Raw genomic sequence first — 144,179 nt, forward strand, 5'->3', positions numbered from 1 at the left:
CTAGTACTACGTTGTTGTCCCTAACCCAGTGTATCTTGTCTGGTGGCACCGGGGTCCCCCCCAACTCCGCAGTAGTATCTCTGTGACGCATACGAGACCAGTATGGCCTCTGTAAAAGCCATATTGTGTGTATCTGCAATAAGGCCTCTGAGGTTGGGATTATTCATACTACCAATTTTAAACACACACACCAACCTGTTATGACTGATTGAATAATGAAATAAAATAAAATGATAGAAAAGACTGTAAAATAATATTTACAAAAAACTTTTAATCATTTACAAAAAACTAAACTATAACAAAAGTAAAATAAGTAAATAAGTTAAAATGCATTAAAATATAAATATAAAAGCGATAAAAAGACACTAGAGCTTTCGGAGGTGTCTTCCTCCTTCCTCAGTAATAGTGCGACTTAAATGACACATCCTTAAATACCAGGTTCACGCACACGTGGATGACCAGGCGCATACTCAGCATTCCTTTCACTTGTACCAGAACCGGAAGTGGTCTGGACACGTGGAAAATTAAAACGTTTGTCTCTTGTCAAAACCACCGCCTCAAAAAGGGGGTGAAGCCTAACTCCCCTGTCTCTGTTTATACTATTGTTACCAGAGGATCCAATCCACAGACTTTCCAGCCACTTGCGATCCCAGAATCTATGCGCCCGGTCAAGGATGACAGCGTTGTCGGGGGAGATCTGGTGTTGTTTTTCCCAATAGTGCTCGGCAATGGCGGATTTATTGAGCTCTGCGGTCCGTATCGCTCGTGAATGTTCTCCCAGACGGTCCTTGAGACGTCGTCCTGTCTCCCCCACGTAACATTCCCCACAATCCGGGCATGTGATCTCATACACGATCCCACTACTAGAATCCCTAGTAATGGGGTCTTTGACCTGTGACACTACTGTGTGCAACCTCCGGCCCGGAAGCTGCACACGGCGTGTCTGAAAGTCGCGAAGCATCCTCGCAATGCGATCTGACAGGCCCGGATAGTAGGGAACATACACTGTGGTAAGCGGTACAGGCGGAACTACCCGATTGGGCTCTTCCTCTCTGTTGTATTCATCAATGACCCTCTGGGGATAACCGCACCTCATACGATCCGTCGAGATTTGCCTAATTTCCTTCTCCCCTCCTCAGGGGTACTGCAATGCGTTCTCACCCTACCCAAAAGTGCTCTGGCCACACTATTTTTATGTTGGACAGTCTGTGCCGTCCTATAATGTGTGTACTGGCCCCTACACATTGGTTTCCTATAAACCTTAGTTCTAAGTCTGGGGCCTTCCCTATATACCATTATGTCCAGAAATGGGAGGGTACCATCTATTTCTACCTCCGAGGTAAATTTTATGAAGGGGGAGAACCATTGAGAAACGAGACCACATCTTCCTCTCTCCCCTTCTTTACAATAGTAAACGTGTCATCAACATATCGTTTCCACTTGCGCATAGGGAACTCCAATCTTGCGAAAACCCTATTCTCAAATTCCTCCATAGCCAGATTTGCAACAATGGCGCTGATTGGAGAACCCATGGCTGTACCGTGAACCTGTTTATACATCACTCCTTGGAAAACCAAGGTTGTACTAGAAAGACATAATTCAACAGCACCACATATATCTTCTATGTTTAGGTGGGATCTAGCACTTAAAGTATTATCCTTTTGTAAAGCCAACCTTACACATTCTACCCCATGTGCTATGGGGATACAAGTAAATAATGATATAACATCTAATGACATCATCATCTCGTCCTCCCCTATTTCTTGACTCCTTACAAAGTTCACAAATTCCGCACTGTCTCCAATGGCCAACGCGGACCGCCCCACAACCGGGGAAATCAGCTGCGCCAGATATTTTGATAAAGCATACGTAGGGCTACCAATGAAGGAAACTATGGGCCGTAATGGAACATTCTCCTTGTGTGTCTTAGGTAACCCATAAAATCTGGGCAGTCGACACCCTGTTGCATGCATGGACCAATACTTGTCCTTTGTAATCTTTTCCATTCTTAGCCAGGAAAGTAGCATCTTATTTACACGCTGTTCTAAGCTAGCCAAGGGGTTTCTGTGAACAATCTTATAAGTACAATTATCACCTAATAAGTCTAACGCTTTCTTGTGGTAATCTTCTTTGTTTAATACCACAGTTGATCTGCCTTTATTTGCTGGTAGGATTATAATATCTTCGTCTCGTTTAAGTTCTTCTAGTGCTTTCTTCTGTTTCGGGGTAAGATTTGGAGCAATCGTTTTTGCTTGGCCCAGGATGGCGACAGCTTTAACACGAATTTGATTAGCAATATGTTCAGGTAACTTGCTAATTGCCCTCTCAATACCCATAGATGTTTCGGTAATTGGAGGTTTAGGGGGTGCTTATGAGGTGCGGTTACCCCCAGAGGGTCATTGATGAATACAACAGAGAGGAAGAGCCCAATCGGGTAGTTCCGCCTGTACCGCTTACCACAGTGTATGTTCCCTACTATCCGGGCCTGTCAGATCGCATTGCGAGGATGCTTCGCGACTTTCAGACACGCCGTGTGCAGCTTCCGGGCCGGAGGTTGCACACAGTAGTGTCACAAGTCAAAGACCCCATTACCAGGGATTCTAGTAGTGGGGTCGTGTATGAGATCACATGCCCGGATTGTGGGGAATGTTACGTGGGGGAGACAGGACGACGTCTCAAGGACCGTCTGGGAGAACATTCACGAGCGATACGGACCGCAGAGCTCAATAAATCCGCCATTGCCGAGCACTATTGGGAAAAACAACACCAGATCTCCCCCGACAACGCTGTCATCCTTGACCGGGCGCATAGATTCTGGGACCGCAAGTGGCTGGAAAGTCTGTGGATTGGATCCTCTGGTAACACTAGTATAAACAGAGACAGGGGAGTTAGGCTTCACCCCCTTTTTGAGGCGGTGGTTTTGACAAGAGACAAACGTTTTAATTTTCCACGTGTCCAGACCACTTCCGGTTCTGGTACAAGTGAAAGGAATGCTGAGTATGCGCCTGGTCATCCACGTGTGCCGTGAACCTGGTATTTAAGGATGTGTCATTTAAGTCTCACTATTACTGAGGAAGACACCTCCGAAAGCTCTAGTGTTTTTTATCGTCTTTTTATCGCTTTTATATTTATATTTTAATGCATTTTAACTTATTTACTTATTTTACTTTTGTTATAGTTTAGTTTTTTGTAAATGATTAAAAGTTTTTTGTAAATATTATTTTACAGTCTTTTCTATCATTTTATTTTATTTTATTTCATTATTCAATCAGTCATAAACGGTTGGTGTGTGTGTTTAAAATTGGTCATATTGTGTGTGTTTTTAATGTAAGATTATGTTGGTGTGTTGTCCATCTGGCCTCTTGGGCTAAGGATTCGTGGAACACCACCAACCTCTAGTTACCGTCCAGGGTGTGGGGAGTTGAGCCAGGAAAGTAGAGCAATAAACTCTAGCTGGTTAACTCCATAGTCGCCTGACTTTCTGGCGAGGGCCATCCCCCCAAAAAAATGCTGAAACAGAGCGCAGGGACATAGTAGTAGGGGAATGGGAATAGACGGAGGAGAGACGAAGGGCGAGACGTGGGGAGGAGGCATCCACCAGGAGGAATAAGAAAGGGGTTAGATGGTACTCTGGGGAGATAGGGATGCCCTTCCCGAGGGTGAAGGAAAGAAAAGTCACAGGTTCAGATTGCCCAATGAAAAAAATAAATTGTCCGGACTTTAGTGTTACTGGTCAAGCGACACGGAGGTTCCCCCAACTCCTCTACGTTGTCCTGGACTGGGCATGATTTTATTATTAACTGCTGCTAGTGATTCTTGCCATGTAATTCCATTTTAACCGTGTTTGCAGATTGAAGAGCACCAAGGGGTGGGCGTTACCTTCCCTGCCCCAGACATTGTAGGTGGGGATGTAATTGGTGTCCGGTTTCCCAGCGGTGAAAAGCGAGCTTGGTGGAAACCGGCTCACGAGAATTTTCTTTCAATCGCAAAGACTTGGGTAAACCATTTTCTTCTTAAGGTCTCTTTTAAGGTCTTCATGGAAAAAATTTCCCTACGACATTTACTGTTTTTCTAATACATTTTTGGATTTGTATCACAAGAAAAAAAAAAAACTTATTATTTTAAACATTTCTCACTTTCATGAGGAAGGGACTGTGAAAAATATTTACATGTGCATCTGTATTTTGACCAGGCTTCAACTTATGATAAGTTCTGTTATTTAATTGCTCACATTTTTATTATTATTCTTACAGCGACAATTTTGTATGTAGACGGCTGGAAACCAGACCAAACCCACTCGGTGATTCGATCGAGATAATTTTTTTCTTAGAAAGGAAACTAGCGGACAGGGTAGTGCTATTGCATCAATTTTGTACGTGGTGAACTACCGAAGTAGATAGATTGGCATTGTTTTAATTATATCTCATATAATTAAACAATCTTTACAACGAATTGCCATGATGAACTCGTGAAGGTTTCCACAGTATGAGATATAATTAAAACGATGCCAATCTATCTACTTCGGTAGTTAACCACGTACAAAAACGATGCAATAGCACTAACCTGTCCACTAGTGAAACTTCCACGAAGTTTGAGGCTGCAGACAAAAAATTGCCTTAGTCTGCTTGAAAAGGGTTCAGTAAACTAATCACGGAGGGTTGGGAGTATCTCTTTTTTTCTCTGAATATACATATACAGTACAAACAAAGTCAGAGTTAACAAGAGCCGCAGATGTGAGGAAATTGGCTCTAAGCCAAAGAGCAATTAGCTACGTGAGAAACTCCCACTTGATCCTGTGGAACTGGAAAACAATGAGATTTAAAGAATAATCAGAAAAATACTTAGACAAATAAATAAATAATTTTAATAATTATTTTTTATACTTAGACTATGCTGTACATAGTAAACGTGTCCACCTGTGGTGTATAGTTTGTAACAAAATAAATTAAGAGTTACATAACTTAAAATTATCTAGAATTGTGATTTTTTTTAAAGCATAACGCTATACATTATATGCATTGCTTCCTTACATCATTTTTTGCCAATGCTAATATAGAAGTAAACAATGAAACTTGTCTGAATACATCAGGTGTCATTTTAAGGCCAAAAGGGCCAGATGTTATTCGTTTACTGAATTATGCATTTTCTTGAAAGTACTTTTCATTGTTTTGAAAATTTTTGAGAGTACTGTATTGTGTGTGATTTGTATCTCTGTCGATGGATTGTTCTTGCACTCTAGTTCTGCGCGGGTTCGTTATTAGACCCGCGCCCGTAGTAACTGGAACGCACCGAACTCGACCCGCATTATTTGTACCCGCAAACCGATCTGCAACCCGCAAAATAAAAAATAAAAAAAAAAACCTGCCGTAATAAGAAAATTTCTCTTAAAAATTTTACACATCAATAATAATGCAAAAATCAATTAACAGTACTGTATTGATATTTTTATTGTATGCAAAAAAATTAAAAGAAACAATTAAACAGAAAAATATAATGAAAATATGTTCATAACATTTCCGTAAAAATGTGTAAAATGCAAAATTATGAATTATTCATAATTAATTTTACACATGTTTGTTATGCAGAATGAGGACAATCTTGAACAGTTTCTGGGCTCAGCTGTGTTCTTGGATTAGAAAGTCAACTGCAGAAAATCTTCCTCACTGGCTGCTTTGCTGGTAGGGATGACAAGAATGGAACGAGCCGCAGCTTCAAGGTTTGGGGAGAAAAATATTTTTCTCCATAACTTCAACAATAGAAAATCTTCGTCAGAAATTAATTTTGGAGTGTCATTATAACATGATTTTGTCAGGTGGAGGTTCAATATGTTCATCGCTTTGAATAAATCGTCTGCCTTTTTCTTTCTGTTGAATCTTTTAATTCTGATCTTTCGGTGTCGTTTGTTAATGAATTACGTATAAAAACTTGAACTGCACCCAACCCACGAACCGCAAAATTACCCGAGACCTGACCTGCATTGCGGGTAACCCGCGAGTACCCGATCCTATGCAGGATTCTATTGCACTCTTGTGGAAGAAGCCCCCCCAAGGAATGCAGTTGCTGCAATTTATGCTCGTGATGACGTGTCTAGTAAAAAGACAAAGACAATAGGTGTTATATGAAATCCGCATTTCAGGATTAGATAATACCCAAACAAGGCAGTTGCGTTTTATCCTTCCACAAAGGCCATAATTAATATCGAATTCCAATTGTCTTTTGTTATAAACTTTGATTTTAAAAGCGGAATGATCTCTCTCTCTCTCTCTGTACTAGTTCTCCATTACGGCTTTGCCATGCAGATTTTCATGTTTGATTATTGCATATTTATAATGTCCCTCGAACGAAAATTTCGTTACTTTAAAATCGTGTTGATTCAATCGTATTGTAAGCATAGTCGTTTTGTGCCCCGTTTTAATTATTCTGATTTTCTCCATCAGAACTTTTGCATTCGCCCAAGCAGATATGTCGTTGTAGTTTTGCTATGAAAGACGAATGGGATGGGCATGGGGGGAAAGGAACATTTTCCTCGCCGCAACTGGCTGACGTTGAAACTGGTTTGCGCACGTACACAGCAGACTGATTCCTATTAACGACGCGGAACTCAACTTGTTCATCTGATCCGGGTACTTGTGATAATTAGATGCAACCCCCAGAAGGTGGATGATATGAGATCTGGCAAATAACTCTTATTATAAGATTTCAGTATCCGCTCAATTTTTTAAATAAGAAAGTTATCCAACGGAGTGCTCCCTATAGAAAAGAGGGATATTGGCGTCATGGATATTTGGTACTTTAATATCCGTTGAATGATAGTTGCTTCCTTGATAGCATTTGTAGATCGGGTATGCAAAAGTTATGCCATAATTATGGCATTAGAATATAGCGATTTGTTTTTGAATTCTTGTTAACTCTACTAAAATGCAAATATGATGCATATTATCATTACTTTAAACTTAATCGGATTCCTTTATGGTAAAATTCGACATTTTAAAATAGGTTAATAAAGAGTATAATTTACACCACTATTTCTATAATCTAAAAACAAACAAAAAATAATAATAAATAAATAATAATAATAAAATAAATAAAAATTCAGTTGTCTATTAAATACACGCAAAATAAAATTGTATTAGTTGATATTTAACTAAATAGTGGGATTGAATGTACTGATGGCTGTATGCAGCGGAGCATTTCTTCTCTTGAGGAGGGGAGGAACAGAAAAGTCCGGTACTGCGGTTTTTTGTTTATACGCAGTATGCTAATTTATTTCTCAGTTTTTATAATTTATTTGCTAATTAGTCTACTAATTTATGAAGTGAGCCTGTATGAGAAAATTTCCGGAAATTGAACCCAACCTGTTGCGCAGGCAAACGAATACTGTACAGTATTTGGCTAGATGTGAAGCATATTCCCGAATAGTCGCGAGTTCTTCCAATTCTCCATCCCTCTTTTCCATGGGGAGGGAGTGGAGAATTGGAAGAACTCGCGGCATGAAATTATAACTTCAACGAACGAAATTAATTGATATATAAAAAAAAAAGCCATACATAGTGGCTAGTGAGCAGATATCAGAAAAGATATAAGTGAAAAACCAAACCTATCGGAGTAGTTTTTATTATCTAGGTTTCCTAATAATAATAAAACTACTCGTACCTGTTTCATCAACACATAACTTGCAAATTGTGAATAGATTCGGCAAACATTCAGAAGTTTAAATAAAAATAACCAGTTTGATCAGCTAATAAAATGAAATAGGAAGTGGGGCAGGGAAACGAGAAGTTTTACAAACTGGTTTTTGGGTATCAGTGTGGGGAGGATTGCGTCACCCCACATACTGTCTTGCCACATTAGCATAAGTAGAGGCATACGATGCAAGAAAGCAAGCTTATGCAACATCAGCCCCCTCCCCACTTCACTCCTCCATTCGTTCCAAATGCCTGTCCAGCTCAGCCTTAAATTTATTTAGGCTATCAACTTTCACAACAAAAGATGGAAGTCTGTTCCACCAATTAACCACCCGCTGGCTAAAGGCATATTTCCGTAGTACCACACAGTTGGTACGTTTCTCTTCGGTTATTGCTACCCATTTGGGGGATATTTCGAAGATATCCTACCACAGTCAATCTGTTAGCCTTTAAACGTGCCCGAGCCAAAGCACGCTACATCCGCCGTCAGAGTCAAAGGGAATCGTGGATCCGTTTCACATCATCCATTACCCAGACGACCAGTACTAAGGTGGTCTGGGAAAAAATCCGGAAAATGAAGGGAAAATACACAGCACACCCCTCATCGGTCCTTGAATATAATGGATGTACTATTGCAGACTCTACTGCAATAGCCAATGCTCTTGGGGAAACTTTTTCTAACATCTCTGCAACATCATCTTACTCCCCAGAGTTTCTGGTCTTAAAGCACAACATTGAAAAACAGGCCCTTAACTTCACATCAAAGGGTTCCCACCCATACAATGGGCCGTTTAATATCAATGAGCTGAAAACAGCACTCGCCCGTACAAAGGCTACAGCTGCTGGACCAGACAACATCCATTATGAAATGATCAACCATCTTTCACCAGAATCCATGGACCATGTGCTCTTCCTGTACAACAGAATCTTCCTTGAAGAGCATTTTCCGGATACCTGGCGCAAGGCAACTATTCTTGCTTTTGCTAAGCCAGGAAAGGATCCTACATGTCCAAAAAACTATCGTCCCATTGCTCTGACCAGCTGTCTGTGCAAAATATTGGAGAGAATGGTCAATGCCCGTCTCTTATGGTATTTAGAATCGAACGACCTTCTCTCCCGCTTTCAGTGCGGCTTCCGAAGAAACAGGTCCACACTGGACCACTTAATTAGACTGGAAACATCTATTCGAGATGCTTTCCTAAAAAGAGAACACTTGGTGTCGGTGTTCTTTGACATGGAAAAAGCGTACGACACAACTTGGAGATTTGGTATTTTAAAAGACCTTTACAACCTTGGTCTAAGAGGCCACCTTCCAATTTTTATTAAAAATTTTTTATCCTGCCGTTATTTCCAAGTTCGTGTAGGATCCTCCCTTTCGCGGCCTTTTTGCCAAGAGGAGGGGGTACCACAAGGATCTGTCTTAAGTGTTACGCTTTTTGCCATTAAAATAAATTCTATTTCGGAACAACTTCCTCCAACTATAAACAGTGCACTCTATGTCGATGACTTCAGCATATTCTCTCAATCATGCAATATGAGGGTTATTGAGAGACAACTGCAACAAGCTATTGACCGTGTTAACATCTGGGCCACGGCCAATGGTTTCAGGTTCTCACCGGAGAAGACCGTTTGCGTCCATTTTTGTCGCAAACGTAACCTCCACCCCGAGCCTGAATTACGACTTGGACAAAGCACCATTCCAGTAGTATCAGAGGCGAAATTCCTGGGACTCATTTTTGACAGAAAGCTGACATTTGTCCAACACATTCGTCAGCTTCGCACAAAGTGCACGAGAGGGCTTAACATCCTCCGCTCTCTCTCCACTACCTCTTGGGGTGCAGACCGCTGCACTCTTCTACGTCTGTACCGTGCACTTGTACGCTCAAAATTAGATTATGGGTCTCAGGTCTTTTCATCTGCCAGAAATAGCGCTGTTCGTTGGCTTGACCCCGTCCATCATCAAGCCATCCGTATTGCTACTGGTGCGTTTAGAACTTCGCCTGTCCAAAGTCTGTATGCCGAAGCAAATGAACCATCTTTGTCGCTTCGGCGAATGCAGTTGTCTCTGCAATATGCCTTCAAGCTGAAGTCCCTACCACACCATCCCACGTGGACATCCGTTTTCGAGCCACGATGGGAAAATCTTTATAACACACGACGTACTGCCAATCGGCCATTCGGCATTCGTGTTCAGGAGCTATTCAATAAGCTTAACATGTCGGTAGACAAGGTTGCTCAATCACCAAAGTAGCCCCTTCCACCGTGGCATGCACAAACACCAGCATGTGACTTCTCGCTAAAACTTGCGACGAAGTCTAATACTCCAGCCTCTGTCTACCTTCAGCTCTATTCACAACACCGTGCAGAACATTCTGACTTCTTGCCAGTTTATACAGACGGCTCGAAGTCAGAATCGTATGTGGGATCTGCTGCTGTTTTTCCAGATAAAACCATATCAGAGCAGATACCCGTTGACTGCAGCGTTTACACTGCAGAGCTGCATGCGATAGAGTTAGCTCTAGATCACATAACAAAACACCGATACCAACGGTGTATTATATATGCCGATTCAATGAGTGCACTGCAGGCTTTATCAGCGATGTCACGCACTAATCACCCAACCCTGTCCCGAATTCAGCAGATAATATACAATCTCTATACAACTGGATTCGATATCCGCTTCTGCTGGATCCCCAGTCACATCGGGATTAGAGGAAATAATTTGGCTGACAATGCAGCCAAATCGGCAGCCCTGACGGATAATCTTGACCTGTTAGTCCCCTATACAGACTACAGGCAAGTTGTCCGTAGTAACCTGCATTCTGAGTGGCATGATTCGTGGCATCGCCTGGTTACTACGAACAAGCTGCGTCGAATTAAGCCTGTGATCCATCCTTGGCGGTCCAGCTTACGCAAGGATCGCAAGGAGGAAGTTGTTCTTGCTCGGCTCCGCATAGGACACTGTCATTTAACACACTCCTTTTTACTGAGGGCTGATGACCCTCCTATGTGTGAGCAATGCGACACCATTTTAACCGTCCAACACATTTTATGTGATTGTTCCAGTTTTATAAATGCTCGTTTTACTGCTTTTACCCATCTGACTGAGCCGTATACACTCAGTCAGATTTTAAATGACAACGACAATGTGTCAGCAGTTTTTAAATTTTTAAAGTTGATCAATATGTATACACTCATATGAAATATATAATTTGCTTTTATCATTGTACTGATTTTATTTATTTATATGATTTTATGTGTTTTTAGGCGACGTAACTTTTTTACAAATTACCAGTCTTACCTTTTTATATTTTAACATTTTCCTGGCGCACTATAACCCTGCTGTTTTTGCGCCATAAAAATTAAATCAATCAATCAATCAATCTATATTGCTACCCATATGCAGTACTTTGCATTTGTCAATGTTAAACTTCAGTTGCCACTTCTCAGCCCATTTGCCCAACTTGTCTAGATCCAGTTGGAGTAGCATACTGTCGTTAACAACCCTGCCAACCTTTATAATTTCTGCAAGTTTGGACATTAATCCTGATATACCTTCATCAATATCATTGATGAATACACAAAACAATGGGCCCAGCAACGAACCCTGGGGACTTCCACTAATAACATTTGTCCATGAAGAGCAGTGTCCATTGATTATCACTCTCTGTCGTCTCCTACTCACCATCCCTTTATCCAATGTAGCAACTTACCCTTAATGCCATACCTCTCCAACTTGTACAGCAGTCTTCCATGTGCAACAGTATCAAAAGCTTTCCTGAAATCCAAGTATATTATATCAAAATTATTTTTGACATTCAGTTCCTTTGTGACCACATCATAGTATCCAATCAAATTGGTCAGACAAGACCTCCCTTTAAAAAACCCATGCTGTGTCTTAACTATTACTGCAGTCTTGTCTAGATGATCCTGCAATGCTTCTTTAACCAGTGACACCTTATTTTTCCCGGAACACAAGTTAAACTAACAGGTCATGGCGACTTCCCCTGAGTGCAAGGAAGCTCTCATAATTATGGCTAAGGGTTTGCTTACTTCCTTTGCTGCCTCCTTTAATATAACTGGATAGATCCCATCCACACCAGGTGCTTAACTTCAACAATTTCTACTCCACTTTGCTCTCAGTTATTGTAAAATCACTTAGCTCCCTGTTAGAGTTTGATAAATTTCTGGCATTCACCTCATTGAATAACTCCTCATGTGTGAATGTATATGTAAAATACTCATTCAATTTATCAGCTACCTGAGCTTGACCATCAATAGTCAACCCATCTATGTTAAGTGGTCCTATCTGATTCATCCCTTTCCTTCTAGAGTTTACATAAGTAAAGAACTCTTTGCTGTTTTTCTTTACATCCTTTGCCAAAGATTTCTCGTAATCTGCCTTCGCCTGCCTAACATCCTTTGTGACTTGATTACAGACAAGCTTATATCTGCCATAGGCTTTTGTGTCACCTGATAATTTATATACATCCCATACATTTTTCTTCTCTGTCACGAGCCTCATTAAATCATCTGACATCCATTTAGGCGGGATCCTTGAACAGTATTTCTTAGTTGGAATGAAAAGCCTAGTAGCCTCCAAGATTAAGTCCCAGAAGACTTGGAATTCACCGTTAGTAACATCATTAGCTGGCCTGACGTAGCCGAGTAGTCAAGAGCGCGAGTGCAGTAGCACACGCTCTTTGAGTGGACCGGGGTTCAAGCCCGTGACTACTAAATACGATTAACAATTTGTATTGATTTATTGTAAATTCCACTGACCTGGTGGTCGTGCCGGAGTATAAACAAGAATATTTTTTTTTTATCCCACTGTACAGAATTTAAAAACTGGTCTGAGACCCTTGTAGTTACCTTTTACGAAAGCAAAAGCCCTTCCCTTTAGCCTTGTTGGTAGTTACATCTTTAAGTAATTCCCATATCAGTACATTGCGATCACTCTCACCCAGTGGTTCCTTTATCTGCAAATTCTTAATGCATGAATAATCACTGCTGATAATCAGATCAAGATTGATCTGATTATCAGCAGATCAATCTCTGCAGATCTCTGGTTGCCTCTCGAACATGTTGCTGTAGAAAAGCCATCCAATAAATCTACAAAAGTCTTGATAGTGTGAGAGTGACCTACCACAAGTTCCAGTCAATATCTGGAAAGTTAAAATCCCACATCATGCCATTTAGTAACCATGAAATAGTGGGTTGTGCACAACAAAAGCTACGAAGCCGCTCGACGTTTATTTGCGTTTACTTTAAGATTAAGTCGTCAAGATTCTGTTCCGTCTGCTCATGCCATTAAACGTGGGCGCGTAATCCTTAAGAAAAAGAAGCCTCCGGGTGAAATAAGGAACCGTCCGTATACCAGAAAACATTGCAACTGTCAGGGCCACTCTCATACGGGATCCAAAGCATTCTGCAATGTCGTTGAACTTATCTTTGGAGCAGGGCCGGCTTCAGGGGCGATCAACGATGCGGCCGCACAGGGTGCCAAAATTTAGGGGGCGCAAAATTCTCCCCAAATTCACTGATTTGCTGTAAATCTCAAGTCGCGATCTTCCGAAAGTCGCGATATAATGTTATAATATGCAAAATGTGGTTTAATTTATTTATTTCCTAAATAATAGGTTTGATTTTACCCTTCAGGGACTCATACATTTTCTTTTTTATTTTAAAAAAGAAAATGTGAGTATTTTTCAGTTAATAGTAAAAATATAATCCACAAACTTAATAGGAAGTTGGAGAGGGTACACCAAATAATCTCGCCCATGGCGCTGATAGACCTGGGGCCCATTCTACCTTGGAGTGAATGACGAATATTGCACTAGGACTTAAATTTCCATCCTGTCAAGGTATAAGTACCTCAAGAATTAAAACCTCGTGATCTTCTTACCTGTAAAAATTTTTGTCAAGAAATGCTAACTCAAATGGATCATTGATGAAGCATTCATAATCTGTGGATCTGTAATGAAGCTCACTTTCATCTAAACTGTTTTTTGAATAAACCAAAAACTTTCTTTATTGGTCGGAAGAAAACCGTCGCCAGTTTCAACAGCAACCATTGCACAGTAGCCTGGTAACAACTTGGTGCTCAATTTCATCTCACGACATTATAGGCCCATATTGTTTTTTGAAGATGGTAATGGAATGGAAACAACTGTGACGTCAGGCCGCTATGTTAACATTATCGAAACTCCTTTGACTGATGAACTAGCTACTTGGTTTGCTCAAGATAATTGAGGACAGTTGGTTTCAACAAGGTGGCGCGACGTCTCATACTGCTAGGATGTCAGTGGACGCTTACGACTGCATTTTAGGCGCCTCCGTAGCCAGGTGGGAAGGAGCAGCAGTGCGTAGCACACACGCTTCTTGATTAGACCGGGGTTCGAGCCCGTCAACACCAAATACGGAGGATGCGGAAAGGTCAGGGAATGACCACCGCATATCCCGGAGCAATATGGTCTTAGTTGCTAATGCTCCTAAAAACCAAATAACAAAACAAACGACTGCATTTTCATAATCACACCATCTCTAGAAATGATGACAATCCTTGGTGTACTCTCATTCCACCACATTATATTATAGATCTGAAAGAAAAAAAATTGTCGGAATTCCTTTTGGAGATGCTACGCTGCATCACGAGAAATATGCGTGGAAGAAGAATTGCGTGGTTAAGATTGCATATTTGTAATTTGGCAAATACAAATTCTTTATTTAATGATTGTTTTTAAAATCGCCCATTTTCCTGCCTCGCCTGTATATTCAAACATTGTGTTAATATTACATCTCACGCCGATTAAAAATTAAAAGAAAATAAAAAAATTTAGATATAAATTAGCATGAACTAAATGTCTAATCTAAATTACAACAGTAGGATTCGCAGAGATTTATATATAGCGATGTGAAATACCTAAGGAAGCTCATCAGCTATCTTTGGAGAATTCTTCAAATAGACCTCTGGGGTTGGGAATGTTCTGATTCATAATAATAATGCAATAATGCAGTTATTAAGAATCAGAACATGGGAATGATGTGATTCATAATTAACACAATAAAGGCTGCAGATTATGGGAAATCTGCTGTGGCCGAACATTTTTAGGAGGAGAACCACCAAATTTCACCTGGCGATGCCATTATAGTTGACCATTCCCACGGATTTTGGAACCACAAATGGCTCGAGAGGTTTGCGGATTTGCTCTTCGGAGCATAATACCATATTTTTCTCTTACAGAATGATTTTTTTTTTTTTTTTTTTTATTTATTATCATTTTTTTTTTTTGTGGGGAGGTGGTTTTCGTCCACCCGCCACCCCACTCTTCTCTCTGGTGAGGCGTTGGGCATGCCACACTGTCATCAGGGGCCATCTTCCCTATTGGCCCCTTTCTTCTGTTTCCTACCCTCCAGTCTTTTTGCCTTCCTCCCTTACTTTTCTCTTGCACAACTTTTTTTTTTTTTTTTTTTTTAGTTTATATATATATATATATTTGTGTGTGGGTGTGTGTGTATATATATTTTTATATACACACACACTCATGCCCCCACAGGTCTAAATCTAAAAACATCAAAATTACTGCCCGACCTATTTGGCCCTAGAACAAGTTATCAGCGAACAACCCTACGCTCTGTTAAAATTACAACCGTTGCTCAAGAAACAGCGATCATCTCATTCTTAAATCTGGCCCTAGCCACTGAAATCACAGGAAAGTAGGTGGCAGGACCCGCCAGAGTACTCTAGCTACAGTGGTACACCCGGTCAGCCTCCCCGTGGCATGGTGTGGTAACGTCGGGTCCCACTAGGGGCTCGGCGGCTAATAGACCGGAGGAACAAAGGGCACAACACAATATACAGCACATGACCCCCACACACTTCAAATCTCTGGCCCCGATACAATGTACACCCGCGGAGATGGGAGAAATCCCAGGAGCCGTTAGACACTAACATACCTTATACCTTATACCTTATACCATAATCGACAACGTGTGGTGGGAAAGCGCCCTGGAACGTCTGAGATCGGCAGAATGCCCTCACAATCTCTATTGGCTAATCCGAAACTACTTTTCAGAGCGATCGATCATCGTAAAATCTAAATACCAACAGATCCATAGGCCTGTTTACCGGGGGTGTCCACAGGGGTCAGTACTGGGACCCCTGGTCTGGAATATGGTGCTTCAAAACTGGTTACACAAATCATTTGAACATACTAAAGTCATTGCATTTGCCGATGATTTGACTATCATCATCTCAGGTCATGCAAGATCGGTCCTTGAACTGAGAGCGCAGAAAGTCCTTGACAGTCTCACCTCCTGGGTGGCAACCAACAAACTTCAGATTAATCCCACCAAAACAAAGATGATGATTTTCAAAACCAAACTTGACATAAGAAGGCCCCCCCCCAGGTCAAAATTAATGGTATCCAGCTACCCCTGGTCGTCCAGGCCAGGGTCTTGGGCGTGATCATAGACCACAGGCTTTCATTCCTACCTCATCTACAACACCTTCGTGAAAAAACCAGGAAGTTTACAGCCGCCATCATTAGAATTTCAAGAAATGAGTGGGGCCTGTCTAGGAGGACCCTGCTACTTTACTATAAAGTGGTATTCCTTCCCATAGTCTCATTCGCGGCCGGAGCTTGGTTCCACAGAGTGGTAATCGTTAAAATGAAGCAAAAACTCAACTCAATCCAGAGGGCTATGCTACTAGCAACACATCGAATCTGCCGAACGGTGTCCACTGCGGCAATCCAGGTTATTGCTGGGACTCTGCCTTTAGACCTATACGTAATATTTAGAGGATTATGCTTCAGGCTCAAAAAAGGAATACCTACCTCCATCATGGATATAGACCTATCGCTGAACGATGATAATAAAAGGGAAAAAGCTCGATGCTTTAAAGAGCTAATAAATGTCTGGCAAACAAGGTGGGACAATTCAACTGTTGGCACTGTAACCAGAAATTTCCTACCGGATGTCTCCTTTGTGATGTCGAAGAAGGTTAGCTCATGGTTCACAATTAGTCTGGAAACATCCTATCTCATTACTGGGAATGGATCCCTTAACGAAAAACTCCACCAGCTAGGCCTGTTAAACACTGACCTCTGTTTCTGTGGAGCAAAAGAAAACTGGCAACATCTTCTCCACGAATGTGCCTGCTATGAAGACATTAGGAATGAGCTGCGAAGTGAAGTCCCATCCTTCAGCATAAATCGAGTTGACCAACTTGTTCTGACCCCACATCACTTGTCTGCACTCCAGGCTTTTGCAGCTGCTGTCTTTGCCAGAAGGAAAGATATGCTTCCAACTAATGCTGTAGCAACATAACCTCAAGCTCCTATCAAAGATCAACCTATTGACCTTTTGAGGCAGATTATTATTCTATTTTATTTTTATTTTTTATTTATAATTTTTCCTTTCCTCATCTCTTTTTTTTCCCTTCAATTTCCCACTTTTCTTTTCTTTTCTTTTCCCTTTTTTTTTTTTTTTCTTCCTTTTTAATATCTATATTTTTTTTTCTTTATTTTATTTAATTTATTTATTATATATTCTTTTTTTATTTATTATTTATTTTCTTTTATTATTATTTTTTTTTTTATCAAAACCTGCACCACGGGTGAATGTTTTTTTTTTTTTTTGCTGAAGTCCCTCTGGAATGGGCCCCCAGAGGATCCTGACCCACCTGCTGGCAACACCAGGTGAGTCAGAGTCTCTTTCGAGACGTTACGTGATATACTGGAACTGGCCCACCTTCCCGTGGTGTGGACGAGTACCCAGAATCATCTGTCCAGGTGACTGATGCTTCTGGGTAGCCAAGCGGCCAGAACAGAACAACAGAACACACACATAATACACACAAACCGACGTCACACACATCTGGCCCATCTGTAGTGATACAGTTCTTCACAGAGATACGAGGCGGAGTTGAACGAATGTTCTAGGTGCCGCCCTTTACATATACACATGTCCACCATTAATAGACCCCTCGCCCACCCCTCTTTTCCTCCTGGTGGAGCATGGGCATGCCCCACTGATCTTCTCTAGGGCCGTCTTCCCTATTGACCCCATATTTCTGACTTTTCCCCCCAGCCTTCAGTCTCCTCCCCACTCTGACTAAATATCATAGCGTATGCCCCACACTACCAAAATTTTAATTGTTCAAATCAAGTCACGCATTCCCTTTTGGCCTCTAATAATCTCTTAGCGTCTTACCCTGAAAATCGCCGCGTTTTGCATTACAATTTTTTTTTTTTTTTTTTTTTTTTACATAGGCCCTAGCCACTGAAATCTCAGGAAACTAGGTGGCAGAGCCTGCCAGAGTAAAGCTCCATACTACTGTGTACCTGGTCTGCCTCCACGGGGCCAAGTGTGGACAACGTTGGGCCTCAGTAGGGGTCCAGCGGCTAAATGGCCAGAAGAACAACGACACAAAACATTACACTTATACAAAATCCATACACTTTTAAATCTCTGACCTTCCCAGTGAACTGGTACACCCACAATGAAAGCAACGCGGAGATGGGGGAAACCCCTGGTGCCGTTAGACATCAACACACTTTACACTTTACACCATTAATAGAGACAGGGGAATCCGTTTCATCCCCCTCTTTGAAACCATAATTCTGGGGCGGGATGAACGGTTCCGCCTGGCACGCTCCCGGGCCATTTCCGGTTTCAGTGCACTTGTGGAGGATACTGCCTATGCTCCTACGTTAACACGTGCTGCGAGCCTTGATCCTGCAGTTATTTAAGGATGGCACCATGACAAGTTAACTCTTACTGTTGATAAAGGAGGCAGTCGCCTCTGAAAGCTACGATTGTCTTTATCGCTTTTATTCCGTATAGTGTAATTGCTATTCTTTATATTTTATTTTATCATTTTAATTTGATTCGGTCTTATACTATATTATTCCTATTTTAATAAAGTTTCAGTTATACGGTTGGTGTATTATTGCAGTTATTATCTTAGGAGAAATTCCATTATAATGAATATACCGTAAAAAGTAATGTGCAGTTGTAAAAGATAATGAAACCGCACTTAAAATAAGGAAAAGCGTTTAGATGTTTTGTGCATGTTTCCCTGTATGGAGGTAGTGAATTAGACTTTACAAGCGAAAAGCATAAAAGATGTGTTTCAGATTAATTTAATAGCACGGAATCGTAATATTATAAATTGATTTCGATGACGTGCTTCTCCTTCTTTCTGGCTCATAAATCTGGAAATATTTTCCTTCGTTTGCTCCATACATTGTTCTCGCCTGTTTTGCGCAGCTTCTTCATTTCAGTTGCCGATTCACTCTTTCCTACGAGTCGTGGTAAAGAGGTGAATCAGCACCTGAAATGAATACATATTACACATTTGTGAATACATTACCTAACAGTGTTACGCACACCTGTGCGGCCATCTCGGAGGATATTTTATTTATTAAACTAGTAAAGGAAGAATCCAATGCAAATTTTGAGTCGATAGTGATTGAGGAAACGAGACTGCCTGTCACATTTTCTTAATTTTTATATAATATTTTGTCATTAGAAACGATACTTTATGCTTTTCGGAGGTCTAACTTCGAGTCGCGGATCCCGGGAGTATATGTTTTGCAAACCGTAATTTGGAACCCTGACTAAAAGGAGTGGGAAAAAATGATATTAGGGTCACCCGGAAATGATTATATCCACCCATATATTTATTTTGTCTGTAAATTGCGTGTGTTCTCTGGCCGATTTGCTTGTTTAGCTGGACGAAAAAACCCCAGTTTCTGAGGGAGAAAACCTTGCTATCTACGCCTGAGACCGACTAACTAAGCCACGGAGTGAAAATAGCCCATTCAAGTTCCTCGCGATCTCGAAGGGATTCGAACCCGGGCCTTTTCCACATGGTCTGTGGAGGACGGTGACGATACCACTGTGCTACTCGCGCAGACTAAAAGGAGGGCATAGTGTAGGGGTGGGCAACCTGCGGCCCTTTAACTTTTAGTTCACATGCAGAGGCGGATTAAGGTCGGTTGAGGCCCCGGGCGCAGAAGAAAATATTGGGTCCCTTAAAAAAAAGAGAGACATGGAAAATAAAAATACATGTTAACCATTTTTTAAAATAAATAAAAAATATTATGTACTATTAATGTTTTATTTCCAATAAAATTTGAATATAATATATGTATAATATAATTAATAATAGCATAATAATCACAAAGTTTTGAACTAATAGTTGAGCATATGTCTTCTTCTTCAAGAGGAGTGTTTCCATTTACAATGGGTTTCCTCAGCTTACAAGTTATTTCTTGTCAGGAATTTTTTTCCGCCATAAAGTGCGGTTCAAGGTGTCTTGGTCGGTTAAGCCTCGGGCTGTCATGCACTCCCGTACTCCATCCATCCATGTCCTCCTAGGTCTTCCTCTTCTCCTTCTTCCAGGAGGTATCCATTCCAGGATAGCCTTTGGATATCTGTTTTCTTGCATCCGTTTTACATGTTCATACCATGTTAGATGCTTTTCTTTGATGCTGTCAATAATAGTCTTTCTCACTTCCATTTTCTCCCTTATGTCTTCATTCCGTTTTCTATCTCTTCTAGAAGTTCCTGCTGAGTGTCTCCAAAAAATCCATTTCTGTGGAGAGCAATTTGTTTTCCGCTCGCCTATTCAATGTCCAGGTTTCCGCTCCATACAATAGAAGACTTTGTACAATCGTTTGAAATATAAGTTTCTTTGTTTTATTTAGGATATTTTTGCTCCACAGAACAGAGTTTAACATGCCGATAGCCTTTCTGCCGTCTGTAATTCTCTTATTGATCTCTGCTTGGGATGATCCATCACTTTGTAAGATTGATCCCAGATATTTGAATTTATCGAACATATGTAAAAGTATAATTATAATTAATGATAGTATACGTATAATAGGAGTAACAATCAGAAATTTGAACAAAAAAATCATAGAATTTTACTTGAGTCAGTCATCTTTATACATTTCTATTAAATTATTAACGCATATTTTCTTTTCTTCTACACACAATGTAAACAGGAAAAAAACTCTAAAATTACTTATAACATTTTCACAGATTTTTCCGCGTCTGTTCAGTTCTGCTATTAAATGATCGCATATTACGTAGAGTACATTATGTAAAAAAAATTCCTTTCTATTTTCTGTACATGTTCGCTCGCGATCATCTTCAAATGTTTTATCTGTTAGTTCTTTAACTTCTGATTCGATTTCGTTGAAATCATGTCTTATGTTTTCATTAATAAAAATTTCTAGACTTTTTAATAATGACGCACCTTTAACAATCGGGTGTAGAATCAAAAATAATACTTATAATATTTTGCGCATTTTATTTCCTCCACAATGTGTGCCATAAGATAATCGGCAATTATTTGCAAAAGTTCATCACACGTCTGATGCGATAAGTAATTTACATGTCCGCTACCTTGATTTCCATACTTTTGTAAGTGCAACTTTAAAAAATCGTCATATTCACTCAAATACTCTAAACTAGTCAAATAATTGCCTTTTCTCGAAGATGTTGCACTCTCATTATGGCCTCTAAAAGCAATGCTCAAACTTGCGAGGAATTTTATTGTGGATACAATTCTTCGCAGAATCTCTCTCCAATAATTTACAGTTAATTTCCAATAATTAACTGTAAACCCCAAACACGAGAGGTATTAGAATCTATAGTACTTAGTACCGTGCTTGGGTTGAAGGTTGAGAAGACGAAAGAAGATATTTGTTGACATTGGACTTGAACTTCTGTAGACTGTAATTTTCAGGAAATACGTATGAAGGAAGGTTGTTCTAGAAAACGGCAGTTGAATGAATAAACGAGGAAGATGAAAAGTTGGTTCTGTGAGTTTCAAGTTGGACAGTAAATGGATGTTGGCTGGTGGCGGCACGTGTTCGGACTGTTTTGAAAGATAGAGCAGGAAGTATAGAAGCCAATTCAGAAGAACAGTGCCCATGGAAGTATCTGTAGAAGAGGCATGCAGCAGAAACAGTACGTCTATGAGAGAGCGAGTGGAGAGACTCTGTTAGAGATGAATCATTAATTAACCCAACTGCCCTCTTCTGAATGGAATCAAGAAGCCTGAGAGAGGTTTTGGGGGAACCACCCCAGAGGTGGGAACAATATTCCATGGCAGGGCGGATTTGCGATTTATACAGAGTGAGCGGCTGTTTGGAAGAAAAGTAACGCCGAGAGCGAAAGAGAAAACCAAGTTTTTTAGATGCAAAGGAAGCAATATTTGTAATGTGCTTGTGCCAAGAGAGATTAGAATCAGGGTAATCCTCAAAAGAGATATATCATTTTGCCTAGAAATCTGAGTGTCACTAAAGATAAGCATAGGAGCAGAAGAATCCTTTTTGCGAGATATAAAACAAGACTGAGTTTTAGAAGGGTTCAAATCAACTAAGTTGTCTTTGCCCCACTGAAGAAAATACCCGAAGATCGTCATTTAAGGAATTGGTAGCAGATTTTCAAGAAATTGAAGCTGATTGAGTAGGACAAGGTTTCTGAAAATGGAAAGTGGTATGCAATGTGCTATCATCGGCAAAACTATGGATATGATTTCCAGTCAATGGAAGAAGGTCATTAATATACAAGAGGAAAAGAGTGGAGGAAAGAACTGAACCTTGGGGGACACCGGCATTAGTGGAGAAGTTAGAAGACAGAGAGCCATCTACTATCACCCTCAGTGAGCGATCAGTGAGAAAACTGGATAACCAATTACTAAAAACAATTGGCAAACCATAAGATGGAAGCTTGTTTAGAAGACCTTTATGCCAAACACGATCGAAAGCCTTTGAGATGTCAAGAGCAACTACTTGTGTTTCCCCGAACCTTTCCATTGAATTGGTCCATAAATGGGTAACATAAGCCAGAATATCACCAGTGGATCGACACTGATAGAATCCATACTGGCGATCGTTGATCAGACGGAAGGTTTCTAGGTAGTTTAAGAGTTGGCGGTTAATTGATTTCTCCATTACTTTAGAAAGAGTAGAAGTAATTGCAATGGGACGATAATTGGATGGGAGGGATTTGTCACCCTTTTTAGGAACTGGCTAGATATGAGCAAATTTCCAAGCAGAAGGAAAAACAAATTTGGAATAAGAAAGTGAAAAAAGGCGGCAAAGAATAGGAGTAAGTTCAGGAGCACAGGTTTTGAGAACAAGTGGAGAAATACTATCGGGACCTGGAGCTTTCTTAGCATCAAGATTCGTCAAAATCCTTCAGACATCCTTTTGACGGAAGACCACAGGAGGCATTGAATGGAGCGTGTTGGGCATGGTGGGAGGTGTTTTATCAAAATCATTGATACATGAGTTTGAAGAAAAATGGGATGCTAGCAGGTCAGCTTTATCCTTGGCTGAAGTGACAACAGAACCATCTGGTTTGGAGAGAGGTGGGAGCAGAGATGGGCAAAAGTTGCGGCCAATAGCTTTGGCAAGAGACCAGAATGCTCGGCTACCATTAGGGCAAGAAGCAAGTTTTCTACTCTTATCCTGTTCAAACTCTAGTTTGGACTGATTAATAACTGCTTTAGAATTGATGCGAGCTTTGGTGTAGGCAGAAAATGAAACTAGAGAATTAGAAACAAGCCAATTACGATATGCAACATTCTTCTCTTGAACAGCCTTAGCACATTTATTGTAAAACCAAGGTTTAGATAAAGGACGAGATTTTAAAGTGGAGTGTGGGATAAAGGATTCCATTCCTGCAAGAATAATTTCACTGACACAATCTGAGCAAACGTTGACATCAGAAGTTTTGAAACAGTAATCCGACCAAGGAAAAGAAGAAAAGAAGTCTCGCAGGTCATCCCATTTTGCATTCTTGTAATGCCGAACAACACGAGGTTGGGAATAGCCATGAGATAAAGGTTCCATTGGAGAAGAGACAATCACCAAGTTGTGATCTGAAGTGCCTAAAGGACCTCTCACTTTGACCATGTACTTAGAAGGGCTGTTTGTGAGAAAAAGATCAAGCGTATTGGCTGTATGATTAGAATTGTCCGGTATTCTTGTAGGTAAATGAACAATCTGTTCAAGGTCATTAGTAATTGCAAAAGCCTTAGCATCTCGATCAGCTGGGTCGGTGTGACTAGAAAACGGAAGCCAGCTGGAGTTGTGAACATTAAAATCACCAAGGAAAATTACCTCACTGTTAGGAAAGTTGGACTGGAGAAAGTCAAGTTGCATAGAGAGAAAGTCAAAGAGCTCCAAGTGATTGGTGGAATTGGGAGAACGGTAGAGACAACAGATGAATTTGACACAATGAGGTGGAGGGATTTTGAGCCAGAGAAGATCAGAGAGAGGAGATTCCAAATTGCCAAGTCTCTGACAGGGAATATCAGAACGGACATATGCACAAGTACCACCTTTGAGGAGAAAGAAATCATACAGCGAATAATTTGGGCATCTGAGTTGAGCAGTAGTTGAAACAACCGATAACTGAGATTCTGTCAGAAAAAGTACATGGGTTTGGCAGTCTGTAAGTGGAAATGGACAGTGGAATTGAGTTTAAAACTGAGACCGCGTATATTTGTGAAATCAACTTGGAAGTGGTTGGGAGGTTTAGATCTTTTCGCAGATAAGTTTGCTCTATTAGTTTGACAATTCATGGTGTATTGAATAGTAAGGAAAAGTGGTTGGGGGGGGGGGAAACATACTGTATGAAGTAATGAAAAATTTGGATATGGCGTACACATGGTAAGAGTATACCCAGATCCTTCACATAACGTGGCATCGACAATGCTCCCCAATACCACTACTCGGACTCCTTCCAGTCACTATCTGGCAGAGTAGAGGTAGCAAGATTATACACTAGCTGATCCGGAAGCCTCCTAGAGAGTCACCAATAGGTTCGGTCCGGTGTACTAACTAAGTATAATTAATTAAGTACAAAGGAGAGCTCTAAGCTATTTCGACAGCGTAAGAAATTACAGCGCGTGCGATGGAGTTGAACAAAGAAGCCGAGAACTCCATCCACATCTTGAGAGCCTTACATCTCCCCAGAAACGTTAGAAGTGAATTTGGAAGAAGGAGTCATGGAAGTCGATACTGCAAATGAAAGCGATGAAGAGTCCTCGAAGCCCAGTCGTAAAAGAAAAGCGAAGAAGCCAAAACAGACTGCCAGAAGTACTCCATGAAATCGTTCAACACCTAATACACAGCAGGAGCAGCAACAGGATTTTAAGAAATACCGAAGCATCCACGCACAGTTTAAACGTACATTACTGGATAATTATTTCGGTTCAGTCTGTTGCATGTGTGATCGGCTTTGGTTCAAGAAGGATGTGAAGATTGTAGCAGCTCGAGATCACGCTCTTCTTCAAACAGCATTTCCATATGAGGATATAAGTTAAATATCTGTCCGTAACAGCTGTCGTGCCTCTCTCAAGAACAAAGTGATTCCGGCTCTATCGAAGTCAAATGATTTTAAATATCATCCCATGTCACAGCACTTTCCGAAACTAGATTTGGTAACGGAACGTCTCATATCTCAGAGGCTCCCATTCATGCAGATTCGTCGCCTGCGGAATTTATACGGCCAATACAGGATCCTCGGTCAAGTGATAGATGTTCGCCTAAAGAAGTTTCACTTAACTTCCGCTATGCATGCTCGGTACACATTTTTTTTTTTTTTTTTTTTTATGCCGTGTCGGATAATATACAATTGACAAATTTCGGTACCTGCATTGTCAGAAAAGGGTATTTCATTAATATGTACTGCATATATTTTTAAATACAATAAAATTAAAGTATCCCTATGTAGGAGGCTCTGGAGAGAGTTCTAAGGCTCGTACTAAAGAGAAATTTGTACAACATGTACAATAAAGAATGCGCTCGCCATTTATTGTAAAAAAAAAAAAAAATTAGTCCCAAAATTTGTCACTATATGGCGCTGTGGCAATACAAATCACTTGAACAGCGCTACGATCGTTCAATGTGTCCTCCATTTTGGTCAACAACAGTTTCCATTCGAAGAACAGCATTTTCTACAGCAGAACGTAACATGTCAACTGGAATAGCCAACACATGACGTCTAATGCTGTCCTTCAGATCTGTCAGAGTTTGACATCCTTCCCGATACACCTGGTTCTTCAAAAAACCCCACAGCCAGAAGTCACATGGGGTGTGAGTTCCGTGGCCAAGATGTCTGGAAACAACGAATGATGGCTCGTTCGTCTGTAAAGTGTTGCCTTAGCAACCTTTGGACAGCGGTGCATGAATATGGTATCCTGAAGGTATCCACGTTGTTACAGCTCTGGTATTGCGAAATTTGCCAACATTTCATAATATCGCTGTCTAGTGACGGAACAGGTGCGGGTACAGTGGGTGTTACCTGTTCAAAAAAAAATATGGCCCAATCATGAATGTGGCCGTAAATCCACACCACACTGTTACTATTTTTTTTTTTCCGTTTGCATTCTCCGTTTTTTTTACGGAGAATGCAACGGGACCTCTTGGATAACTCGAGGATTTTCTGTTGCCCAAATGCGACAGTTGTGCGTATTCACTTGTCCATTTAAGTAGAAGTGGGCTTCATCACTCCAAAGGATGTTCAATGGCCAAGTGATTTCCACTGTCATTCTCGCCAGAAACTGAAGTGCGTATGTGAAACGAATATCTGCGTCACCATACTTTAGCTTCATGTGCATCTTGTAAGAATAGTACCGCAACACCTGACGCATGTCCACTTCATGAGTAACAGCTGGCACACTTGCGCTACCACATGGAGATTGACTTGATAAATTCACGACAGCCATAGCCACATCTTAAACACGAGAGGAGTCCACTCGTTTTCGACCTCTGCTTGGTTGAACACCAAGGTGTCCTGTCGCTTCAAATTTCGCAATCATTTTGCGGACAGCACAAACAGTCATAGGTCCACGCCTTGTGCGCTTCTGACGTCGGAATTCTCTGATAGCCGCAGCTGCATTGTTACTGTTCTTATAGTACAACTTCACTAATAGCGCCTTTTCCTGCAACGTTGTTGGCATTGCTGCTGTAGTGCAGGCAAACATCTACTGTATGAATTTGAAGAGGCTGCTTTGCTTTTCTACAGTATAGTAGAACTGAGTAGTGGCGCTGTGGCAATAACTTACGATTATGAAAATCATAACTAAATCATAACGCGCCATACAGTGACAAATTTTGTAACTAATTTTTTTCCCCAATAAATGGTGAGCGTATTCTTTTACTGTACCTGTTGTCCAAATTTTTCTTCAGTACGAGCCTTAGAACTCGCTACAGAGCCCTCTACATAGGGATACTTTAATTTTAACAACCCTGTATATTGAATTCAAAATTGAAATATAGATAGAAATGATAATTGTTGATTGCACCTGATAGTTACGTGTAATTTTCCTTAGTGATTACAACTCCGATTATTATTATTACTAGGAATATTGGAATAATGTATACGCGTGCAATAAGTACCAATTCAAATAATCATTTTTCACTTTTTTTTTTCTGTCTCTTTATAGTCATACGAGTATGCATCCTTGTACTTAGTAGACTGTGACAACGTACATAAAATTTTACGTCATATTTAGGCATAATTAATTTATCTACCGCGAGTTTTCATCACTGAAAGCTACATGATTGGCAATATCAAAGTTACGCTTTATATTATTCTGTGGTTCGTTGTTCATTTCATTGGCAGTCAACTCATCGTTGATGCACTTTTCTCATTAATTGTTCCGATCAAGACTGACAACATACTGTGGGGGGGTGGAATTTGTAATGATGATTGTACTTTATATATTTATGTTTAGTTTTATTCTTATTTTTATTTATTTATTATTTATTTATTTTTTTTTTTTGTTCCCTTATAATGTTATCCACCTTATTTTAATTTCCCCACTTACACATCTGACTTTACTTTACAGGAGAATTCCAAATTCAAGGGAACTTCTCAATTAATTATAATTCCCTTCGGAAGGGCTGAGTGTTCAGGAATAACAAACAACACATTTTAATAAGCAACAAAGTTTATTTACATATATATATATATATATATATATATATATATATATGCTATTATGTTGTATATATATATATATATATATACAACATAATATGCAATTGAATAAAAAACATGTAATATGCATACAAAGTTAAATATAGGATACCTTGCATATATTATTCTTATATTAACAATCAATATGCTATTTTCATCATTATACTCTGTGTTCTCTCCATTCTGTTACAATAACTGAAGACCAATCATAACTTTCCTAAAGTCCCTATTTGTTATTAGTCTTTCAGTTGGACCAACAATTCTTCATCAATACAAACACTATATATTCAATTGTCTATCCTTAAAACATAATCAAACCTTCTCATATAAACTTTACTATCCATTCATTTATCTATCTTAGAACCAACAATTCTTCATCAATACAAACACTATATATTCAATTATAATTCAATTATCTATCTTTGAACCAACTATTCTTCATTAATACAATCACTATATACAATTATCTATCCTTAAAACATCATAAAACCTTCTCATATTAACTTTACTATCCTCCTAACACATTATATAATCATTTGACAACAATCTAATCTATTACTTATCTTTCGTTTATCTTGCATTCTACAATAGCATTTTTTAAATAATTAAACTCTGTTTGTATATCTATAATTTACTTCAGAGATAATTTATCTATCAATTTACTTTTAGTGCTACCACTCTTTTTCATTTTAATTAATCACTATACTGTTTCCTAACAGTCCTTGTTAACTTACATTACTTACTATTATCTTTTTTCTTTCCTTTCCGGGGAGGTTTCAAACTTCCATTTTTGGCTCACTGAGGTTCTCCTTCATCTGCTTTCACCTGGAACTGCTATAGATAATTATCAGGAACTCTTTGCTGCATGGATCTGACGTCCTTCCTCCACTTTATTCGGCTACCTTCCATTCACTGCTTCCTTCTTTCTCATTGAGCTACTAATTCCGAGTTTTCGCTCCTTCACGAGCTACTGATTATGCGGATTTCGCTCCTCCATCGAGCTACTAATTCTGCAGTTTCGCTCCTCCATCGAGCTACTAATTCTGCGGTTTTCGCTCTTTTTTTCTCCACCTTATTAAAACCTTTCACAAGGAGAAAGCTCATAGGGGCTACCCTCGCTTTTTCCGCTCCACCTATTAAAACTCTTTCCAGAAGAAAACTTCCCAGGGCGCTACCCTTCTCATTTTTCCAACACGACCGAACGCTCAAATGTTAACTGACACATATTTTCTACTACAACAGAACTCTCAACTGTACATGTTACTAACACATTTTTACCTATATCGACGAAAAACCCAACTGTCTGTTCTAACTCTTTTTTACAACTCTGACAAGAATCTCGACTTTGTCATTCTTAACTCGTTTCCCCAAACACCCACAAGAATCTCGCTTTGTCTTCCCCTAACTCATTTTCGTAAACATCCGCATACAGCTCAACTACGGGATCTGACGCCTAACTCATTTCCATAACCATCCACCTAATGCTCAACTGCCGGTTCTGATATCTAACTCATGCTGTTTCTTGTATTCTGTCTATCTTGTGAACTCCTCTGACCGTTTGGTCGTCCCGGAGTATAAACAGACCATCCACCTAATGCTCAACTGCGGGGTCTCACCTCTCTCCCCCTCTTCACTCACTTTTTGTTCATCTCAATTTCTGTACCGCCTACGTATGCCAAATCCGCTCTAATTTTCAGTTAACCAATCTTATTCATTTTATCAACTTTCCCTATTTCGTATTCGTCCTTTAAAATTTCTCAAGCTGTATGTATCTTCAGAGCTAATTTTAATCTTTTTCACGGTGTCCGTTTAGTGCCCTATCCCTTCTTATTTTGAGAACTTTGTAAAATTTCTCAGGCTGTCAATACCTTTGAAGTCAGCCGCTTATAGTTACACTGTGGTAGACTAATTTCCCTCGATCTAACAACTTTGCCATCACGACAACCAGCCGCCAGCCTTAAATCTAATTCCCAGCATTTCGTTCCGTATATACTATCTTCTCTTCTCCAGGTGTCACGATTAAAGAAATGTCCTGACAGTAGCATGTTCCACGGCGCTATTGTTTACCAGATTTGCCACCTTCTGCTAATAGCAGTAGTTACGCGCTTCTATTGTTTTGGTTTGTCTGTGTGAGCTGGGAATCGAGTGTACCCAGGTTGCTAATAGCTTTCCACTTACCGCTCCCCTTGTACAGACGTTGTCTAATTTAATCCCTTGACTTGTAAGGTTCGCTCCCCCATATTGCCATATCCTAATCTTTATTTTACATAAATCTCACTTTTTTTTTTTTTTAAATATTAAACATGTAAGATTTTACCTCTTACAATACTGTCAGTCAAACCACGCCTTATAAAAAAAAAAAAAAAAACCTTCAGTGCAGTGATGTATTGCATAAAAAGCCTACCGAATTATAGATATAATGTCAAAATGGTTACCTGCCTCCAACTCTTTGACGACATCATAGTAATTTACGTTAATCAGATATAACCTCCCCCTAACGAACCCATGTTGGGAATCTATTCAAGATACCGTGTGGCGAGGTGGTCCTGAATTGCATCCTTAACCACAAACTCCGTGGTCTTCCCTAACACAGAAATGAAACTCGCTGGCCTGTAGCTTACCAATTTCTCTTCAGCACCACTTTTGTGGATTGAGATATTCACACCTTTTCTGTTCAAGGGGGATTTTCCCGGAAGTATGATGCTCTCATTAACATTCCTAACATCTTGATACATTCACATGCAGCCTCTTTAGTATAACTGAATATACTGTACCATATTCCCTCGGAAAAGGCTCCGAGGCAGGGTAATATTCAGTTCTACTTAAAAAGTAGATTATCTAAGAAACAAATTCAATAGCTTTTCTAACAAGCGCTTGCTTATCTGAGACCGTTATCAGTTATTTAAACTAGTGCTCCACGAGTTCTCTTTACTTTGGATTCCGTGCTTAGGAATAAATTTATTTAACATTTCCCAGAGAATCAGGCTTACTTTAGAGTGCAGATATCGTTGAAATGTATCTATTCAACTTATCCATTTTTTTTTCTGGGATTTCTGTGGACCTTCCATTGCACCCAATTAACAGCCAATTTGATTTACTCTTTTGTTTTGTATTCACTTATGAGTAGAACCCCTTACCACTTCTTATCTCTGTTTGCTAATAAAAAAAAATAATAAATAAAATAAAATAAAATAATACCTTCTAGTAATCAGCTTTCTCCGGTCTTACGCAGTCAGTGGCTTTGTTACATATTCTCTTATAATGCTCTTACAAAAGCACGTGATTGTCTGTGACCATCCCATGCTTGTTTCTTTTGCTCAATGAAACTCTTGACCTCACCAGCCATCCATTTCGGCATCTTGCGTTTACGGACACCATTCGACACTAGACAGTAATCTCTCCAGTTAATCGAGCCCATGAAATATTTCATTCCATTATAGTCTCCTCTCTTGAAATTGCCTCCATTGGTTTTACCTCTGACCACATAGGTTTCTTTAGATTGGTGTTTTTAAACTAGTGATCCACGAGTTCTCATTACTTGGGATTCCGTGCTGAGGAATAAATTTTGACATTTTTTTTTATTTATTTTTTATTTTATTTGTTTTTTTTGTCAGCAGTGTATACTAAGGGAGTTGTGCTATTCAGTTTACCTGGCCTCTTTTTTTACTTCGTGGGGAACGCACTGCACTATAAACTTACCCTTAGAGGAGAACACATTTCAAATGTTAAATATATTTTAATTCAGTGAAATTGTAACTCAAAACTTGGTTTGTTTATCTTTTTATATTTTATATATACTTACACATACACATACATATATATATACATGTATGTGTAATTTTGATTCCCCCCACTAGAAGAGGAGCTCCAGCGGCCAGCACAGCGGGAAAGACAGCCATTGGTTACAATAACTGTCATTCCACACTGCGTGGAAAAGGCTTGGGTTAGAATCCCCACGGACTCGATAAGGAACTTTAGTCCGTCTCAGGAGGGTGTATGGGTTTTGCATCTTGCAAACAGACAAACCGACCATAGCACACACGCAGTTTACAAACTATATACTGATGTCTTAAATCCTTAATTGCCTCTACTCGGATTAAGAGCGGTCAGTCCATGGGAAAACGGTCCATGAATAGTTAATTATCCTATATCTATGGATAACTTCTCAACTAAGGAAATTAGGATTCTCAATTTTATCTACTAAGAGCACTGTGATTTTCAACGAGTGGAGTTCAGTTTCTGACATGTACTGTATTACTTTCTAGCAAGGATTACCGTTATATATTGTAATGGTATATACGTTGTTGAACAAAAGTTAAGAGTATATTCGAGTTTGCTCATTTTCCCTTCGTAAATCGAACTGAAATTGTACGCATACTAGATAAAGTAACTGATGCGAATATAAACATGGGTAGCTTTAAATAGAACAGTCTTACCGTGAATGAATCACTCATTTACATTGTGCACGGTTACCAAGTACAGTACAGTACAGTACTGTACTGAATGACGTTTTTATGCTCCGTTGGCACACGCAATAAAATGATGTGTACCTCAATTTATTGCGGTGGAAAGCAGTTAGAAGAATATAATCGGGACTAATCATAGACGGAGGCAGTAAAGAAGATTTTAAATGTTCACCCAAATGCGTTATCCTGATTATGGAGATAGGAGCAGTATTCCAAAGAGTTTTGCAAAGTTGACCGATCAGCGACCCTCATTGCCAGACGACATGCGCACTTTCTTTGACCTTGTCCGTGGGCTAAGAATTATGAGGCGGGCATCACTGCAATGGCATATTATGTTCATTTGTGTGATACGGGGTTTGTGAGCAGGAGCTCATAGTGGAAATCCATGAACTTTCTCCAGTTATCATGTTTTCCAAGTACTGTATATCGCTCGGTTCGCGTTCATCACACTTTCATCAGGGATCTGCGATTCCTATCTGTCAGTTTTATTGGTCCACCATTTGCGCACATCCATCTTGTTTTCAAGGCTGTAGTCGTTTTATATACATATGCGTGTGTATGTATGCGTATACAGTATATTGTAATTTTCAGGAAATGCGTGTGAAGGGAGGTTCATGAGGTATACGCTAATTTCAGAAGAAAGCAGAAGTTATACTGCTGTATTCTCCAACTACACTTCCATGCATTCTTCTCTCTTTGCTCTCTTTGCACTGCACCGGCGACGTGCTAGTTCAAATTGAATAAAGCCTGCAGATGCCAAATTGACCAAACTCTGAATTATTGTAGCAACCTGAACTTAATTATTTAGAAGGGATCTACGTGATTTTTTCATCATTGTGAGATAATTAATTAAACGAGACTTATATTACGTGGTAGATTTAAGTAATTTGTTATTGAAATGCTACAATTTGAACGATTGAAACACCACCATGCCAAATACTTAAGCAATTCTGGTTACGTCTCGAGAACTCACTGTTTCCCGTCTTCAAGCCTATTTATGGGAAGTACTTCCCAGAAAACTTCACTCCAGAATTGCACAAACAGTCATGAAGACGGGAAACAGTGAGTTCCCAAAACTCACCCAGAATTTTTTAAGTGTTTGGCATGGCGGTGTGTCAATCGTTCAAATTGTAGCAATTCAGTAATAAATTACTTAAATCTACCACGTGATATAAGAGTGTAGCCTGAACTTGATTTAAATCAGTAAATTAATGTAAATTAAAATGTAATAAAATAATATGAATATAAGCGGTTTATATCTATGTAAATTGTTTACATATTTGAGTGGTAATAATATAATGCAAATGTCAATTTCTGGAGAACTGATATGCAAATTCAATTCCTATATATTTCTATTTCAATGTCGTTAATATTTTAAATATTTTGAGAATTTATATAAAATTGTATCTTGTACGTAATGAAGTATTTGTATCCCTCCTAGTTCACTGGCCGTACAGTGTTAGCCTATAGTGAATAAACAGGTAGGTAATAGATGAATAAATAAGCCAATACGGCATCCTCTGATTAAGTCTCTGTAAGCGCTTTGCTGCAACTCAATCTGCTATTGTCTGCATGCTTCTGTTCTTGTTTTGATTAGATGTCGTTTGCACTGTTCTTTACACGAGAGGAGAGATGTCCGAATACTTTTAGTAGGCTGGTGTATGTAGATTCACACATTTGGTGGTCCCGACTGTTTGACAGGTGTGCGACCGAAATGCCATAAACCTTTGTCGCCATCCATTTAAAAAAAAAAAAAAAAAAAAAAATCACTAATACATATTAAATGAATTGACTGTTTTGTCAGTGTCCCAACTTCGTATATAATAAGAACGGCTCCTCTTCTGCTAAAATTAGTGCAACAATAATAAAGTTCGGCAGATATGATCATCTTGTTTCTGTTATGGCCACTCAGATTCCAAATGTAAGAACAGTGTACTTCATTATAATGTCAGAAATGCATTATTACGCTTCGCAACACATGAATGGCAATCTAGGGCACCGTGTGAATAACCCCTGCTCTAAATGAGCCTCTATAAACATGTTCTAACCTTGTTTAGCCGTTCTCTCTCTCTTATCCCCCTACTCTGGCCCGTTTATGCTTATGCACCAGTATTTCCCTCTCAGCTGAAAAAAAGTATGTTGCACTCGGAAAGAGATCAATATTTCCGTCTATTAGTCTCGTGAGGCTCTTGAGGACACAACACGAATGCTTGGGCATTCACTTACTGGAAGCTCCATAGAGTACTCGATCGTTAAATGACTCACGCTGTAGGCGTATGTATATTGAGCTGCGGCATTTTTTGTTGTTTCATCGAAACTGCAAGCGGTCGCTTTCGAGAATGGCTGGACAGGTTATCTGCTTGCAGATTAACCGTGCTTTTACTCAAAAATTCTTAAAAAAAAAAAAAGGACTATAATCTTATTATATATACCCGAATATTTTCGTAAATTTCATTTGTTTTTCAAACATGTAAACGCAGCTGTCATTTTAAAAGTTCAAATACAGCTCTCATTTAATTTATATTTATTGTGTTATGTTTTGTTTTGTTAACCCTCCAGCAAACTTATTCCTTGCTTATTTAATTTGAAATGTCTTTTACTGATTTATCCAGCTCTAAGAATATTTTATTGGAGAATGTTTCTGTATTGATAGTGCAAACCTGCTTCGTCATTTAATTCTTTGCATAGAAGTCTTAAATTGAAACAAATGCTAACCAACAGTAACTAAATAAGATGGTTGTTTGTTTATTGGGTAATAGGAATGGTAAATGCTTCGTCTGTGTATCGTTTCACTACAGGTAGAAGATCTGTTCTACCCAGCGATACAAGTGTAAATAAACTTTCTATCTGTGTGAAAGTGACTGTCATATTCAGAATTTCTACTCAGTCTAGTTTCTCCCCCTTGATATGGTATTAGCGAAGAAGTTGTGTGGAAACGGCCTCATGCACAACCATATCATATCCATGATTAGGTGCGTAACGATTGTCAACGTATTTTCGGCGATGCAGGTAAGGGGATTCAAGAAAAAAAAAAAAAAGAAAAAAAAAACCAAAGAAGTTGATTGAAATTAGGCGTCAGTATATTTAATTTCGCTTAGGAAGGGAATAAAATATTTCAAAAAAATTTTTACATATGATGCCTTCCGGTCTTATAGGATGTCACTGTTACTAAGGTACCGGTATATGTTTTTCGAAACTCCTAAAAGTCACAGGGATTCAAATCGGGCGCTGCAGAGATGCTGCAACTAATAATTAATGGCAGTGTCGCCAAAAATAAAATTATAGTCTTATGAAATGTATCTAAAGCACTTGCATTCAGGAGATTTCGATTTGCAGAGGTACTATTTTTGCATATCATCTAGACAGTACGAACAGCATTCGTACTGTTCCAGATTTACAGAATTGGCCAAAAGGAACCGTAGTGATCGGCATTTACAAAATTGTGAGTTTTTTTGGGAGGATCTCTGTCCACAACGGCCAGTGATGAATTCTGCTTTAAATCCACATCACACAGTGATTTTGTTATATGAGCGCAGTGACTCTTCTGAATTGTGTGGGGATTGCTCTTTGCTCAAATAAATAAATCTTTATTGTGAAATTGAGAGTGTTACAACACAATATCCCATCACAGGATATTCGCTTCCACAAAGTTTAGAACCGTGGAAGCCACAAAAATTCCCCCGTGTGTTTTTTTTTTTTTTTTTTGCTCCACTCTTTAAGTCATTCCATTAATTCTGGATAATTTTCTGCTTCACGATTAGATTGAATCATTTATTTAAACCCGTGATTAAGAATTCTTTTTTTTTTTTTTTTTTTTTTTTGGAATCAGTATTTAAATGTGCGATCATAGTGAGCTTCCAACGAGAATTTTTTATTTAGCAACAGAGATACAATATCCCATCACGGCGACATGCACCAGGGGTTCACATGTAGCAGCTTGAGTTAAGCAGAATAAAATACAGCATACAAATACAAAACAGGATACAAATACAGCATACTAATACAAAACTGTACAGAAAAACAGCCAGCTTAGCAATGGTTCGGCAGGGCTCCAGTGATGACAGATTTGAACTTGAGGATGGGAGCATCGTGATCCTTTTAGTAGATCAGGGACAAAGGGCTTTGATAAAGTTGTGTCTGTCCTTGTTACTTATTAGGCTGTCAAAGTCAGCGTCCACACAGCTCAGGGTGGCGAGCATCTGCTTGGGATGGAATCTGTTAGTGATTGCAAGCCTATTGTGGTGAGCCAGAAGTGCTGGTGACGATTTTAGTTGAACATATTAGTTCAAAACTTTTGTGATTATTATTATGCTATTATTAATTATATTATACATATATTATATTCAAATTTTATTGGAAATAAAACATTAATAGTACATAATATATTTTATTTATTTAACATGTTGGTTATTATTGGTTTTTTATTATTGGTTAACATGTATTTTTATTTTCCCTGTCTCTCTCTTTTTTTTAATCCGCCCTGCCCCTTGGGTATACATTTTGTTTATATTATATAATTCTACTGTCACATTAAAGATTGTAAAGCTACCAGTTAAACGTGCGAGCCCCCAAGGCAAAATCTCTTAGTGTTCCACTGGTGCCCTCTCCCCGACGCCCGTTTCGATCCTTTGTTGGCACCAGATATGGATTAGGTTCTATTTTAGCTGAAGTGTATTATTTACCGAGAGACTAGAGCATTTAGTATTAGTATTAGTAACGGCCGTATGGTGCAAGAAAGCCTATGGCTTATGCTGCACCAGCCAAAAAAAAAAAAAAAAAAAAAAAAAAATCCGAACAAAACAATGATAAAAACAAAAATTAAATAAATAAATAAATAATAATAATTAATAAATAAATAAAAATAATAAAATGAAATTAAAAATTAAATAAAAGGGATATTAATCCTATCATCCTATGCGCTTCCCTTACCCGAAAGTACTATCCAGATGACCTTTGAATTTCCCCAAACTGTCGGCCTCTACCACCCATGAAGGCAACTTATTCCAGTAATTTATAACTCGCTGGCTAAAATAAAACTTCCTGCAGTCCAATCTAAACATTTCCCCGCGTAACTTGAATTTATGTCCCCTAGTTCTAGCATCATTTATAATCTTGAAAATTTTGTCCTCATTCATTTTACTGATGCCTCTCAGAGCCTTAAACACCTCAATCAAATCTCCTCTAAGGTGTCTAGTTTCCAAACTCTGCAACCCACATATTCGAAGTCTTTCTTCATAAGGACGCCCTTTTGCCGATCTCACCAGGCGAGTTACCCTTCTTTGCACCCTTTCAAGAAGCTCGATGTCTTTCTTTAGGTGCGGTCTCCATACTTGAACACAGTATTCCAAGTGTGGTCTAACATAGGCCTTATATAATGGGATTATCACGTCCCTATCTCTACTTGCAAAAGTTCGATAGATCATCGATAGGACACCATGGGCCTTCCTTGCAACCTGTTTACAATGCTCAGAGAATTTCATGTCTGACCGTATCGTAACACCCAAGTCCCTTTCCTCCAGTACTGGGTTTAGTTGAACTCCACCAAGTGAATAAGTTATTTTGGGATTACTGTTTCCCAGGTGTAATACCTTACACTTTGTTGGATTAAAGCACAGCTGCCATTTTTCTGACTATTCTTGAAGTCTATCTAGGTCTCTCTGAAGAAGCTCAGCTTGACAGTGATCATTAACTACTCTACCAATTTTAACATCATCTGCAAATTTAGACATCACGCCCTCTATCCCTTCATCAATGTCGTTTATGAAAATTAAAAACAACAGTGGTCCTAATACTGATCCTTGGGGAACCCCACTTCTTACATCAACCCAATCTGAGGAATAGCCATTTATCACAACCCTCTGCCTCCTGCCCTGAAGCCATCCTTCTATCCATCTAAGGATTTTCCCAGTGATTCCAACCTGTTCCAGCTTATAAAGCAACCGCTCATGTGGGACTGAGTCAAAAGCTTTGCTGAAATCTAAATAAACAATGTCGAAATTATTCCCTAAATCCAGCTCGTGAGTGACCCTTTCGAAATAGCGAACCAGATTTGTTAAACATGATTTTCCCTTTACAAAACCATGCTGAGTATTCTTGAGAATTTCAATTCGATCCAAATGATCCTGAATTCCACCCTTGATCAATGCCTCCATGATTTTCCCTACTACTGAAGTCAGACTGACAGGTCGATAATTTCCCACTTCACTTTTAGAGCCACCCTTATGTATGGGAGATACATTTGCACTTTTCCAATCCAAGGGAATCTCCCCAGAGTCTAGTGATGCTCGCATAACCAGCCTCAGTGGTTCAATGCACTCGCTTGCCGCCTCTCTCAAGATTATAGGGTATATTCCATCAACTCCAGGAGCCTTACTAGTCTGTAGGCTTGAAAGTTTTTTCATTAAATAATCTTGCGAAATTTCAATATCATTAATTACATATTTTTTAACTTCGCTCCCACAATTTCCCATTGCCACAAAAGGCTTTTCATTTGTAAATATCGATGCAAAATAACTGTTGAGTTCATCTGCAACGGCAGCTGGTGTATTTATTACTATCCCCTTTCCCTTACGTAAAGGTCCGATCTGGTTTGTCCTGCTCTTCTTGGCATTTATATATGTGAAGAATTCTTTATCCCCCCTCTTTGCTCTGTTTGCTAGTGATTTCTCATAAACTGCCTTTGCCTGTCGAACCTTTTCTGTGGCTCTATTACACATCACCTTGTAGCTGTTATAGGCTTCAGTACTTTTTATTGCTCTGTAACGTTTCCATGCCACCTTTTTCTGCTCAAGTAATGTGGCAACTTCACTATTCATCCAACTTGGAACCCTTCTCGTGGAGTATTTTTTTAATGGTATATACGCATTCAAGGCATCTTTGATTAATGTTTTAAAAGCGTACCACAGTTCAATTGTATTCATTCTCTGCGCGATATCTACCCAGTTAATAGAGGCCATGTAGTACCTTAAGGCATCGTAATTTCCTTTTCTGAAATTAAAACCCATTCCTTTGCCTTTTACTTCTGCTACCTCTCTCGTCATCATCCACCGTAGAACTCCGTGATCACTTCCTGCTACTGGTTCCTCTACTGTCAGCCCTGTTATGTCATCTGATTCATGTGTGATGATGAGGTCTAGGATATTCTTTTCTCTAGTACTTTCCCTGACATGTTGATACAAATAACAGTCATCTAGTTGATTTAAAAATTTTGTTCCCCATGTCGAGTTTCCTTCCCATTTACTCCAATCAATTAGAGGCAAATTGAAATCACCCATAATAAGGCATTGACGCTTACTTGCCCATTCCATTTGCATGTAGAGGCTTTTGTCATAGTCTTCACAATCACCTGGTCTGTAGATTACGCCTACTCGCATTGTACCTTTGTTTCCAACTATCTCACACCATACAGACTCTATACTAGCATGTGAAATGTCTGAATCTGGGAAAGCTATCGTCGCACTCAGGCTGCTTCTGATAAGAAGCATTACCCCACCACCCCTTCTATCTACTCTATCCTTCCTAAATACATTATACAAGCCGTACTGAAACTCATCATCCCCAATTTCCGGGTGACACCACGTCTCCGTAAGCCCTATTATGTCCGCGTTACTTGTTTTAACCAGCAGTTCGAATTCGCTCATTTTATTGACGACACTTCTAACGTTACTGTATAAACAATTAAGATTTACTGTTCTTGTATATTTAACAACCCTAACACAACCCTTGAAGTTTTTTAGGCTCTCTTCCCTGATATTAGCTACCTGCTCACGTGAAACGTCTTTGCCCCCAGAACATTTATGAGCCCATTTTTTTAAAATTTACTATTCACTTTTATTATTTACTAAATAATGGAGTCACTGGTTAAAGGTGCATTGCAGGATCATCTAGACAAGACTGCAGCAATAATTCAGACCCAGCATGGGTTTGTTAAGGGAAAGTCTTGTCTGACAAATTTGATCGGATATTATGATGTGGTTACAAAGGAACTGGATGCAAAAAATAATTTTGATATCATATATTTGGATTTCAGGAAAGCTTTTGACTCTGTTGCGCATGGAAGACTATTGTACAAATTGGAGCAGAATGGTATTAAGGGTAAGTTGCTACAATGGATAAAAGGATGGTTAAGTGGGAGAAGACAGAGGGTGGTAATCAATGGGTGCTGCTCTTCCTGGACTAGTGTTATTAGTGGAGTCCCACAGGGTTCGGTGTTAGGTCCACTGTTGTTTTGTATATTTATCAATGATCTTGATGAAGGTATATCATGCTTAATGTCGAAGTTTGCAGATGATACAAAGGTTGGCAGGGTTGTTAATGACAGTAATGGCAGTGTGCTACTGCAACAGGATCTAGATAATTTGGGCAGATGGGCTAAGAAGTGGCAACTGAAGTTTAACCTTGACAAATGCAAAGTACTGCATATGGGTAGAAGTAACCCCAGAGAAACGTACCAACTGTGTGGTACTACATTTAAGGTGGTAGAAAATGAAAAAGATCTGGGAGTAATTATGCAGTCAGATATGAAGTTTTCTGAGCAATGCAGACAGGCTGCCAGGGCAGGTCATGGGGTTTTGTCAATGATATATAGGAATTTTGCTAGCAGGGAGAAGGAGGTGATTGTCCCTCTGTATAAGGCAATGGTCAGGCCACGCCTTGACCATTTTAGGAGGCCTCATTTTAGGAAGGATGTAGATTTATTTGAGCGTGTACAGAGAAGGGCAACAAGATTGGTGAGGGGAATGAAGGGATCCTCTTACCAATAGAGGCTTAAGTTCTGCAAATTGCCGTGGCTGGAGACTAGGCACCTGCGCGGTGATCTGATTGAGGTGTATAAAGCCTTGAATGGGTTGAGCACGCTGAATTCTGATGGGCTCCTCCCACTTGGTCAGATTACGAACCTAAGGGAGCATAAATTCAAATTAAGAAAAGACAGATGTAGAATAGATGTGCGGAAATTTGCTTTTAGCCAGCGGGTGGTTAATTGCTGGAACAAACTTCCATCTGTCGTTGTGGAAGTTGACAGGTTAAATAAATTTAAGGAGGAACTGGACAGGCATTTGGAGGGAATGGTGTGTTTTTTTTTTTTTTTTTGGCTGATGCTGCATAAGCTTATACACTTGCTTTCTTGCATCACATGCCACCACCACCACCACCACCACTACTACTACTACTTTTGGCATCTATCTCATCCAGTAATGGTTTAACTCATCGTTGGGCTGACAGTTGCTGTACTGATGAGGCGTCAACAAGTACCGGAACGGCTATCTGGAATAGCATCTCATTACTAGTAAATAAAATTATGCTTAACTTTTTCGAAAAGTGTTGTTTAATAGTTGTGCAGCATAGGACAGCTCATGATGGTTGGCTTACAGTTTGAAAGATTAGTGTCGTTTATTGAACTTAGTGCCCTTTTTATTGCCTATGGTCTAAAATATAAATTAAAATTCTACCTATGGCATCTGATTATAAAGTACTATTTAGTCATGGCACAGAAAATATAAAAGTAAATACTTTTTTTTTTGTATTTTTGTGCTTATCACTTATTTAAATTTATTTTATTTGTTGCTGATTCTTGTTTACTTTGTATTTACAACGACCGACATTATAAATGAATAAATGTTACATAACGTAGTCGTATTCATAAGTTAACAGTCACTCTAGAACTGGCTCTTATATATAGCAAATAACCTACGCATTTTCATGGCGACGCTTTGGAACTCTTTTCTACAATTAATTCGACTAATGAATGTGCCAGAGCAAGACTGGCACCAGTTTATCCGCAATGAATAAGAAATTTATAATTTAAATTATTTCATGTCTATGAAATAAAGTTTAAAATATTACTCTTACAGATCAAGTCCTCCGTTCCCTCTTAGAATCAACTCGCTTCCACAAAGTTGAGAACCGAGGAAGCCACAAAAATTCCCCCGTTTTTTTTTTGTTTTTTTTTTTGCTCCACTCTTTGTAAGTCCTTCCATTAATTCTGGATAATTTTCTGCTTCACGATTAGATTGAATCATATATTTAAAACCGCGATTAAGAATTCTTTTTTTTTTTTTCGGAGTCAGTATTTAAATGTGCGACCATAGTCCACTTCGAACGAGAAATTTTTATTTAGCTAAGTAGCCACATCCGTTGTGTGTGGCGCCTCCGTAGCCAGGTGGGCAGGAGTGGCAGTGCTTAGTACAAGCTTCTTGATTAGACGGGGGTTCGAGCCCGTGACCACCAAATACGGAGGATGGGGAAAGGTCAGGGAATGACCATCGCATATCCCCGGAGCAATATGGCCTTAGTTGCTAATGCAACTAAAAAAAAAAAAAAAAAACCAAATAACCAACATCCGTTGTTAGTAGCCGCATCTAGTGGCACGTCTTAAAACACGAACGAAAGTGCTTTCTTGAGGAACTGGGAATGAAGGATTGACTGCTAGAAACGAAAGATGCGTACCACAACATCTTATGCCGAATCGCTGCTGGAAATAGGTTGAACGAATAGAGTGAGGATTTTTCTGAGCTCATGTGGTGAATTGTGCAAGTTATTTATCTCGTCCCGCGTGCGTATTCGAAACTTTTATTCAACAAGAAGGCGTTTTTGTACCCATGTTCATAAAACAATTTTTCTATATGATTGATTCATTCTCCCCCACTTCTACATACGATCCTGAAATTTAGCACGAGAGTTGAATTAGTCTGAAAAAAAATTCTGCACATACTTATTAATAAGTCTGTCTTCAAGCATTAACTTGAAGACAGACTTATTAATATGTATAATTTTACACCCTGAATGAAGAAACCAGAAAACGTTTACATATATAATTTAAAATACAGAATTGACTATACAAATTTGAGAATTTTCCAGTATATGAACGACAGTGATCCATTTTTAAATTTTAATAAATTTTATAAAGCATCATTGCATATAAAATCTGAAATATAAAAGTGTAACGCCGGTTGTTATCACCTTCATGGCAGCGTAGTCGCACGATACAGCGCCGCCTGCCACTCATTTGGAGAGGTCTAGGTTCGATTCGCGTCAACAACTTGAGGAATTTCTACTTTTTTTTCAATTGAGGTGTAATTAGTCAATCTCATATTGAGGTAGTAGGTTTTCCTCGTGATTATTCGGGATTTTTTTTTCAACCCACAACATGCTTGTTGTTGTTATTATTATTTTGGTTTTTAGGAGCATTAGCAACTAAGGCCATATTGCTCCGGGATATGCGGTGGTCATTCCCTGACCTTTCCGCATCCTCCGTATTTGGTGGTGACGGGCTCGAACCCCGGTCTAATCAAGAAGCGTGTGCTACTCACTGCTGCTCCTTCCCAGCTACGGAGGCGCCCCCACAACATGCAAAGCGGCCTTGAATGCACATTTCAAGGGAAGAAATACACAGTGCTTGCTTCTCGGCAACGCATGATTAGGGGACCATATATCGGATTCGGTATTCCTTGAAGAATATTATATTGCCCATTGTCAAACCGGTTAAGTTGTCCTGAGGATATTGGGTACCTGTTGGAACCGCGAGGAGGATTTAGGAGACATTTCATAATACAATTACAAAACATTCAGATGGGGTGTTCTCACTGAGGTATTTTATCGTAATCGTGGAACAAGTTGACTACATCTCATAATGTTAGTGTCACTCATCCACTTAAAAACTTGCGTTTACAGTCCGTCCGCACATTTACAGTACCTGCTTAAAGTTGCTGTTTTCCAACTTCGGATGTACTCGTGCTGATTACTATTCCTATTCATTTCCTTAGATTGTGTTGCTCTTTTTAAAATGATCCGGAATTACAAAATAATCAAAATGCAAAACGAAAGCTAAAAGAAAATGGCATGCACAATTAACTGATATGTAACGGAGATGGATTTTTAATGGCCTGTACATTTATATTTGTGGTAAATGGAGTAAATTATTTTTTAAAATTAGCTTCTTAATTTGTAATGCTCCATAAAATATTAAGCCAACCAACCTTAATTTGTAAATTAGTTGACTTTTTAAATTTAATTTCGTTTAATTTTGCCCATTGATTTTTTTTTTTTTTTTTTTTTTTTGTTTGTCGCCTTTGTGACGTGTGAGTTTGTTGTCATTTGCTACGTTTTAATTAAAACGTTTAGATTCGAATCTCTTTGCGTAATGGAGGAAGTTAAAAGGGCTGACCGTGGTTTCGTAGTTCACAGTAGCGTGTTTACACTCGTGCTGCGCTTTCCAGTTCTTATAATACGGAGCCAAATGAAATGTCTGTTGGTAACTGAGCGATTATTATTGTTATTAACGACTGTTATTTCGTCACCTAAATCAGCAAGCGTGTTATTCAATTTAAGTTTACATTTCAGAATATTTTAAAATGTATCTGAGATGCTTTTAGCCCAGTGAACGTATTCTGAAAATATTTAAAAGGATTGTGTATATTTCTAAGTGGTGAAACACTATATATTGTGTATGAAAACAGTAATCACGCCCTTCCGTTGATTTATGTAATAACTTTCCTTTATGAATGCCGCAGCGGACGCAGTTATTGCTGAAAGGATATTTCAAACGTCAAATCCCGTTCTTTCACAATGATATTTATACCTTTTAACATCATAGGCCTAATATTCCTACCTTTATAAACACCTCTAACCCAGAAAATCCATATAACAATTGTGTGTACTTTCTCTTGTCGGATATACATATTTCGCCTTTACAAATGAAACACATTTATTTCCTTTGTAAAATTCCATAGAATGTCCAAGAAATTCACATAATATTAAATAACGCATTTTTATGAGTGTCGGATACGACTCTAGTTCCTGCTGAGAAGTAGACTGTTCAAATCCCGTCGGGTAGTGGAGGAAGAACTAGAATTTTCAGTATTCTCTGGGTTAGTCGGCTAGAGATGTGGAGGTAGTAGGGTTCCCCCGCCTGGAAATTCCGATATTTCATTCTACAAACAGATAGGCAGACCAACTTTTGGAACGTGTCCAGCTTGTAGACGTAATACACAAGATGCTTTCACGGCTTGGGTTGCGTTCGCGCTAATCCAACCAACTTACTACTGTCGCAGTGGCTGACACTCGTAAACACACATTATTCGTTATTCAATATCTTACTGTATCGCTCCCCCCCGCCATTTGACATAGTGACTAGACGCTTTTTTATTCACGAGCTATATAAAAAATATATATAAAAACAGTTAAATGCTTTTTTAGTTTTGAATAAGTTTCATTATTCAGCATATAAGAATATATTTCAGCGGTAAGTCGCTAATCACAAGTTTTCAAATACGATTGATAAAAATATTTTTATCAATTGTTTTATAAATTTTTTAAATTAATATTAGAGAATGGCTTGGGTTTTAGCTGTCCAGGAGGTGGAAACATCTCCCAGTGTTAAAAAAAAGAAAAAATGTTTATTGAATGAATTTATGTGAAACATCCAAATACATGTATGGGTGTTCACCACTGTGATATTCGCTTTGTTTTGTTGGTATATAATTGTATTCACAAACATGAATACAGTTGTATACCAACTGGCTCTTCTCGTTTTGTTATTGTTGAGAGTTTTCAGTAATAACGCTTTGTTTATTTTATACTATTAAATTTTTGTTTATCTGTTTATTATTATTATACTCTTGGAACCTATTCCGTCACCATAAGGTAGAATAGGTTCTAAGGATCTTAAAGATCCTTAGGATCTAAGGATCTATTCCATCACAATAAGGTGACGGAATAGGTTCTAAGATCCAGGTGCTAGCTAAAAAAGCCTTAATTTTTTTTCTCTCTCCCCGGAAAACAGTAATCCGGCCTTGAGCACACGCTGTTACATCCCGTACCTACAGCTACGAAATGCAATACGAAACTATTGCATACAGCCTATATGAGAAACATCCCGAGTTACTGACCAGCCTTCAAGCAGAATATTTATCATCATATTGCAGTTAAAAATAAAATAACTCGCCGAAAACCCCGGCATCCTTCTGCTTGAGATCCAAAAACTCAATTTCCAGTGAAAAGGATGTCAGAATCTTCTCGATAGTTAGGCACCTCTACGGCACCATAATTAACATATTTGTAGCACATCCGAATGTCGCTCGATATTTTGAAATTACTGCTTTGTGAATCGCAGACACACATGTCAAAATTGAAATAATTTATTCACTCATTTCTGCCACAAGCTTCATTAGTAAATAGTAGAGAGAGAATTTGACCACTACATAACTTGAATTTGAGTGTTCCAGTTCTTTTTACTTCTCTGCGCTTCTTTGTTTTTTTACGCATTCATTAATTATTTTTTAAAACACAGATAATTAAAGTCAATCACTCGCTTGTAAAATGATCGCAAATCTTAAATGGTATATTCTGCTTAATCGTCTAACATCCATGTACAAATCCGAAACTAGAGGAAAACCTTGAGTGAAATGCATATAAAACCTGCAGACTCTTTAAGAGTTTGAAGCTAACCTCCAAGCACTTAACAGGTCGACCAGGTATATCCGGAAGGGTCGTCAGACATCCTACCGTGTGTAACGGAGGCGGGTCATAGGCGGTCCTTCACACTGATATCTTTCACTCTTTTCTCTTGGTCCGTGACGTTTTCCTGCTCGTACAGCTCACCCGACGAGGTCTAGGCATGTGGCCATTGTCCTTTTCACCATATTACGGTTTATGCGGAAATTTGGACTTCTTTTCCCAACTACCTGCGCATCGCATAGGGTCAAAGAACAGTGTGCTGCAGCGTGTTGTGACCGGAGTTAAAAACGTAACGATTGTAGGTCTTGTCCTACTGTTTACAGTTCACGATTACGCTTAACAGTTTCTCGTAAATTACTGAAATCCCTAGCAAAAATTACAATAATAGTTTTCGAACGGCTTTGGTATCATTTACGGAGGGTAACGCACACCGCAAATAGCTCTGTTGACAGCTTCCTACACAGTAGTTTAGCATTGTTGGAAATTATTAATGTTGCTTCGGAACATCGAGCAATACAACTGTCGAGTGCCGAAAGCTACGTTCCAATAGTGTGACCAAGTAAAAAAAAAACCTTTTACTTTTATATGCTGACCTAAAAAGATAAGATTACTACTTTGACTTAAATGGAGAACACACAAGTTCCTAATTACTTAGATAATTCACGTGTATGGCCGTACCGGACAAAAAGATGATTTGATCTGCAACCATGGAGAGAGAGAGAGAGAGAGAGCGAGCGAGCGAGCGCCCTCGTGGCTATCTTATTATGTACTTCTATTGGAAGCGAAGTTGATGGGAACCCCTGGAGCCGCATTACAATTAACACTGTACTGTACTTCTATTAGATATGATTGCTGTCGTTTAGAACTGATTCGAATTTCGTCTTTTTTTAATTTATTTTTTTCTCACACCTTAGAAAAGTTAGTCGGTTTATAATAAAATAGAACGTGGTCCAGAAATTGTCTTGATTGCTGTCGTTTAGAACTGATTCGAATTTCGCCTTTTTTATTTATTTATTTTTTTTCTCACACCTTAGAAAAGTTAGTCGGTTTATAATAAAATGGAACGTGGTCCAGAAATTGCGTTGCAGTTTCGAAAGAACTTTAGCCCCGAGTTCATCTAATTGAAAACTCACTCAAACAAGAGTTGGCAAGTATTTTCTCCTGGGGCTGCTAAGTATCTTTTACCATGGCCATCTTACCGCTGGATGTAAACTCATGGACCGTCTCTTCACAAAACTGCAAAACAAATCAAGCTTCCTTCCCCTCCAGATTTTTTTTTTCTTTTTTTTTGTGCAAGAAAGGGTTCGGTAACCTAAACAGCATTTTTCTTTCAGCATCTGCAGACTCATGACCTGGTGGCGGTTTTATCACTGGTTGCAAAAAGTGTTGCTATAGGCATTGATTCGGAGGCTCACCAAACTGAAGAATTAAAAATGTTAATTTACGTAGCTATAGGCATATGCACACTTTTATAAATAAGTCAGAGTCACAAAGAGTGAAGAGAAAACCTTTCTCTTGATTTCAGTTTCCGTCCGTTTCCATTTTATATCAATAATATCCTAGCAGCTTCTGCTTGGTTTTCGTAACGATGATCTCCAATCTGAATCAAAGCATGAGCTAAATGATTTAGGTAGCCCCCCTAGAGTCTCAGAAACACCAAACCCATTGTTAATTTAACCTCGTAAGCAAGAGGACATGAACTTACTGAAATTCTGGCTTGTCTTAGTTTGTCCTTCGGAATTTTTGAGACATTGATCACCCAGACCACAATGCGCCATTTCTTATGGTACGCTTAATTTATACGGCTTATCATGTATTATGTATGTATAGCGTATCATCACGTATCGATTTGCATGCTATGCTGACAAAAAGGAAAAAAAAAAAAAATCCATAATAACTCATGTAGGGACACCCCACTCCGCTACTTGAGATCGGCTAACTACAGTCCAGAGTGAAAAAGTTTTAAGAATTTAGATCAAAGTAATGAGATAAAAAAATAATTTTGACGTCATATACCTAGATTTCAGTAAAACTTTTGATATCGTCCCACGTGAACGACTGCTCTACAGTTTGTTTATTTGGTTTTTAGGAGCATTAGCAACTAAGACCATATTGCTCCGAGGATATGCGGTGGTCATTCCCTGACCTTTCCGCATCCTCCGTATTTGGTAGTCACGGGTTCGAACCCCGGTCTAATCAAGAAGCGTATGCTACGCACTGCTGTCCACCTGGCTACGGAGGCGGCCCTGCTGTACAGATTTGGAGAGTACTGTAAATTGCAGCCTCTGGAAACTGGGTATGTGTGAAGAGACCTGATTGAAGAGCTTAAAGCTTTAAACGAATCGAGTAAACTAGGTGCTGATAAAAGGAGAAATTTTAAAAGGATGGTTGCAGATCGATGTGCCAAATTTACTTTCAGCCAGAGAGTAATTGATTGTTGGAACAAACTTTCATGTGGCCTTATCGAGTGGAGCGGGTAATAAATTTAAAGGAGGATTGGACAAATTATTATAAGGGACGGATAAAAGATATGGGCAACTTTTTTCATTTTTAGCTGTTGCTGACTAATGCTTGCTTCCTTGCATTTTTGTCACTACTAAGTTCTCTAGGCTCTGACTGGATTTCACTCCATTCCGAACGAGTGGTAAGTGGTGAGACTACTATACGGTTACCGAGGACAAATGCTATAGCTTAGAAATTAACTTGCCTGATTTGAACTGTAGAATCCTTATTTTGTGTATTACACTGAACAACAAATTTTGGGTCATATATATTGTTACGAGAATGAAAGTAAGTTTACTTTATAGGTTTTTGGGTGCTAAACAAGGAACTAGTGCAGATTGGCTCTTGTTTTCGAAAAAAAGTAGTTTTTGATATTTATGCAAGGTATTTTTTTTTTTTATATGGCAGTAAGATGTAGATACGAACATACCTGTATTAAACACGGGACCTTTTCGTCTTTCGCTTGTATTCATGTGGACATGTGTGGACATGTGTTTTGTAAAGGGCGGCTCCTAGAACGTCTGTTCAACTCCGCCTGGTATCTCTGTGAAGTACAGTATCACTACAAATGGGCCAGAATGTGAATGACGTAGGTTTGTGTGTATTATGTGTGTGTTCTGTTGTTCTGTTCTGGCCTCTTGGCTACCCAGAAGCATCAGTCACCTGGACAGATGATTCTGGGCTTCGGGAGCATCCCTTTTCACCATCCAAAAATAATCGGATAACATGGCGGCATTCCATTTGCTTCTGTATCTTTGTTCCATCGCCGCGAGTCTTGATGGAAGCGCTCACCATGTTCGTCGCTGACGGCACCACAGTTCAGTGGGAAGAAATCCAATGTGTGAGTGCAAGAAATGCACCTTCAATGACGTGTTGTTGTACCCCACTTTTTCGTAAGAAGTAAGTGTGAAGTAAAGTGTGTTAAGTGTCAAGCGGCACCAGGGGTTTCCCCCATCTCCGCGTTGCTTACATTGTCGGTGTGCCAGTTCACAAGATAGACAGAATACAATAAACAGCACCGTATTCAGCAGTCACGGGCTTGAACCCCGGTCACTCAAGGCACGGGCACCCGCGCGCCTGACCAGTAGGCTACGGCGGCCTTTTATACTTCTTCTTACGAACAACGGTACACGACACTGCACTTGTACAATGTCTATATACTTTTAAATCTCTGGCATTAATAAGATTTTCCACAAGCTGCCTTTAGTTGCCGGCTTTAACGTTTCCTAGAAAACCAGTCGAAACATTTCAAAAGGCTTTTCACGCCGATTTATCACTATCACTAAGGGCATCTTCGACCTGATCGTCTTTGGAAAGTTGCCTTATTTGTTGACCAATGAAAACGCCTGCCTTAATCTTCTCTCTACCGAGCCTTGGGAATTTATCTTGCAAGTATGTGAATGCAGGACCGTTCACTTCCAAAGCCTTCACGAAATATTTCATGAGCCCCAGTTTGATGTGGAGTCATGGAAGCAAAACTTTATTTGGATCTACCAGAGGTTCAAATGCTACATTCTTCATACCAGGCGTTAATGATTTTCGTTGAGGCCAATTCCCCGTCTCGCAGTGTATATCGTTCGCACGACTATCCCACTCGCAGAGAAAGCAACAATACTTAGTGTATCCATTTTATAGTCCTAATAAAATGGCGATTACCTATAAATTACCACATATCTACCACTCATACTTTTAATAGTGTACAGCTAAGAGAATGTTCTCCATGTTTGCGTATGTTTCTTTTTTGTGGACGGCATATGAAGGCAACATATTTCCATTGTGTAATAACAGCCTTAAGGCTAACCTTAGAAGCGTCTGTAAATAGTCGTTATTCTTCAGGAACGTGCCTCATGTTTATTGCTACCATTAGACCATCAACGTCCTTCAAACAGTGAGTTCACCTTATGTTTGATAGAATTTATAAGTCTTTATTTCGAGTAAAAAATATTGTCACTTTCACAGAATGATCGAGATTCTAGAAGATTCCACTGTTGTAGCCTCGAAGCCAAAAGCTCTGCTTTATTCTTCGGCAGTTCGAGATCCCTGATGAGGTCATTAAGCTCACTTTCTGTGTTCCTATGTGGTTCAGAAGGATAAAGGTTTGGACAATATGGTGAATCCTTTGACGTAGAGGGCTGCTGTACCCCTTCGTGTATATCAAGTTGATGTTCATCAGTGTCTTCATCAGAGTGTAGAGAAAAGCGGTTGGGTGGTTCAGGAAGAGGTAGTACTTCACCGTGAGGCACGGGACGAATTGCAGATGGTATATTTGGGTATACGTCACTGTCTTCATTATTATTCCTTTTCTAATAGCAGGCACCATACAGAAGTAACAGTCTGTGACATGATTTGTTGGCTCCCTTCACATCATGGGCACTGCGAAAGGCATAAAAAGTCCCTTTCGATTCACCCACGCGTTTAGTTTGATGAACAGGTAGTGCAGCATATGTGTGGAGTCCAGTTCCTATCCAAGTCGCCCGCCTACTTTACACCTAAAGTACAAGAAGTAGGCCTTTTTTATGGCTCGAGTTAAGGAACACTTTCTTGAAGCTAACGTAACAGAAGTCATCCGGACTATTCATGAAATTACGGGGCATATTAATTTTACACGACACAAATACTGCGCAAAAAGTAGGAATCTCATAGAGAACAACCGTTAACTGAGAACAAATCACCGAGTATCTAGCCGTATTCGAGGATTTCTGTAACAGAGTTGAAGACTTATTTGAGGCGACAGTTGCCGATCACGCGATGAGAGCGTGGTTCTACTGAAATTGCGGTGTTGCCATGCGTTTGCCGAGAGCCGTAGTTGATAATATAGAGTAATTTGCTGATATGAAACCCTCAACTGTAATTCGAAAACAAGAGCCAATCGACAAGTTTTAATGTTATTTTCGGGTACAGCAGCATAAAATTAGTCAAGATTGGGTGTTTTCTTAATATTTTACGTTTTGATCGGTGTTATACGAATCAAATAAGAATTGTTTCAAGGTGATTACATTCGACTTAGAAAGAAAACTTGCTTTTAATCTTTTCATACACTCGCACATATTTGAGCGATTTTTTTAATGCACGCATTAATCTTGGGACAAACCACAATAAATAAATAAAATAATAAATAAATAGAATGAGACGTTGAGAAACACTGACCTATGCTGTTAACTCTCGATAAAAGGATTGATATAAAACGTCCAAACCTTTCCCCAATAGGGGAAAGGTTTGGACTGTACAGGCGTCCTCGTGCATATGCTACTCCTCCGTGACAGTCTAGTCTGCGCGTTATATCGCCGTGTGCCACTCATTTGGAGAGTATGGGTCCGATTCTCGTCACCGTCTTCCATTAAGGCTATAGCTACGATTTCAGACGGAGTGAATGGGATTTCAGCATGCAAACGGATAAATACACGAAACACGAATATGAGCAGCAAACTCTGGTGTCTTGAAAATAATAATTTGAATTTATATGCATGTCCTATGAATATAAATTCAAACACAGGCGCGGTGTAGCGTGTAAAACAGGATATATAAAGTGTGCAACGAACTGTGCGGTGCACACGCATGAAATAGGTTCACACAATGGATTCATTCAAATTAGTGCGATGTGCTAATTTGGACGAATTGACATCGAACGGACAATCGTTAAATCAGTTCCCCATGATAAGAGTAATCTGCTAACAAATTAATTCCTCATTTAATCATTTAGCTGGAATTTGGGCAGATGTATAACCACGGGGGCTCACATCTGGTGAGTATGGGCTTGGCACACCCAGGGGCCTGAGCTGGATATCATCATTCTTCTCTTTCTTGGTGATTCCTTTCCACTTCTCTCTCTCTCTCTCTCTCTCAGGGTAACTCGGAATTTTTTTTTTTTTTTTTTATTTGGCTGGTGCAGCATAAGCCTCACGCTTCCTTTTACGATATGGCTAATGATAATAATAAAAAAATAATAATATTCCAAATGCATAAATCGTATGTACAAGTAGTGCACTGGGTGTTGGCAGAGTTGGATTTTTTTCCATTTTTTGTTAATTGTTTACTAATTGTTAGTTACAATGACCGCACGTTGAATACCATTCTTGTATTGAGAGATCTTATCGAATATCCTCCGGAATAAATCAAATTTAATATTGACTACCGCATAGGCTAGTTGTTCTTCATCTGTTGGGTTGCTTTCCTCCTCCAGAATATTGAAGAATATTCTAGGGGTAGCCACCTACCGTAATAAATAAATATTGTAATAACAGTAGGAATTAAGCATTTCTAATCACCATTTCTGTTATGACCAGAAATGATGCTAGAAAATGGTCGTCGAGTTTTAGTTTTCTCAAAAACGATCGCTAAAAGTAGATGACGAGAAACTGCTCTAGATAAATATAGAAATATTCCTCTTCGAATATTTAAATATTCGAGGGGTATTTTAAAAGTTTGCTGTATGACTGTGCGAGCGTGTAAGAGTTTTCAGGTGAATTCTCGCTAAGCTATGCGAGAATTATCCGCCTTTCTTTGTACATTAAAGTTTCTGGTGGTGGGGGATGTATTTTCGTTTAGCTGTCTGCTTGGACAGTGAAAAAATGCGCATAAAGTTTTAAGCGTATGTTTTCAGACATTGATTCAAGTTTGATGTACTAGGGGAGGGAGAGAGAGAGAGCTCTATGCCAATTTCTTACCTGTTGGAGGAAGGTTTAGGACTCCATGTCCATTGAGGGTATCCTAACTCGGAAAACGATTGCACGATATGGTCACGGCTCTCTGAAAGTTTTGCACGTCCTCTTCTTCACCCGTCAGGAGTTGTGCTTGACATTAGTGTTAGTATTAAAATAGCATGATGATTCAAGAAAGCAACTTATTCTTCATTGAAAAAAAAAAAAAAAGAAAAAAAAATGCAACTCTTATTATTCCCATAATCAAAAAGCTCTTATTGATGTACTCCTTCAACCTTGCCAAAATCTCCATCTGAGCCATCTTGAGATGACCGAGGTTGGGAGTTTGCCATGTGGAACGGAATGCCACTTGGTGTTAATGTTGGAGGAATTAATTGCGCAAGATTTATTGCGTAAATTCGGACCCTCATTGCATGGCAGAACAACTACTGGAACGTGGCATCGTTTATCCTATGACGGTGTAGCATCCCCACTGTGATTTTCAAGGTAATTTTGAACAGTTGCTGCAGATATGCTGTTAAGGATTTGTGTTGTACTTATCTTCAGACTATTATAAAATTTCGCACTATGGCCTTAGCTCTCAGTACGAAATTAAAAAAAATTCAATTAGACATAAAAATGAAATGAAATGTTGCTATTTTAAAATAAACCTAGTTTGTCTCTCATCAAGACACTGTACAAACCATTGTAACGCAAAGCCATGCGTTCCCTCTGAGTATTCTTTGAGACCATATCCTTTTCCCACAGAGGAGAAAAATTCTAGTTTTTTAAACACTGTCTTAGAAGGTGTCGGCAGAGTTTCATTTGTCCTCCAGCTTTTGTATCAGATAGTCTCACTGTCCTCGTGGATAGCATAGTTGGTAGAATCGCTGTCCTCCCCATATTTAATGGAAAAGATCCGAGTTGGAATCCCTTCAGTGATGCCAGGAATTTTTTCTTTTTCACAATATGGCTGAGTTAGTCGGTCTTAGGCGAGGGTAGCATGGTTTTCTCCCAGAAATGCAGGTTTTTCGTCCAGCAAACAGAAAATCGACCACAGAACATACACAATTTACAGACATGTGCGCGTGTGCATAAGTACACGTGCCTTGAGTGACTGGGGTTCAAGCCCGTGACTACTGAATACGTTGCTGTTTCTTGTATTCCGTCTATCTTGTGAACTCCTGACCGTTTGATCGTCCCGGAGTATAAACAGAAAATTTATTTATTTTAAGTCGCTGATGCGCCTACAACAGCTTCTTCGGATGGTCACACGAAGGATCCAGCTAACGCCGTCATGAAGAATATTTATAAACAGCCAATAGATTTGTATTCGCTACACTATGGAAATTCATTGAATATTTCCTTGCAAAATGGGCCTCCATCATCTCATACATCCGGGCAAAGTCAAAAAATTTTGTAGAAATAAAAGCGAAGACAAATAATTAGTAATGAAACAACTTCACTATCATTTTCTGGTACACCCTTCTCTTCCCTATATTCTTTTTGTCAAGAGGGTTTTCAATGAGCAGATACGCAAATAAAAATGCGCCTCCTGAACCTTGGACTCTAATATATTTAAAAATTCCTCATCATGAAACGCTTAATATTTTTTTTTTTTTTTACTATTTGTATCAGTATTACTATCAGCCATATAGTTCCAGGAAGTAGATAAAAAAAAAACACAAATTATGCGCATCCCCACCCTCACGTAGGTAACTACCTAGCTGACTTGAATTTCTTCAAACTGTTAGCCGCAACCACCAACTTGTTTCACTAATCAAAGTTCCGGGACTGGTGCAATAAAAAGAACACAAAGTGAAAGAAGTCATATTTGGCTTTATTTTTATTCAAAATAATTAGTCACCACCTGACTGAATGCACTTATGACACCGTTATAGAAGTTTCTGAAAAGAGTCAGCGAAGGCATCCAACGAACTGATGTTCAATTTGGCGGTTAAGTTTTTCTTTATGTCCTCAACATCGTGATATCTCTTTCTGTTGAAGGCAGTTTTCACCTTGGGAATGAAGAAGTCCACTGGTGTTAAATCGAAAGAGTATGGTAGATAGTTAATCTGTACAATGCCATGTTTCATCAGAAATGTCTTCACAACAATTGCAGAATGGGCTGGGGAATTGTCGTCCAACAAGAACCTTTATCTCGAAATTGCTGTCTCACCCAGGAAATGCGCTTCAGTAGTGTTTGAATCTCCTGTTCGTAGAACGTGCATTGACTCTCTTCCCTTCAGGTAAAAATTCCTTGTAAATCACACTCTGTTAGTCAAAATGTGGTCAGCATCGTCTCGATCCAGAACTTTTGTGATTGAAACTCTTTGGGTTTTGGTGATGATTTTGAGCACTGCATGCTCTGATGCTTCGTCCGTGGGTTGTACTGAAACACCCAATACTCATTTTCAGTCAAGGGTATTAGGTTTTTCTTAACAAGTCTGGATGAAGTCTTTGTATGATAACACCCTTCTTTGCTTCTGCTCATCTGTGAGGCACAAATTTTGCACAAACCTTCCTTTTACCTAAATTTTCATGCAAAATTTTACGAGTCATCTCCTTATTCATATCATGCATATCAGCCATCATTCTGAGGGTTACGCGACGATCTCTTGCCATAGTTTCTCGAACTTTTGCAACTCTCTCCTCAATCGTAAACATCCTCATGTCCTTTGAATTGCTTATAACATTCAGACACACTGGTATGGCATAACGTTTCATCACTAAATAGTTTTTAACATTTCATACGTTTCTATTGCAGATTTTCCCAGTTTAAAGCAAAATTTGATTCGTTTCAAAATTCGTTCGTTTCTAAATTGCAGAATTGTTACACGGAAAATTAACGCTACTAATGAAACTCGTTACTTAGAACCTGTCAGCTTACTGGACAATCTGTGTGCCACCATCTGTTGGACGAAATTTTAATTACAACATACCACTATCGTTTATTTTCAAACTCATCGAATGACCACAACAGCACCAGTCAGGAAACTCTATTGCTACATCTATTTCATTAATCACAACCCTATGCTCCACAGTAAACCTGCGATCCATCTTAGAATGTTTCCAATAGTCAGAACATGTTCCATCATATACAATAACCTATCATGAGAGACCAAGTCTAATGCCTTGCTAAAATCAAAATAAATTTTATCAAAATTGCTTACCAGGTAACATGTTTTTGTAAAGGATTTTTTCCTTTACAAAAACATGTTGTGTTGTTGTCATTGGGTTTAGTAGCATTGACAACTAAGGCCATGTTGCTCCGTGTATATTTTCTGTAAATTGCATGTATTCTCAGGCCGATTTTCTGTCTTGTTGGTTGAAAAACCAGAGGTTCGGGGAGAAAAAACCATGCTACCCTCGCCTGAGATTGACTAAACTCAGCCACATTTTGAAAAAGACCCATGAAAAGTCCTCCTGTCATCGATGAGATTTGAACTCAGTCTTTTCCACCTGGTGGGGGGGGGAAGATGGCGATCCTACCAACTGTGCTACCCACGAGGGCAACATGTTTATCCTTCAGAATGTTATTGCACTCTTAATCATTGCCTCCAAGATTTTCCTCCCCCTGAGTCAGACTGAAGGGCATGTAGTTACTGACTTCACTCTTAGAACTGCCTTTATGTAGTAGCAATACGTTGGCACTTCTCTAATGCAAAAAAATCTCTCCCAAGTCCAGTGTTGCCCCTATAATTAACCTTAATGATTCAATACACTCTCTAGCTGCCTCCCTCAAAATTGCTGGGTATAAGCCATCAATTTATTTGTCTTTAGCTTGAAAGTTTTTCCGATAAACAGCCATCCGTCATTTCGAAGTGACTAATTTCATATGACCCAGTGTCACTCGCCGAGCATCTCCTCGCCATGAATGATCTTTCAACAGTAAACACCAATGCGAAGTACCAAATTAGCACAACTATCTGATTTGTTTTTTTCTTCTTTTGCTTTGTATTCACATACATAAAAAAACCTGTTGTCCACGTTCTTTGCTCTTTTAGCCGGTGGTTTCTCATTCTCAGCCTTGACCTCCCTCACTACTGATCATTACTGATCAACTTGTAGTTGTTGTAGGTTTCAGTACTTTTCATGTCTTTGTGAGTAGAAAGTTGGTATAATGATTGTCCTTCACATACCGGGTGAAAAAGATCTAAAGCCGAATTTCCGTCGATAATGCCAGGAATTTTTATGGGCCTTTTTCCCGACATGGCTGGGTCAGTCACAATGGTGTATTCAGACTGGAACAACATTCCAGTACATTTTTTCTAAATGTCATAGTAGAAAATTAATAAATTTATACACCTAATATTATGAAACAATGGCATAATCAAAGGGGAGGGAGAAATATCTATTTTACCAATTGCTACTAAAAATAGGTTAATAGTATTAATCTTTAAAATTAATAGCTTTCTTTAAAAATTTATTTAAAAACAAAAATATAAATTTCGCAATGAAACTTGAACGTTTCTTACTAAAGTACAATGTGTTAGATAATGAGATCCAATGAATGAGATATACTGTGATGCGTGCGAATGCTGCATTTCAATTTGCCATGGGCTGAATGCTAGAACTGGTTGTTCTATGAACCGTGAGTCTGAAGTTTGGTTCAGTTACTGTACAGTTGATATGGCATTATCATATAGGCTAACTAACTATTATATTTAGGCCAACTGAATAATTAAATTCATCTGCTGGGCTGTGTCTTATGTCTGTTAATTGCATGTGTTCTATGGTTGATTTGTCTGTTTGTTGGATGAAAAACCCCAGTTTCTGGGGGGAAAACCTTGCTATCTATGCTTGAGACTGGCTAACTCAGCCACAAAGTGAAAAAAGCCCATTAAAGTTCCTCACATCATCAGTGTGATTCGAACCCGGGGCCTTTTCCACCCGGTGTGGGGAGAACGGTGACGATACCCCTGTGCTACCTGCACAGATTATCATATAGTCTTCTGGAGAACGAGCATTCCAGTATTATTTTTTTTTTAGCAATACACAGCTGGTTAGTTGGCCTCAGGCAAGGGTAGCAGGGTTTCCGCCTTGGAAACTGTTTTTTTTCTCCTAGCAAACGGCAAATCAACCACAGAACACATGCAGCTTACAAACATATTGTATATGGTGCAATGTGGCCTAAAAGCCCTACAACAATCATTAACTCAATCAATACTTTTCATTGGTCTGTAATTTTCATATGCTATTTTTTTTCTGCTCTATTAGACTGGCCAGCTCTGCATTCATCTATCTTGTCATCGTCACCATGCTATATTTTCTTAATGATATACAAGTTCATATATCCAATCAATGTCTCTGTGAGTACTGCCCTCGTGGCTAGCACATTTGGTAGGATTCCCGTCCTCCCCACACCGGTTGGAAAAAACCTGAGTTCGAATCCCGTCGATGATGGGAGGAATTTTTATGGGTCTTTTTCATAACATGGCTGAGTTAGTCGGTCTCAGGCAAGGGTAGCAAGGTTTTTTCTCCCCGAAACTCGGATTTTTTGTCCACCTAACAGAAAATCAACCTCAGAACACACAATTTATAGACAATATACACAAAGCAACGTGGCCTTAGTCACCGATGGTCCTCAAACCCAACAACAACCAATCTGTGAGTATTGCTTTAAAGGTATTCACAATTCTAATATATTTCACTCATCCTCTGCAATCCTCCCAATTAATAGATGACATGTAGCACCTTAAACTGTCATAGTATCCTTTTCTGAAATTAAAACCCATGCCTTTAACTACTGCAACATCTTATCCAACTAACGACATTCGTGATCACTACCTGCCAATGGTTCCTATACTGTAAGCCCGGTTATGGCATCTGATTTGTGAGTAATGATGATGTCTAGAACTAATATGCTGGTACAAATAATATAGTTTATTTAAAAATTTGGTTCTCCACGGTGAGTTTTCCTCCCAATTATTCCAATCTATTAAGGACAGAAGCAAGCCACCCATAATAAGACATTCACACTTGATTGCCCATTCCATCTGCGTATAGACTCTGGCCATACTCTCTTCACAGTCCTCTGGTCTGTAGATTACTTCCACTATCATTATACCATTGCTTCCAACTAACTCGCACCATACAAATTGTGTGTTGGCAGGCATAACATCTGACTTAGCAAAAGCTCTTTTTGCACTCAGACTACTTTTGATGAGAAACTTTACCCCATCAGCCCTTCTATCTCTCCTCAATACATTATACCATAGTAGAACTCGTCAATCCCAATTTCCGGCTGGCACCATGTTTCTGTTAGCCGTATTATGGCAACATTAGTTATCCTAACCAGGAGTACAATATATATATAAATAAATTTTCTGTTTATACTCTGGGACAACCACACGGTCAGAGGAGTTCACAAAGTTAAAGATAATACAAGAAACAGCGCTGTATTTAGCAGTTAAATATTTAAAAAATATGTTATGCGATAGTTATTGTAATAATATAATTATAAACAATATTACAATTTATAATACAAATTATATATACTTATATAAGAATTTTATTCTTTATATAGAGGTACTAAATAAAGTTCAATTATAGATCACCACAAAATTAAAAAGATACTGTACAATGAATACTGTACACCTTTTTATAATGAAATAAATACTTAAAATTAAAATATAATAATAAGTTTAAATAACTTAAACCCAAATTACGTGGTACCCCTGGAATGTTGTTGTGGCACCCCGGTTGAAAACCACTGCTATAGCAGCTTATTTCAGGTAATGAAAAGTATTTATTCCGTTCAGTCTCTGTTGTCTTTCAAGATAGAGTTTTAGAGAGCACCTCTTAATGCATTTAGGTTTGTATTTTGTGGTGCTGCTGTTAATAGAGGGTAGTTACATCTTTCTGAATGCATGTGGAGAAAGGTAAAAGAAAACCTGAAGTTCGAGCTAGGTATGAGGAATCACTGTTCACCTTGATCTTGATTTTTACCTCCATATAACAGAACTGACCACTCTGCATTTTGTTCCAGAGAGAACAAAATGCAGGGTGGCTAGATACCCAAAGATGTTTGAATTGAGGTTGAGGTAACTCATTCGTTTGATGCTGTTAAACAGTGATCTCTATAGAGGAGAATCTGGATTTTTAACCTCCAGTTTGATTATTTTGAAATTATGCAAATTGAAAGGCCAACCTGTATAGGAATAAGTATTCTAAATTTTCTATCTTACAGTTTCAAGAATATAATTGAGATTTACGGACTTAAAGAAACATCATCAAGTATTTATACATAATTTCTAACCACAGGCAGGCACCTTAAAAAGTGAGTATAACAGTTTATTAAATTTTAATTATTTCATCAAAAGATAAAACAATATATATATAAAAATTGAATAGATGACCTCCTTATATCCTTTCGATTTATTAAGGTAAAGAGCAACATTTGAATTTTTAAAATGCCCTTACTTGCGCTGTTCATTCGTGTATTTCATGATTTTAAACAAAGTACACTCTGAATAAAATATTTTGGAATCACAGCTCAAGACAGCAGTTTCGTTTTTTTTGTTTTTTTTTTAATTAGCTATGACATTGTGAGGTTTAATATTAAAAAAAAAAAAAAACACAGTGCAAAGTATTTTAAGAATTTTTTTAATAAGATTTGAAAATTCAGAGAAAAAAATATTCAAATGATCAATATTAACAACTATACTGATTTTTCATCAAAAAGTGTGTCAAAAAGTTTTTTCATCAAAAGTGTCTTGATTAACATTATTCCAAGCCATCTGCAAGGTTTCCATAAATTTTTGTGAAAATGAGCAGGCTTCATGGACTTTACAGTCTACATGATTGCAAAAAGTTCTATTGGATTGAAATCAGGCAATTGGGGTAGCTGCACCATAATTCGCAACCTTCTTCTGTTTTTCAGTTGCCACAAAGTCCCTGCACAGGTTAAAGCTGTGCCTTGGGTAATTGTTTTGTTGTATTATAAAATTTCTTATACCTCTTTTTATTTTTAAACCTTTATTTTTAATTTTTGTAGCCTTTACTGTTTTCATTTTTACTGCCTTTTTTTTAAAATTAAAATTGCTTCAATTTTGACTGTGTCATCCACTTCAGAAAAACAGAATCAACCACAGATCATTATGGAACCACCACCACCGTGCTTGACTCTAGGTGCCAAACAATGTGGCACAAATTTTTTTTTTTTGGTTGATCTTGTCACATAAACTCTACACTTGAATCCAAACATTTCAAATGTGGAATCATCCATCCACAGTACGTTTTTTCCACTCATCAATTGTCCAACGTTGATGACTCTTAGCCCATGTCAACAGTTTCTTTCGATTTTCCAGTTTTAAGGGTTTACAGTCTGCTGCATGACATATGAAGGCCTGCTGGTTTAAGACGAAGTTTTACAGTCGTCGTAGACACGGGAGTTTCTTTGTTCATATTGAATCAGCGATTTCAGGCGCAGTAATACTAGTGATGGCAAATGATGCAAGAAAGCAAGCCTTATATAGCATCAGCCAAAAATTTAAAAAATATATATAATAATAAAAAAACAACCAGTTCACCCATCCATACCCTCCAAGAATTTGTCTAGTTTTTTCTTGAATTTGTTCAACCCATCAAATTCCACAACAACAGATGGAAGCCTGTTCCAACAATCAACTACCAGCTGTCTGAAGGCAAACTTCCGCATATGTATCCTGCAACTATCCTTCCTCAACTTAAATTTATGCCCCCTCATGTGTGTAGTGTCATCAAGTTGAAGAATACCATTAACATTCAGCTTACTCAATCCATTCAGGGCTTTAAACACCTCAATCAATTCTCGCAGACGTCTAGTCTCGAGACGCTGCAATTTGCAGAACTGAAGCCTTTCTAGGTAAGAGCACCCTTTTGTTCCCTTCACCAATGGGTTTGCCCTTCTCTGCACCCATTCCACAGATCTACATCCTGAAGTAAGGCCTCCAGACCTGTATATAGTACTCAAGATGCGGCCTCACCATGACTTTATACAAAGTGATAATCACCTCCTTATCCTTGCTAGCAAAGTTTTTATACATCATTGACAAAACACCATGAGCTGTCCTGACAGAATGTCTGCACTGAACAGAGAATTTCATGTCTGAATGGAACAATCAGATTACCCCCAGGTCTTTTTCATTCTCGGCTTCCCTGAGTGTAGTATCACACAGTTGATAAGTTACTCTGGAGTTACTGCTACCCATGAGCAGTACCTTGCAGCTGTCAATGTAAACTTCAACTGCTATTTCTCAGCTCAGTGAGCCAATTTTCCTAGATCTTGTTGCAGTAGCTCACCCTAATGACTGCCGTTAACCACTCTGTCAACCTTTGTATCATCCACAAACTTGGACGTTAAGCCTGATATACCCTCATAAATATATTGATAAATATTGAAAACAACAATGGATCCATCACTGAACTCATGGGCACTCCACATTAGTCCACCAAGAGCAGTACCCATTGATAACCACTCTGTCTTCCATTAGCCATGCCTTTATGCATAGCAGTAACTTGTCCTTAATGCAAAATTGCTCCAATTTTTACAGCAGTCTTTTATGTGCAACCAGTATCAAAAGCCTTCCTGAAATCTAAATATATGATGTCAAAATTATTTTTTTGCATGCAATTCCCTGATCGGTGCATTCTATCAGGTTGGGTAGACAAGACTGCCCGCGACAAATCCATGCTGTGATTGCAGTATAATTGCATACCTATCCAAACGATCCTGCATTACTTCTTTAGCCAGTGATTACGTTATTTTCCCTGGAACATACATTAAACTTTCAGGTCTGCAATTACTTTTACCGCCTTACAATCCCCCTTTATGAATTGGGGATATATTCGCACATCTCCAGTCCATAAGGACCTCCCATTAATCCAAGGATGCTCTCATAATTATGACTAAGGGTTTAATTACCTCTTTTGCTGCCTCCATTAATATAATTGGATAGTTCCATCCTCAGTGATTTCACCTCCACTTTCCTTTCAGTTATCACAAAGTCATTTAGCTCCTTGTTAGAGTTTTATAAACTTCTAGCATCCCCTTCCCTAAAGAATTCCTCATCTGTGAATGTAATGCAAAATACCTATTCAATTTGTCCGCAACTTGAGCAGGGTCACGAATAGTTAACTCATAGACATCACGTAGCTCATGTGATTCAACCCCTTCCTTTTTCTGTTAATATAAGCATAGAAGTCTTTGCTGTTTTTGTTTGCATTCTTTGCGAGAGACTTCTCATAGTCTGCCTTAGCTTGCCTAATCTCCTTTGTGACTTGATTACATAATAATTTATATCTACCATAGGTTTCTGTATTACCTGATTATTTATTGCATCCCATGTACTTCCTTCTCTGCCACGTGTCTCAGTAGTTCATCTGACATCCATTTAGATCTAAGCCTTCAACAGTATTTCTTTGTTAATATGAAAAGCCTAGTAGCTTCTTTGATTACTTCCCTGAATACTTTCTATTTAGAATTTGCTGTTCGTAACGTCATCAGTTGGTCCCATTGCACAAAATTTAAAAACTGTTTGAGACCTCTGTAGTCACTCTTACGAAAGTAAAGGCTTACCCTTGACAGTAGTTATGTCTAACTAAATTCCACATTAGTACACTGTGATCGCTGCCACCCAGTGGGTCTTTCTCCTGCAGATTTTTAATGCATGAAGAATCACTGTTGATAACCAGATCAAGAGTATTGCTTTCTCTTGTTGCCTCTCTAACATGCTGCTGTAAAAAAATAGTCATCCGAGAAGTCCACAAAAGTCTTGCTAGTGTGAGAAATCGACAAAAGTCTTGCTAGTGTGGAAAATCCACAAAAGTCTTGTTAGTGACCAAGCCACAAATTCCAGTCTTTTAGTGTAAATAAATTTTTTTTCTGTTTTTACTCGCGAAGGACCATTTATAAGAGCAGAGGAGTTCACCAGAGAGAGAGAAAGATACAAGAACTTGATTTGCCCAGGGGCTCACATCTGGTGAGTATGGGCTTGGCACACCCAGGATCCCGAGCTGGATATCACCATTCTTCTCTTTCTTGGTGATTCCCTTCTACTTCTCTCTCTCTCTCTCTCTCTCTCTCTCTCTCTCTCTCTCTCTCTCTCTCTCTCTCTCTCTCTCTCTCTCGTTCTCTTTGGGTAATTCAGAAATTTTTTTTGTCTGGTGCAGCATAAGCCTCAGGCTTCCTTGCACTATATGGATAATAATAGTAATAATAATAACTTGAACCAGTGTTACTGAAAGCACGTATCTTTTTTGTTCTCTCGTGGCTATGGTGTTGCCCTTATTCTGTTCTCAAATTTATATTCTCGATCGTTTTGATCACTACATTTACTGTATATCGATGTATTAACTCTCGTCATTTTTCTTGCGCCATTTTGGCTTCTGTACTCTGTGATTTACAGTGGTGCAGTTAAATAATAAGTAAATTTTCGATTTATACTCTATGTCTTCCAAAAAAGGTTCGAGGACCTCACAAGACAGAGAGAAAATACTAAACGTCACTATATTTAATACCCATGTGGGTTTGAACCATGATCACTCAAATTTATGCACTTATGTACCCTTGCGATTGTCCACTCTGCCTCGACCAACTAGATCGTTAAACTCAGTTGGATGTCAAGATGCCTTAGCTAGGAACAAACATGTAGTCATAATGGATTATGAGATAACGGCATGATAGAAAGCAAAGGGCCATGTTAGGAGTGAAGATCCTCAATGATCGGTGTGTGGATAGCTGCTGTTTCTGCAATGGGAGAAGTGCATTGAGCAGGAGATGGATTAGAAGAGATTGAGTAGGAGAGGCGTGTGTTGCAGCATATTGTTTCTATTGATTGCTTGTAGTACGTATATACAGAAAACTTTCAGAATGTTCTTTTTTATACTACGGCACGACCACTGGGTCAAAGGAGTTTATAATTAATCATTTAAAAAATTAATACAGTCATTAACTGTATTTCGCTGTCACGTGAGCTTGAACCACGGTCCACTCAAAATTCCCGTGCTTCTGCATCCTCGCGCCTGCCATGATCACCTCGTATAATAATATCATAATATTACTCATATACAGTACAAGTATTTACATGTTATGTTACAAGTTCGAATAGCAAAGCTTAATAAACACTACTCACCTTAGATAATCTGCAGTTGTTACATGAGGTAGGATGGATGAATAATTTTGGGGTTTAAGAGGTTTTGAATAATTTAGAGTTTAAATGAGTTAATTAGTAAGGATACGGAATTAAAAATTAAAAATGGAATTAAAATATGCTCAAGGAAGTAGAAGTGCACAACTCTGTCCCTGGTTGTCATTGAAGAATTAATTGATTAAAAACTCTAAAATATATGAAACCGGTGAAGCCAAAAGTCATAATGACTGACTTTCGTTTTTTGATGTCTTCAGTTGGCAATACTAAAGTGAGAAGAGAACGCATGAACATATAAAGAGAACATATAAGGAACTTCTATGTTCCTGTGATGCTCTTTATGACATGCGGGAATCTTAGGTGCATGAGCTTCCAGACCGGGGAAAGGTTGGAGGGTAGTTTTGCATTTATGACATTTAATTTGATGTGATGGCGGAACCATTCTATAATAGGAAATAGAACTACAATTGATAATCTTTTTATTAAATTCAACTCAATACATGATAGACTAAAATACACACTTGAAACAGAAGTTAACAAACAAATCAGTTTCCTTAACCTCACAATATACAAAACAGGAACCAAACTAGGAACCAAGATTTTTAGGAAAAATACACACACAGGTAAATATCTATATTTAGAATCACACCACCCACTTAGTACAAAAAAAGCTGTTCTTTATAACCAAATTCACAATGCTATTAAATACAGCTCTTCACAAGATGACTTATCTGTTGAACTACAAGATCTTACAAAAAAGTTCATGTCCAGGAAATACCTGTTCCAATTAATCCAACACATAATTTCCGTTGCCAAAAATAACACCAATAATTTACCCAAAGACAACCCAAAAGGGAGCACATGCATCATTCTCCCTTATCAGAGTAGTCTTGCCAGACAATTCTGTCAAGTGTTCGCAGGCACTGACATTACACTTATATTTTCCTCATATAACAAACTTGGGTCACTATTTAATACATACAAAGAAACATATAAATACCCAATAAATGACTTGAATAATATTGTATATTTAATCAAATGTCAGCGAAATTGCAATGCCTGCTACATCAGAAGCACCACTACCAAGTACGGTTCCACAAAAACCTCTAACACACGGGCTTATTACCATTACAACAGTTTCAGAACAGGGCAATCCAGTACCGAGCTTACACTACACGTACATTTCCACAACCACACCCCTTTAGTTGATTCTGCCATTACCATCATAAAATTAAAATCTAGTTACAAAATTTTTCAATACGAAGCCCTTATTATAGAATGGTTCCGCCATCACACCAAATTAAATGTCGTAAATGCAAAACAACCCTCCAACCTTTCTCTGGTCTGGAATCTCACGCACCTAAGATTCCTGCATGTCACAAAGAGCATCACAATAACATAGAAGTTCTTTAAAACACACGTTCTCTTCTCATTTTAGTATTGCCAACTGAAGACGTTAAAAAATTAAAGGGAGTCTTTATGACTTTTGGTTTCACCGATTTCATATATTTTAGAGTTTTTAATCAATTAATTCTTCAATGACAACCAGGGACGGAGTTGTGCACTTCTACTTTCTTCCTTGAGCATATTTTAATTCCGTATCCTTACTAATTAACTCATTTAAACTCTAAATTATTCAAAACCTCTTAAACTCCAAAATTATTCATCCAGCCTACCCCATGTAACAACTGCAGATTATCTAAGGTCAGTACCGGTTATTAAGCTTTGCTATTCGAACTTGAGTCCAATCATATCGGAGAGAAATATCAAAGAGAAATTTGAAGAATCAGTTTTCCTAATTTACCCCCCCATCTCTTCAGCATATTCTCGTAAATCACTATAGTTTCTTTCCCCATGGGCAGCCATCCTGATAAGAAACCCTGATTACACAGTAACTAAGCTTCCAAACTACTGTTTCCCTTGGGCTGCATGTGCCCGTATAATTACGGCATTAGGAGAATTTTATGCAGTCTCACTCTACAGTACGGCTGGGAGCTGACATCCTCCCGACCATAACCTACTTGCAGACCATCCGTACAGAGTTTCCAAATGCAAGAATCATCATAAGCACGATGTTAACTGCCTCTCACCGGCATGGTATAGTGAAACCCCAGAACGGTGCAGTGTGGTGTGGCGAATGGACAGTGCCTTGAGGAGTACCTTGCAAATAGCTCCTCCTCAATTTATTATTATTATTATTAGTGGGTTTTTTTGCAGATTCTAGGGTTTCCCCCATTCACTGCTTTGTCATCTTGCTGTGAGGTAAACGCCATCACCGGCCGTTTGTGTGTAGTTGGAATATGTGAAGGTGTGATTTTTTTTTTTTTTTTTTTTGTTGTTGTGTTGAGTGGCTGGCGTCAGGAAATTTAGCAACCAGGGGGTGACAGACAAGAGTTTGATTGCCCCCGTCTCACATCTCTACCTGCACAGAGACAGGCCAGATTCATCTTTTAGCTCCTGCTAGGCATCCCGGACCAGACCAGACCATCAGTTCTGGGGAAACCTGTGGAAATATAGGAAAGGACAGTGGAAGTATAGCAGAAAGAAGATGAGGAAGGAGGGACTGGGGGAATATAGTGATAGAAAGATGGAGATGATAGTTAGAGGCATCCCCATAAAAGTAAGAGGGAGGAGTTGTTAAAGTGATATAGAGCACTTGACAGAAGGTCCAGGAATCCCACCCCTCAGTAGGGGTCAGCAGGCAGCAAAGATCCCACCCCTCAGTGGGAGTTAGCAGGGGCAGTGGTCAGCACAGAGGATACTATCCTTGGAAGATCAGGGTCTGCAGTGTTTTTTGCTAAGGTGTGGTTCTGTAGGCCAAGTGTCCATCACTGGATATCACTATGAATTAAGTTAGGTAAATCCCAGTTGAAGGATTGGTCCCAATAACGTGTCTCAATCTGATCTTGTTGGAGTTTACATGTCAGGATGTCATTGGTGCTGTCTTTGAGTAATAGTTATCCTATGCTTGAAGAGGGCATTAGCATACCTGCAGAAGGCTGCATAGTTAGTCTGAGTTGCAGTTAATTCTGGTGCTTCATCTTGGGTGTAGCAGCCAGTCTCAATTTCAAGTTGTGTCCAGATGCCCATGTACATGTGGCAGTCATACATCAGGTGGCCCCAAGATTCCCTGTTTCTACAGGTGCAATCTGGGGTGTCTGTGAGGCCCATAGAGTTTTTCATTAACATGGAGCCCTGGAGTGAACCATTTAGTGTGGTTTTTTGCTGTTCTCAGTAGGAGTTTATGGGTGATTGCTCTGTGCTGTGTGTTGTTCCATTTCTCCTGCCACCTGGACACTAACAGCATTCTTATTCTGTTCAGATCTTGTTTAGCAGGAATGGTGAGGTCTATCTGGATGTTGTGAGCATTGTCCTGTATTTTCCTTTTGTGGAGAAACTTTATCTGGTGATAAACAACTTCCACATCAAGAGGAATGTTTCCGGTAAGGACCTGGAGTGCAAAGGTGGATGTTGTTCTGCAGGTCCTGGTCATTGCTAGGAGGGTAGCCCTTTGGACCTGTAGTAGTTGATTTCTCACAGCCTGTACATTGACTATGTGCCCCTGCTCCATATGTTATTATTGGAAGTACAATACAATTGTAATATAGATTTAGGGTTCTGGGTTTAAGGCCCCACCCCTTAGTAATATTGATAATCCTTATATATGTCTTGACTTTTTCTCTGACATACTTGATATGTTGGAGAAAAGTGAGTCTGCAATCAAAGATTACTCAAAGGTATTTTGTGTTGGCCACGCTTTTAATGGATTGGCCATTGTACCTAACAGTGGGTGGCCTTGCCAGGTCTAATTTCCCTTTGAGGAACATCTGTACTGTCTTGTGTGGTGGAGATCTGTTATCCTGAGTAGTCCAGTCTTGGAGGTCTGTCATGATTGTATTGATCTGTTGTTCTATTTGGGCTCTGGAGTTTCCCTCTACCAGCATGGTAAGGTCATCTGTGTATGCCAGGAAGGTGATGTTTGGGTATTCTTTTCTCAGCCAGGTATCAAATACCATTGTCCATCACAGGGGCCACAGGATGGACCCCCTGTGGGCAGCCTCTGGTAACAGGCTTATGAACTTCCAGTTGGTTAGATCTGACAAGAAGTGTTCGGTCAGAGAAGTAGCTGGTAAACAGCAGATAAAGCAGGTTCGAGACTTCAGCCTCCCTGAGTCTCTCCAGGACACTCTGCCGCCATAAGGTGTCAAAGGCCCCTTTTGAAATCAACAAGGAGAGCAAGCAAGTACTTATTGGTGGTGTTTGTTGCTATGGAGACTAGAGCTGTCATCGCATCTTCTGCAGAGTGCCCTTTAGTGAACCCATACTGGTGAGGGGATGCAAGATGTTTGTGATGGTAATAGGTCAGTACTCTTTGTGCCATCAGTTTTTGAAGAATTTTTCCTAAAATTGGCAGCAGGGCAATGGGCCAATACAAGTTTGGATCCAGTGCAGGCTTGGTAGGACTTTTGATCAGGATTTTGAGTAGTGCCTTCTTCCAGGTCTGAGAGAAGGTTCCCTCCTGTAGACATGTGTTGTAGAGATTTTCAAGAATAGAGGGAATTTCCTTCCAAGCTCATTTGAGGATTTCTACCCCAATTCCATCAATGCCAGGGCATTTGCCAGCCTTACTTGACATTATGGCCTCTTCACTCTCTACTCTGGTAAAAGGATCTTTTTCAGTTGTACTTCTGTGAGTGAGATGGTTGTTTGCATTGTTGTCTCCTGGCTGGTGTCATCTTGGTGGACAATGGTATCAAGGATCCTATTCACGGACTCCCTCCAAGAGGAAGTTTCTTCATTTTGCCCATCTTGGATAGAGGAGAAGATTTCTGCAGGATGACATTTTGCAGTTACCAGCCTGTGCACAAGACCCCCAAGGTCTGTGTTGTCACTTGTTTGTACTAGGGTTTCCCAGGTATGTCTTTTGTTTGTGAATTTCTTGATGATACAGCTGCCTCATATCTCTGTACTGCTCCAGAAGGATTGCTACATCATTTTGACTCCTAGAGGGATCTCTTCTTGCCCTCTGATAATCTCTTCTGGCTGCTCTTGTTTGCATTCTCATAGCTGTGAGATTGTTAGTCCACCAGGGGACATGGTTGGATCTTCTTTTCTTCCTTGGGATAGAGATTTCAGATGTATGATTTTGTTTTGCACCTCTTCAGCCTGGTGGTGTGCAGGGACCCTTCTAATGCTTTCTGGGTCACATTCAGTTATTATATGTTGAATCTGGGATTTAAATGTGTCCCAGTCTGCTTTTGCAATTTTGTACCTCAGCAAGCTGTTTATGTTGTGTCTATGGCCCGGTGTGGTTCTTTGGATTCTGGTTGTGATTGAATTGTGGTCACTTTTGGTCCACTCTCCATTCTGTTACTTTTCTGTTTAGAGAACTGGTGGCCATGGTGAAATCTATGAAGGAGTGACCCATGGGAGTAACACAGGTGGGTGGATGTCCTGATCTGTTTAGAATTTGCATATTGTGTGCCAGTATCACATCTTCAAATAATGCACCTTTGGGGCATGTGCGACACTATTCCACATGGTTGAGTTTGCATTTGCATCAACTGCAATGAGAAGGTCAGAGCCCCTTAGTTTATTAATAGCATGATCCAAATAATTGACATATGGAACTGCAGATTGGAAGTCCTGACTACATTGTGAATATAGGCTTATCAGATGAACCTGTCCTGTGGTACCCTCAACACATGTACAAGCAGCATGGGTGGAGCATAGGCCAGTTATTTTTGTCACTGTGAGTTCATGATCAGTAATGGCTATTGCAGCCCAAACTCGGGCAATAGCATTTCTCCCTTGTCCAGTTGTAACCACTTCAGCCTGGATTATTCTGGTTGTAGATGGCAGCCCCTTGACAACCCCTTTGTAAGAGTAGGGCTCCTGTAAGAGTAAGATTGTTGGGTTTTCTTCCTGGATTAATTTTGCTAACTGGCATATTACTAGCAGGGATCTGTGACAGTTCAATTGAACTATTTTTATTGTTGCTCTGTTATAATTACTTCTGTGAGTGTGGTTATTCTTAATCTGTTTTCTGTTGTAATGTTTCCACTGCTCTTATATATTCCTGACACTTGTTATCCCTGTAAGAATGGTTACGTAGCTTCTTTTTTGCTTTGAAATTTAGACAGGAGGGGGGGCTCTTCCCTGAGGTCTCTAATATCCAGTGCCTCGTCCCTTTGGCTGTAGGTTTGGTGGAAAACCTAATCTTAAGGTCTTTGTTATTCTCTTTTCAGCGATTCCATGGTATTCTAGGTTTTTGTGAAGCAAGCAGTTCCTCCTTAGTGATGTCTTTTGGCACATCATAAATAGCCATTGTTGGTCCAAGCTTTTTTGGCATCTCTAATTTCATGCCAATGGAGGTAAAGTTGTCACAACTTTTGATTTTAGTTAGATCTTCATTGGAGCAGTTTCAATTATAATTGGTTTTGCACTTGTTTTCCTTATACTTTTTATTTTTACCCTCTTCAAATCCTTTAGCTTTGTTGTTTATCTCCATCTTGATTTCTTCACTTGTTTTTTGTGTCTCATTGTCTATTGGCTTGACTAGTATGATGTGGTTAGTCTTCTGAATGTTTTTGTTCCTTGATTGACTCCTTTTTCTAGTCATAAGGGCTGGGATGTACTTTGCAGTGGCCTGGGCATAAGAAGGTGTATGTTGACACACTTGTGGTTGAGTTGATCTTTTCTCTTCAATTTTTCCTTTCAGCTTTTCATTTTCCATTAGTACCTCAATAATGAGGTGCTCCATTTGTCCGCATGCTTCATTTATCTTCAGGCCAGCAGCTTTGGTAATTTTTGATTCCTCCTTTAATTTTTCTGCTAAGACAGTGTGCAAAGCATACACTGGTTAATTCTGACTTGTCTACTTCTTGGGGGACCTGAGGGTCCTTGGGAGAAGATTCTTTGGAGGTTACTAAATCTTGGTGGTCTGCATTCCCTTCAGAAACTTCTTGTTCTTTGGGGTCTCGATCCCTTTCGGGAACTTCTGGTTCAGTAAGTGGAGGATGATCTTCAGGAATGACTTTCTTCAAATGGCTCCAGGCAGCAGCCATTGCTTTGTGTTGGGATAGTGTTGTATGTGTAATAAGGCAGGCAAAGTTCTCTGACACTTTTTAGTGTAAAATGTAGTGCTTTTTATTCTTTATACTCAATTTGGATCAAGAACAATTCTTACTGTTTTTATAACCTGTTGTAAGTTGTAATCTTAAACACTAATGGGGGGGGGAGCAGGAATACAGAATTTAATCCTAAAAATGCTAAACATTTTAATAAGATATAAAAGTAGGGTGAATTAAGGGGGACCTGATTATGAAAATGTTGTTAAAATAATTTGACAGGGCCAACTTGGGATCAAAACCTCAAAAAGGATTGAGATTTTGAGCAGACATAACATGGGGAGAGAGGAATAAGAAAAACATGTTTAACTGACAAAATAAGGCAAAATGCAATTTAAAAGGGGATAGGAAGAAAGAATTCAATGTAAAGAATCTATCAAAATAAAATAAAAAATTTAAACACAATATAATTTTTTTTTAAGCACTAATGAGGAGGGGGAAGCAACAAAATAGCAGTTCAACACAAAATACTAAACATTTTCACAGAATATATAAATAGGGTGAGTTAAAGATAATTTAGGGGTTCTGATTGTGAAATTATACCCAAAATAGTTTAACAGGACATTATTAGGGATCAAACCTCAAAAGGATTGGGATTTTGAGCAGTCATAGCATGGGAGAGAGAGAGAGAGAGAGAGAGAGGAGTAAATAACACATATTTAAATCTAACAAAATAAGGCAAAATACTAATTTAAAAGTTTAGGAAGAAACAATATGGTATAGAGAAACTAGAAATATAAAATTTTCAATCACTGAATCAAAATTTTAAATGTTATGATCATTTCAAAATGGTACATTTTGAAATGATCATAACATTTAAAATTTTGGCATTGAAATAACATTGGGTAGGGGGGAAGTACAAAACATTCTAAAATTAGGTAATTAATGAGTGTAGATTGGCCAGAATTGGCAGAGAGGGGCATTCCTGGTCCCTCTTCACGATTCAGTACTCAGAGTAGTATAGTAACTTCTTAGTGTTTTTATGAAGATCCAAGCCTCCAAAGTCCGTTCTTGATCACTACGTATAACACCTTCCAAGGAAGATAAGGTGCCTGTTATTATTCACTATAGTCACGTAACAAGCTTTCATGTTTCATATCTCGGCAAATTTTAAATTTACAATTCTGAAATTTGGCACAATATAGTATTAACAATGCTGGTTTTGAAGATTTAATGAATATTTTCCAATTCACAACAGTTCGCGAGTGATATCTCTTCAAAATGTCAAACCAACTCTGGAAGCAATACAGTGCCTTTCTTTGTTTAGAAATAAAGGCATGCTGTCCTTAGTACTATAATGGCATAGTATAATATATGTATCATAAAATCACTCAAGGTTAACAAGTAGCATCTGTGAACACTGTATTACTGGAATCAATAGTCTGATCTTTGTGTATATTCTGAAATACGAAGATCCAAGCCTCCGAAGTCTGTTCTTGATCACTACGTATAATCGCTATGGCCACGTTGGCATTGTTTCCATGTTAATAACGATCAAGAATAGTTTTGGTAATATTTCAGCAAATACACGGCAGAAAATTGTCAAATTTACCTAAGTGTGCCCTATTGAGAGGTCCCTCTATCTCAGCATGTGGTTAGCAGTCTCTAAATTCTTGTTTATCCGATAGTGCCTATCCTATACGAAGCTAGTCACAGCCATTTGATGTGGTATATTCATTATTTCTCATTCAACCTGCATGGCTCGGATGGGAAGCGATATGTCAGAAGACGAAAATCGGAGGCATACCATCCTGACTGCATAAAACCTACCCATTACTAAACCAGCCAAACAATCTCTCGACATTCTCTAGTATGATGTGGGAAGCTACGATAGACATCACTCTGGCCACCAGATCCTTCGCGGACCACATCACCTCTTCGGCCGTCACTGAAAACTGGACTACATCCGACCACAGAACAATTTACTTTCCAGCTGAATCGATCAATAGTCAGAAACACAATACCCAGACAAATGGAGCACAGGTATGCTATTGAAAAGGCCGACTGGCCCTTATTCCAGGAAACCTTATGGACTAATGCACATACACTCAAAACTTGAAGGTCCCTCTATCTCAGCGTCCCTCGTTTGTCAAGCCCAGACAAACACCAAGCTGAACTGATGAAGCTCATCACAGAAGCTGCAGACAAATCCATAAAAAGGAAGAAACCGTCTCCTGGAGCTGTAACCTGATAGAGCCCCGAGCTGCAACAACTAAGACAGACGGCAAACGCCTTCCGGAAAAATTTTCAACGCGCCAGACTTAGCTGGCCAGCTGCAGAAGTCGAAGCACTATGAGAGCAATATCGTACTGCAAGGACTAGATACATGGCCAAAATTTGAGAAAGAAAACAATGCACATGGGAGCATCTAGTCTCCATGGCAGGAAATGACGACCCTTGGGGAGTGGTCTATCGGGTCAGAGGAGAAGTCATTCCTGCAACCAGGAAACCGCAAGGGGAATATACAAAGACATGGCAAGAATCAATTAACAATATCCTAGATGCCATGTTTCTGGAACTTCCGGAAGAAGAACCCTTCACCAGGATGGAGCTGGAGATTTGTGGCTGCCAAGCTGTGGAACAAGAAGTCCCCAGGGGAAGATCTCTTAGAACCAGAGATTATTAAAAAGGCAATTGAGACCATTCTGGAGGAAATATTAAAGCTATACAACAAATGCCTAAAAGAAGGATACTCCCCCCGCACTTGGAGGGTGACACCACTCGACTAATCCTAATATCCTGTAATCCTAATACAGGGTGATTCACTACCAGTGTGACAAACTTGCAGGAGGTGTAGGGGGCACAAAGACGAATCGGAATCACATAGCATTGCAGGGTCTGAAATGCCTTCGTCATGCAGTAGAGGACGTTGAACGGGAGGTCGCGTGAACAGCGATCCTGCTGGAAGTCAGCATTTGCAAACCGTTTCTGTTGAAGAAAATAAGTAGCAAAAGTTCTCCGGAGTGGATAATCCACAGGCTCCAATGATTGGACGCGTTGCAGATGGTATGAACTCATTTGGTTTGTTGACAGTATCCTCCATACAGTGGATTGGGAAATACCCAATCTTTGGCCTATCGCTCGAGTACTCGTACTCGGATTGCCTTCTGCAAGACGTAGGACATTCTCCTCATTGTCCAGCATCCTCGTCATTCGCTCTCGATTCATGGTACCTCTCGTGAAACAACCGGTCTCAAGTAACCTTCTGTGCACACGTGCGAAAATCGTATGATGAGGAGCACGCCTGTGCGAGAAACGTGCCTGGTACAAGTGCAGAGCGGCGCGCCCGTTACAGTCCGCAGCTCCATACGCGAGGTGCATAGTGTTAGGGTCGGGCGCCACCTGTGGTTTCCCACATCTGTGCCATATGCACACTGTCAAGAAATACAGAACACTGTAAATGCCAGAAAAAGTGTAGTGTGTTGAATGTGTAGTTTTATGTTGGGTTCTGTTGTGTGTCCTGGCATTTGGCCGCAGGGCCCCTAGTGGAACCCCACGTTGCCTGCACACACCACTAGGAGGTAGCCAGGCTGCCCATTATTCTCTGGCAGGTCTCCGTCAGTGTCGCCTGAGCTTCCTGAACGGAGACCAATTAAAAATAAAATAAAATAATAATAATAAATAAAAAATAAATAAATAATAATAATAAAAAATAAATAAAAATAAAAAAATAAAAAAAATAAAATTAAAATTAAAAAAATAAAAATAAATAAAAAAATTAAATAAAATTTTTAAAAATAATAAAAAAATAAATATAATAATAAAAAAATAAATAAATAAAAAATAAAATAAAATAAGTAAATAAATAATAAAAATAAGGTAGAGTGCAGCAGTACAGGGTGTACGGAAGAAGATGGGGGATGAAAGTAAGAGTAAGGGGATGTAGGTAAGGGCATCCTGTAAATTGACAGTGGAGCATATGCCCCACCAGGAGAAAAGGGGGAGGGGATAACTCCAGAAGGGTAGAAAAACCACTCAGCGAGAGTGCTGAGTGTGACTTATATTTTGCGGTGGAGTGGTCAAGACCACTGGAGCCTACCAAACCATATGGAAAGTTAGCAGGTAATCCTACTTTGGATGTTCCAGGGTTAGCAAGTCGATGCTGATAGAACAGTCAAGTACAGATTTTTTATTTCAAGTTTGAGTAAGTCCTTTACAGGTGTCTATCCCTGGCTTGAGTTGGTTGTTTTTTGTTTAGTTTTTTTTTTTTTTTTTTTAGGAGCATTAGCAACTTAGGCCATATTGCTCCGGGATATGCGGTGGTTATTCCCTGACCTTTCCGCATTATCCGTATTTGGTGGTGACGGGCTCGAGAGTTGGTTGTAGAGTCCTGCGCCTAGAAAAGAGGTTCTGTGCGTATTCCGTTAATGATTTATAATATTGTTCTTCAAAAATTAGCAGGTGCTCCTGTCCTTGAGGTATGTGTTGTAGCCTGGTGTACAGTGTTCCTCGAAGATCGTTATAAATTGGGCAGTTATAAAGAAGATGGTCCCAATCTTCAATTTCTCCACATGTACAGTAGGGGTTATTGATGATTCCCAAGGTAGTCAACTTATGATTTATAGAGCCGTGTCCAGTTATAATATATGTACAGTAGAGGCCAGGAGAGAACCAAGGCGGCGACTTTGGATAAACTAGTTTGACATCCGGGATGAATTTCTTAGTTATCAGGCCCTTGTCCGTCTCCTCCCATCTTGTCTGCCAGATTTGTAGTAGCATAGCAGCTAGTTTTTTCTTTTCTTGCTTGCAGTCAGTGCAGGTGTCGATGGTATGTCCAAAGATGGTAGCTGGGATTCCCCGCGACAGGCAGTAGTGCAATCCTCGACGGATAACCTCCAAGTCATGGGGAAGGACACCTGCAACAACCTGTAGGGCCGGAGAACTTACTGTGCAACAGGCCCTGGTGCATGTCGGCCAGTTCAACGTTTGAATACTCCTCCATCCTACTGCCTCGGGAACCGGTTCGCAAATGCTTTCAGCGGGATCGCTGTTCACGCGACCTCCCGTTCAACGTCCTCTGCCGCATGACGAAGGCATTTCGGACCCTGCAATGCTATGTGATTCCGATTCGTCTTTGTGCCCCCTACACCTCCTACAAGTTTGTCGCACTGGTAGTGAATCACCCTGTATATATTTTTTTGTCCTCGCTTTTTCCCATTATATATGGGGTCAGCGTTTTTATTGTTTTGGCATGCAATTTTTACGGCCGGATGCCCTTTCTGACGCCAACCCTCGCCCTTTATCCGGCCTGGGGATATGCGGTGGTCATTCCCAGACCTTCCGCATCCACAGTAAATCATCAATACAAACATTAATCATATTTAGTAGTCACGGGCGTGAACCCTGGACCATTCAAAGAGGCGTGCTACTGCACTCACGCTCCTGACCACTTGACTACGTAGGTATGTGTCGGACGGAAAAGTTAGATAGACTAAATTTTCCACTTTTTTGGGGGGGGGTTCAGGACCAATTCAGATTTCTCATCCCCCATTTCCTCCTACCCCCCAAAAAAGGTTTCCATAAATATGTAATAGCAGCTCTGAATCTTTTCAGATTTTCTTCACTTATTTAGATTAATCTTCTGGACCTTTATATTAAACATCATACTCAACACGTGATGAGGTTTCGGCAAACACTTCTTGAGTAGAGCAAAAGTTTTTTTACTACTTGGCGTTACAGTATTTGATAATCGGAGGCGTCAGAAGTGTAACGTAATGCATACAATTCTCAACTTCTTTTTCTTAGGTGCACTCGCATATTCATAAAGTTTCTTATGTCTTCATTATATCCGCATCTAGCAACTTGGCTTCTGGTGGGCATTTTTTTTTTTTTTTGTCGTTTAGAAAGATTTGTCGAGGCTCTACAAATTTCATTAACGTAGATGAATAGAATTTTGAAAGAAAAAAAATTATACTGTATATCTATTTAATTTTTATTTTTATCTCTGTATATAAATCGAAGTACAGTATATATCAAATGTTTGAGTATCGTTCTACAAGTAATATTCACATTGACATTAAGTTTTCGAATATGCTCTTTTGAGATCGATTCCATATCTCCCACCAGTTCTCCATCCATACAGATATGTATATTAGTTTCAGATTTGTAGCATAATTATAGAAGGAGAAAGTGGGATCAATATGAGCTTTTCGCCGCATGTTTTTGGTTTTTGGGAGGATTTAAGATTTCATTCCAATTCCATGGTCCTCTAGTCCTTCCTCCTCCCACAAGAGAAACATTGAGATAAATTTTAAACAGCAGCTTTGATCCTTTTGAAGACATCATGATATTCAGAATATTCTTTCTGGACCTTAGTACAAAATTTCATGTCGCTTGGTTAACCCATATCTTTCTATTGCAAACCGCCGCCTCTAAAAAAAAAAAAAAAAAAAACACTGCTAAACAAACAAATTCCACCGTACTGCTACGCATCACGTAATATCACGTGGTGAGGTTTTGGTGAATATTTATGTGCAATGTAGAAATTTTTAAGCTTTAACTACATATACATATAATTCGAAATAATCGATTATCCCCTCGCTGCTTTCTTCTCTCATTCTTCAAATTAATCTTGGCGCTGCGCTGCTTCGCTCCGTTGTAATTGACATCAGGAATATGGCGCAATGCTCAGTTGCACAACGTCGGCAGATAATCACTCACTCACATTGAAAGGTTGGTGACTTCCACTAACTTCAGAAACGAGGATAATTGAGGCAAAAATTATTGCCAAATCGACTGTGTACGGGTATGACAGAGGTCAACAGTAGTTGCACCATAGTTCTAAATGCTGGAATTACAATTTCATACAAAATTTTAGACTTTCTTTTCTGCTTAAAAAAATAGGTACATGTATTCGCCGCATTTGAAGTATGTATTTCACTTGTGTTTTGTTTTTTGCATTGCCCTCTTGTATTTTGGCACTAAATAAATACTTAAATATACAGTATATATTAAAGTTAGTCACGTTCAATACTTTAACGGGAAGTTATTTTAAAAATACTTAAGGCAGTGTGTTAATTTTTGTTTGTTTTAAATTTCGATGTATAGAGAGCTCTAATTAGGTATGGGCCGTTCCGAAGGTGCAAGGGGTGCACTACACCCGGGCGCCAATGTTCAAGGGGCGCCTGAAACTTTCATACACATATGAAGAAAATTTTAAAGGGGATGCCAAATTTCAATTTGGCACTCGGGCGCTACGTACCTTAGGAACGCCCCTGCCCAGCCCCTCTGATTATAAAGAAGAGGTTAGTTTTAAAAGCTTCAAGCCTAGCTTGTGGATAATTCATATATGAAGACCAAGATTTGCAAACTAGAGGAGTTCTTTCAGTGTAGTGTTTATGAAATGTTTTTACAACGGCATTGATCTTTCATTATAGTGCCACCACCTGGACTTCTGTTTTATTGGTTATTGTCATCTCATCGGGCGGCCATGCACCATCATTACATGGTCGCCTTCTAATGAATTGCAGCATATATATATATATATATATATATATATTTTTTTTTTTTTTTAACCCAGTGTTATTTTAACTTCCCAAGATACTGCTTGCAGCATGCACTCAGAAAATGATTTCCTTTGGTGTACCGTGCAGGTGACCAACCAATTGTATAAACGTTACGCTTTTTCTGTTATGAAATACAAAATAAATCCAGTTAATCATATCGTGCTGTGAATGTTTTAATTGCTAATTGTTACTTTCCTGATGTGAAAACTTACATAGTACGTTGCACCATCAAAGAGTGAAACTGCGTTTATAGATTCATATGATTAGTGCCAAGATTTGATATAAAATCAGTTAGGCTAATGCAGTGGTTTTCAACCTTTTTTTAATAACGGCACCTCTAAGTAATTTATTTTATTTTGCGGCACCCCTGCTCAATATATATATATATATATATATATATATATATATATATATATATATATATATATATATAAATAATATTAAAAATATAAATGTTATATGATATTTATTACAATAATACAATTATAAAAATTACATTTCATAATACAAATTATATATATACAGTATATAATTTTGTTCTTTTTATAGAGGTACTAAGAAAACATCAATTGTATTAATATTAGTATTAGTAATGGCCGCATGGTGCAAGAAAGCCTATGGCTTATGCTGCAGCAGCCAAAAAAAAAAAAAAAAAAAAAAAACCGAACAAAACAATGATAAAAACAACAACAAAAAAAAATAATAATAATTAATAAAAAAAACAGGAAATTAAACCTATCATCCTATGCGCTTCCCTTACCCGAAAGTACTATCCAAATGACCTTTGAATTTCCCCAAACTGTCGGCCTCTACTACCCATGAAGGCAACTTATTCCAGTAATTTATAACTCGCTGGCTAAAATAAAATTTCCTGCAGTCCATTCTAAACATTTCCCCCCCCCGTAACTTCAATTTATGTCCCCCTAGTTATAGCATCATTTATAATCTTGAAAATTTCGTCCTCATTCATTTTACTGATGCCTCTCAGAGCCTTAAACACCTTAATCAGATCTCCTCTGAGGTGTCTAGTTTCCAAACTCTGCAACCCACATATTCGAAGTCTTTCTTCATAAGGACGCCCTTTTGCCGATCTCACCAGGCGAGTTACCCGTCTTTGCACCCTTTCAAGGAGCTCAATGTCTTTCTTTAGGTGCGGTCCCCATACTTGAACACAGTATTCCACGTGTGGTCTAACATAAGCCTTATATAATGGGATTATCACGTCCCTATCTCTACTTGCAAAAGTTCGATAGATCATCGATAGGACACCATGGGCCTTCCTTGCAACCTGTTTACAATGCTCAGAGAATTTCATGTCTGACCGTATCGTAACACCCAAGTCCCTTTCCTCCAGTACTGGGTTTAGTTGAACTCCACCAAGTGAATAAGTTATTTTGGGATTACTGTTTCCCAGGTGTAATACCTTACACTTTGTTGGATTAAAGCATAGCTGCCATTTTTCTGACCATTCCTGAAGTCTATTTAGGGCTCTCTGAAGAAGCTCAGCTTGACAGTGATCATTAACTACTCTACCAATTTTAACATTATCTGCAAATTTAGACATCACGCCCTCTATCCCTTCATCAATGTCGTTTATGAAAATTAAAAACAACAGTGGTCCTAATACTGATCCTTGGGGAACCCCACTTCTTACATCAACCCAATCTGAGGAATAGCCATTTATCACAACCCTCTGCCTCCTGCTCTGAAGCCATCCTTCTATCCATCTAAGGATTTTCCCAGTGACTCCAACCTGTTCCAGCTTGCTTATAAAGCAACCGCTCATGTGGGACTGAGTAAAAAGCTTTGCTGAAATCTAAATAAGCAATGTCGAAATTATTCCCTAAATCTAGCTCGTGAGTGACCCTTTCGAAATAGCGAACCAGATTTGTTAAACATGATTTTCCCTTTACAAAACCATGCTGAGCATCCTTGAGAATTTCAATTCGATCCAAATGATCCTGAATTCCGCCCTTGATCATTAGATGACTACAAAATTAAAAAGATACTGTACACCTTTTTATAATGAAATAAACATATAAATTTAAACAAATAATAAGTTTAAGTAACTTAAACCCAAATTACGTGGCACCCCTGGAATGTTGTTGCGCACCCCGGTTGAAAACCACTGGGCTAAAGAAATTAAATATCGACAATAATCATTGGGAAGAACAATGATTATTTGCTAGTAGAAAATGTCTACATCTTATATGAACATATCACAGTATGGTGCCCAGTTCGGAGATAATGCGATAGCCAGAAAATTGACAAGCATCGTATTCTCATGTAATCTGTGATCTTGCCACTGAAGTAACTTAATGCAAACCAAGTATAATAGTCACTTGACAGCCGCGGATTTGAGATAACGCGGCTTTGTATTTGCATATTAAATTTTATATGCTGCTTTTGTTTTTTGTTTTTTTTTTAATCATGTAAGCAATTCAGTCCAGTCTCTTTGAACAAAAGAAGAGAAACCCACGACAATATTATTTATCTCACCTCCTGTAAGTCATGGGGGGAGATGCTGGTATGGGTAATAGTAAATGATACAAGAAACAGTGGCGTAGCTACCATGTAGGCAGGCAAGGCAATTGCCTCCGGCCCCCTGGTCCTTTAGCGGTCTGACGTCTTTAGCTCTCTCCTGTTTTCGCGATTTTCATTAATTAAGTAGGGGCCCGGACATATTCTTTGCCTCCGGCCCGAAAAAGGGTAGCTACGCTACTGACAAGGAAGCAAGCTTATACAGCATCAACCGAAAAGAAAAGGTTCCCACATCACCTGTCCATTCTCTAATATTTTGTGTAATTCTTCCTTAAATTTATTCAAACTACCCACTTCCATAACACAAGAAGGAAATTTCTTTTAGCAATCAACTACCCTCTGGCTGAAAGTAAATTCCCACATCACCTGTCCATCAAAATTCCTACATCCCCGGTCCATTCTCTCTAATAATTGAATTTGTGCAATAATTCCGTAAAATTTATCTACACTACCCATTTCCACAACATCTGCATCCATCCTTCCTCAATTTCAGTTGCGCCCCCTTGCATATTTGAACTAGAGTAAGGTTGCTGTCAATATTTAGATTACTCAATCCATTCAGAACCTTAAACTCAGGTGGTAGATGACTTTCAGGTGGTAGATGATTTTCAGGTGGTAGATGACTTTCATCAACCGGTGAAATACCACCACTTTGCTTATTGGAGGCTTGAAGTGGTGAAACCCATGTTTAGTCTCTAGAGCAAAGTTTCCGGCATCCCCCTCTCCCCATACTTCTCCTTCAACCCATGCATGGTACTAAGTACTATAGGTTTTGATACCTTTCGTGTTTGGGGTTCTCATAAAAAAAAAAAAAAAAAAACTCAATCAGATCTCCTCTTAGGTGCCTAATTTTCAGACGCTTAAGTCTTTCTTGGTAAGAGTACCCTTTTGTATCCTTGACTAATCTTGTTGCATCCATTCCAACAGATCCGCATCCTTCCTAAAATCAGGCTTCAAGACCTGTTTGCAATTATCAAGATGTGGCCTAACCATTGCTATATACAACGGGATAATCACGTTCTTATTCTTATTGGCAAAATTCGATTGACAAAACCCCAATGGCTGTCCTGGCTGCATGCACTGCCGAGAGAATTTCAATTATCCCCAGGCCTTTCTTTTTCGTTATCTACTAGTGGCGTAATTCACAGTTAATACTTCAATCTGGGATTAACATATCAACTGTGTTAAACTGGGATTAACGTTAATCAGTATCTTGAATTTGTCAATATTAAACTTCAGTTACCACGTCTTAGCCCATCTGCCTAATTTTTTCCAGATCTTGTTGCAGTAGCATACCCCGATTACTCTCAGTAACCACCTGCCAACCTTTATATCATCTGCATTAAACCTAATGTCTTCACCAATATCATTAATAAATACTGAAAGTAACAATGAGCAGCCCAGCACTGAACCTTGTTATTAACCACATAACGTTAATCCAAGAAGAGCATTGTCCATTAATAACCACCTGTCTTCTCCCGCAAAACTTTTCCTTTATACAAAGAAGTAACTTACCCCTAATGCCACACTGCTCCAATTTGTACTCCAGTCTTTCATGCGGAATACTGTAAAAAGCTTTTCTAAAATCTAAGTATGTGATGTCAATATTAATTTTGCATCCATTTTATTTATTACGAGGTAATAGTATCCAAACCGATTGGACAGACGAAATCGCCCCTTAACAAATCCGTACTGTGACTGCCGTATTATTGCATTCATTTCTAGATGGTCCTATATTACTTCTCTAGCCAGCGACTCCATTATTTTCCCTGGAACAGAAGTCAAGCTTGATATCTCCAATCCATAAGGATCCCTTGAATCCTAGAATGTTCTCTTAATTATGGCAAAGGGTTTGTTTACCTCTTTTGCTGATTCTCTTAATGTAATTGGATATATCCCATCAGCTCTAGGTACTTTGTTTATTTTTAGCTTCAACAGTTTACCATCCAATTTCTTTTCATTTATCACAAAATCATTTAGCTCGCAGTAATAACTCGTACTTCTGATATTCCCATCTGTAAAAAAACATTTTCATAGACAAATGTAGATGCAAAATATTTATGCAGTCCGTAAGCCACCTGAACAGGATCATTAATAGTTATGTGCTCTTCGTATCTACACCGATGAGCAAAACATTAGGACCACCTACCTAATATGATATTGGTCCTCCACGTGCAGCCAAAACAGCTCGTACCCGGCGAGGCATGGACGCTACAAGATTTCTAAATGTGTCTTGTGGTATCTGGTACCAACACGTAACCAGCAGATCTTTTAATTCCTGTAAGGTCCATGATTGAGATGCCGCAGATCGGAGTTGCTGTTCCAACACAAACCACAGATGCTCGATAGGATTGATGTTTGCGGATTTTGGACGCCAGGGCAATACCTGGTAGTCTTCCTCTTGTTCCGCGAACCAGTCCCGAACGATCCCGGCGGTGTGGCATGGCGCATTATCCTGCTGAAAGCCTGCACCGCCAGAGGGGAAGACCTTTGTCATGAAAGGGTGTACCTGGAATGATGTTTAGGTGTATAATAGTGTGTTCGTGTCTAACAGCACCAGGGGATTCTCCCATCTCCGCGTTGCTTTCATTGCAGGTGTAACAGTTCACTGTAAAGGCCAGAGATTTAAAAGTGTGTGGATTTTGTAAGTGTAGTGTTATGTATCATTGTTCTTCTGGCCATTTAGCCGCTAGACCCCTGCTGGGGCCCAACGTTGTCCACATTATGCCTCGTGGAGGCAGACTGGGTACCCAGGAATTTTAAATTTTCACTCTGGCAGGTCCTGCCACCTAATTTCCTAAGATTTCAGTTCAGTGCCTAAGATCTTAAAAAAAAAATAATAATAAATAAATAAATAAAATAATTGGGGGGAAAAACGCTGGAATTTAGGTAAGGCCGAAAGAGGTTTATATTAATGTGGTTTAATTTTAGACGTTGTTGAATTTTTACATTGTGAGGGGGGGATGCTGACAGTTTAGTGGGGAGGGGAGACTGAAGATTGGGGGAAAAAGATAGAAGTACAGTATGGGGACGATAGAGAAGGCGACCCGAAAAAGTCAGTGGGGCAGGCCACACCAGGAAAAGAAGGGGAAGGCAGGGTAGGGGAGACAGAAACCTGTATCCCCCCCACCTAGGAAAGGGGATTTAAACGGAACTACATTGGGCACTTAGTTCAAATCGCAGATGGCGCTTATGGGATTTGAGTGTGTCAGTTTCCTTATCTTCTGCTGTGCGTTAATGGAGCTTCTCTCTCAGTCAAGGTTCCAGTCAGTGATTGAAAGCAAGCTGCGTAGTGAGTTGTGGGTGGTACTGTACAGGTTTGAAGTTTGTGTTCGTGGAAGTGCCCCACGTCGGGTGAACAATTCTTGAGCAAAGTGCGTGAAGGCAATGTAGTCTTCGGCGTTATCAAGGACGTGCTCTTCCCGGTCTTTTGGAAGATAGTGGATTTTGGTGAAGAGAGTATATCTTAAGACCTCAGAGTTTACAGTCATACATTAAGTGGCTCCAGCTTTCCGGGGAACTACAGTGGCATAGGGGTCATCAATAATGCCTAGTGCTTGTAATTTCCCTTTGATGGGTCCATAGCCGGTTAAGAAGAACGTGGCATGGAGGCCAGGGAGAACCATTTCGGCATTTCAGGATAAACCCCTAGTAGTGTCGGGAATTAACTTCCTTGTAATCTCGCCTTTAGCAGAGTTCGTCCACCTGAATTGCCAGATTTGTATGTAGTGGGCTAGGCGTTTTTTCTCTGCTTTAGCTGTGTTATCTGGGTCTGTTGTGTAATCCATGATTGACACTGCTTGCCCTTAGTGAGGTGATATGTGCATAGTGTGCAGTAGTGTTGGGGTCAGTCACCACCTGTGGTTGTGCAGTAGTGTTGGGGTCAGTCACCACCTGTGGTTTCCCACATCTGCGCCGCATATATGCTGTTAAGAAATACAGTACTACTGTAAATGCTAGAAAGGTGTTCTGTGTTGTATACGACATTGCGTTAGGTTCTGTTGCATGTCCTGGCATTTGGCCGCAGGGCCCCTAGTGGGACCCTACATTGCCCGCACACACCACTAGGAGGTAGCCAGGCTGCCCATAAGTCTCTGGCTGGTTTCCGCCAGAGTCGCCTGAGCTTCCTAGGCAGAGACGAAGTAAAAAAAAAATAATAAAATAAAATAATAAAAATAAATAAATAAATTAATTAAAAATAAATAAATAAAAATAGATAAAAAATAAATAAATAGAAATAGATAAAAAATAAATAAAATAAGATAAAAAATAAATAATAAATAAAATAATAATAATTAAAATAAAATTTAAAAAATGCTGGGTTAGCAAATCCTACTCTACAGGGAGGTTATCAAATCTTATCCTACATGAGGATTAGGGGGGGAGTCGTGTTGTGGCAAGACCGTGGGTGCCATGTCCATGAAGGTTGTTTTCAGTTAGGGACTACCGATCCAGTCCTGTTCTTTTCCACTTAGAGGGAAGAGAGTGTCCTTTAGAGATGAAGGATATGATGAAAGTCAAAAGGCTAGTTATCAATTGAGGCAGTTGCCTGTGCAAGGTGCAATCTTACGGCAAACAGGTCCTGGGCAAACTTGGTAAAAGTTAGGTAATATTCCTGCTCAGTGATGTACAGATATTCTCTGTCTCGTGTGAGATCATGTATTTTGGAAATTAAACTGCTTCTTAAGCCTTCGTAGGGAGGACACGTATAAACCGTATGATCCCAGTCGTCTTCCTGGCCAGTAGGGGGTCCTGCTCAGTACCCATCAGGGTCAGCTTCTGTTTGATAGATCCATGCCCAGTAATAAGATATGTTTCGAGCCCGTGACCACCAAATACGGAGGATGCGGAAAGGTCAGGGAGTGACCACCACATATTCCGGGAGCATTATGGCCTTCGTTGCTAATGCTCCTAAAAAACAAAAAAACTCACAAAAAACAATAAGATATGTAGCATGGAGACTAGCAGAGAACCAAGAATGAGCTTTGAAGAAAACTATAGTGACCTGAGGAATAAATTTCTTCGTGATTGGTCCTTTGCTTGCGTCTGTCCATCTCTGCTGCCAAGTTTGAGTCAGTATAGAGAAGAGGGTTCGCTTTTCTATTCGAATCTTGTTTGTGAGATTGATCGTGTGGTTAAGGATGGTGGCCGGAATTCCTCTTGATAGGCGATAGTGTATTCCACGGCGGATCACTTCTAGGTCCAAAGGCAGGACCCTAGCCAAAACTTGAAGAGCAGGAGTGCTGACTGTGCGGCAGGCCCCTTGTCATCATGAGTAACATGCAGCGCTGGATGGTTCCAAGTTTCCGTATGTTCCTAACAGTGGTGGCTCTGGTAAACCATGCTCCGGAACCGTAAGTAATTATGGGAAGGAACACAGACTTATAGAGAAGAGAGAGAGGGTGCGTCTTTTTAGCCCCCAGTCGCTTCTACTCACACGTGCGGTCATGGCCGTGTAGTTGCGGATTTTTGTATGTAGATATGCTAGATGTGGATGAAAGGACAGTTTACTGTCTAACATAATTCCTTAGAAAATTTGAGTTCCGTGACCAGAGGGATTGTTCGTCCTGCTAGCTTAATCTGTGGTAGTCTGTAGGGTTCCCTTGAATAGAATCGATTTGGTTTTAGCAGGAGAGAGAGCTGCAACTTGTGGAGAGTGGTCCAGTCCTGGAGTATCCTTAGAGTATAGTTTTCTTTGGCCTCGAAGTATGCTCTGGAGTTTGCAGTTAGCGTGAGGGTAAGATCGTCGGCGAAAGCATAAGCAGTGACTTCGCCTAAGTTCATCGTGAGAAGTTCATCCAGGACGACATTCCACAGGAAGGGGCCCAAGACAGAATCCCATGAACAACTTCTGTGAACAGGACGTGTGATGGTTATGCAGATTTCCCTGTTGGTAAGGTATTCCTTAATGCGGTTGTACAAATTTCCCGGTACAGGTAGTTCTCGACTTTACGAGTTAATTCGTTCCTAGCTCACGCTCGTAAAGCGGGAATTTATTTCACATAGACACAGTGGCGTAGGAACGCCTTGGCATTGGGGCAGGTGCCAAGGGCGCCGGTAACAGAAGGGCGCACTGACAGGCCATATCAATTCCGTGTCAAGGTATTTCGACACACGAGACTAGCTGTCGAAATGGCGCCCTAGATGATGTCGCATTAGGATGAGAGCAGGGGGGTGTGGTGAAAATGAATTTTGGGAAAAATGGCGTGTGTTCAGAGGGCGATTCAAACCCTGCACGCAGCCTTAAATCTGAGTACATACTGCATAGCAGCTTAGATCTATTTGCCATCCAGAACCTAACATTGAAGGACCAATCAAGCGACCGCTTCATCAGGGCATGCTGGAATGCATAACAGTTTGCAATTCACGCATTGTGTACGTTCTACAATACTGAATAAGTTATAAATACTGAGGTTATAAATAATGTGTGTATTGTGTTTTTGTTTGCTATATAAACAGGTAATCGTGCATATTGTGATTTATAATTTAAATAAAACAACAGAAGCCCAATTAATTTTAGACATGCCACCAAAGAAAAAAGCGTACATCAGTACCGCGCAGAAAGAGTGATAAAGAGGAAATTAAAAAAATAATAATAACATTCCGCTAGTTTACAAAACTGGCTTACAATAAGCCACTCCAAACTTGAAAGTGACAGCGAAAACGAACATAATTAGAATGCGGATGAAACAAATGATGATGCAATTCGATTTTGTCACTAGTTCTTAAATTTGAATTTTTTTTTTTTTTGAAACTGTCCAAAATGTCAGAGTCACTCGGATATTCAACTACTGTAACAGAAATAGGGGAACTTTATGGCAAAGTGTGGATGATTCACTTCCGAGAAACAATACATGTCCGCTTGGGATAAAGAAAAACCACTCTTCAATCATGGCATGGCGGTACCAAGGATTTATAATACATATTCACCTCCACATCCATACAGACATAAGAGATACATACATAAGAAATACATACATATTACATAACATTGAAACTCAGTCTGCGCGTGTAGCACAGTGGTATCAATCACCGTCCTCTCCACACCGGGTGGAAAAGGCCTGGGTTCGAATACCGTCGATGACGCGAGGAACTTTAATGGGCTTTTTTCACCCCGTGGCTGAGTTAGTCGGTCTCAGGCGTAGATAGCAAGGTTTTTCTCCCCAGAAACTGGGATTTTTTCGTCCAGCAAAACAGGCAAATCGACCATAGAACATACGCAATTTACAGACACAAATACGGGTTAATGTATTTAATTACGGGCAACCCTAAAATAATAATAATGATAAATAACATTGAAACTCAAGATGCTCTCCATACTATTCAGCCAGAATAGTTCTAGAACTGCTAACAGCAATTATATCAACAGTAGTGGCAAAAGTACACTGCTGCTCAGAGAGAGAGAATCTCTAACAGGGTGATTACAGTAGAAGGTTGACTAGGCCTATTGTCCGAATGTGGAGTACGCCTTGATCTGCCAACTGGCTATGGATACATAGAAACTAATTGACGAGCCCGACTTCTCGGTATGTGGGACAGGTAGTTGGATAGGTTTTACGGGTACCACTAAGTTGCATATGGTAATCTGTTTAGCTCTTAATTCGCTCTTAGCAACAGTACTCTTGCCAAAATTGCTTGACGGCAAGCGGTGCAAACAATGCGTACCCAGTTGTCTCTCATAATTCATTCGTTATATGGAAAATTTTCTTCGTTCTACAGAAACTATTTTAAATGTAATTACCAAGGGAAACTCAAAAATATTCGCTATAAAGAAGTTCGTTAAACATAAAGCATAGTGTTTTGTGGAAAGCGCCACTGGTGGTTCTCCACATCTGTCCTGTAGTACTTTGGGAAGAAGTACAGAATCTCTGTAAAAGCCAGAAAAGTTTAACGTCTGGTTTGTGTCAGAGTAGTGTTATGTTCTATTGCTTTGCCTTTGGCTGCTTTCCCGCAGAACCCCTAGTAGGACCCCACGTTGCCCGCCACCACCACTGGTAGGTGAGCCAGGCTGCCCATTATATTCTGTTCGTTAAACAGGGGTCCAGCTGTATTTATTATTATTTATAATGATTTTACCAATTATCCAAAAAAAAAAAAAAGACGCTTAGCCAAGAATTTGCCAAGGGCACTGAAAACCTAGCTACACCTCTGCATAGACATAAAACTGAAAATAGGGGTTACGTTCTCAACAATGAAATTAATTAGCTAATCAGTTTACGTTTAAACAATGATTGATTTAACGAAAGAAATGAAAACGTAACCTGTAAAATCAAGCAAATTATAATAACAGAGAAATTATTTACCATTTACGTTAAGAGAAATTACTTACAAATGTTAAAAAATGTTTATTCTTCATCATCATCATCGACTAAATCCACACTTGTTGATCACTCATTATTGGCTCAGCACTTGGTGGTTTGTTGCACAAGGAGTTGTCTTCAGAAATGTTTCAACAGGCATTTTTTTCCAAGATAATCTCTTTTAATTATACATTTCAAGATTGCACGCATAAGCATTTTTTTACGGCACACACAAATTGCAACTAACACGATTCGCATGGAGTAACAAGTTTACGAAGCTTAAAAAAAAAAGAAATGAACAGAAGATTCTGCAGATGTATTTATGTTTTTTATACGATTGAAGATTTCAGTAAAGGGGAAACACATTTCACCATAATAATGTAAAAAACCACACAATTCCAGATATCGGTATTTTCGCAAATGCAAGAAGATCAAGTTTACTATCAGTTTATAATTGCTTGCAGTAACAGAAAAGCCCAATAAACCAGAAAGTGCAAATTGTTTTTATTGTTTTATGGTCGTGACCTCCAGAAATGTGCTTTAGAAAAATATCACAAATGCGTTTAAAATTGATTCTTATAACAGAACATGTGATAACGATGAAAGTGTAGTGCATTTTAATGGTTTGAATTGGTAACTAATGCAATTTACAAACTATGCTCGCGACCTCTTATATGGGCTTAAGGTCACGCTCGTGACCTTAAAAATGACATTTTAGAGAGAGAGAGAGAGAGAGAGAGATAAATAGCTTAGTTATACAGTGAAAATTTCAACTTCCGAGGCCTTGAAACGAATTACCAAAAAACAATGTGTTATTGGGTTCACATTACAATATTTTAAAGATACGATGGTGTCTCTGGAACGGATTAATATCATAAAGCTGGGTACACTGTATTGTACAGCTACGCACGTGGTTTGAAATGCGCTATTTATGAATTTTTAACATTAATTAAAATTTATGCAATTAATTTTCATAATTTCGATTTTGTTGATACTTGGTACTTGGAAAAAAAAAAAAACTCGTAAAGCGAGAACTGCTTGTATTTGTGCTTGTCGGAGGATAATTTGCTGGAGCCTTTGATATGCCACCAGAGCATATCAAAGGCTCCAGCAAATTCGACTGAGATTGCCAGATAGTATTCGTAAAGCGAGAGCTGCCTGTATTTGAGCTTGTCGGAGGATAATCGGCCACCAGAGCATATCAAAGGCTCCAGCAAATTCGACTGAGATTGCCAGATAGTATTTTTCATTGGTAGTTGTGGTTGTGTCTGCGCCGTAGCACAGTGGTATCGTTACCGTTCTCCCCACACCGAGTGGAAAAGGCCCAGGTTCGAATCCCGTCGATGACGCGAGGAACTTTAATGGGCTTTTTTCAATCCGTGGGTGAGTTAGTCGGTTTCAGGCATAGATAGCAAGGTTTTTTCTCCAGAAACTGGGGTTTTTCGTCCAGCAAACAGACAAATCGCCCATAGAACACACGCAATTAACAGACATAAGACACAGCACGGCAGATAATTTTAATTATTCGGGTGACCTAAATATAATAGTATTTAGTTAGTTTTTGGTAGTTGTGGCTGCTGTGTTGATTCTGTGTATTCAAATGGGTGCCAGCGTCTCATATCATAAATTATGTAGGTGGTAGACATCAGAGTGCCTGGCACATGGATGACTGGATCCAGGGTATCCCAGCAGAACATCACCCAAAGCATGACACTGTTGCCACTGGCTTGATTTCATCCATGGTGCATCCGGGCACCATCACTTCCCCAGGTAAACGATGCACACAAACACGGCTGTCTACATGGTGCAAAAAAACCAAACAAAACTATTATATTTAGGTCACCCGAATAATTAAATTCATCTGCCATGCTGTGTGTCTTATGCCTGTTAATTGCGTGTGTTCTATGGTCGATTTGTCTGTTTTACTGGACGAAAAACGCTGAGACCGACTAACTCAGCCATGGAGTGAGTCCATGTGGTGCAACAGGAAATGTGATTCATCGGACGGGATGACCTTATTCCAATCACTCAAGGTCCAGTTTCCATGCTCGCTTGCCCATTGTAGGGCTGTCGCCGGTGAACCGTGGTTATCATGGGCACTCGGAGTGGCCTGCGGCTATGCATCCCATTTTCAGCAGGGTTCGATGTACTGTGTGTTGTGACACATTACTCCCATCACTAGCATTCCAGTTACCGGCGAATTGCGTCACAGTAGCCCTTCTGTTGTGATGTACTATCCAGGAGAGCCTTCACTCACCTCAAGCATCGACTGACCGTGAGCATCCCACCAGCCGTGCCGTTTCGGATATGCTCTGACCCAGTCGTCTGGCCATTACAATTTGGCCTTTGTCAAACTCGATTAAGTCCGCTGACTTTCCCATCTGAAGAACAAGAGTAACACTGATTAACGGAGCTCAGCATCAGTTGTTTTTTATACCGTGTCCCGACCCACGCACGTGCCGTAGTTCACCTGCAGTTGCTTCGATTTTCATAACGACTCGCTGGTCATAATGTTTGGCTCATCGGTGTAGCGAGCCAAATGTGGTTCAGCCCTTTCCTTCTAGTATTAATAGCAGCAAAGAATTCTTTGCTACTTTTCTTTGCATTATTGGCCAAATAACTTCATAATCTTCTCATAATCCAAAGGCTTGCAATATTTTTTTATCATTTCTATATACAAATGTACATTGTACTCACCATATTCATATTCTGCATCCCTTATGTCTTAGTGGCACCACATCTTTAATAACCCAACGCTGTGCAGTTTTGATGAACTAACCTTCAAATTCATCAAATTTGTTAACTATACTCCTGGAGTTAGTGTACATGCAAGTTTACATGCACACATCTAACTCTTAGTAACTAATATAGACCGTCTATTTGCCTGTTCTATGGGGACCCCCAGCAAGGCTTGTAAGCTCCGCTACCTCGCTTTTATTAATATTTGTTAATCTATTAGTTTGTGATTAGCATTAGTTGAGGCATACACTGCAAGAAAGCAAGCTAATGTAGCATAAGCCAAAAAAAAAAAAAAAAAAAACCTTCCTACTTCACTGAGCTATTAAGCTATCATTACACAACAACAAATAGAAGTTTGTTCCAGGATTCAACAAATCGCTGACTAAAGTCAAATTTCCGCACATCTATTCTACAACTGTCTTTTATCAGTTTGAACCTATGTCCTCTCAAGTTTGTAATCTGAGGAAAAATCCCATCAGCACTGAGCCTGCTCAATCCATTCAAAGCCTTATACACCTCAATCAGATCGCCTCGCATTTGCCTAGTCTCCAGATGCTGCAACTTGGCGGTCATTAAGCCTTTTTTCGTTAGAGCACCTCATTGTTCCTCTCACCAATTTTGTTGCCCTTCTCTGTACTTGTTATAGCAACTCTACATCCTTCTTAAAATGAGGCTTCCCGACCTGTATGCAGTACTCAAGGTGTGGCCTAACGATTGCTTTATACAAAGGGACAATCATCTCCTTATTATAAGAATTCATTCAAGAGTCGAGTTATTACGGACGGACACGGTGAAATATAGGCCCTTTATGCATATATGCTAACATGCCTAACAGTGACATTGTATATGAGAGTAAGTTTGACGACAAGTTAATTAAATGGTGAATGTCAAACATGTACCAAGTTATTAATCCTGGGAAGGCATCCGATCCCAAAAGTTGTGGCGGATGCAGCACCCGAGCTGTCATTAGGATCTCCATGTTACAGGAGGCCATCAACTCTTGACGGGCTCCTGTAGGTAACTTTGATGAAAAATGGCACTTCTGTAGGTCCTTTTGGAACACAGTTGCTCAATATCTATTCCGAGCCAGTTCACAAGATTTACCGTATTGGACGAGAACAATCGTAGCTTCTCAAAGTTGCAGTATTAGCGGTTTGACCTCAGTACCACGTCAGTCCTCTGGCTTCGAGAAAGAGAAATAATTTCGTGAAAGTTTGGTGCATCTGTTCTTGATATCAGTAATTTCGCCATGCACACATCTAACTCTTAGTTAGATGGTGAAGGTGTTTTTCCTGATTATAATGAGTGATTTCTGGGGTGAGGATGTCCAATTAAAGGTGGTATAAAGGGTGCTTCTTGAGACTGTAAAGTTTTCTGTTTAGCAGGTCCAGTCTTCCATACTAAGGAAACTTTTGAGTCGAGTAGCCGATGCAGAAGACCAAACTACAGACGCATAGAATGTAACCAGGGAGATACGTCTCAAGACATATTGCGTTATGAAGCTCGGATGGTAAACAGTGGTAAGTTCTTGTTTTGAAATCCAGAGTGCTGCTGTGGTCTTTTTCTTGGTGTGTGCAAAGTGGTGGGAGAAACTTGAGTTGTTTATCCCAGGTGACTTCTAACTTGGTGTAATGCATAACTTTGTTGACAAGAACGCCATCTAGTAGGACTGTGATGTTATTGAGGTCATCTGCATAGGAAGTATAGCGACATGAAGAGGTTGAGGGCTCGGCAAAATGGGATGCTGACAGAACACTTTCGGATATGCCTCTGTTTATGGTGAACCCGAAACATTTGCATTATCCATCACTAGGATTTGTCTTCCAGTCAGTAGCTGTCTAAGAAGCTTGAGTATGGGGCCTGTAATTCTTAAGTGATTCTTGAGGATTATGAGTAGGGAGGGATGGAGAATCTGTCATATGCTGTTTAATATCCATAAAAGTATATCCATTTGTTCCCCTCGGAAAAAAAAAAAAAAAATGGATACACTATTGAACATTGAATTCTGCAAAAGAGTTCAAGGAAGTTTCTAGTTATTGAGGTGGAAGTGATCGGGTCTCTGATCGAAGTAGTGTTTTGAGAATGGCTCTCAAAGACTTTTAGCATAGCATTCTATGGAGATTCTACAGTGTATTCCTTATTGGATTTTTTCTGTTGTTTTTTGCGATATACTGTTTCCAGATTGAGGGTATAGTTGCAGAAGCAAGAATCCTTTTGAAGGTGAGTAGAAGGGGATCTATTATAATGTATTGCAGGATTTTATCATAGCCAGAGGAAATCTTTCGGTTCCGACAGTACGTTTGCTTGGCAGCATGTTCATTCGGCATGCAGTAAACATCCTGCTTGGTAAGGCTGATTTGCTATGATAAAGTCACATCACAGCGTTGGGGAGGGGAGATGAGGTCGAAGCCAATCCGAGAAAGGTGCAATCTGCCCAATCACGGAGCGTATCCCGATATAGAGTGCATCTTCATTATCTGACTTTGTAAAGATTCTTTTTGGGCTGGCAAGCTTCTCCATAAGAGTGTGTCGATGTGCTTGTCTCTTGGCACGCCTGAAGACTGCTCTTGCCTTTTTGTATTTGTTGTGGGTTATCGTGGACCGGTGACATTTGTAAGATCCTGAAGGTCTCTTTCTTGGCTGTGAAAAGGGATTTAAGGTTTTTTGTGACCAGTGGATTGGTCTACCTAGAAGTTTTGATCTTCTTCGAAGCCTCAGCCAACAAAATTGTTCTGAGATGTTGTTTTTAATAGATTTCATTGTTTTTATATTGCATAAATCGAAAATGAAATTTACTGTGATTTTATTTATTGCTTTTTCCTCTAACCCCTTGTTTTCTCTGAGAGCTTATTTTTGCCAACTGCAGTTTTCCAAATGCGGTGCTTTTCAGGAACTTAACGAAATTTCATAAGCATCGTCATTATAGTATTAATAATCTGGTTTTACTAGTCTTTGAATCATTATGTTCCGACTTATGATCATAGACTGTCCAGGGTGTATCTGATTTTATTTTGAAATGCGCGTACAAGAATGTGTTTTAAAGGGAATGGCTCCTATTCCTAAGAAGTTATTTTACATTGTCTTTTACTAAGGTATGTAACTGCCCCATCCCTCGATACAGGTCGGCAATCACGACACTAGACAAGCGGTCTAGTTTCATCTACCAGCAGACTTCCAGATTCTTTTCTTTGTTTTTTATACTTTTTATGTTGCAAGGTATTATTAGCTGTGTTTGTTGTGCCACCTGCTTGACGACCTACTTATTGGACACGAACATTATTGGAGCTGAACTGGCCTTACGTCTTCCTGGTGCTGAAGCTTGGCTTAACTGAGATTACTTTTATGTGCCATCCGAATTAAAATTTATAGTTCTCTACTGTAATTGTCCTTTTATTTTTTCTCTTTATGTGCGGCGGATATTTGCTTATTTATTAATAAATAAAAGCACAAAGTATGATCGCAGTGTTACTAAACATTGACCAGATACATAGTGTTTATATATAAAGGGAAAAAAGCGGGGGGGGGGAGTTTAAAATGAGGGCATTTCCATAGCGTATAGCAAAATTACAGAGTAAAGTTAAACCCTCTACTGTTTCTAAATATTAAAATGGCTTCGACAATTGGAAATTGTTGTGTTTAGTAAAGTAACACGAATGAGAAGGAAATACTTTCAGCATTAATGTATTTGATCTGTATCTCACACGGGCCGCCGCAACCGTAGACGAGGTAAGCATCGCTTACGGGCGACATTCAGGAGGGCGCCAATTTTTTTTTTTTTTTTTTTGACATATACGTGTTCAAGACTTTAACAAATTCTTCACATCGAAATTTTCTATTTGACGATATTTAAAATAGTTTCAGTAAAACAAAGAAATTTTCCATATAACGAACCTATTACGAGAGACAACTGGAAACGCATTCTTCGCACGTCTGGGCTTCAGACAATTGAGTCAATTAGGATCTTAATTCGTGCTAGATCTTAATTCGTGCTACTTAGCACGAATTAGAAGAAATTAAGAAAAAGAAACGGGAAAACGGATTTTTTTTTTTTTAAACAGCTGACAAAAATTAACATCACATGCAACCACTGATCCTTCTCGCCCGTACAGTACTAGACGATTTCATGTGCATTAACAACTTGCCCGTGCACGTCAACAGAAATGCTCCTTTTCGTTCTTTCATTTTTTTTTTTCGTGTTGTTTTGTTTTGTTTTGAGGGTATGCTGTCCCCACACCCTGTTGATACTAACAACTCATACAATTACTGCAAAAAATATAAAATCATTAAGAAACAGCTTGAAAACAAGCAAACAAAAAAAAAAAAAAAATCTCACCTCATCAGCCCTCGCATTCCTGCTGCTACACCTCATCAAACATCCACACTGAAAACACTTGTATTCCGAAGCTATCAGATTCACACTTCAAATTCACTTCACACTTCGCTATCAGATTCAGATTCAATTACACTCTTACATCCATCCTTTTGCAAATGGAATAACATGCAATAATCGATGTAGCGGAGCATCACGATAATTTCACATTTGACACTAAAATCAGAAACGAATTTGCATCCAATCAAGCAATCAAAAACGCAAAATGAGGTAAATTACGCATTCCCAATAATAAGCCAATCGCAGAACTAGACCGAACCATCACTCCATTCTTCGGCCACACCCGCAACGGAGATACCATGTTATGTAGTTCAGCCAGAATAAGATACAGTCAGGGGCGGCTCGTCCATAGGCACTGCTGCACCCCAGCTATTTAAATCTAGATATATACAGTGAACGGAGTTATATGAAATTTTGTGAAGAAAATGCAACGCAATAAAATTTTTATTAACAGAACCCGCATATAGTATGCGCATCCTCTATTTGCAGTAATCATTTCAATAATAAACAAAATAAACAAATAAAAACACGAAATCATTTCCAACTTTGAAGCTTAATTAACAGGACGCCTCCGTAGCCATGTGGGAAGGAGCAGCAGTGTGTAGCACACGCTTCTTGATTAGACCGGGGTTCGAACCCGTCACCACCAAATACGGAGGATGCGGGAAGGTCAGGGAATGACCACCGCATATCCCGGGGCAATATGGCCTTAGTTGCTAATGCTCCTAAAAAAAAAACCAAATAATAATAACAGTTTAATTAACCGTAGTTTAATTCACTATGCGTCAGGCAGTGACACATTTTGCATTCCAATTAATATCTGGTAGTTGATTGCTATTGGCAACTTGCCAATATACATTTTTATACCTGAAACGAATCAAAGTCACTGCGAAGCGTTTCATCGTTGACCATGTTCGGTGTGTAGCCACAATGTCGGTGTCTCTTTGTTATTCGCCCGAATTCCCATTAAGTAACTAAATAATATGTGTTAAGTCAATACTCAACGTTCAGCAGTATAATTATGTGATTACAGCTTAATTGCTAATTGAGCTTCAACTTGGTAAGTTGAAGTTATATTATGAGGTGATGTGTAAGTAAAACATTATTTCTACGACACACAATTTTGTGAAATTTGTTCGACCATGGCCTCCATGTTTCCCCATGAAGTAAATCGCGTGACAGTGAATAAACTTCAGCAACTTAGTTTTTTACAATTATCTCTCCAAGATAGACACCAAAGATTCAAATCCGCCCCACACCAAAGATTCAAATTTCTCAGCGGGGAATAAGTAATAATAAGAAATATATTTGCAGTTTTAAAACTGAATGGTACCAAAGGAAAAGTTGGCTTTGTGGTTGTGAAGTTAAAAATGCATTGTTTTGTTTTCCATGTTTACTGTTCGGAGGTGACTTAACGTGTACAAAAAGTAGCTTTACAAACATAAACAGAATGGGAAAAAAAAAAAAACCTCTAAAACGTGAGAGTTCGAAGAAACATATTGATAATGTGATTTCACTATCGCTTTTAGGAAGCGTAAATATTAAAGAATAGCTTAGTGAGGCCTACGGAATTCGATCTGCAAACATAACAGAAAATTTACATAGAATCGTGAGGTATTATCTAAAATAATAGACCGCATTAAATTTTGTGGACAGTTTGAAATTCCTTTACGTGGACATGACGAAAAAGACGATTCTAAAAATCCAGGAGTATTCAGAGGATTAATAAATTTCGCCTGTACATTAGATTCCAATTTAAAGAACCATTTAGAAAGTAATGCAGCATTTAAAGGCATTTCAAAAACTATTCAGAATGATATTCTTGACTGTTTGCTGCAAATATGCCGGAATGAAATAAAAAGAGAAATTAAAGAAGCTTCATTCGTAGCTGTCATGGCTGATGACACAACAGATGTTTCAGAACACATACAAATGGTAATTGTGGAAACGTTTTTGAGCGTTTTTGGGGGTTATTTTCACTCCGGAAAACCAAATGGCAGACGGAATATCGAAGTGCATTCTAGATCAGTTAGACATAATCCTCGAAGGAAATACTCCAAAACTTGTTGCTCAGACATTTGATGGCGCCAGTGTCATGAAAGGCAAGAAAGGGGGAGTTCAGGATAAAATAAAAGAAGCGTACAAAAATGCACATTTTATTCACTGCTATGCACACCAACTGAATCTGATGATGAGAAATGCAGAAAGTAGTACCCGAGATTCAAGAATATTCTTTTCGAACCTCATGTCGATACCAACATTTTTATCAAGATCACCACAACGTCTCTCTGTTCTCAGAAAGCATATGGACAGCCGTGTTGCCCGACCTTCCCCTACAAGATATGACTTCAATATACGCACCGTGAACAGCGTTTATGAAATATTTGAATCCTTAAAAAAGTGCATGGAGGAACTACAGGCGACAGCAAACGCAGATAAAACTACTTCAGAAGCAACTGGAATTTTGCACATCTTGAGTAATGAAAAATTGAAGTTCTGGTTAGAACTTTTCCATCAGATAATGCCTCACGTGGAAGTTATTAATAATCAAATTCAATCTCGCGAAATTGAGGCAGTTAAAATACATGAATATATAGGAAACTTTAAGAATTCCATTCTAAAAATCAAGAATTCAATGTATAGTGAAAATCCTTTAAAAACACTCATGATTGAAGTGAAGCAAGTATGCGACTATATAATTGTTGACATAGGTGAGAGATGTCTTTGCTTTTACAAAATTGTCATTGCTTTTACAAAGCCATTAATTGCTGCTAAATTGTTTAACAATGAGAACTTTGTTATTTTCGTACGAAAATGCCCATGGTATGGGAGACTACTGAGGCATATCACATGATTGAAAGAAAAAACTTCTTACGGAATTACAAGTTTTCTATAGCAGACATGATCTACACAATTATTGCAAATTAACTGACTTGCTGAAATTTATCTCAGAAAATAATCTAGCTGAAGTTCTTGGTGAACTTACAATATTCATAAAAGTTCTTTTGACCATTCTGATGACTACTTCAGAGCCCGAACGCTGCCATTCGACATTAAAAAGAATAAAAACATTTTTAAGAAGCACTATGAATCAGGAAAGGCTAAATGCTGAAGCAATGCTTTCAGTAGAGAAAAGTTTGGTCAACAGTGCACCAAACTTGAATGAAAAAGTTATTAATCCATTTTTGAACAAATAAAAACCGAAGATTGGATTTTGGTTTTAAATAAAAGTTCAAGTCTGTTAATGTTAAATGTCTAGTTAATGTTTTGTAGTATTTTAAACTTGCTTATTATTATTACTGTGTATGTCTACATGTCTTATAATCAAGGCAATTTAATGTAACTTTAAGACGCAGCACCCCCAAACATCAGAGTCACAAGCCTCCACTGGATACAGTGTATATCAGGGGTGGCCAACTTAATTTGTGATGCGATCTACTTTTTTCCTTCAAAATGCTACCATCTCAAAAATTTCATTGCACAAGGTTAAAAAAGTTAATCAACTCATATCGAAAAATGTTGTTTATAAATTTTAAAAGTAGTTTATAAATTAAAATTTTTTTTTTTATTTATAAATTTTGCCAGATTTTACTGGTAAAATCTGCCAAAAAAGCCAAAACACACAACCACGCCGTATCTTGTAGCTGCTGACAATCATCTCCCCTTTGATCAACAATTTTTTTAATTTCATTCAGCAAATTTCGTAATCTCTGTAGAAACTTACTCCGACTCAACCACTCACGTCTGTGTGTAATATCAGATCTGGTTCTTTTTCATCGAGTTGCATTTTAAAAAGTCTCTTTTGAAGAGATTGTCCTCAAATGGAATTCACGATTTCGAAAGCGATGTCCATAACACTTTTAGTATATAATTTTTTGCTGGCTAGCACTTGTTGGTGGATGATACAGTGGTAACTCGAAAAATCTGGGAATTCATCATCCTTTTGGCACAATGCGATGAATCCGTTAAGATGCCCCGTCATTGCTTTAGCTCCATCTGTTGTTACTAATACGAGCTTAAATAGTGGTAATTTAATTTAATTTTTTCAATAAAATGTTTGAATGAGTTAAAGATATCAAGACCTCTAGTTCTTTCTTTTAACGAAACCATACCCAGCAGTTCTTCTCTAGTGGCAGAATCATCGAAAAACATACCAACAAAAACGAGCAATTTAGCTGTATCACTGACGTCTGTAGATTCATCCAGTTGTAAAGAAAAGGACAAACAATTAGCAATATGATCACGCAATTGTTCACATTTTTACTCATTTTTTCGATGCGTCGCATCACAGTATTTCGAGATAATTGTAGATCTTGAAGGGCACTTTTAATTTCATTTTTGTTCTTAAAATTTTCAAAAAGAGAATCTGTTATTTCTAAAAATGCGTATTTGATGAATTGGCCATCAGAAAATGATTTGAATTTATTTTTTTGCAAGAAGATGACTCACTTTAAATGATGCTACATTTTTTTTTTTTTTTTTGCTTTAGATTGTAAATTAGATGTCATGAAGAAATTTTGTTGCGCGATTAATCTAGATTTAAGTTCTTCTAATTTATTTTTTCTAAGCTCACTATTCAGCGGAAAAGCCGATTGGTATTTACCATGGAGTGCGTTGAAGTGCCCTTCTAAATTTCCTTTTTTGGGTATAGCCACGGAAGCATTGCAAATCAAACAGCAACATTTTTCTTTCACCATTACAAAAAAAGTATTCTAGTTCCCACTCTTGATGAAAATGATACGTTTTACTCTTTTTCGTAGTATTCATTTTAAATCAAAATGTATTAAATTAACATATAAGTACTGTCCAGTTATTAAAGCAGCAAAAGCAATGCTTATCGATTAAAACACTTTAAGTTGCGCGAACCAGAAAAATATTCTGTCTGAACAGCTAACGTAAGATAATCGATGAAGAGGATTCCCGAATGAGGAAGTTGTTTCTAAAATAACCGGACAAACAGACCACCGGTTTTTACTCTGTTTGGTTATATCCTTATAAGAATCAGTTTTGAATGCCTATGTGATATTTCTCTAAAGCTATTTCTGGAGGTCACGACCATAAAACAATTTGCAATTTTCTAATTATAAACGGGTAGTAAACTCAATCTTATTGCATTTGCAATAATTCTACAGCTGGAATTCTGTGGTATTTTACGTTATAACGGTGAAATGTGTTTCTCTTGCAATGAAATCTTCAATCATGCAAAAAAAAAAACAAAAATAAAATTTCAAAATCAACTCTTCATTCCTATTTTTGAAGCTTCGTTAAAAAAAAAATAATAATAATAATGCGCAGGTAGCGAAACCCTCTGCGCAATATAAAATTTTGGTAGTATACCTGACCGCGCAAATCGAGGGATGACTGTACAGTATATTTAAAATTCGTCGTGATCAAACAAAATTAAAGCCGCGATCGACTTGTTGGCCACCCCTAGTGTGTATGATACTATTTTTAGCAAGGCAATGTACAGCGTTCAGGGGATCTTCAAAAGAATTATATATGAAAATGACAAAGGTAATTTTTTAAAACTCACCGAAACAATTGCTAAATTTTATTCAGTTATGGCAGAACATATTCCCCATATTCAGAAATCTGAATGGAAAAATATCGTGCATTATTTGGGTGATCAAATACAAAATGAAATTATTGAAATAATTTCACAAAATATTGAAGGAAAAAATACTAGAAATGACTAGAGAAACTAAATATTTTGCTATGATTTTACTATAATCATTGAAGACGAAAATAAAGATATGGATACAAAGAAACGTTAAATCAATAGCCTTAAAAATAATATTTTATAAGATTATAACCAATTATAACTGAACAAAGTTCAGTTATAATTGGGCAAGATATTTTAAATATAGTCTGGTAAGTAAAATGCTCAAAAAAAAAAAAGGATTCTGATACACACGAAGCTCTTGAATGTATACAAAATATCACGGAATATTTTTAAGAAAATAGACAATTCTCGATTCGGCTAATAATATGGCTACTATCATTGGCATTGAAGCGTCATTTCCAGACGTAAGGAAAAGATTGAAAAAATTGAGTCATTTCGATTATGAAAGTAGAGATGAAGCTATTCGGGATCCGCTATAAAATTTCAAAATTAATTTTTTCTTTCAAATTATGGACACAATTTTCTGATTAACTGAAAGGTTTACAAATATGAAAGAACATGTAGAAATATTTAAAATGCTGTATAACATTTCTGAATTTTCAGATGATTTGTCATCTGAATTTTCAGATGATTTGTCATCTGAATTTTCAGATGACAAAATGGTCAGATGACGATTTATTAAATCGTTGCAAAGATTTACATATTAAGTTAAGTGACATTGATGTAATGAGGACGATATTGATGGTTTAGCATTATCTGAAGGCCTTAGAGTACTTCAAATTTATATTAAAGACAATGTTACTCCATTTGAAGTTTTACAATATATTTTTAAAAACTATTTTACAGATACTTTTCCAAATGTAGCAGATGCATTAAGAATTTTTCTAACTTTACCAGTTTCAGTTACCTCGGGTGAACGGAGTTTTTCAAAATTAAAATTAATCAAAAATTATTTACGATTGACGATGTCTCAACAACGAATCTCTAATTTCGCAATAATTTCAATAGAAAATGATCTTTTGGAACAAATAAACATGCACGATTTGTAGCATACGGTGTTCGTTTATGCTCCTGATATTAATTTAGTTTTAGATAGTTATACTTAACGTTATAAAATGATTCGCCCACCAGTGAATTCCTCTTCCTCTGCTCAAGCTTGATGTGGTATCATCTTCGTGATATGATAAACAGGTATTTCTGATTTTTTAATTATTCCTGCTCACGTTTAAAGTCCTTCATTACGATGTATGCATAGCGCTTTAGCCCTCATGAATCTAGCAAACGCACTACCCTAAAGGCTTAAAGTGACAATGAGTCAACCTTGACCGAGTCACAAAGCATCCATTACTGAGTTCCCCTAGGAAATCCTCCTGTCTTCTGTCTTTTATGCTTAGCATACCTGTCCCAACTATTTATGCTTTCTGGTGTTCTCTCAGTAATCTCTTTGGAAATGTAAATATAAAAGCTTCAAGCTTATTAGTGCCAGAGCAAACAAACTACAGTACGCGGAATTGAAGACTAACTCTTAAAGCTGAACGTTGTTTACTGCTTCCAAGTGATTTAAAGACCCGAAATCAGGTATGTCACAGAAACAGAATAACTTGTAACAATCCGCCTGCCGAGACGGGAAGGAACCAACCATTCGATGTCATGTATGCAAATTAACCTTTTGTGCCCACTCAGTCAAAACAGACATCACACATCTTTCTAAACTACGTCGGAGAAGGTTCGCATGGGACAAATGCCTTGGAGAAGACGCTGAAATATCTGAACTTCCTCTGTCCCGGACTGAAACTAACCTTATCGACCAGATGTTCACCGATCTCATTCACATTCAAACACTGGTTTGCCTGAACCTTTACTCATGACCATCGCATGTGACGAAACAGTGGGCAACGGAACATCACCTGACGGTATTGCCAACCACAAAAAAAATATGCAGCGCTAATCAGTCCAATTCTCCATCGAAAACTATTGATCAAAACTGTGCCTCGATCGTTAACGTATTTTCCATTTCAAACCAGACACTATTCACAAGTACTTTTCAAGGTGAAGATGATTCTCCAAGAATTAATGCCGAAGCTACAATTTCGACCCCTCTACAGCGAGACAGCGTAGTTTTCTTGATCCTCCTAATTTACCAGTTGAGGTCCCAAATTGAGGATCCGAAGGATGAAGTTTACTTGCTGAGGAACCAAAATAAACATATCACTCATATGCACTCCGAACTCTGCTCTTTGGTGAGCCAAAATGGCAAGCTGACATCTCAGCCACCAATAATACCTAAACGGACAAAAACTACTCATCCTGTCAAACCTCCTAGCATTATAAAGCCTGGCTCCCACACTCAAATTCACTCGAGACAATTAGTAGATAGATCTGCAGACACTCCGACTGAGCACATTAGCAGGGCCCAGTCATGCACTCAACAGAAGGTTGGTGACCAACCACAACTGCAATCTTGTGAAGAAGTATCCCAACCAGAGAACCCACCAGAAAATAACAAACACTCCATACAAGCCCAAGAATTAAACAATAATTCAATTAACGCCCATCAAGCTCTGCCTACGTCATATGCCTATATTGGCATATGACGTGGCATATGTCAACAGCCCTTCTAGCGACACTTACGTTCCATCTGAAGATATATAAAATTCCCTCATTACCACAGCCAACCTTGCCTCAAATTCCTCTGGATGCCTTCGAGATACCAATATTGATTGCCTTCCCCATCACGCTAATATTCATAACCAGATCTCCTTACCCCACCAAGTAACAGCCTCCAAACCTCATCTGACACTGAGAAATATAATATCTCCGTAGTTTCCACCAGAGCCAAGGTTTTCGCCTCCAGATTTGGACCTAGAACATCTCCCGAATCTATAAGGGGAATGTTTAACGAGGAACATAACTTCTTAGTTCAGGTTAAATGGCTTAAAAGCCAGCAAACACGCTATGCTGCCTCCTTCCTTATAATGTGTTCACCCGCTGTCTAACCAAAAGGTTGTAGATCAGCCTCCTGGCCCCAAGGGTATATATATTAGACCCTTTTCTGGGAAAAAGAGCCCCATCAACAACCTCAACTAATTTACCCTCCTCGATAGAAATCAATGCTGCAAGAGGACAAGCATGAATGCCCGACATTCCGGGTAATTTCTCAAAATGTGCGTAGCATAATTCAAAATTATACAAGTGGTGACAAACATCAGCATCATCAAATTGGTACCATCAGCCTTCAATTACCAATGATAAACAGTTCGGAAATGCTCATCCCAACGTGGGTCACGAATCGACAAACTCGAAAGCCTACCTTGAATAAAAATACTAGCGACACCTGCCTTAAAAAGATCCATAAAAATTGTACAATCAGAGTCTTTTACCAGAATGTCAGAAGCTGCCGCAACAAACTGGATACCATTGGTCAAATTCTGCTCGCTAGTGATCTCTGTATCGCAGAGACCTGGCTTGATAAAGACCAAGAATTTTTTATATCTTGTACTCTAGCTGGGTATAAATCAGCGTTTACTGATGGAGTTGGCCAAAAAGGAGGCGGTGTTGCCATTTTCTTTAAGAGCCCACAGATCTCACTTGTTCATCAAGTTTCTAGCGAAACACCAGCATATGAAGCTCTTGCTGTTACTCTCAGCTGCCATAGCGTCCTCATAGACATAATTGCTATAAATATATACCCCCAGCACCTTCATATGATGCCATCAATGAAATATCAAACTGGATCATTAACAGCTTCATCTTTCAGCCTTGCACTTTGTCTGTGGAGACTTTAACCTTCCTCCCCAGCTAGCTAACCCTCAGCAAATGCTCCTACCAAACCTATCTTGTAGAGGGTTACAAATGATCAACGACCTTCCGACCAGAGGTAACAACCAACTGGATCTCATCCTTGCCTCCTTTCCTTGCCAGAGACTTATTTTAATTCGGACCACGAGCCAATTATTGTTCTTTTACACATACCTGCTTCAAACTTCAATGTTGTGAAGTGAATTCAACTAATACCAGAATAATAGTTAGTCCCAGATTTTTGAGCATTGCTAAATGTGCTGAGGCTGCCTCTGCCATCCCGTGGTCAGTCCTAGAAAACTGTGATCTTGAAATTGCAGTGAATTTGCTTACTAATTGGCTTAAGACGATTGCGACATTTGCAGCATCAAAGAGATATGCCTCAATCCAGAGCATGGTGAACTCCCCATCTTAATATGAGCTTCAGATTGAAACAGTTGCAAAGTGTTCGAGACAAGGATAGCTTACTCTAGAGCCTGTGCAACATTCAACAAGCTGAAATCTCAAGCAATTAAGAATTATATGGACACTACCCATCGTAGAGGAAAAAACCCCTACTTTGAGCGGCCTTCTGATTTCTCCCTAAATCTTGAACCTGACCAGTGGCTAGACTTCATATCTAGATTTTCCTCGAACTCGGAACAATGTGCTGATCTTCAGACACCAACACCTGGAATCCCACCTGACACACTGTAGTATCAATCTCCAGGGAACAGCTTATTGCTGCCATAAATTCTACACTGGCTTCTGCTAAGGTAGGTGCAGATGGAATACCTCAATTCATTGTTAAATGTCCTAGCCCATACATTTTGGGTCCCCCTCTAACTATTTTTAACGCTATTTTGTCAAGTCATTTCTTTCTCCAGCAGTGGAACATCTACCTTGTGAAGCCTATACCTAAAATTCAATCTCCTACCAGCCAATCTCCAACACCTCAAGTCTTCTAAAACTCCTAGAGAACGTACTTCTCCCCGTTCTTACTAAACAACTTCTTCCACATCAGCCTAATCAAATCTACTAATCTCTTCCTCATAGATCCACGGTAACTAATCTCTTAGCCACCACCAACTCTATCCTCTCTGCGTTTAAGACAAAGTAGGAGATTATTTTAGAGTAAGGCTAAAGTTGAAGAAACACGAGAAATAAGGAAATGCTTAGTATTGAGTTGGTTTATTGGTTGAAGTTGTGAAGAAAATTGATATTGTTAAATTAAGAGAGATTACATGGAATTGTTAGCTTAATGCTAATGTTAGCTACTTATGGATTGGGCGCCTCCGTAGCCAGGTGGGCAGGAGCAGCAGTGCATAGCACACGCTTCTTGATTAGACCGGCTTTCGAGCCCGTGACCACCAAATACGGAGGATGCGGAAAGGTCAGGGAATGACCACCGCATATCCCCGGAGCAATATGGCCTTAGTTGCTAATGCTCCTAAAAACCAAATAACAAACGAACAACAAACTTATGGATTGCTGTTGTGAAGAGAATTGACATTGATGATTTAAGAGAAATATGAGTAAGTGATTAAGATTGAATTAGTTTAGTGTTTGAGCTGTAGAGAGAGTTGCGATTGTTAATTGAGAGAAATTTTATGGAAATGATAGCATGTATTAACAGATTAAATGAGAAAAATGAATAGATTAGATGTAAATGAACACCAGTTATGTATTGTAAGTAGATTTGTATGAAAAATGACTTTTGTTTTATATTTGTGTCATTGCTCTTGAGAAACCGACAGCTCACATATAATATGATATATATATTCGTGTGGGGGGGGGGCGGAATATCTCTCAGCACCTGGAAATTCTCATTTTTTAACGGAGTCAGGTAGCTTGTGGGGCTTAGTGCTTGAGGGGAGCTGCTGTACGAAAATCATAACAATGGCCACTGACAGCGATACTAAGTTACAGGGAAATAAAAATTAATAAATAAATAAATAATCCCCACCCCACAACTTAGATTTGATTTCCTCACCAAGCATAACCGCCAGTCCCTTTCTTTCCTTAATATGGATATAGTGCCATAAAAAGTCAAAGAGGAAATATTTTTTATTTTTGATAAAAAGGAAATAAGATTTTTTGAAGATGAGGGAATAAGGGGGGGGGGAGTTAAACTGCAACTCGTCTACAACTATCCAAGTACAAAGCACCAACCAGCAAAGAATCCAAAAAGACCTCTTCTGCCGCTAATTAAATATGTACCAAAATTAGATCCAGTTTAAATTTTAACGTTATTGAGTTTCTCAAGAGCTCACGTTATTCGGACAGGTAGTGTGGATGCTTATTTTTTGTTTTTAGAATAACTGTATGTTTAATCATTTTTGCTAGAATATTTATTATTGTAATAAAAGTTTGATTTAAAATGTGAATTCAAGTAATTACTTGTTTTTTCTTTACTTTATTGCACCTAATTGTCATCACAATTTATTGTGAAAAATGTTTTTTTTTTGGAATACCGGTATCCCGGTTTCATAAATTAAAAATACCGAAATACCGGTATTAAGATTTTGACCGGTACTGTGAGCCCTGATTGACACTGACGGAATCCACACTGATCATTGATCAAATGGAAGGTTTGTAGGTAGTTTAGGAATTGGAGGTTGATGGATTTCTCGATTACTTTAGAAATAGTAGAAGTGCAATGGAACGATAACTGGATCTAAGGATTTGTCACCATTTTTAGGAATTGCCTGGATATGAGCAAATTACCAAGCAGAAGGGAAAACACCTGTAGAATGAGAAAGCGAAAAAAGGCGATACAGAAAAAAAGTAAGTTCAGGAGCACAGATTTTGAGAACAAATGGAGAAATACAATCAGGACCTGGTGCCTTCTGCAACAAGACTGTTCAAAATATTTCTAGCACCCTTTTCCAGAAAGCCACAGAAGCCATTGAAAATGTACTGGGAATGGTAGAAGGTGGTTTACCAAGATCATCAATGCGCCAGTTAGAGGAAAAGTAGGATGCTAGCAGGTCAGCTTGATTTTTAGCTAAAGTAGTAACAGAACCATCCAGTTTTGACAGGTGAGAGTAGAGATGGGCAAAATTTGCGGCTAAAAAATGGGCAAAAGAACAGAATGCTCAATTACCATTTGGACAAGAACAAGTTTTCTACTCATACATAGCCTGTCCAAAATCTAGTTTGGACTGATTAATAACTGCTTTACGGTTGTTGCGAGTTTTGGTATAGGTAGAAAATGAACTGTAGATCTGAATGCAAGCCAATTGTAATATGCAACATTCTTAACTTGAACAGCGTTAGCGCATTTACTTGAAAAACACGGTTTAGAGAAAGGATGAGATTTTCAGGTGTAGTGGGGAATAAAGGATTCCATCCCTACAAGAATAATTTTACTGACACAATCTGGGCAAATGTTGGCAAAATAAGATTTAAATCAAGGAAAATAATAGAAATCTTGCATATCATTCCATTTTGCATTTTTATAATGCCAAACAACATGAGGTTGAGAATGGGCACGAGCGAAAGGCTCTTGGGGAAGAGACCATCACTAAGTTGTGATCTGATGTGCACTTCGAGCCGTGTACTTGGAAGGGTTGTTTGCGAGAAAAAAAAATCAGGAGTGTTGGCTGTGTGTTAAGATTTCTGGTATTCTGGTAAGTAAAGAACGACCTGCGCGAGATTATTAGTAATTGCAAAGGCATCAGCATGTCGACCAGTTGGATCCGTGTGACTAGAAAACGAAAGCCAACTTCAGTTGTGAACATTAAAATCATCTCTCTGATAGGAAAGTTGGACTGGATAAAGTCAAGTTTCAAGAAGAGGAAGTCAAAGAATTCCAAGTTGGGAATACGATAGAGGCAACAGATGCATTTGACAGAATGGGGTAGATATATTTTAAGCCCGAGAAGATCGAAAAAAAGAGATGCCAAATTAATAAGTCTCCTACAGGGAATATCAGCGCGGACATATGCACAAGTACCACCCTTGAAGCGAGAGAAATCATACAGCGAATGATTAAAACAAATGAGATGAGCAGTGGTTGAAACCAGTCGATAACTGGGATTCTGTCAGAAAAATCAAGTGGCTAAGTGGAAATGTGTAGCATTGAGATTGGAACTGAGACCACGTATATCTGGGAAATGAACGAGCAAGTGTTTGGGAAGTTTAGATCTTTTCGCAGATACAGTGGCGGACAAAAAAAACTGCATCACCTTAAAAAAAGTAACATTTGTAGTGAAACGTATAAGATATTGTTTGAATACAGTCAGTCATTTTGTTTGTTGCAAAGCAACGGTATTGCATCAGATAACGCTTCTATTGCATCAGACAATAATTGCAAGGTATTGCATCAGCCTTTTCTATAAATAAGGCGTTGGAAGGGTATGCACGCTCATTAGTATCCTGTTTTGCGGAGGTGTAAGCATGGCTCCATATGTTCAGTTGACACCAAGAAAAAAAAAGTGTAGCTGTTGCTCTGTTCAAGAAAGGGCTTTCTAGGCGTGCTATCGCTGAGAAAATAGGCTGCCACCAGTCAACAGCATCCGGGGTGCGGAAATTAAAACGTGAAATCGGTGACGTGGAGAGAAGACCTGGTTCAGCTCGTAAGAGAGTGTGACTACGCCTTCCCAAGATCGATATTTGAAACAGCTATGCTTTCGTAATCGCCATGGTTATGGCGATTACGAATGCATAGCCTTTGTTGACCCAACAAATGAGAAAGAAGCGACTTGCTTGGACTAAAAACGCATGTTTCATGGACAAAAGATCAATGGGACACCGTCAACTTTTCTCACGAATAGAAATTCAACCTGCATGGCTCGGATGGGAAGCGATAAGCCAGAAGACGAAAATCGGTGGCATACCATCCTGACTGCATAATACCGACTGTAAAGTTCCCCGCCGGTCAGATGGTCTGGGGATGCATAACAAGCAAATAGGTGGGGCGAATTAAGTTTATTAACGGAACGGTGAATGCAGAAACCTACACTGCTACCTTTGAGTGCCTGAAATCCGTTATTAGGGATCATCACACAGACGTCCAAAATTGCATTTTTCAACAGGACTCAGCACCTTGCCACACAGCAAAATTGGTAAGTTTTATGCCATTTAGATTTAATGATGAGTTTGTCTTCTTGTCAAACATACACCAATGTTTTCCCTCATTTTTCTCCCTTAAGGTGCAGTCATACCTCAGAAATGCTGGCATTACAGTGTTGGACTGGCCCGGCAATAGTGCAGATTTGAACCCTATTGAAAATTGCTGGTACATAATGTCGTCTAAAATTGCTCAGAAAAAGCAAACAAATAAGATTCAGCTGCAGGAGAGAATTGTAAGGGTGTGGTACCACGAAATTGGGCAACCGTATATCCAGAAGTTGATTAACTCTATGCCAGATCGTTGCAAGGCTGTAATTGCAACTCGAGGAGGAGGAACAACAAAATATTGAGAACTTATTTTGCTGATTTACAGTACATAATACTATTACGTTAACTTTTCATTCCAGTTTGTACACGTAAATGCAATAAAATATAAAATGGTTGCCATGATTGCCATTTGCATGATTTCTTATATTTCCATTAATTGCCATAAATATCTTCTTTTGGGAAGATATTTATGGCAATTAGGTATATCAGGTGGAGTCTTTTTATTGGATTTCATTCACAGAGATATATATCCCCTCTAACAAATGCATTTCGAACATTTCTGCAACCCACGATGCAGCGCAAATCACATTATTTGCAAAATTCACATGTTATGCAATTTTTTTGTCCGCCACTGTATGTATTAGATATTTGGATTGGGAGTAGTTTTTTTTTTTTTTTTTTTTTGTCTATATGCTGCTCTGGTTGTAAAAATTTCACTACTTGTAACAGTAAAATTTCTGTGCTTTGTGCTAATATTTTCTGCTTTTGTACTGTATGTCGCAGGGCTTTCTGTATCATCCTTCTTGGCTTTATTATTGAAGGGCATCCTACTAAAAATAGCGTTCTTCCCTCAGTACCATGTCTAAATAAGGAAAGTCTACTCCCTCCTTTTTCTTTCGTACACAAACTTATGACATACCAACGCCATAGTTTTTCTGTTTAAATTTTTCACCTTCCTCTTACTCTTCCTGTTTCTTTATGATTTCATCTGCCTCTAGTCGCTGTTTCCTTCCACCGCTAAGTGATGACTTTATGAGGTTTTCAGAATGATAATAACTAAAGAATATTCTTCAAATTGACGAGTATTCTCCGAACGATTATTTTTAAACCTTAAGCTTTAAGGTTCGAGAATTTTTGCACCTGAAGAAATTTCAAGCAGGGGTAAAGGCCTGAATAAGATATAATGACTTCATTCAAAATAACAAACGCGAAACTACCTGACTTTTCGAATTTTTGTTTCTTTTTAACTGGTTTTACAAGTTGTCAAACCAAAAGTTCTTTTAAGAAATTATTAATAAATATGTAATACTTATGCATATTAATTTATTATTATTGAAATTACATATTTGTCTCCTTGACCTAGTTTTTTAGTCTTTTATAGAAGCAGAATTTATCCAATGAATACCACTATGTATCATATATCATTTCTTATAAACAAACTCAATACTACATCCCACTTAAAGCCTACTCTTGAAAGCATGCATTGTGTTAAGTCAAAGAAACTAAGGCTATGAGGTGTGTATACAGTATTTGTAAACTGCTTATGTTCTATGATCGGTTTGCTTGTTTGCCGGACGAAAAACCCAAGTTTATAAAAGGAAAACCATACAACCCTCTCCTGAGACTGGCTAACCCAGCCACATTGTGAAAAAAAGCCCATAAAAATTCCTCTTGTCATTGACGGGATTTGAGTTCAGTCCTTTTCTACCCTGTATGGGGTAGATGGCGATTATATCAACTGTGCTACTGCGAGAGCTCTCCTTAAGATCGATTCATCTCATTGTGGACTAATCGTTTAGAGGCTCATTTTTCAGCCTTTCTTTTTCCAATTCGCACAATAAGAGCTTTAGTAGACCCAGGTTGGAAAATGTGCCTGGGACGGGCGCCAGGAAGCAGCTGCCCAGGTGTGACTGCTTCCTGGTGGTCAGGTCCTGAATATAATGTTCAGGCCACCTGTAATATTCACAGAGTACATGTTTGACTATAATTCCAGGTGGGTTTGGACGAGAGTCTTGGGCCACCAAGAACAGAAACAAAGATGATGAAGCCTTTCTTAATTACGCAGTCCACTTGAAACTCCAAGAAGTTTCTCACGGCCTACCTATAAATCATAAATCCAGAAATACAAAAGTAAAGGGTTAGTTATTTGTATATTTTAGTCATTAAAATACTGTATATAATAAAAATATTTTAAACCAACCATAACCTTTTAGGACCCATTTACGATAGCTTCATAGCCCACGGGTTTGAAAGAATATTTATTTAAAGTATGCATTAGCGCTGTCTGTCATGTCTATAAATTGTGTGTACAGTACTAGGCTGATACTGTACATTGTGATGAATACACTCTGTAAAAAAAAAAAAAAAAAGACCAAATATGAGTATGGTGTTATATCTGCAAAGTGTGTGTCTTCTGTTGTTTTGTTGTTTTTGTGGCCACTTAGCTACTAGAGAGCAGCGATCAACTGGATGGCTGCTCTCTAGTATCCGTCCACGCCACGAGGAGGCGGGCCACAACAATACGCGTACTGTTACTGTCAAAAGAAAGTGGCAGGTAATAATCCCGTATCCACTGGAGGAAAAACCAATTCCAGTGGATGCCAGCAAATCCCGTACCACTGGGCCCCAAACCGGTGGGAAAAGGTAAATAAATAAAAGTAAATAAAATGATACAAAATACAAATGACATACAATATATTTTGGAAGGACAGGGAAGATAGAGGGGGGTGCTGGGGTCATGCTTCTTATCAAAAGCAGCCTGAGCGCGACGAAAGCTTTCCCGGATTCAGACGTTTCGCATGCTAGTATAGAATCTGTATGGTGTGAGATAGTTGGTAGCAAAGGTATAATAATAATGTTTTTGTTTATACTCTGGCACGACCACCAGGTCAGTAGAGTTTACAATAAATCAATCAATACAAATGTCAATAATAAATATGTACAAATAAAAAAAAAATTGACAGAAAGTGAAAAGAAAAGGCAATACTGCTAAAAGAAGTGAATACGGAACAACAGATAAGTTTTATTCAGCAGTCGTCATGTAGCTTAGTCAGGAGGTTGCAATCAGCAGTCTAGTCGGAGAAATCGGGAGGCAAAGCCTGGTAGCAGTTGCTGTATAATAAAATTTCAGGTAGACGTGGCCAGGACGACACATGGCAAAACAGAAGATTCAGTTGTGTTGATGACAGAATCACATGGAGAAGGGAAAAATGTATACAGTATACGTCAACGATGGTAGGTACTTGACTAAGTAGGGTAAAAACATGAAGGTTAATCAATAAGTTCTGTTCGAGAAAACTAAATCATAAGAAAATTACAATTGAGTTATAAGGCGGATATCCTGATACTGCTATCAGTATTGGGAAGCCAGTTAGCTGGCGCCGTCTGTTCAAGATTTCTTTTGCATATCTTGGGAGATTTCAAAAGTTTCCTTATCTACAATTAAATCGTGTTCATTTCCAGGAACAAAATGATGAGATGTAGTGGAGATTTGTTGCCGAAAGTCTACTCTTCACATTCAATGATCCATGGCCTGTTATTAAGTATAATGTGCAGAGACTGGGGAAGAACCATTTCTGTACGATGTTGGAACAGGTAAATGAAATGTCAGGTATAAATGACGTGGTAACAATACCTTTAGTAAACAAGGATCACTGGATTTCCACCAACTGGTGAGAAGATTCCAGAATTTCTTTTTCGTTCTTTGGGTCAGCAGTTGGATCGATAGTAATATTTAGGAAGGTAATAGATATCCCTTTCCTAAATAATAGCAGGGACCTTTATACATTATGCAAGAACACTAAGTCTTAATTGTTTATACAGTAATATCAGAAGTGTCGTCAATAAAATGAGTGAATTCGAACTGCTGGTGTAAGGACCTGTCCTTACAACTGATATAAAAAAAAAAATTAAAAAAATTTGAGGGTTATTGATATTGAAATATTATTAAAAAAAATTAATACAGACAACCAATTTGAAATATATATGGTCAAAACCTAATAACTGAAAGTGTGTAGGATAGTTCAGATAAGTCAAGGTTTAATTGTGCTCTTTGGACTATTACCTTAAGCTAGAGGAAGATTAACGTAGCAACGGGGGGGAAGCGTTTCGAACACGCGATACAATAGGAAACACTAATGAAGCAGACCATAGTTAATGAGCTCAGATCAGAGTTAACATTTCGCCCTAAAGAACAATGAGCTGAAACAAAAATAAATAAGATAGAGATGGAGCTCAGTAATGGAGGTATTCATGATATTTAAGTGCACACTTTAAAATTTCACGGGGGCAATTAACGACAGGTGTATCAAGGCCAATACAGGGCGTAGCTGGGCAAACACAAAGACGATCTAGAAACTCCAAAATTACAGGAATTTCCAGTTGCCTTTCTAAAAAATTCTAGGAATTGCTGGAAACAAGTAGCCCTCTCTAAAAATGATGGAAAACACGCCCACGAAGAGTATAGGAGACGAATGGGAATCACAGGGGAAGGGATGTATTGGTCAGCGATTGGTCTGAACGAAAAAGCGCAGGAAATTTTGAAATTCAGAGTGAGGAGAAGGATAAGTTTTTTTTTTTGAGGGAGTCTTTGAAAGTGGGTAGAGGAAGACAGTCGTGGGGCAGAGTCGTTGCTGAGTTTGGGGGGAGATGGTGAAGTAGTTTTTGGAAGGGCGTAGAGGAAGACAGTCGTGGGGCAGAGTCGTTGCTGAGTTTGGGGCAGAGTCGTTGCTGAGTTTGGGGGGAGACGGTGAAGTAGTCTTTGGAAGTGCGTAGAGGAAGACAGTCGGGTGGCAGAGTCGTTGCTGAGTTTGGGGGAGATGGCGAAGTAGTCTTTGGAAGTGCGTAGAGGAAGACAGTCGTGGGGCAGAGTCGTTGCTGAGTTTGGGGAGATGGTTTAGGAATGGGAAGGAAATTTTCTTTGTGAGAAATTTCGTAAGCCTAAAGTTGGGAAAAGAAATGTGTCCATGTGGAAGAAAGAATATTCTGCAGTAGCCAATGTATACTACAGCAGTGGAGAAGCCAACAAAATTCATAGCGAAGGAAGAAGAGTGCCCAAGGAGAATCCTGGAGAATGCCGTAAGAAAAGGACCCTTATTCAACTCAACAGTGCAGTGCCTATGGGAGAGTGAATCTCAAGTAAATTGATGCATTCCAAGGATGAGCAACCGCCCGCCTCCTAGTCTACGCCGTTACGCTGATGGTTATGGCAGCCCTGAATAGGAAAATCACTTGGAAACTGAGTAAGTGATAGTTCAGTAAGAAACAAAACTTAAGTTTATAAAGGAAGGACTCTAGAAGAAATACCTAATCTATAAGAGAAAGTTAAATGTACTTGTAACCATGCCCACAGAACTGTAATGAAATTAAGTGTAGGTTTTTAAGATAAAGATTTATAAATGGGTAGAAAGGATACTTTGAGATAATAGTTAATTTTGAGGGAATGACTAAGTAGGTAACAAAGGATTGTAGTTGATTATGAAATTATAGCGAATTTGGATTTATAGAGAGTATAACACAGAGTGATAGTAACTGTGTTAAATGGATAAAACGCTTATAGAGTGCCCTGCTAGTTAAAGGATTGTAGGATTAGATACGGGAAACGGTTAATTACTATTGTTGACTATGAATGATGAACTGGTCTGTAGTTGAAGAAAGGATTTGCTAACTGAGGTATATTTATATATATGTATGTATACGTGGTGATTTTGGAAAGGGATATAAATATGTATATATATATAGCTACTTAAAATTGTTTATTGCCATGCTGGAAGCCACTTGTAAACCTACTAGGACAGTTGATTGGTCGGAAAACTCATGTAAGGATCATAAGATGTAATGACTCTTAGATCCGTTAGAACCCAAGGATGAGACACACGAAGAAAATAATGATATGTATATATATATGTATGAAAACTCTGTAGTTTGAATTACAAAGATATACACAGATAAGGCCTAACATAGCTACACATATTAAAGTTCACAGTCAATCTTAGCTATTGATTGGAAATTTTTATATATATATTGTCAATAAATATTATTATGATTTGGTACTTAAGTGTCTGTCAGTCATTTTGAACTTCAGCCAATCCAGAGGAAAAAAAATATATATATTGAGACCCCCTTAGAGTCTAGAATCTTCTGGGAGACAAACAAGTCAGGTGTAAAGTGGGAGGGGACTAAACGGGGGCACTGTAGAGTACAGGGAATAATTAAATAAGCCCTTATAGCATTGTGGAACAGGTTAAAAAAAAAAAAAGAGGATATTTATAAAGTAAATAAAAATAAATAAAAGTAAAAAAAAACAATAAATAATAAACATAAAAATAACCCCCCCCACTGGTTAGGACAAGTAACGCTGACATAATAGGGCTAACGGAAACGTGGTGCCACCTGGAGATAGGGGATGATGTGTTTCAGTATGGTACATACAATATATTTAGGAAGGACAGGGAAGATAGAGGGGGGTGCTGGGGTCATGCTTCTAATCAAAAGCAGCCTGAGCGCAACGAAAGCTTTCCCGGATTCAGACGTTTCGCATGCTAGTATAGAATCTGTATGGTGTGAGATAGTTGGTAGCAAAGGTATAATAATAATGTTTTTATTTATACTCCGGCACGACCACCAGGTCAGTGGAGTTTACAATAAATCAATCAATACAAACGTCAATCGTATTTAGCAGTCACGGGCTTGAACCCCGGTCAATTCAAAGAACGTGTGCTACTGCGCTCGCGCTCCTGACCACTCGGCTACGTCAAGCCTCTGAGAGTTCGAATAATCTACAGGCCAGGTGATTGTGAAGATTATGATGAGAGCCTCTACATGCAAATGGAATGGGCAAGAAGGGTCAATGTCTTATTATGGGTGATTTTAATTTGCCTCTAATTGATTGGAGCAAATGGGAAGGAAACTCGACATGGGGGACAAAATTTTTTAAATCACTAGATAATTGCTATTTGTATCAACATGTCAGGGAAAGTACTAGGAAAAAGAATATTCTAGACCTCATCATCACCCATGAACCAAATGACCTCATCATCACCCATGAATAGGGCCGACAGTACAGGAAGTGATCATAGAGTTCTGTGGTGGACGATGAAGAGAGAGAGAGAGGGGTAGCAGTAGTTAAAGTCAAAGGAATGGGTTATAATTCCAGGAAAGGAAATTGCGATAGCTTAAGATGCAACATGGCCTCTATTAACTGTGTAGATATGTCACAGAGAGCGAATACAATTGAACTATAGTATACCTTTAAAACATTAATTACAGAAGCCTTGAATGCTTATATACCATTAAAAAAATACTCCACGAGAAAGATTCCAAGTTGGATGAATAATGAAATTGCTAGAATTACTTGAGCAGAAAAAGACAGCACGGAAAAGTTACAGAGCAATAAAAAGTACTAAAGCCTATAACAGTGCCTGTAATATTCTGTGGCACTATTACAGATTGCAAATTGATCTGTAATAGTGCCACAGAAAAGGTCAGGATGCCAAAGGCAGATTATGAGAAATCGCTGGCAAAGAGAGCAAAGAGGGGGGGGGATAAGAAATTCTTCACATATATAAATACAAAGAAGAGACCAGGACAAAGCACATTGGACCCTTATATATTAGACTTGGGATAGTATTAGATATCCCAGCTGAAGTTGCAGATGAACTCAAGAGTTATTTTGCATCGATATTCACAGAAGAAAAACCCTTTGTGTCAATGAGATATTATGGGAGTGAAGTTGAAAAAATTGTAATTAATGATGTTGAAATTTCTCATGTTTATTTAATGAAAAAACTTTCAAGCCTACAGGCAAGTAAGGCCCCTGGGGTTGATGGCATTTACCCTATAATCTTAAGGGAGGCGGCAAGTGAGTGCATTGAACTATTGTGGCTAATTATGAGAGCATCACTGGACTCGGGAGTGATTCTGTTGGATTGGAAAAGTGCCAGTATATTTCCAATAATAAGGGCGGTTCTAATAGTGAAGTGGGAAATTACCGGCCGGTTAGTCTAACTTCAGTGGTTGTAGCGAAAATCATGCAGACAATGATCAAGGGTGGAATTCAGAATCATTTAGATAGAAATGGAATTCTGAAGGATTTGTAAAGGGAAAATCATGTTTAACTAATCTGGTTAGCTATTTCTACAGGGTTTCTCGAGAGCTGGACTTAGGGAATAATTTCGACATTGTTTATTTGGATTCCAGCAAAGCATTTGACTCAGTCCCACATGAGCAGTTATTTTATAGGTTGGAATCACAGGGAAAAGCCTTGGATGGATAGCTGGATGGCTTCAGGGCATGGAGGCAGAAGGTTGTCATAAATGGTTATTCCTCAGATTGGATTGATGTAAGACGTGGGGTTCCCCAAGGATCAGTATTAGGACCACTGTTGTTTTTGATTTTCATAAATGACATCGATGAAGGGATAGAGGGCGTGATGTCTAAATTTGCAAATGATGTAAAGATTGGTAGAGTAGTTAGTATTAGTAACGGCCGCATGGTGTAAGAAAGCCTACGGCTTATGCTGCACCAGCCAAAAAAAAAAAAAAAAAAAAAAAAAAAAACCGAACAAAACAATGATAAAAACAAAAAAAAAATAAATAAATATTTAATGATCACCACCAAGCAGAGCTTCTTCAGAGAGACCCAGACAGATTTCAGGGATGGTCAGAAAAATGGCAGTAATGCTTTAATCCAGCAAAGTCTAAGTAAGGTATTGCAAGTGGGGAACAGTAACCCCAAAATAACTTATCCACTTGGTGGAGTTGAACTAAAGCCGATAGTGGAGGAAAGAGACTTGGCTATTACGATACGGTCAGACATTGTCAGACATTCTCCGGGCATTGTAGACTTGTTGCAAGGAAGGCCCATGGTGTTCTATCGATGATTTATCGAGCAATTGCTAGTAGAGATAAGGACGTCATAATCCCATGATATAAGGCTATTGTTAGACCACACTTAGAATACTGTACTGTGTTCAAGTATGGAGACCGCACCTAAAGAAAGACATTGTACTTCTTGAGAGGGTCCAAAGACGGGTAACTCGCCTAGTGAGATCGACAGAGAGACTTCGAATATGTGGGTTGCAGAGCTTGGAGACTAGGCACCTTAGATTTCATTGAGGTGTTTAAGGCTCTGAGAGACATAAATAAAATGAATGTGGACAAAATTTTCACGCTTGTAAATGATTCTAGGGGCCATAACTTCAAGTTACGTGGGGAGATGTTTAGACTGTATTGTAGGAAGTTTTATTTTAGCCAGCGAGTTATAAATTACTGGAATAAGCCTCTACCACCTACATGGGTAGTAGAGGCTGACAGTGTGGGGAAATTCAAAGGTTAGCGGGATAATTGACTACCGGAGGAGGGAGGTTGTCTATTTCCTTTTCTCTTATTAATTATTATTTTTTAAAATTTTATTCTTATTATTATTATTTTATTTTTATTCTTATTATTATTATTTTATTTTTCTTCTTATTTATTTTATATTTTTTTGTATATATATATATATGTGTGTGTATATACAGGGTGATTCACTACCAGTGCGACAAACTTGCAGGAGGTGTAGGGGGCACAAAGACGAATCGGAATCACATAGCATTGCAGGGTCCGAAATGCCTTCGTCATGCGGTAGAGGACGTTGAACGGGAGGTCGCGTGAACAGCGATCCCGCTGGAAGTCAGTCAGCATTTGCGAACCGTTTCTGTTGAATAAACCAAGTAGCAAAAGTCCTCCGGAGTGGATAATCCGCAGGCTCCAATGATTGGACGCGTTGCAGATGGTATGAACTCATTTGGTTTGTTGACAGTATCCTCCATACAGTGGATTGGGAAATACCCAATCGTTGACCTATCGCTCGAGTACTCGTACTCGGATTGCCTTCTGCAAGACGTAGGACATTCTCCTCATTGTCTGGCGTCCTCGTCGTTCGCTCTCGATTCATGGTACCTCTCGTGAAACAACTAGTCTCACATAACCTTCTGTGCACACGTGCGAAAATCGTATGATGAGGAGCACGCCTGTGCGGGAAACGTTCCTGGTACAAGCGCAGAGCCGCGCGCCCGTTACAGTCCGCAGCTCCATACGCGAGGTGCATGTCGGCCAGTTCAACGTTTGAATACTCGTCCGCCTCGGGAACCGGTTCGCAAATGCTGACTTCCGGCGGGATCGTTGTTCACGCGACCTCCCGTTCAACATCCTCAACCGCATGACGAAAGCATTTCGGACCCCAGTGCTATGTGATTCCGATTCGTCTTTGTGCCCCCTACACCTCCTGCAAGTTTGTATATATATATATATATTTGTTTATATATATATATACACACACACACACACACACACACTGAGTAATCACTGAATTATGACCACACCTATGAAAACTGAATGCGACCCGTTGACCACGTGAGATACGAGAGTGCGGGGTTAGTCGACCTACGTAGCATAGATAAGGTGTCAGTGGTTCAGTAGGTAGTAAAAATTCGAGCGTGATGGGCAAAAGGAAGGATTTATCGGACTTTGATAAAGGACAGATTGTGGGTGCTCGAACTGCTGGTGTCTCGATTTCCCAAACGGCTGAACTGGTGGAGTGTTCGAGAGCCGCCGTAGATAAAGTGTGTACCAGGACTGGCGTCAAAATTGTCAAACAACGATCCGACGGCAAAACTACAAAGGTCAGCGAAAGGTTGATGTTAGAGGTGAGCGCCGGGTCCGACGACTCGTACAGCCAAACAGGCGCAGCACTGTTGAAGAGTTGACTACCCAATGTAACATGGGCCAACCCGGAACAATATCTGGCATGACTATGCGTCGCACGCTCGCACGTATGGGCTATACCAGCAGACGACCCCTACGGCATTCTCTACTAACCAAGGTTCATCGGCGTTAAAGACTCGCATGGTGAAAAGAGCATGCAAGTTGGACGTTAGAAGACTGGAAGAAGGTGTGCTGGTCGGATGAGTCACGTTATTTACTTCACACCGTGGATGGTCGTAAAAAAAGCCATTAAAACACGTTTATTCTCTAAAAGTAATTATTTTACTACTCCCTCTCAGCTATAGCTGCTTAGTACTGGTCGGAGTGCAGGGCTAGGTATTGGCCATAATTTCAAAACCGTTCCACGTGTTATCTCTTCTTTTGTTTTCGTATAAAGCCCTCCTAGGTCTTTGCCAACCTCAATCCACAGTTCTTTACACTGAGTCAGTAGCACTGCGGTCTCAGTGTACTGAAACTGTAACTTGTAACCGTTAGGCCAATTAGGAATAAAGGTAGGTTTCATAGATTGAAAAAGATAATAGGGAAGATTTAAGCAAGATATATGAGATTGGTGCTTTGAGAAGGGGATTAAACATGACAGAATTAAATTGACTGATCCAAGTTTATTAGTATATGATATACCGAAAGAGGTGACACAGGAAGAAATGGTAAATGATTTGTGTTTTAAGAGCTTAAGAGACTATAGTTATACCGAGGAGGAAGTGAAGGGCAGGATAACATTTAGTTTTAAAACTGGTAATAAAAGTAAGTTGACAAATTGAGTAATTGGGGTTGATCCACAAATGTATGAGTATTTTTCACGGTAATAAGTTATTTATTGGATATCATCATACAAGTTCAGAAAACTTCAGCTATGAAGCAATATAAGTATTCAGATCACTGTCTATCGTTATAGCGTGCGTTTTGAGAACAAGTGAGGATTCTTTTATATCATTGTGAATCACAATAATATTTAATTTTGACGTTTTGTGAAAATAATAATGAGTAAGCGATATGAAAGTGATGCTAGTAAACGAAAGCGACAAAAAAAAAAAAAAAAAAAAAAAGAACAGAAGGTAATAATACTCAAGCGTTTAAAGCCAATCACGTCATATGGCTTTGTACAACAGGCAGAAACAGCCCTACATAATTCCTCACATACAGAACAATCGTGTTTACAAACAGAAGAAAATCAAGTAGACTACACTGAGCAGACTGAAGAACAACCAGTTTATATACAGAACACAGCCTCCCAAGAACTTCATTGAGAACTGTTGTCAGTAACTATCGCTACAAGTACAGAAACTTCTGGAGAAAGTGACAATGCAGTGACAGGACCTGCAGCCAAAGAATTAACACAAGGCGCTGAAGGAACATGCCACGAGATAGTTACACCAAAAGAAGCAGTTCAAGCTCATTACCGTCTTAAAGACTTGGAAAACAAAACAAATGATCTCAGCGAAAACCCTAGCATTGCAGACAGAAATACCAACTGTTCATGCTACTAGTGATTTCAGAGACAATGACGTAGGTTTATGGACCACATTGAATAACGAGGAAATATCATTCTGGATTGAGAACGGTCCATCGTAATGTCAGCACTGGGATGGACCTTTTACCATTTCGAAGCGAACATACAAAAACCAAGCCCGGTTCTGCTCAAAGAATTTATTCCATTCCACCAAAGTAAATGGAGAAACCTACCCTCGAGAATGGCTAGTGTATTCTTCCACAAAAGGAAAAGTCGTTATTTCCTTTCTTGTTAAGTATGCTAACATACTTAACAAGAAAGCGTGGTCAAACGCTCACATCAAAACTCGAAGAGCAAATCAAAGCAGAGCAGGATTACTGGAGGCACGTGCTTCAGCGAGTTATTGCAGTGATTTCCCTTTTGGCAGAACGTGGCTTGGCATTTAGGGGAGATGATGAAACATTTGGTTCACCAAACAATGGTAACTTTCTTGGATTGCTTGAATTAATTGCCAAATTTGATCCCTTCCTGTGTGCTCACATAAATCAGTACGGAGGTAAAGGCTCTGGTCAGCCATTGTACTTTTCCAAAACCATATATGAAGAGGTTATCCAGTTGATGTCTAATAAAGTTCGAGAATCAATACTGAGCGACATCAAACAAGCAGGTTATTTTAGTTTATCAGTCGATTCAACCCCTGATGTTTCCCATGTTGATAAACTTACTGTCATTGTTAGATATGTTTCTTCTAGTGATGGATTACCAGTTGAATGCTTTCTGGTTTTTCTTGAACTGAAAGTCACACCGATGAAAGTATGGCTGAGCTGATACTAAACTACTTCAGTGAACTTGAAATAGATTTCAGTAAATGTAGAGGACATCATATGACAATACAGCCAATGTGGCTGGAAAGTATAACGGCGTTCAACAAAAAATTCTGGAAAGGAACAAGTTTGCAAAGTTTATTCCATGCGCTGGACATTCTCTAAATCTAGTTGACTCGTACCTGGATGCAGTGATTTTTTGGTACAATAAATGAGCTTTATTGTTTTTTCTCAGCTTCTACAAAAAGATGGGCAGTGCTATAACGTTTCTTGCTTCCTGAGTCAAAAGTTCCTAAACATTTATCAGACACAAGATGGGAGGCTCACGCTAAAGCTACTGCAGCCGTTAGCGAAAGTTATGCTAACATCGTTGAAGCCCTCAGTCATATTTACTGTAATGAAACTGAAAAAGGAGATACAAGACGACAGGCTGAAAATCTTCTGCAGAAAATGGAAGAATTTGAATTCATTTTCATGCTTCACCTTTGGACACATTTGCTAGATCAATTTAGTTAACAAAGCACTCTAAAGTTCGGAAATTTCATTGAGCACATTAGCAAATATTTACAGCTCACTATTGCAGTTCGTATCAAACACTCGGGCTAATTTTTGGTGAAATTGAACAGCAGGCAAAATTTACTCTAACGGATGTAGAGTACAAAACTGTCAAAAGAAGGCAGAGAGTACGAAAAAAACAAAACAATGATGGGAGAACACCCGAAGCCTTAGACGAACTTTCTCCAAGAGACAAGTTTAGGATAAATTCAATTATCCCTGTCATGGATGCTCTTGAAGCCAACCTAGACAGAAGTGCAACAGTGTACAGGAGTGTAGCTGGCAATTTTTCATTTTTGGTGAACCTGTAAGCAATCAAGGAACAGATTGACAATGGCGTCGGATGTTGATGCAAGAGTATCCAAAGGATGTTGACCTTAGTCTAGTCGATGAACTCCTTCACTTCCACCTGTACGTCAAACAAGCTCACCCTGAAAAAGAATTTCAGCCACCAAGATATGTATCAAATAATATTCCAGGAGAAAATTCGGACAGCTTTTCCAAATGTGAAAACAATTTTCAAATTGTTCCTGTGTTTAATGGTTATTAACTGCACCGTTGAAAGATCATTTTCTAGACTAAAAAGGATAAAGAATGATCTACGGTCAACAATGTCCCAAGATCGGTTGTCTGATCTAAGCATTCTCTGCATAGGAAATGATTAACTGCGACTTACTGATTTTAATGATATAATTGATAAGTTTGCATCCAAAAAAGCTCGAAACTGTTCTGACTTTGTATATAGTGTAATGTTTAACATAGCTATGATTCCCCTATGAACGTTCTGTGTGAACGTCTTCATTAATTCCATACTTTTGTAAACTTATTGAAGGTTATAATTTTATGAACAATCTTTTTATCAATGTTAAAATTTCAGCAATGTTCTACTTTCGTTGAGTAGATAAAGAATAGAACGAGGATTTGTTTCTCATGATCAGATGCTATTAATTTTGGGCCTCCCAAGGTCTCGAAGCCCAGGGCGTCCAGTTGCTTTAATACGGCACTGATTACAGCCAGTTAGACTATATTTTCAAGCAAGATACTACTTCGTTAGAAACAGGGGCGCGCCGTCCACGTGTGCAATGTGTGCGACGCACACAGGCGCCAGGAGGCCAAAGGTAAAATTCGTTGAATTTTAGAATATTATTTTCTGATGTTTTTAATTAATGGGACGTCGTATAAATTTTTGCACACTCTGTCGCTCCTGGTTAGAAATAGAAATACTTGAACAGAGAAAATGTAAATTTGGCTGCAAATTAAAAAAAAAAAATTATTGATACAGCCAAGTACAAGGATGGATCCTGCCCTCATTTTGGTGGTGGGGGTAACAACAAGGATATAGCTAGCCGTCATGTTCTAAGGTCGTTGTGGGCGCACAGTGGTTACGATCGCTGTCTTACATTATATGGAAAAAGCCTGTATTCGAATCACGTCGAGAAAAGAATTTTTATGGGATTTAGCTTAACTGTAAATTTTGTGTTTTTCGCAAGATTTGCAAATGCAATCCTTACCTTGTTCCCTTAAAAATACCGTACGATACCCGTCGTTAGGATTCTTGATCTCTCTCTCTCTCTCTCTCTCTCTCTCTCTCTCTCTCTCTCTCTCTCTCTCTCTCTCTCCATCCACCCACCCATGATGACGGACTGGCTAGATAGTAGTTTTTTTTACTGACCTTAGTCACACCTTTGTCGAATCAATCATTCTCGGGCGAAGATTGTGCAGTTTTTCTCCCTCTTGGAAACTCGAGTTTTTCATTCAGCAAATAGGCGTAGAATATAGCAATCTTCAGACACAAAATAATCATATTTTCGGCAAGGTGCTTCCTCCATTGATGAGAGATTTTCTTGAATAGTCCCTAACGCGTCCTTACATATCGGCACTACTCGAGATCGTTCATACTTAACACCCACCCATCCTGATAAAGCCACAATCCACATAGCAATAAATATAACAGATGGGAAGTGCTGGAGATATCGTACAGACCATATACACGTATGTTAAGTGAGTGTTTAAGAATCTGTTTCGGTCAGGGTGCGCCAGTTTACATGGTACGTCAGTTCCTGGTTTATCGTGCACTATATATTAGTACAACTTCGTTTACAAAAGTCGATATGTGAGGACTGAAAAATCCCGAATAACTCACGGAAAAAACCCCACTCCCTCCCTGAGATCGGCTACATATGGCTCCAATTAAAGAGAACTTCAAGAATTCCTCCGTTACATGACGGGTTTTAACCTGTATTTTAAACTAGTGACAACTTTCGGTCCAAATCTGCCACCTTCTACTTTCAAGCGTTAAGATACCTTAAATGAAAGCCGAAAAGATAGATTTAATTCAGGTGTGCATTAAGGATGTAGTTAAATACTGCTTCGTCATCACGCTAACGTATAGAATAACAAAGAATAGAAAAACAATTTTAAGAAAAAAAAAAAGGTTTCTTTTTCTTTGTATACACATTGGCGTTGTCGGATATGTCCACATTATGTTTTAATAACAACCAGCAGTACCTCATTTGGTCCAAGAAGAGTGACTCTATAGAGAAACCCAAACGTAACCTGTAAAGTTTTAGTGAATTGAGAGTACTTAGTTTCGTACCTTCTGAAAGGTACGAATATACTAGAAGGGTTCGTACCCTCTGGTATATTTCAATAAAATTAAAATTTTGTTATCAACACGTGGGTTGAGAGTCTCCTCAGGAGTTATCAGACTACTCCTCGAGACACAGATTAACAGGCAGGTAACACGTGAAGTAAATGTAATAATGTTATGGGAAGGTCCTCCATCACGGTCAAAAGCTTAAGTCATCTGTTGCACATAATGAAAAGCTCTAGGTTCGATTCTCATCGGGATCGTAGGAACTTTCAATAGGGCCGTTTTTATACGGTAGGTCATTTAGTTGGTGTGAAGTTTTTCTCCTGGAAAGTCTTACTCTACTGCAAATTTTCTTACTCTAATTTCATTTGAGTATGTACAATTTACTTTTTTATGTATCCATAGGAATAGTTTTTAACATAGCTTTTTTCATGTCCTATTAATCAACCATAAAATACATGTAATTTACAAATACCATATATTGATGACTCGTGGTTAAAATATTGGTTACAAAAAAAAAAAAAAAAAAATACAGTTCGATCCGATCCTCTGGAGAGTATATATTTCAATCAATATAAGAGATTTCCTGCTGTGAGGCATCTTTTCTTGCTTTTTATTTGTCTTGTCCTTGTACTTTAAAATTAAACAGAAAAGCTGTTGCTTTCTGGCATGCTTTCAAGTTCGAGAGCACTAACTGTGATTTGAACCTGTCGCTGCCGAACTAATTTAAGAAGGTATTTTTGGTAAACCGCGTGCCATCGGAACTCACTGTCACATTATTTTTAATATTTTAATATCATCATTTGCTTTTATTATTTGGCATTTGCAAATTTTCTTACTCTAATTTCATTTTAGTATCTACAATTTATTTTTTATGTATCTGTAGGAATAGCTTTTAATATAGTTTTTTTAATGGTAAATTTATTATAAGAATAATCAATCGGCTTACTCGTTCGAATGCAACTATTACCATTCCTAATTATCTTCTCTCAGCGAAGATACAGTTCGTTCCACACAAAGCTTCTGAGACAGGTGAAGAAACAAATATATTAGTACTATTGCAACACTCGAACTGACCTAGATAAAAAAGATGACATCACAATCGCTGTTACCCTAGTTATTACTGCTCCACCCTTAGGACTGTTACGGAGCATTATGGTTAGAAAATAAGTATATATTTCGTGTGCTAAAGGTGCTTTTTATAGTTCTACAAGGACAATAGCCAGTAACTTTTGTTATCCAATAGATATTTTTAATTCGTCAAAATGTAGTAAGACTTTTTATTTAGAAGGCGGAGGGAGAGAGAGAATTCTCTCTCTCTCTCTCTCTTAATGTTAAAAAAATGTCTTTGTTGCTTACATACTGTTATGTAATGGTGTCTCAGAGGGAATTTTATTTTTTTTATGTCTTATTTTATTAAATCTATTTTACTTATGAAGCAATTTTATTGTTATTGTAGTGATTTTTTTTTTTTTTATGTATAGTTTTTTCATTTTTTTTTTTTATGTATAGTATTGGATTATATGGATTAAACAGGCGTGATACTCTGTAATGAGATGTCAATGGCAAATTGACTGCGAGTGGTCATTATATATCTAGATGTACAATAAAAATTATATATAACTACTATATTTAAAAATCCGAATGTTTAACACTGAAGGAAAAGTTACACCATTGATACTCATATTGTAGTTCGAAAACCCAAAACGGGAGCGGAAAATAAAGCGAGACCCCAGAGCAAAGAGCGTGTGTAATGAAGAAAGTAAAACACCTTTTTTATTATTATATACAGTACAGTATACAGGAACTCCCCGACTTACGTAATACTCGACTTCCGGAAATTCGATTTTACGTAAGTTTTTCCCCGGCCCGTGGAAACTTAAAGTCGTGTAAACGTATTTTGCATCACCTAGGAATAAATGGAAATATCGTGAAAATATCGTAATGTGAACCAATAACACATTGTTTTTTTTTTTTTTTTTTGGGTTTTTTTTTTTGTAATTCGTTCCAAGTCCTTGGAAGTTGAAAATTTCACTATGTTACTAAGCTTTTTATCTCTCTAAAATGTCATATTTATAATGGAAATTGCACTGCCCTTTCATCATTATATGTTCCCGTTATAACAATCAATTTTGAACGCCTTTGTGATATTTTTCTAAAACACATTTCTCGAGGTCACGACCATAAAACAATTTGCACTTTGCGGTTTATTGGACTTTTCAGTTCGTGCATCTAATTATAAACGGTTAGTAAACTCGATCTTATTGCATTTGCAATAATCCCGATAACTGGAATTCTGTGGGTTTTTACGTTACCCTATTATGGTGAAATGTGTTCACCCTCACTGAAATCTTCAATCATATAAAAAACAAATTTTCAGAAACTTCTCTTCATTCCTATTTACGTATTACAATGATGAAGGGATGGCGACCAACGAAAAATGCAAGTGGTGGTAGTGCCAGGAAACGAAACAAAATTGATTTTGAAATGAAGATGAAAATGATTAAGAAATACGAAGCAGGACAAAGTTTGTCATCTATTGCAAGGGAATTAGGTCTCACTGCTTCAACAGAGAATACTATTTTAAAGGACAGTGCGCGTATAAAAGAACATGTCAAAGGATCAACGCACTTAATATCAACAGTGATCACAAAACAACGTTCAGGTGCTACATCGAAGGTGGAACAGCTGTTAATAATATGGATGAAAAATCAGATTCAGAAGTGCCCCTGAGTCTAATGACCATTCAAGGCAAAAGCAAGAAGTATTTATGAAGATATTAAGGATAAGTACGGCGAACCCTAAGCCAAGTTCGTGGCAAGCAACGGGTGGTTTAATAGGTTCAAGCATCGCGCTGGTTTCCACAACTTTAAAGTATGTGAAGTCGCCAGTGTCGATTCTGCAGCTGCAGAGAAATTTTGTGATGTGTTGGAAAACATTATTGATGAAGGCGGCTATGCAATGCAGCAAATATTTAACATTGACGAGACTGCTCTGTATTGGAAATAATTGCCGAATCGAACATACATTGCCAAAGAGGAAAATACAATGCCAGGTTTCAAGGCTTCAAAAGATGGGGCAACGCTCTTGCTTGGGGCTAATGCGGCGGGGGATTACAGATTAAAACCACTGTTTGTGTACCATTCTGGAAATCCTCGTGCATTTAAGGGCATCAGTTAAGCCACCCTACCCGTGCATTTCCGATCGAACCAGAGAACATGAATAACAAACTCTCTTTGAAGATTGGTTTAAATGCTGCTTCATTCCCGAGGTTGAAAAATATTGTAAAGACAACGACGTTCCTTTCAAGATTTTGCTTCTATTAGATAATGCTCCTGGACATCCTACGCATCTAGATGATTTCAATTCGAACGTGAGAGTCATATTTCTACCGCCAAACACGACTTCACTCATCCAACCGATGGATCAGGGTGTTATTTCGAATTTAAAAGCATACTATTTACGCACAACAATTGCTCGGGCATTGTCTGCAGTAGACGATGAGAAAAATTTTACATTAATAACGCCTGGGGGAAATTACTAAAAGCCGTTTAAATGGCGCATGGAAGAAAATATGCCCACGGCACGTAAAAGGCTTCGAAGGATTTGAAAAAGACGAATCATATGAAGAGGTTACACATAAGATTGTAAAGGTTGCAGAGCTACTTCAGTTGGAGGTTGATGCCAAAGACATGGAGGAGTTAATAGAGGAAGAAGAGAAGGAATTATCTAACGAAGAACTTATTGACTTGCAGGCAGCGATAGTGAAAGAAGAAAATGCCGAAGAAGCTCAAGATGAACCAAATGAGGAGCCGAGACGCTTCATCACCAGAGAGATGGCAATGGCATTTCGTGAAATTGCATCGGCATTGGCGAGGTTTGAGAAGATGGATCCTGATAGCAAACGATTCTTACAAGTTAACAGAGGGGGATGAATGATATTCTTGCTTGCTTGCTAAATCGTAGAAATCTACGATGAAAAGAAAAAAGCCACCATCCAGTCATCCATTAATATGTTCTTTCGTAAGGTTCAGCGGCCGACCCCTTCTAAAGCTCCACAGCCCTCAACCTCCGCCGCAGCGTACTTATCAGCTGAAGACGTCGATTCTGGCTCGAGAGGTAAAACTTACTGACGTTATGCCTGTCTCCTCTCTATTTTTTTGTAAATTTATAATTTTGAAAATTTTTTAAATTGCATGCTTTTGTAATTTTTCCTGCGCATGAGATAAAAAATTGAATAAATACAATTAATAATTGTATTCACGTTTGTCGAACATTTATTTTTTGGTTTCAATCAATTCAGCGAGCACAGTTGCGAGTGCTGCACGAGCATGGGAGAAATTAGACTTATGTAAAATCCAACTTACGTAGTGTTCCGCGGAACGCAACCCTTACGTAAGTCGGGGAGTTCGTGTAATTACGTACAAGTTAGTGCAAATGCATCATATTAGTACACAGCTAAATTCTGAATTAGCAAATTTTTGCAAAGGCGGCATCGTTTAAGTTATATCTCATATTGTGAATACCTTCACAATGAGTTGCCATGATATTGCACTACTTCGAATAAGTAACGCTTCACCAAAAGGAGAAAAGGCTGACACAAGTAATTACAGACCTGTGAGTTTAACTTCTGTTCCAGGAAAATTAATGGAGGCACTAGTTAAAGAAGCACTGCAGGATCATTTAGACAAGACTTCAGTTATAGCTCGGACACAGCATGGTTTTGTTAAGGGGAAGTCTTGCCTGACCAATTTGATTGGATACTATGATGCAGTCACAAAGGAACTGGATGCAGGGAATAACTTTGATATTATATACTTGGATCTTAGAAAGGCTTTTGATACTGTTGCACATGGAAGACTGCTGCACAAATTGGAGCAGTGTGACATTGGAGGCAAATTGCTGCTGTGGATAAAGGGGTGGCTGAGGGGGAGGAGACAGAGAGTGGTAATCAATGGACACTGCTCGTCGTGGATTAATGTTATTAGTGGAGTCCCTCAGGGCTCAGTGTTGGGTCCATTATTGTTTTCTGTAAAAGTAGTAGTAGTAGTAGTGGCACATGATGCAAGAAAGCAAGTGTAGGAGCTTATGCAGCATCAGCCAAAAAAAAAAAAAAAAAAAATCACACCATTCCCTCCAAATGCCTGTCCAGTTCCTCCTTAAATTTATTTAACCTATCAACTTCCACAACGACAGATGGAAGTTTGTTCCAGCAATTAACCACCCGCTGGCTAAAGGCAAATTTCCGTACATCTATTCTACATCTGTCCTTTCTTAATTTGAACTTATGTCCCCGTAGGTTGGTAATCTGTATTCATAAATGATATTGATGATGGTATATCAAGCTTAATGTCGAAGTTTGCAGACGATACAAAGGTAGGCAGGGTTGTCAAGGACACTACTGACACTATGCTGCTGCAGCAGGATCTGGAAAGGTTGAGCAGGTGGGCTGAGAGGTGGCAAATGAAGTTTAACATTGACAAATGTAAAGTACTACACAAAGGAAACAGCAACCCAGAGCAACGTATCAACTCTGTGGTACTACACTGACAGTGGTAGAGAATGAAAGGGACCTGGGGGTGGTTGTACAGGCGGATATGAAGTTCTCTGAGCAGTGCAGACGGGCTGCAAGAGTAGCTCATGGTGTATTGTCAATGATATAAAGGAATTTTTCTAGCAGGGATAAGGAGGTGATTATTCCCTTGTATAAGGCAATGGTCAGGCCACACCTAGAGTACTGTATACAGGTCTGGAGGCCTCATTTCAAGAAGGATGTAGAGCTGCTGAACGAGTACAGAGAAGGGCAACAAGATTAGTGAATGGAACAAAGGGGTGCTCTTACGAAGAAAGGCTTAAGTTTTGCAAATTACTGTCTGGAGACTAGGCACCAGCGAGGTGATCTGATAGAGGTGTATAAAGCCTTGAATGGTTTGAGCATGCTCAATGCTGATGAGATTCTTCCTCTCGATCAGAATAATCACCTGAGAGGGCATAAATTCAAATCGGGGAAAGACAGATGTAGGATAGACGTGCGGAAATTTGCCTTTAGCCAGCGGGTGGTTGGTTGGTGGAACAGACTTCCATCCCTTGTCGTGGAAGTTGATAGCCTAAAGAAGTTTAAGGCTCAGCTGGACAGGTATTTTGAACGAACAGAGGGGTGAAGTGGAAGTGGTTTTTTTTTTTTTTTTTTTTGGCTGATGCTGCATAAGCTTGCTTTCTTGCATCAAATGCCTCTACTAATGCTAATGCTAGATGAAAGCTTGTTCCAATCAGTCATCCAACCCTGCACTGTCTGAAAGCAAACTTTTGAACATCTATTTACAACAATCTTTCAATTTGAATATATGCCCCCCATTTGTGTAGTCTCAGCAATTGTAAGAATGCCATCAACATTTAGCCTACCTAATTCGTTCAATGCCTTAAACACCTGAAACACATCTCCATGCAGGTGCCTAGGCTCCAGACGCTGCAATGTGCAGAACTAAAACCTGTCTTGATAACAGCAGCGTTTTGTTCCCTTCAACAATCTTATTGTCTTTCTCTGTACCCATTCCAGCAGAACTATATCCTTTCTAAAGTGAGGCCTCTAGACATCTATACAGTACTCAAGATACAGCCTAACCATGGCCTTGTACAAAGGATAATGACGTCCTGCCCGCAGTTTCTGTATATCATTGAGAAAACCCCGTTAGCTGTCCTTGCAGCCTGTTTGTGCTGCTCAGAGACCGCACATATTTGATTGCACAATTACCCCCAGGTGTTTTTCATTTTTCTCAGTATGGTACCACACAGTTGATACGTTAATCTGGAATTACTGCTACACATATGCAGTACCTAACATTTGTCAATGCTAAACTCCCATTTCTCAGCCCATCGACATAATTTTCCTAGATCTTGTTGCAGTAGCTTGCTCTGCTTACTGTCATTAACCCTAGGTCCGCAGGGACCTCCCCTGCATTCACCAACACTCTCATAATTACGGCTAAGGATTTGCTTACCTTCTTTAATATAATAGGATAAATTCCATTCAGCACGCTGTGGTGAGTAGCACAGTTGGTAGAATCGCCAACCTCCCACACTGGATGGAAAAGGCCATAAAAATTCCTCACGTCATCGAATCCCCTCGATGACGTGAGGAATTTTTATGGGCCTTTTTCACAACGTGGCTGAGTTAATCGGTCTCAGACGAGGGTAGCAGGGTTTTTCTCACAGAAACTAGGCTTTTTCGTCCAGCAAAACAGAAAATCGACCTCAGAACACACAATTTACAGACAATATACAGCGAGCAATATGGCCTTAGTTGCTGATGTTCCTGAAATCCTACTACAACAACCATCCATCCCAGGCACTTTTTTATGTTCAGCTTCCATTTTCCTTTCTATTTTCACAAAATCGTTTAACTCCCCATTAGAGTTTGATAAAATTTTGGCACCCCCTTCCCTAGAGTTCTTGTAGATGCAAAATACCTATTCAGTTTGTCAGCAACCTGAGCAGGGTCAACAACAGTTAGCCCAATGTGATTTAGCCCCTTCCATCTATTGTTAATATAAGAACAGAAGTGTTTGCCAGACTTTGTGCTTCTGCTTTCCAACCTTGATTACAGACTAATTTACCATAGGCTTCTTATCACCTGATAATTTATATGCATGAAAAGCCTTCCCTGGATGTTTCCCATTTAGAATTTGCTGTTGGTAACATCAACAGTTCATCTAAATGCATAGCATTTAAAAACTCTCTGAGACCACTGTAGTTACTCTTACAAAAGCAAAACCAATTCCCTTTACCATCGATAGTAGTTATACCTTTAATTAAATTCCACATACGTACACAGTGATCACTTCCACCTAGTGGGTATTTTACTTGTAGATACCTAATGTATGAATTGTTGCCAATAACCAGATCAAAACCAACCTCTAAATTCTAGTCAACATTTGGAAAGTTAAAATCCCCCATTATAAGACATTCTGATTGTGATTTACTGGCCCTCGCAGGATATACCTACCCAGTCTTATGTGGGTAGGCATATCCTGTTTGGTACTGTGACTGCAAATAGAAGTGGGTAGAAACAGTAGTTTTAGAATAATTTTAACGTGGCATCAATAAGAGTTGGAGGTGAACAGCTGTTGTCTCCCCATACAGTTATAAGTGTTAGTATGCAAGCCACTTGCTGGTGCAGCGTGCATTTCCTCTGTCCCCGGCAACTGTCCAAACTTTCATTTCACTTTCATTTCACAATGTGATATTGCACGTGCTACAGGCCTAAATGAAGCAACGGCGAAAAGCACATGACAATTGCAAACTTGACAGGTTGAAAATTGAAAGGGCTCAATTGTAAAGGGCTTAAAAATTTTAGAAAACATAGACTCCAACGAAGAACGCGTTATAGCTACAAAGCAAGGAATAAAAAAATTATTAGCTTGCTACGACGAAATTCTGCGTGAAAAAAAGAAGGCGCTGTGTCGTCAGACGAATTTGTTAGATTTTATGAAGCCATCGACATCGAAATAACTTTTTTACGTAAGTCATTTGCTTTTTTAATACATATTTTGTATTAATATGTATAAAGAACTGCAATTTTATTAATATTTTTCTTCTAAACTAGTGTTTTTGTTAGTCCTTGGTCCCAATTAAGCAAAATTTATATGTATTTATATGCAAAGTTGTACCCCGACTTACGCGATTTTCGTCGGACCCACCTATCGCGTAACTTCGGGGTATTACTGTATTTTTTCTCTATCGACAGAGGCGGACTGGCCATAAGCCTTACCTGGGCCAGTGTAACCCCGGTGGGCCAGTGTGATTTTGGCCATAAACCATAGTATGAGGCCACTATAAATTTTCCCGGGTAAGAATTTTTGACCCAGTCCGCCTCTGTTTATCGATAATTGCTTTTCTTTTTCTCTCTGAATCTGCAGTGTCTTCACCAGGACGCTTCCTTTTCACACCTTTTAAATTAAGCATTTTATTCATTTTTAGGGAATAAAGCGCAATTACAAAACGAGGAGGCACGCTTGATACGCATAAACTAAGCTGCGCGCATGTAGCAACTGAATAAACAACACCATAAAGGCAGAGATTTACTATTAACACCTCACATTTCTAGGGGTTACTACCATAAAACAATAAAAATCCAGTTGCGTTTCTGCTAGTGAAATCTGTTATAAACTGGTAGTAAACTCGATCTAATTGCATTTGCGATTATACCGATAGCTGGAATTGTGTTGGTTTTTACGTTATTATGGTGAAATGTGTTTTTCCCTTCACTGATATGAAAAACATAAAAGCAGCAAAGTTGAATTTTGTTCATCTTTCGCTCTCATTCTCCGCCGTCGCACCGTATATCGATAACATATGAAAAACGACCTTGAAGATAGTGGGCGGCAGCGTTGCCAAACGAAAAAATCAAGAACCGCGTAACTCCGAGTTCGCGTAAGTCGGGGTATTACTGTATCTGCTTTCCGATTTCCACTTTTATCCAAATGCGCCCTGCTATGAACTTCCCCTTCCTTTGGCGGTTCAACCAGTGGTTATTCTGAACAGTAGTTTACAGCCAGCCTCCTCTTAATTAGGTCGGAAACTAGCCAGCAGCTCTCCAGGTGGCTGATGCTGTATTGTGCCAGTCACATAACACAAACGTGAACATAATACTACACTAAATTACATAACATTCACGACTGGCTTAAGAGTGTTAGTGCTTCTTCACAGTGACATTGTTCGGGTTTATGGAAAACCCTGGAACTACACAGACAAATAACACTATGGGCCATGTCACTATTGCCAACGGCGACCAACCGTTCGGGCATCAAGATCCATACGAATTGCAATTTGCCGTGTTGAACATCCAACTTCTAATAACACAATTATCTGAACTCTTTCAAAGTCTGTCAGCTTTACAAATATTTTTTAGCAAGAATTAGGTAAGTATCAAGTAACAACAGCATCATTCCCATATTCAGTGTAACTGCCACCTTTTTATTTACCGTAAATAAACTTATAAAATATCTCACTCCCGTAAGTAAAATCAAAAGACAGCAATAAATATAGAGTTTCAAAAATTCCTCAAATCGTTGATTTTAAATACCAGACTGAATATCAAGCAGTGGATATCGTTTAAAAAAGATAAAAGAAAAATTCAAGAAACACGCTGCTAGTACTGGCACTCATACAACAACAAAGTTGGCGATGCTCTTTATCTCTCGAACTTTTACGTCAAAAGCTTTATCTTTACGTGAACTGGATTGACGTCAATGAGGTCACAAAGTGTACCTGTGTTTTGCTAGGTATTTAGGACTGCTTGCAAAAAATCATGTTATATTTTAATATAGTGGCACACCCAGGGCCACTGTATTAAAATTGTTGTGGCCCCCAAGCTATCACATGTATGACACCTGTGACAATAATAAAAAAAGGATTTTTTAAGATGGAAGCCCCTTGTAATGTGAGGCCTTAAGTTGTAGCTTGTTTAGATTATGTGTAAATCCGGCCCTGGGCACACCCAGAAATTGCCTGAGAGATTGGGAGGGGGGGGGGTGTATAAAACCAGAACTTGTTGAATGTTTCTCCGAGAGTAATTGACCATACAAGGGCAGAGGATGGCCAGACGTTAAAAAAAAAAAAAAAAAAAAAAAAAAGCAAGTGCCAGATTTATACATTATTGTTCCGTTAATAATTAACAAAAACACCAATGTCTTTATTTTGATTTATTACTATGTATTGTATTTGCAACATATAAAATCATCCATTTGTGAGATATTCAGTACGATTTCACAGTATAATGCTTGGTATAGTAGTATTTATTAGTTTTTAAAAAGGCGATTCGATTGCATAAGTCATATTAGCACTATTTCTTTCTTATATTAAAATTAACTGGACAATCGCAACACAAATATGTGAGGCAGCATCCGAACCAGCGACATTTATTTCAAAGGCGGATTTGGGGCTCCTGGAACATATTATTATTATTAGCTATATGGTGCAAGGAAGCCTGAAACTTATGCTGCACCAGCCAAAAAAAAATTCCCAAGTTACCCTAAGAGAGAGAGAGACAAGGGAATCACCAAGAAACAGAAGAATGTGTTTCTGGACCCTGGGTGTTAACATTTTGGCTGCTGGTTACATACTGCTGGCGGTACACACTGTGGAAGAATCTACTGTATTGCCTAATAAGAATTATTTATATGAGATTAAACAATATTTTTAAATTATTTAGTTATCAAAAAGTTATATTTTATTATGCATTCCCCGCATTTACATCGATAAAATTAAAATTCTTTCTCTCATCATGTGACCGTATTAAATTATGCTATCGGTTCACCTGAGCTTGGCAAGTATACAATTACTCCTGAATGGTTATGCGTATAACTTAAAAAAAAAAAAAAAAAAAAACCCGGCATATTTACGTCATGAGGTTGCCGGATTTATGAGATTTATTGTATAAAATAGTGTTCTGGTGGGAGGGGGGGAGGAATAACCTCCCCAGCGGGTGCGCCTGTGGTTTCGTATACTGTAAATGATAGCAAACGCGAGTTTAGCTAGTTTTAAAACGTACTGTTTAAAGACACCATAGTTTTGGAGTGAATGACATTATTTATATTTTGCCAGTGTGCAGGTCACCGACCGCTTCTACAAAGGAAACAAGCACGTGAGAGTTACGTGCCTGACCCTTGCCAAAGGAATCAGGTGGTTGGACAACTCGAAACGGCCTTCGCAGAACGATCAGCGGAGAAACACGCACGTACACGCAGTGGCGAGGTTATTCAGTCACGTGATTTCGAGGTTGTATAATAAGTAGGTCACGCGTGGCGTCTGTTGACACTACAAGAAACAGGAGATGTAAAAGAACACGATAATAAAATAAGCACCACGTGGGCTTAAACAACTGTCATACCAAACCATCTATCTATAACAGTCGTTTTGCGTAAGTTACATTGAAGTAGATTCATCTGTGATGAGTGATACAATTTCTGGGAGGTTTTCAAAGTCTGAGTTCGCTTCAAGATGTGAAGTTAAGTCCACGAATATCAAATAAGCAAATACAGTATATGACCTTCTGTAATGGTTTTCCCCTTGGAGGAGGGGCCTCGTCTAGTGAGGTGGCTGCTGGGCTCCCCCAAAATGACTTACCAAAAACGAAGTAATTTTCTCAGTCAGAGCAGTTGCTTTGACTATCTCTTGATAAAGTCAAGAGATAAAGACCAGAACTACTGATCAGCAGTAGGTGTACCATTGGTTTATCCATGTCACTCATTTGGAGAGGGTCAAATGCATCAGAGACTAGAGAAATTCTTAAAGATCCCTTCAAATGGGGACTGTAATTAGCTGATCCTAGGTGGGGATTCCTTCATGAGCTAGTCCAATATTTATTGCCCACAATAACATAAAATTGGCTTGTGAACAGGGTCATTGAGAGCCAGCTTGGGTTCTGGGATAAACAACCTCAATGAGCTAGCCTTTCTTCCCTCATATGGGGGTCAATGCCCAGGCCAAGAAACTGACTCCTCCAACACTCCTCTGAATACACTACAGCCTGAGTTCAATGCATCAAAAATTCCTGAGGTCACTGAAACAAGTGGACATTAATGACTAAATTTACAATGCACACGGCAAGGTAACCTACAGACTAGGGAATGTGGAACTGTTTGTTTGTTATTTGGTTTTTAGGAGCATTAGTAACTAAGGCCATATTGCTCCGGGAATATGCGGGGGGGGGGTCATTCCCTGACCTTTGATGTGGAACTGATGGTAGTTCAAGGCAAGCAAACATGAAATTTTCCTTCAGTGGCAGACAATGTAAACAAGGCAGCTAGGAAGGCTCAGCTATAATATCAGACTTAAAGGATCCTTGCTAGCAGGGAGAAGGATGTCATTATTGGAGTATTGCATTCAAGTTTGGAGGCCTCATCTAAACAATGAATCAGGGGTGACCTGATAAAATTTTACAGCACTTAAAGGAATAAGCAGAATAATGAGGGAGGTATTTTCTTGCTGGTAGGCAAAACTAGAATACAAATATAAAATTTTTGGTGAAGGACAGAAGATGTAATCTTGTGAAATTCACCTTTGAACAGCATGTTGATCAATGGAGTAAGTTGCCTCCAGACAGTTGAGATAGTGCAGTGCTATTCAACCTTTGATGAGCTGTCTAACTTTTCTAGACAATTAAGAATATTCATATATCCTGGACCTGGACCAAAGGGACCTGTTACAAATTGAGACTCTCTGCAGTAAGAAAATAACACTGCTGCATATTTAGTAGCACGAACATCTGTTGTGTCTTAGGTAGGGTGGCTCCTGAACACTAGCTAAACTCCACCATAGTACTCTGATGATTACAGAATACTGTAAAATGGCCAGATGTGAGTGTGGTATTAGGTTTGCATAGTTTGTGTGTTAAGTTTCTTCTGGTCATGTTGCTACCAGGAAGCAGCAGTCATGGGGAAAGCTGCTTCCCAATATCTGTCCATGCCACAAGGAGGCAGGCCACAATTGTGTATGTACTGACCAATCAAAAAGGGCTAACTAATAGCTGATGTTTCATCAAATAAAGTTGTTTCCCACTTGTAAACATAGTTTGGATATGGCAATACATTTTCTAATGATGTGCACCATTGAAAACACTATTATGAACAGAGTTTTCATAATTATTAGGGCAAATCGAAAAGGGCTAACTAAATAGAGAAAGCCAATCACCCTGTATGGTATTGAAATTTATCTTAGTTTGAGCATTGTGGGCTATCAAAATAGCCATAAAAAATTAGCTGATGTTTCATCAAATAAAGTTGTTAGCCACCTGTAAATATAGATCGGATATAGCAATACATTTTCTAATGATGTGCACCATGAACAGAGTTTTCATTATTATTAGTACTAAATTGTTAAATTTAATACTACTAATTACAGATTCACTTTAAAATAAAAATGTCCTCATTTTTCCTTGAGAGAGGAGAAGGCTAATCTTGTTAACCCCCCAAATGTAAGTTAACACCCTAGTGTGGACTATCCACACTGAAAGTCTAACAATGTTCAAAGTGGAATTTGATAGTTATATTTTAGTAATGGACAAATTGTGAACAACTTATTTATTTTGGCTGATGCAGATTTAGTTCATTTCCTTGCATTTTTTGGCCTAATCAATGCAACTGTTTATGACTTTGCCATTATTACACTGACAAGTTAAAAAAAATTGTCTTTGTAAATAAAATCTCTTTGATAAACTACTATGACAGGGATGGGATATACTTAAATAGAAAGGGTGCAAGAATATTTGCCGATGCTATCGAGGCGGTGTCAGGTGGGTCGGAAAACTGCTACCTTGGGGGGGGGATTCACAGACAACGATTAACGGTAGCTACAAGGAGAGTGTTAGCAAAAGTGGTTCTTGCACTGCTTCTTTTGTAATGAGCAGCAGTCTAGAGAGCAAGTTGCTGGGGATTTCAAGAGCTGCTGGCAGTCATCATGGAACAAGTAAATACATGAGTTGTGTTAGGATAACTAAGAGTAAGAACAGGTGAATGTATACTTGCATGTACACCAATGCTAGAAGTGTAGTAAATAAATTTGAAGTGCTGATCAAGACATCAAAGGCAGATATTGTTGGGATATCAGAGACGTAGTGTCACCCAGATATAAGCAGTGCAGAATTGGAATTTTGGGGAGCACAATGTGTACAGAAAGGATGGACAAGGTGGTAAGGGAAGGAGGGGTTATGCTGTTAGTTAAGAAACACAAAATCTAAGGAAGTGCATTCAGTTGACATGGGTGGACAGTGCAATGTTGAGTCTGTAGACTCAACATTGCACTGTCCACCACACAACAATTTTGTCACAACAAAAAACAATGTTGTTTTTGTTGTGACAAAAACTGGGAAAGGGAAAATGAGAGTAGGAATGTGTTATAGGCCTAATGACTCTGAGTACAACGAACAGTTGTGCAGAGAAATAGTGGGCCAGTAAATCAGAATATCTTGTAATGGGGG

At 39.0% G+C, this 144,179-nt stretch overlaps 1 protein-coding gene across 1 annotated transcript; it reads left to right on the top strand.

The window, feature by feature from the left end:
- The first annotated feature begins 125,530 nt into the window (after nucleotides 1-125,530).
- Nucleotides 125,531-126,061, top strand: LOC150089555 (zinc finger MYM-type protein 1-like). Its single transcript, XM_090390028.1, has one exon. The coding sequence runs from the start codon at nucleotides 125,531-125,533 to the stop codon at nucleotides 126,059-126,061; it is 531 nt and encodes a 176-aa protein (XP_090246154.1).
- The last annotated feature ends 18,118 nt before the right edge of the window (nucleotides 126,062-144,179 follow it).

This window comes from Mastigoproctus giganteus, chromosome 2 (genome assembly GCF_048544385.1).
Source record: "Mastigoproctus giganteus isolate SK-2022 chromosome 2, ASM4854438v1, whole genome shotgun sequence".
Taxonomy (NCBI): domain Eukaryota; kingdom Metazoa; phylum Arthropoda; class Arachnida; order Uropygi; family Thelyphonidae; genus Mastigoproctus; species Mastigoproctus giganteus.

Bases quoted from the DNA above. Each gene is read 5' to 3' on its own strand.
- LOC150089555 (XM_090390028.1), top strand. From the start codon at position 125,531: ATGCTAACATACTTAACAAGAAAGCGTGGTCAAACGCTCACATCAAAA.